The sequence below is a fragment of the Silene latifolia genome, chromosome 7 (assembly GCF_048544455.1).
Source record: "Silene latifolia isolate original U9 population chromosome 7, ASM4854445v1, whole genome shotgun sequence".
NCBI lineage: Eukaryota > Viridiplantae > Streptophyta > Magnoliopsida > Caryophyllales > Caryophyllaceae > Silene > Silene latifolia.
In genome coordinates, this window is record NC_133532.1 from 10,860,630 (window position 1) to 10,967,891 (window position 107,262).

General features: G+C 36.9%; 11 protein-coding genes and 1 long non-coding RNA gene across 15 annotated transcripts; 4 read left to right on the forward strand and 8 right to left on the reverse strand.

Annotated features, from left to right (window-relative positions):
- Positions 1-877: 877 nt before the first annotated feature.
- On the forward strand, positions 878-9,894 carry LOC141591712 (pentatricopeptide repeat-containing protein At1g79540-like). Of its 2 annotated transcripts, XM_074412138.1 has the most exons (7): positions 878-3,445; positions 3,534-3,661; positions 4,318-4,818; positions 4,886-5,089; positions 7,453-7,643; positions 7,814-7,985; positions 9,109-9,894. In XM_074412138.1, exon 1 carries the CDS (start codon positions 954-956, stop codon positions 3,360-3,362), a length of 2,409 nt encoding a protein of 802 aa, XP_074268239.1. In that variant the 5' UTR covers positions 878-953; the 3' UTR covers positions 3,363-3,445; positions 3,534-3,661; positions 4,318-4,818; positions 4,886-5,089; positions 7,453-7,643; positions 7,814-7,985; positions 9,109-9,894. The 2 variants fall into 2 exon arrangements, with proteins under 2 accessions (XP_074268239.1, XP_074268237.1); XM_074412136.1 differs by having other exon boundaries at positions 4,318-5,089; positions 7,814-9,894.
- Positions 7,235-9,702, reverse strand: LOC141591713 (pollen receptor-like kinase 3). The gene is made up of 2 exons (XM_074412139.1): positions 8,304-9,702; positions 7,235-7,965 (listed from the first exon to the last, which is right to left on the reverse strand). The coding sequence occupies exons 1-2, from the start codon at positions 9,700-9,702 to the stop codon at positions 7,328-7,330; spliced, it is 2,037 nt and encodes a 678-aa protein (XP_074268240.1). The 3' UTR covers positions 7,235-7,327.
- Positions 9,895-12,571: 2,677 nt separating the features above from the next.
- Positions 12,572-18,618, forward strand: LOC141591714 (oligouridylate-binding protein 1B-like). The gene is made up of 12 exons (XM_074412140.1): positions 12,572-12,902; positions 14,153-14,214; positions 14,386-14,488; positions 14,614-14,690; positions 14,775-14,836; positions 14,934-15,021; positions 15,196-15,271; positions 15,360-15,390; positions 15,892-16,011; positions 17,093-17,178; positions 17,402-17,581; positions 18,067-18,618. Exons 1-12 carry the CDS (start codon positions 12,771-12,773, stop codon positions 18,334-18,336), a joined length of 1,287 nt encoding a protein of 428 aa, XP_074268241.1. The 5' UTR covers positions 12,572-12,770; the 3' UTR covers positions 18,337-18,618.
- A 593-nt stretch (positions 18,619-19,211) lies between these two features.
- Positions 19,212-28,630, reverse strand: LOC141591715 (protein PHYTOCHROME-DEPENDENT LATE-FLOWERING-like). Its single transcript, XM_074412141.1, has 13 exons — positions 28,377-28,630; positions 26,897-26,966; positions 26,740-26,804; positions 26,561-26,638; positions 25,978-26,058; positions 23,824-23,985; positions 23,635-23,730; positions 23,325-23,499; positions 22,259-23,171; positions 21,897-22,099; positions 21,671-21,795; positions 21,360-21,398; positions 19,212-20,825 (listed from the first exon to the last, which is right to left on the reverse strand). Exons 1-13 carry the CDS (start codon positions 28,515-28,517, stop codon positions 19,497-19,499), a joined length of 3,477 nt encoding a protein of 1,158 aa, XP_074268242.1. The 5' UTR covers positions 28,518-28,630; the 3' UTR covers positions 19,212-19,496.
- A 21,541-nt stretch (positions 28,631-50,171) lies between these two features.
- Positions 50,172-50,702, reverse strand: LOC141590883 (uncharacterized). The gene is made up of 2 exons (XR_012520536.1): positions 50,528-50,702; positions 50,172-50,442 (listed from the first exon to the last, which is right to left on the reverse strand). It is a non-coding gene; the product is annotated as an uncharacterized LOC141590883 (long non-coding RNA).
- Positions 50,703-51,465: 763 nt separating this feature from the next.
- Positions 51,466-53,265, reverse strand: LOC141591717 (small ribosomal subunit protein eS28x). The gene is made up of 2 exons (XM_074412142.1): positions 53,125-53,265; positions 51,466-51,937 (listed from the first exon to the last, which is right to left on the reverse strand). The coding sequence occupies exon 2, from the start codon at positions 51,934-51,936 to the stop codon at positions 51,739-51,741; it is 198 nt and encodes a 65-aa protein (XP_074268243.1). The 5' UTR covers position 51,937; positions 53,125-53,265; the 3' UTR covers positions 51,466-51,738.
- A 2,347-nt stretch (positions 53,266-55,612) lies between these two features.
- On the reverse strand, positions 55,613-72,621 carry LOC141591718 (nuclear pore complex protein NUP107). Its single transcript, XM_074412143.1, has 24 exons — positions 72,298-72,621; positions 70,570-70,889; positions 70,396-70,465; positions 69,331-69,446; positions 68,349-68,380; positions 68,124-68,249; positions 67,473-67,631; positions 66,375-66,467; positions 66,119-66,286; positions 65,865-65,963; positions 63,833-64,065; positions 63,648-63,705; positions 63,279-63,367; positions 61,639-61,773; positions 61,128-61,250; positions 60,909-61,007; positions 60,633-60,821; positions 59,332-59,506; positions 59,061-59,217; positions 58,749-58,954; positions 57,681-57,822; positions 56,686-56,846; positions 56,479-56,595; positions 55,613-55,855 (listed from the first exon to the last, which is right to left on the reverse strand). Exons 1-24 carry the CDS (start codon positions 72,375-72,377, stop codon positions 55,766-55,768), a joined length of 3,237 nt encoding a protein of 1,078 aa, XP_074268244.1. The 5' UTR covers positions 72,378-72,621; the 3' UTR covers positions 55,613-55,765.
- Positions 72,622-74,543: 1,922 nt separating this feature from the next.
- LOC141591720 (protein FLUORESCENT IN BLUE LIGHT, chloroplastic-like) lies at positions 74,544-78,733 on the forward strand. 2 transcript variants are annotated; one of them, XM_074412146.1, is made up of 5 exons: positions 74,544-74,872; positions 76,758-76,921; positions 77,044-77,215; positions 77,646-77,969; positions 78,205-78,733. In XM_074412146.1, the coding sequence occupies exons 1-5, from the start codon at positions 74,773-74,775 to the stop codon at positions 78,405-78,407; spliced, it is 963 nt and encodes a 320-aa protein (XP_074268247.1). In that variant the 5' UTR covers positions 74,544-74,772; the 3' UTR covers positions 78,408-78,733. The 2 variants fall into 2 exon arrangements, with proteins under 2 accessions (XP_074268247.1, XP_074268248.1); XM_074412147.1 differs by having other exon boundaries at positions 74,610-74,872; positions 76,758-76,929.
- A 188-nt stretch (positions 78,734-78,921) lies between these two features.
- LOC141591719 (peroxisomal (S)-2-hydroxyacid oxidase GLO4-like) lies at positions 78,922-81,962 on the reverse strand. Its single transcript, XM_074412144.1, has 12 exons — positions 81,818-81,962; positions 81,194-81,341; positions 81,001-81,125; positions 80,754-80,800; positions 80,583-80,660; positions 80,379-80,503; positions 80,203-80,260; positions 79,942-80,004; positions 79,775-79,844; positions 79,517-79,617; positions 79,335-79,439; positions 78,922-79,245 (listed from the first exon to the last, which is right to left on the reverse strand). Exons 2-12 carry the CDS (start codon positions 81,334-81,336, stop codon positions 79,066-79,068), a joined length of 1,095 nt encoding a protein of 364 aa, XP_074268245.1. The 5' UTR covers positions 81,337-81,341; positions 81,818-81,962; the 3' UTR covers positions 78,922-79,065.
- Positions 81,963-82,493: 531 nt separating this feature from the next.
- On the reverse strand, positions 82,494-86,532 carry LOC141591721 (uncharacterized). 2 transcript variants are annotated; one of them, XM_074412148.1, is made up of 9 exons: positions 86,231-86,532; positions 85,762-85,862; positions 85,426-85,540; positions 85,261-85,319; positions 84,745-84,796; positions 84,517-84,628; positions 84,007-84,105; positions 83,792-83,919; positions 82,494-83,308 (listed from the first exon to the last, which is right to left on the reverse strand). In XM_074412148.1, exons 1-9 carry the CDS (start codon positions 86,416-86,418, stop codon positions 82,777-82,779), a joined length of 1,386 nt encoding a protein of 461 aa, XP_074268249.1. In that variant the 5' UTR covers positions 86,419-86,532; the 3' UTR covers positions 82,494-82,776. The 2 variants fall into 2 exon arrangements, with proteins under 2 accessions (XP_074268249.1, XP_074268250.1); XM_074412149.1 differs by having other exon boundaries at positions 82,494-83,305; positions 86,231-86,519.
- Positions 86,533-87,014: 482 nt separating this feature from the next.
- Positions 87,015-87,362, forward strand: LOC141589709 (uncharacterized). Its single transcript, XM_074410335.1, has one exon. The coding sequence runs from the start codon at positions 87,015-87,017 to the stop codon at positions 87,360-87,362; it is 348 nt and encodes a 115-aa protein (XP_074266436.1).
- Positions 87,363-87,804: 442 nt separating this feature from the next.
- On the reverse strand, positions 87,805-97,685 carry LOC141589710 (uncharacterized). Its single transcript, XM_074410336.1, has 3 exons — positions 97,389-97,685; positions 94,222-95,148; positions 87,805-87,834 (listed from the first exon to the last, which is right to left on the reverse strand). Exons 2-3 carry the CDS (start codon positions 95,122-95,124, stop codon positions 87,805-87,807), a joined length of 933 nt encoding a protein of 310 aa, XP_074266437.1. The 5' UTR covers positions 95,125-95,148; positions 97,389-97,685.
- Positions 97,686-107,262: the final 9,577 nt, after the last annotated feature.

Consider the following 107,262-nt stretch of genomic DNA (forward strand, 5'->3'; position numbering starts at 1 on the left):
GAACTAAACTGAGTGTGGATGATTCAATTGCTAATCAAAGGCAATCCTCTAATAGAAAGACATACAATTGAGAGTTTGAGACGCCCTAAAACGAAATAGGCAAACAAATGACCGGAACAAAGGGAGTAAAAAAAAAAATCGTACTCATATCCGCCCCACCACCCATGACGGGTACAAATTTTCAAAACCATACCTGCCCCAACAGATGAGAATATAAAATCGCACCCGCTTCACTTACAAAAGCCACTATATTATAATTTTATTCGATAAATTTTTCAATAAAAGCTAGTGTAATCACTATTAATTTCCATTTCTTTTGAATTTATTTTGATAAATTTTGTTTCTTACAATACGTATTAAGTTCATGTAAAGAACTCAACCTTCTTTTTTTTTTTTTGATGACTAGGGGTTGAATCCCCCCGGGTCATGACGAGGGGGTTGAACCCCCCTGCCCCTTGGGTCCATGCATTCCCGCACCACAACATGGAGTCATGGACCATGTAAGCCACCCCTTTGGGGGCTGTAGTGGCCAAGTGATTATCGCCCCAGCTGGTAGTTGAACCCGATACCTCTCAACTCCTGCATTTCTGCAAGCTTCAAGGTCTAACCCGGCTACCACTAGACTAACACCACTTGGTTCAAAAAAAAAAAGATCTCAACCTATAAATTTCGGTTCGGTTCAAAATCGGTTCTTATTTTGGAACTCAATTCTTAAAATTAAGAACAACCTTTTACTTGCAATAACAGAACTTTTTATTTTGGGTTCTTTAGTGATCACCCTAAGACTAAAAACCACTATTAATATTGCTCTAAATAAATAGGTTATAGTTTCGTGTGTCAGGTTCGTGTCGAAAGACCTCAACCTATAAATTTCGCTTCGGTTCAAAACCGGTTAATCACCTTCTCCCCGCCCTCACACCCTCACAGTCCCGCTCTTCTCCATCCTCTCTCCAATGACACACCCGCTTCGACGCCTCACCACCATATTCAAACCCTTCACTTCCCAAACCTTCAAACCCGACCCGTTAACCCACATAACCTCCATCCTCACAAACCACCCACAACCCGAACCCGAACTCGACCGTATCACTTCCCTTCTCACCCCCAAAACGGTGTCGTCTGTGCTGACCAACCCGCCCACTCTCAAGTCGGGTTTCCGGTTCTTCTTATGGGCTACTCGGTATCGTTCTCTCAAAGCTTGGAACTTTGTTAATTTAATTCATAATATTTTATTAGTAAAAAATAATGATGGGTTTACTGTATTTTGGGATACTCTTGTTGAAATGCGGAAATGTGGAGTTGTTATACCGTCTGAGGCGTTTTTAGTTTTGGTTTCGGGTTATTTTAAGGCGGGTTTCGGTCAAAAAGCTGTTAATTCGTTTGGTATGATGAAGGATTTTGATTGTAAGCCTAATGTGTTTACTTTTAATGCTGTTTTGTATGGTATGGTGGAAGAGGATGTGGTTTTGTTAGCATTAGCGGTTTATAATCAAATGTTGAAGTGTAATTGCGTGCCTAATGTCGCTACTTACAGTATTTTGATTCATGGTTTGTGTAACATTGGTAAGGTAGAGGATGCACTGTTATTGTTTGATGAAATGACTGAGAGAGGGATTTTGCCGAATACTGTAACTTATACTATTGTTTTGTTGGGTTTGTGTCGAGCTGGGCGGCCTTTTGAGGCGATTGATTTGTTGTTAAATGAGATGATGAGTGGGAAAAGTTGTCGTCCTGATAGGGTTACTTGGGATGGTCTTCTTGCCGGTTTTTGCAAGTTGGGTAAGGTAGAGGAGGCGTTTTTGCTTTCTAATTTTTTTCAGACTCAGGGATATGTTTTAGGGGTTAAGGGTCATAGTTGCCTCATTGATGGGTTGTTTAGGGTTGGAAGATTCGAGGAAGCGAACAACTGGTTTCATAAAGTGGTTGAGGAGAATGTTGTTGCTCCTGATGTTGTCATGTATACTATTATGATTAGAGGTTTTTGTGAGGTAGGTAGAGTTAAGGGTGCTTGTAGATTGTTTCTAGAGATGACGGACAAGGGTGTCGTCCCTGATACACAATGCTATAACGTGTTGATCAAAGGGTTTTGTGATGCGGGTTTATTGGAAGAAGCTCGGTCGCTTAAGCTTGAGATTTCACAGACAGATTGTTTTCCTGATACCCACACTAATACCATTCTCATTTGTGGAATGTGTAGGAATGGGCTAGTTAGGGAGGCAAGACAAATTTTTGAAGAGATGGAGAAACATGGATGCCTCCCTTCAATTGTAACTTTCAATGCACTCATTGACGGCTTTTGCAAAAATGGACGACTTGAGGAAGCCTGTCTTATGTTCTACAAGATGGAAATGGAAATAGGGGGAAACCCTTCCTTGTGTCTTCGTCTATCGCAAGGCACCGATCGTGTTATGGATAAAGCGAGCCTCCAGAACTTGATTTCTGGTTTATGTGAGTCTGGATTATCTTTCAAGGCATATAGGCTTCTTACGAAGTTGGCTGAGAATGGGATTGTACCTGATATCGTCACATATAATATTCTTATAAATGGCATGTGTAGAAGTAGGAACATGGACGGTGCTTTTAAGATATTTAGAGAGTTACAACTGATGGGTGAATCTCCTGATGTAGTGACATATGGGACCCTTATTAACGGACTCTTCACAGCTCATAGAGAAGAAGAGGCCATGGGAATGGTTGAAGACATGATCAATAATGGCATTACACCCAGCTCCTCTATCTATAGGTCACTGATGACATGGTCATGTCGCAGGAGAAAGGTTTCAATGTCTTTTAGATTGTGGATGAATTACCTTAGAAGAGTTAAAAATCGAGATAATAATGTGATCAGATTGATTGAAGAGCATTTCGAGAAGGGAGATGTAGAAGAAACTATCAGATGCTTGCTCAAGATAGACTTTAAAATGAAAGACTTCGATTTGGGGCCATATACTATATGGCTTATAGGGTTTTGTCAAGCTAGGAGACTAGACGAAGCTTTGAAAATTTTTTATGTACTCCAGGAATTCGGTGTCAGTGTTCCTGCCCCGAGTTGTGTGAGACTTATACAGGCTTGCTGCGTAGCACGGGAATTGGATCGGGCTGCGGATGTTTTTGGCTATGCTCTTGAGAAGGGATACATGATAACACAACGGAAATGCAGTTTGATTCTTTGTTCGATGTTCCGTTCCGAGCCTCATGTTTACAATGCCATTAGTCTTGTTAATAAAATGGATGCTATGGGTTTTGATTTGGACGCTCATCTGTCCCTGAAAACAAAAGCACTCTGGCAGTACCACATAGCAGCAATGCATAACTTACCTGGAATAAAACATGGGGTAGCCAGCCGGCTAGCTGTGGCCTAAAATGGATTTTTTCCCAATACAGTATTGGTGTCTGTTCTGGCATCCAGTTGTTGAGTGAACCAATTGAGCGCCTACCTAAAATGGTTTTTTTCCCAACATATATATGCTTTTGTCATGGTTTTTTCCATTTGTGATGTTATATTCATAGAAGTCTTTTTGAACAAATTGCAGGTTGATGGAAGTGCCACTACAGAAGATGTATTTTGCTCAGATTGGCAAAGCCTTCTCCGAATTTGTGGATGAAAGGGATGCTTCAGAATTAGTGGATTGATCTTGGACCAGTAACAGTCAGATGTATGGTACGATAGTTTGCTCCCTTCCCTACCAAAATGCTAAACTTCTCCCTTGTTGTCCCTTAAGGCGTCCATTTACCTGATTTGCTGATCATTGATATTCTGTTTATAGAAATATTATGCTGGGTATATGGTATTTATGCAGCTTTTGTTATTCATTGAAGTCTACCATCTTGTTTCACGAACAGTGGAATTTTAGTTTATAATAAAAACATTACCCTCTTAAGCACTGTTGATAATGATTCATATATGAAAGTCGTTATTCTGATAAAATCTGCCGCCCTGTATTTGTTTGACATTGGGTAAGACACTATCCTTGGGGCGATCCTTAATACTCTAGGCTCAAAGCGTTTTCTATTTCTAGTTTTGAATGCCAAATTTTTATAATACCTTTCCTTGTTCAGTGCTTATCCTCAATGCCGTTTGTATGTTGAAACCTAAAAAGCATATTGGGATGGTTTAGCTATATCCACTTCAGCTGATAAGGCTCATTTGCCTTTTCTTGTGAGGAAAATTTTGAGTAATCTGGCATAGTAACCGAAATGGAGGGAGCTGTAATTTTGCAGGAAGTGTTGAGTTACTAGTATAATATTTTGGGTTTTGATACACCTGCATTAGTTTGACATCTGATTAACTGATCGTTCGTTTTTGAATTGTTACAGCGGGGGACAAGCGCAAGCTGGAAGACGTGATAGTCGTGGGGTGGTTTTGGAGCAAGGGGTGGTCATGGTGGAGGTAGTTCCGAAGAAAGAAGGAGGGGTGGGGGGGGGGGTGTCCAGGACTCCAGGACGTGGAAGAGGCGGTGGTTTTGACTTATGGGAGCAGGGGGATAGGAGCAAGAATTTGAGGACAGAGGAGGAAAAGGGCAATGGTGCGCGTCTAATAGACCCAAAACTTTGAAAATCAACCTTCATGCCATTTTCAAAGAAGTTCATCGGACAGAAGCAACTTGGCTTATTCCCGATACACAACTTTGAAAGGAGATTAGAATATAGATGGAAGAGAAGTTACTCCCTTATCGTTCTTTTCCTGGCCGAGTTAGGAGTCTTATTGAGTTGCAAGCATCCTGAGCAATACATCATGTATTCTTGGGAAGATACGGATTCAGCCCTCCTGGATTTATTTGAGGGTAACCCAGTTAGCAAGCAACACTTGAGAAGGAGGTCACATGGATGACGATGATGATGATGATGATGATTGACGGTTCAATTGTGAGTATGTAGAAGCTAGGAACTCATTCTTTTATTTATTTTTCAGAAGAAACATTAGGGATTATGATATTCTGATTGATGTGGGGGTGAATCCTGAAGATCCATTTTCTGGGTTAGATTATGCTGATTGATCGAGGTAGTATGATAATAAGCGGCTAAAGAATGACAGAGTCACTATTCACTCCAGAATTGATCGGGATTCAAGATTCTGCGCTTCTAACAAGTAAGCATGTCTGCTTCTTGTACTGCCACCACATTCTAAATTTTTGGTTCTTTTATGTTCATATGGAGACTGTCCATTACTTGCTTTTGCTTCTCACTGCTCTTTTATGTACATTCTACAAGCAGTGTTCTTTTTCTATATGTCATTAATCCCAATGAAAATAAGTTCATCTTGTTACACCATCAATAACTAGTGTCTATTGATATCTTCAGAAAATTCATTGCTTCTTCTGACTTTATAGCAGACTCAAGGCATTCAAATATTCTATCTGGTTTGCTAGTATTCCGCTTATGTGTGGCTGTTAACCGTAGATCATCTGGACTCTGGATCATGAATTTACCTTTGAAATGTAGTTACTTGCACATTTGTTGATACCAAAATATTACTAAGAACGTAGCCGAACTTTTTGAATATCTCTTTAAAAGTTAGAATTTAGGGAGTTTAAATTGAAGTAAATCTGGTTATTGCTCGATTAATGTATGTAACCAATAACAATCACAGACTATGATGCTGTAGTACAGTAGAAAGGAAAAAAACATTTTCATTTGTGTGGTCGATCATCATATAGAAATACGTCTCCTCAACTAAAATTTGTTGCCTTGAAAACCATCACAACACACTATTAATGATTTATATTGGCAAGAATGCCGTATATGTTAAATATTGAACATTTTCCTCATATGTGAGGGGGCTCTTCTAGAATCAGACACCTTTTTCCTTGTTGACAGTAGTTTGACACCAGTGCAACAATTTATCTTGCAGTAAACTATTTTTGATAGCTTTGTGATGTCTATGAAAGACACATTTGCTGCCTGAGATGTTGATTCGAACTTAGTAACAACATTAAGGATATTGCTGCATATAACTTTGGAAATGAGGATGTTGAGACTTGAGATGATAAATTAGCGTATAACTTGATATGGAGTACATGATAGTTTAATGCTCTATCTATTTTGATTCTTCGATGGATCAAATCCTGGTTGGTGACTTGTGTAATTCTCTCCGTGTTATTCTTGGCTGAGTCCCAAATTCATCATGTAAGACTAGGGAAATAGCAATCCATTGATATTTTAGAGTATCACTTCTATTTTCTGTTTTCTGGTATGTGCATGACTGATTATTTCTATACTCTCTGTTTGTGGTATGTGCATGTATTGGTTTATCTCTTTTGAAGTCATCTTTATCAGTTTCGTTTTCGCGAAAGTAGTAAGTAGCCTCTTTGTTTGCTCATTCGTGAAATTAGGCCCCTTAAGTTTGGAGTGTTGTAATTGACCCCCTTTACTTTAACAAAAAGTGAAAATGAACCCATTTTTATTTTGTCAACCTAAATCTTATAATTAAATTAATTTAATTTTAAGTTCATCATACATATATAATAATTCCTACAATTTTACAACTTTTTATACAATTCAATAAATCTCAGAAAGTTTTTCTCAATTTACTACACTTACGAGTATAATACAACTCATATACATTTGAATATTTTATAAAATAAAACTTTGCCAATTTTTATGTATAATTAAATTTTTTATATGAATTTAAAATAAACTTTTACGTGCTTAGCAAATTGTATAAATGATTTGAAATAATTTTTTTTTGAGAGATTTTGGTTAAAAATTAAGAGTGGGTTAGATTTCACTTTTGGTAACCTTTATGGGATTCATTCACTACACATCAAAATTAAGGAGCTTAATTTCACAATTGAGCAAACGTAAGGCATCTACTTGCTATTTTTGCGGTTTATTTTAAGCAGACTAGCAATCAGCCTCAAGGTGGTATTACTAGGCCTAATTGGACCAGAGTAACCCGGTTCGGATCTGATATGCTAACAGTCATAACACCCATGAAGTTACTAGTTTGAAATTGTGTGCATATTATATATGTGACCCATGACAATAACCATAATAGTAACAGCCCAATGAAACTTACCCCGGGTTAGGTTACGACAAAGAAGAACCACTGCTTTTCATTACACAACAATGCACGAGTGCATGACAGCAGCTTTGGCTGTCGCCGCAAGTATAGTTCGTCTGTAGCAGGCCTAGTGACCATTTGCCAATATAAGTGCCTAAACCTCTGTTCCACCGTTGGCGCCATAATCAACGAGCACCACTTAGTATGGAATAAAATTTTAGTACCACCATATTCACAGTTAATATTATATCCATTTATAACAACGATCGTATTACATTAATATAAAATTAAATATGAATATGGTAAATACAACTGCTTTTATGTTTACAGTACACCGTCTCTCAGTGAAGGCATGACTTGGATAGTACGTTCATCTTGAACACCAACATCCTTCGCGTACACTTTATTTACTCTTTCCATAACTTCCTTCAAACTTGACCTATTTTCAGGTTTCGGCACCGTACAAGCTGCACCAACATGAAGCAACTCCACCATATTATCCTTACAGCTGGTCGACTTTGACACAATCTCTGAGTCAAGCAATTCACTTTCTCGTCCCTCGGCAATGGCGGATGCAACCCATTGGACGACGTCTGTGCCACCCTTCGTTGTATTGAGATACTGTGAAGGAAACTTACATGTAAGGATCTCAAGAATGACTACTCCTAAGCAATAAATATCAGATTTGGGAGAAACTGTTTGAGCTTCTGTGAATTCAGGCGATTTATAGGCAAATAATGCAGTGGACACAACGCTTGGATTTGTCATTGTATTAAAGCCATAATCTGAGAGTACTGGTTCATATTGCAGGTTAATGAGGATGTTGCTTGATTTCAAGTTTCCATGGGGCAAGTCACATGGTGCAAGTTGTGCATGTAGGTAACTCAGTCCTTCTACCGTTCCTTTGATGATCTTCAATCTTGTTGGCCAATTGAGTTCAGCATGCGCTGCTCCTCGTTCACCTGAAAATCCCTAGTCAGAGGTTAGAACACATAAACTTTATCGTATCTTAATGTCTCGGGTTTTAGTCTGCGTGGATAAGAGGGTTCAGAATTTCAGATGGAAATACTGTTTTCGGATGATCCTTGATGAAAATTGCATTGGACAGTTGCCTGGTCATATTTCGACAATTTAGTGAGTCACTTTGTCTTGTTATGTCTCAGTTAATTGACAGAATAATGAATTCTTATTTATATTGGGAGATAGAAATAATGTCCTCCGTTGAAAATAACATTTCTAGTCAAAATTATAGTACCGGGCTACCGGCATAGAAAATAAAAGGGATAAAAGCAAGACTTACCATGTAGAAGGAAGTGCAAGCTGCCTTTAGCAACATGTTCATAAACAACCAACTTCTCTTCTTTCCGGTAATGATAAGCCAGAGGAGGCAATATATTCTTATGCCTTAAACTAGCCAATTTCCGCATCTCTTCATCAAATGCATCAGTCTCCATCTTATTCAACTCCCTCATCCTCTTCACCACCACGGACAATCCATTAGCCATCACTGCCTTATAAGCGGATCCCATCCCGCCATTCCCAAGAACCTCAGCCGAGGCCTTCATCAGATCAATTAATCCAAACATGCCCCTATCTTCATTGACAATTGTTAGATCCCCGACCCCAGCACCTTTAGTTGATCCTCTTCGACTTGAATTGCTTCTTTTCGAGGATTGGCTTGAGCCCTTTCGACTCAAATTTGGTGCAACCTCTACCACCTCGACCACACCGTCACTAATCTTATTTGCTTTGCTCGCTAATTTGGCGTTTTCAGGAGCTTTGACGGTCTTAGTATAAGCCGTGGGAATGTCTTTTTCTTGATCTTTTCGCTTTTTTGCCACACAAACTACAAGAATAATTACTACTAATAATATTACTACAGCTACAATCACTCCAGTTGATAGACCTTTGCTCTTACCTTTCTTTTTAGGCTCCTCATTATTACTATCATTTGATCCGGAGTCCTGTCCTTTGTTTGTCGTCGTTATTTGGTCACAATTCTTACCTACAATTTGCCCACAAAGATTAGGGTTTCCTGCAAAGGAAGAGGCCTCAAAACTTGAAAGACTTAATGGGATTTCCCCTGTCAATTGGTTGTTTGACAGATCAAGAGATATCAATGGAGGCCGCTTAAGTTCTGGGATTAAGCCAGAGAATTGATTGTTATCCAGGTGTAATTCGATAAGATATCGAAGATGAACCAACGACGGAGGAATTGCTCCTGAGAATTTGTTGTTAGAAAGCCATAGTTTCTTCAATGATCCCATTTTTGAGAAATAATCAGGAGCAATTTGCCCACTAAACTCATTGTTTGTCAAGTAAATGGCTTTTAAGGCACCCAAACGGTTAAACTCCGGGATAGTACCAGTAAATTTGTTGTCTTCAAGGGTAATTGTCCGAAGTCCGGGAAGACTGGTCAAGACACCTACGTCGACATTGCCGGATAAGCCCATTGATTTAAGGTGGATTCCGGTTACAATTCCATCAAAACAAACAATGCCATTCCAACGAGCTTGGCACGGCATGGTGTTAGGGTCCCAATTGCTAAGAGCATTGGAATTTGCTAAGGAGTTTTTGAACTTTATTAGGGCGTCACCGTCTGATACTGAATATGTCATTTGAGAAGACGAAATAAGGAACAAAATGAAACATAAAAATGTGCAATGTGGTGTCTTCAAAGTTTTGTGTGCAAAGGCCATTAGATCTTAGCCAAAAACGCGATTGTGCAATGTGGCTTCGATAATGACAATAACAACGATGAAAATGTCGAGAACAACAACGAAGTATCTTCAATTGTATGTAAGGTTTTTAGATGGTTGTTTTGAGACGATTTTATGTTCCTACAATGCTTAATGTTCATGGTGGTTTTATTAATATTATTTTATTTTATTTTGTTGATTTTTTTTTGGTAATTTGTTTTTGTTTCAATACTTTTTTTTTTTTTTTTGGATTTTTGCTAGAAAATAGAAGAGAGCCTCGGATGAGAGGAGGCCTCAATGAGTGAAATGGTAGGGAGGAAGAAGAAAATGGATTGAGAGGAGAAAATCTATTGGTTTGACAAAGGTCAAAGCAAGAACAAAGCTCAAACATTGGATTTTTTTGGGATTTCTATTCCATCCACTTGTACATTCCATTTGTCTCCTACTTGAGTGGATATCATCACATGAAACATTTATATATAGAAGAGTTCGTATTATATACGAGATTGTTTCCTTTGAGAAGGGCTATTTTCGTCTAAAATAATAAAATAAGATTTTGAGACTATTTTACGGCCAAATGTAATTACTTTGAGAAAATAAGTTAACATAAGATGTAACATTAGTTGGACCATTGTGGTTATAATTGACCATAAATGATCACCAAACCCCATCTTATTTATTTAAGATAAAGTTGACGGGTTGAAGCATTGCCTAATATAGAATACGTGTCTTTATTTGAAGACAAATGATCAAAGATAATTATGGCACACTCGTCCCACCACTACACGGGTATCAAATCCTGATTTTGCTAAAGAAAAGGACTTGGCTAGAGGATAGGTTGGTCGCGTGGAACGAGTGTGTGAACAGGTAGCTTGCCCAGAAAGGTGGGACTGGCTCATTCATCCAGCAGGAATCGAACCAGATCAAAACATTTTCGCCAATGTTGAGTTGGGGTGATTTAACCATTCAGCGTCCGAGGGTGGTGCGACCGGTATAGAGATGCCTTTACTTATATATTAAATTCTTTTTGAAGTAATAAAAACCGTTAATGGAACCATTTTTTAGATAACTTGTTAAAAAGATTTAATGTAAAAGACCAATTTTCGAAATTACTAATTTATGTCTTGTCATATGTTGGTCAAATCATGAAAAATTGGTCTGACAAACAGGTCATTCTGTTCGTATGCCAAATCATGTGGGTCGAATCATGAACTTTTGATATTGACTTTCAATGTCACATACTAAGACCTGACAAACGGGGTTTTGGACTGAGTTCAGTCGCTTCGATTTAAATCAGGTTGACCTCAATTCTATTTCGACCGAATTCATTTTAAACGAATTATCCCGGTACGACTTACTCAAGGAAGGGTCTTGATATTTCCACTCTATGGACCTCACACACCAAACCCAATCCGATCGGCTTCATCAAGGCCAAAGATTCACAACTTGACTTGGTGTAGGCTTGCCAAAAAGAAAATAAAAAAATTGGTCCGCCCAACCAAACCACATGCCAATTCTTGCCAAACTCAGCCCAACTTGGCTCGCCCCTCGCTATGAGTTAGAGATGGAAGTGGGTCGTGTTGAGTCGTGTCTCGTGTCGGCCCACCATGCTAGGAGAAGAAAATAGCACAGCCCTAGGCACGTGAAGATGGTCTTCGTGTAGTGTTGCCCGTGAATTGGAAATGGCGGTCCAAGTACGGCTCACGACCCATGGCATGTTGTGTCATGCTTGAGCGTCCCATGCAAATCCTCTACTTTAGCCTTATTTCTTCGTATTTTGACCGTGCTAAAGCGTGTCGATGTGGTCCTCAAAGTCTTTTTTTCTCAAATTTCAACTCAGGCACAACCCATGACATACCATGCCGTGTGCAGGGTTGTATCAATCTCTTGTCATGCTAAAATGGGCCATAGGCTGTGTCGGCCCAACAACCCAGGTGTCCGCTTCCATCTCTACCACGAGTTGGTTCCGGGCCGACTTGGTCCGACTCAACTCGTACCAACCTCGGCTCAATCCATTTCGACCCCGGCTCGTGGCCACCTCAATTAATATGGTTGATTCCTTTTGTTATTGTTTGTTTGACACAAAGAAAGGGTAACCCATACCCCTCCTTACCCCCAAAACCCTTCTCATCCATACCCCTCCCCTCGGGTAGTTCCCATAACCCCATAACCCCTTCTTCCTCCTACTCCCTATTTCCACCACTCCCACCAACACCCACCACACCCTCCCACACCGTCAACCACTGCCACCTACACCCTACACCCACCACACCGACACAACCACCACCAACAACGCCGACACAACCACCACCAGCGACGCCGCCTGTCAACGCTACCCCATATCCTCAACCACTGAACAAAACACCAACACCTTCAATAATTCTCCCACCCCCACCAACCACCACCAACACCTTCCTTGGCCACACCACCAAACCGCCGACGCCACCACACCGTATCCGGTGTTTTAAGGGGTGGGGGGGTTTAGAAGAGGGTTATGGCGGATTTTTTAGAATGAATAAGGTGTTTGGGGTCGGGATTGTGGTGTTTGTTGAAGGCGTGAGGCGCGGTGATTAGGTTCGCCGTGGGGTACCGTGAGGAAGATCGGCGGCGTCGCTACTTGTGGTGGTGCCGGTGTAGCTAATGGTGGCAGGTGGTGGGTAATGGTGGTGGAGGTGGTGGATGTTGGCTTTTAATTCCCTTTCTCTCTAATTTTCAACCAAACACCCAACTATAATATGGGTGATCCCATTCATTTCTCTCTCTTACCCTTTCTTGATTTCATTCTCTTACCCTTTCCCGTACCAAACGCCCCCTTAATCATCAATTTAATAATCAATCAATGTATAGTTTAAAAAAAAAAAATCAACTCATCAATCATCATACATTTATACCCGCTTCTTTCTCTACCCTCCAAAATTTCTCACTTCGTCTTCGAAGGTCTTCATCTCTTCCCCCAAATTTCGAAACCCTCACGAACCCTAATTCCTCAATTTCCTCCCTAAATTATCCAATTTATTGCTCAAATTCAATTCCTCAATTATCCAGGGGGGAGTTTAATTAGTTTTGAAATGCAAAACCAAAGAATGAAGCAACAACAATTACAACAACAACAATCACAACAACAACAGCAAGCTTTAATGCAACAAGCTCTTCTTCAACAACAATCTCTTTATCATCCAGGCCTTCTTGCTGCTCCTCAGGTAATTTTAGTAATTTCGATTGCTATAATTTCTGTTAATTAACAATGTTAGGGTTTCCGTACATGAATTGCGAATTTTCTTATAATTTTGTGTGATAATTATTCGTCGTAGTAAGCTTAGAAGGTTTCGTAATTTCGAAACACTAGCTTATTTCTTGAAAGTAGGGAGTTACCGAGTTACTTATAAGCTTAGATTATGATTTACCGTCTTCTCGTATGATTTAGCGTTAAAGTAGCAGTTACCGAGTTATAGGCGCTTTCGATGCTGATTTTATTTGAATCTCGATCATGAGTACCACCGCTTATGACTTTACCAGCTAACCGATTAGGTATCTGGTGTTTATGTTTTTTTTTTTTGGTACATGTATCTGGTGTTTATGTAAAAGTGGTATTTGGTGGTGTTTAGGTTACTTCAGTAACTGAACTGTCGTTTTTGGTACTTGATTATGTTACATAGCGAGTTTTATGTGGTGCTTTTATGTCTCACAGCATTGTGCCTGTGTATCGCAGAATGTGCTGCTGTTTCAAAGGTTGTATATAAAAATATTGAGACGATAAATCTAGTTCATTAAATGGAGCTTAAACTTAGGGTTATGGCATATGTGATTAGTGTCGGCTTCTTGTTGTCATTATGATTCGAGCTTGGTAGATAGTCACCAAATTTTAGATTAGTGTAGTAACTTCAATGTCTTTATTGTTACTTGATTATGGCCCTGTTCTTTTCGGCTGGAAGGAGCTGAATTGAACTTAATGGAGCTAAGATGAAGTGAACTTAATTGAATGGAACTTAGCTAAATTGAATAGAGTTGAAGTAAGAGTTAATTTGTGAAGAGATTAGTTGAATTGAGTTCAATGAAACTAAACTGAACTGAACTGAATAGCTCTGAGCAAGAATTGAAACGAGCTGAAATTAAGCCAGGAAGAACAGATGGTAGGTGGCGAGTTTATGTGGTGCTTTTATGTCTCAGCATTGTCCCTGTGTATGTGCTGCTGTATCAAAGGCTTATTTAGAAATATTGAGACGATAAATCCAGTTAATTTAGCGGAGCTTAAACTTAGGGCTATTATTTATGCGATTAGTGTCGGCTTCTTTTTGTTATATATATGGTGCCCTTGAACATTTTTCTGATTCGAGCTTGGTAGATAGTCATCTAATTTTAGATGACTGATCATTATGATGTGATTGTCAGAGTTGAGATTTCAGGCTATATTTATTTAAACTTACGCATCTATTTGGTTTGATTATTCTAGATTGAGCCTTACCCCAGTGGAAACCTTCCACCTGGCTTTGATCCTTCTTCTTGCCGCAGTGTGTGAGTATATTCCGCACTTCCTTGGAGTTATCTTTTCATTTGATGTTACTTATAGACTTTCTTTTGCGAAGTTTATGTACTTGGGTATATTGAATGAGAATCCTGCTTTTTCCTTTTTTTTTTCTTTTTCTTTTTTCATTTTTTAGGTATATCATTTTTAAGAATATGCAGGTATGTGGGCAATATTCATCCACAAGTCACTGATCCTTTACTCCAAGAAGTTTTCGCTAGTGCTGGTCCTGTTGAAAGTTGCAAGCTCATTAGGAAGGAACAGGTATACTTATTGCTAGCATGATCTAAGTACAAATTCTGTCGTACTTAAAACGCCTACGAAGTATGATTTGTGATATTGAATAGGAAGGTGGTTGTTAACATAGTCTTGTGCTACTCTACTTTCAGACATCATATGGGTTTGTTCATTACTATGATCGAAGATTTGCTAGTATGGCTATAATGACGCTTAATGGAACGCATTTGTAAGCTTTGAGAATTCATTTCTACTATAGATCTTGAAAATTTTGTGTTGGCGTATATATAAGACTTGATAAATTTGTCTGTAGGTTTGGGCAGCCTATTAAGGTTAATTGGGCGTATACCAGTGGTCAGCGAGAGGACACTTCAAGTGAGAGCAACCTTTATATTCTGTTAGAATTTGTGATAGTGTGTTCAAAAGATTTCACACCTGCCATCTGACACAATTTTTGTTACATTGATTTCAGATCATTTCAATGTATTCGTTGGCGATCTGAGCCCTGAGGTTACTGATGCCATGCTGTTTGCTTGTTTTTCTGTTTATCCTAGTTGTTCGTAAGCGTCATTTCCCTTTTTTTCCCTTGTGGTTTTTTTATTGTCAGAGCTTTACTAGTTATGTAACTCACAGTCACTTAGTTGGTTTCAGTATGTTCGTATTGTTGGTATCTGAAACCAGATCTGTGGACGTACACTTTTTATGTGCCTAATTTTTACCAATCCTTTCTTCAGAGATGCACGAGTCATGTGGGATCAGAAAACTGCTCGTTCGAGGGGTTTCGGGTTTGTATCTTTCCGCAATCAGCAGGTAGAGTCTTTGTTGCATAGCATGTTCAAATTTTTCCTCCAATTTTTGTAATATTAAAAAGTCTTTTTTTTTTATTTAAATGTAACAGGATGCCCAAAGTGCAATAAATGATCTTACAGGTATGAGCAAATTAGACAGTATATAGTATATACAATTATTCTGCTTTGTAAAAGAATCTGCTTTATTTTCTCTTATGGAGGGGAGGATACTTTTTTCAGTAACAATACTTAATCTTCTTTGTTTTAGTTGACTAGTGGGGAGTTGACCTCCATTCTCTTTTGGATGATGATTTAGAAAACGTCATGTTTTGGCTGGTGGGTTGTTTTCAGAAAGATGAAAAGGTCCCTGATTTTTATCTGCTTTCTTGTCCTCTGGTTTAGACCTCTACTCAACGACTGTGGTGTTTATGAAATCTCATTGATCTAATAGACGGAGTAGCTCACTCAACTTCGTTAATTGTTCGAATGTGATTAAGATTAACATTGATTTACTCCCATTAGATCTGAATTCTCTCTGTACTGATGCTGTCATTTTGTAGTTCAGTGACTTATTAGTGCATTTATTCCAATTTTTTTTTGATAATTGAAAATACTTAAAAGTTACTTGTTATCATATTTCAGGGAAATGGCTCGGCAGTAGGCAAATACGATGCAACTGGGCAACTAAAGGAGCTACTAGTGGTGATGATACACAGAGTACTGATGCAAAAAGTGTGGTAGAATTGACGAATGGTTCATCAGGTTTGTCCATTGATAATCTATCCCATGGGCTAGGAGTTGGTCACATTGAGTATGGGTGCTTGTATTTGTTGTTTGGCACTACTTTGACCCAGGTGTATTGTAGTAGTAAATTCTGATGGGTTTCTATAAACTGTCCATTTTATTGGAATCGTTTTTCAAAGTAATGCACATTCTTTTTTCTTTCTTTTTTTTTTTTTTTTTTTTTTTTTGCAAAATGGGGTTGTCTCAAAGGTATAATGGTATATAGCGAAATAGAGCCCACGTAGGCTTGGAAATACAAGCCTGGGTTCGGGGAAGAGGACACGCCAGTATAGAAACTGGTGAACAAACCTAGGTCCACGTACCAAGCTGCAACCTTTTTTCACTTTGCTCGTCTTGGAAACCTGGATAGTGCAACCAAGTATGGCTAGTAATTAAGAGCTCACTTTCAAGTTGCTAGTATATTGTCTAGCTGAGCCGGCAAGGACAGGTCTCTTATGGCCTAATGATAAATGTTGCCATGCAAAATGTTCTTTTTTACGTACACAGCTGTAGTTTAGATGGAAAGCTGAGCTTGAAAGGTCAGACGTACAATGGAATCTGGATTGCATGACCTGTCTCTCTAATCTCTATAGACACATATGTGATCGCTTTTCCTTTTCCCTTTTCCCTCCCCCTTGCAAGTGTGAAGGACCTTTATCTAGCAAGCAATACAGTAAGAGAGCAATTTATCTCTTAGAAACTCTATATGGAGTTTAATTCCTCCCAAGATAAGAATGACCATTCTGAATATCTAGTAGTGTAAATCTAGCTTCTCTTCTTCTCAATTCTACCATGGTAAAAATTGTTGGAAAATAGGTCTAAGCCTTTTCTTTGTAAATTGACAATAATTTTGTTTGAAGAGAGCAGTTAGGCATTAGTGCATTACTTATTAGCTATTGCCATTGATTTGGAGCTGCTGCTCTTTCCTTTACACGGGCTGACGTGCTCACACAAAATGCTCACCTTTTCTCCCATGTTAATATGTTACTACTCTATGAACTTGCTGTCCTGATTTATGCACATGTAGTTAACTGTTCGATATTTTCATCAAAATTTTCAGAAGATGGAAAGGAAACTACGAACAGCGATGCTCCTGGAAACAATCCTCAATATACAACTGTATATGTTGGAAATCTTGCCCCTGAGGTATAATTTATTATTTGTTGCATCTATCTTTGGCTCTTGGTGCTCCTCTGTGTGCAACAAAATGCCGCATTTGACACTCACAGTTAATGATGTTCGCTGGTTGTTTGGGTTAATTGATTGATGTTTAGTTGGCATTGATGGCTGGATGTATATGCCCAAGGTATCTTATCATATCCTTGTTAAAATTTATCAATATATTCTTAAATGATTCCTCGGCTTGCAGACAACCCAACTTGATCTCCACCGTCACTTTCATCAGTTAGGTGCTGGGGTAATTGAAGAAGTAAGGGTGCAGCGTGACAAGGGGTTTGGTTTTGTCAGATACACCACACATGCTGAGGCTGCCTTGGCTATTCAGATTGGCAATGCTCCACAATATTCGCTTTTGGGAAAACAAATAAAGGTATGTGTGATGTTTGATACTTAGTCATGCTTGGGCTCTTTTCTTTTTTCTCTTTTTTTTTTTTCTTTTTTTTCTTTTTGTTGTTTGGGCCTTTCCTGTGCTAGTTAGAATTGTAGTTGTGTTAGACTCAAGCTCATTTCTTGTTGTAGTACTCTGTTAAGGAATTTTCTAAAAGCAAGACCCCGTCTTTTTTACCTTAATGTTGAATTTATGCATCCTTCCTATTGAGTAAACGATGGCTAATTGTTACCCAAAGTAGATATGTAGTGAATTGATTTGGATGTACCGAAAAAGGAAAGGTAGCAAATCGAAATGAAAAGAGGGAGTATTCCATAAGTAACATCTTGCACATAGATTGATTTTCTCTTATATTATGTTCTATATGGCTATTCGCCTATTCCTACCCAGGTTATCGTATATGCTATAGTCTCTGTGATTTTTGATACTGTCAGCTATTTGTTACTTATTGTTTCTCGGTCATCTAGTGCTCTTGGGGAAGCAAGCCAACACCTCCAGGCACAGCTTCAAATCCACTCCCACCTCCTGCGTTGCCACCTCTAGGAATTTTGACCCCAGATCTTGCCTCCTATGGGAGACAACTGGCAATGAGCAAGATAGGTCTCATGAATGGCCAAGGTGCTCATCCTTTCAACAAGGGTAATATGGGAATGATGGGTGCCGGAGCAAGCCAAGCTATGTATGACGGCGGGTTTCAGAATATTGCCGCTGCCCAGCAAATGATGTACTACCATTAACATCCTTGATGCACAGGCTCATTCTGATCGAGACCTCTGTTTCTGTAATCTCTTTTACTGTGGTTTAGTTTTCGCTTTTGTGGAGTGGGCTGTAATGGTCTTAGACTCTTGGTTCAGCACCATGTTTTTCCGCCGGATTTTTTGTTCTTTTTTTTTCGTTGCAGAATTTGAGTTTTCTTTCACTGCGGAGCCTTGTGAGTTGTGAGTTGTGATATACGGAGTAACTTGAAGGTTAAAATGAAATATGTGTATAATATTCGATATTCGTGTTGGTGATCTTAATGTTGGTTAGATTGTACGTAGCCTTTAGTCCGTGTGGAATAAAATTAAAATAGAATTTGTGAAATTAAAAAGGTTGCTTCCATTGTACTGTGATTTTTCAATTTCTACATTGTACCCCTCTTTTTTTTTGTCAATTACACTTTTTCCCCTCGACTTTTTATGTCCACACTCGGAACACCTAATTAACATCTTCATCAATAAAGACATCTCATCATTCTCCCTCCAGCAATAATGAATTTGGTTGAGAAAAGAAGAATGTGGGCGGTTCGTTCATTTACGTTAGTGGTCCATTTGGTGGAAATGGTTGGGGTAGCAGAAAGGGGGAGGATTAGCTATGGTGATCAAGGATGACGACGTCCGTCTGCCCAATTTACGAAACTAACGCTAATTTACTGGTTTACATAGCTCAAAGTTACGGTTGAATCTGATTATGTAGAATTTTTATTTTTAAAAGAAGGGGTAACTCGTAAATTTGAAAGCCTGGAGACACTCGAAAATCTGATTTTTCCGTATTGTAAAGTTTACCGGGTCTAACTGCGGATATGTTCCCATCGATTAGAGAGAAATACACCATTCTTTACTTCCAACATCGATTAACTTAAACTACACAACAGACTATCCATTCATCCCTTTCGAGTTAATATAAATCACTGTTACGTTTAATGTTGCGTTAATTTACACCGAGACTACAGTTACTATTTTTTTCTAGACAACTGTGAGTCTGTAACTACAGTTTCTAGTTACTAGTTTGCTACATACGCCTGACACTACATATATAATTAATGCAAATTCCCTACCTGCTAACAGTTACCATACTTACCGATAAGCTACCCTTAATCTTCACCGAAATCTACTCTGCGATTTTTTCCATCGAACTCCTATGTATTGGTGGCCGAATTGCTTTTATTCACCCCGTGCAAGTCCATCGGTGAATGCGGTATGTTCCCGACAGAGCCAACTGTCTGAGAGCTAAGTGCTGGGCTTGCTGGACAAGCGTCTGCACTCATGGGATGGACGGGCCCTGAACTCAATGGCGGGCTCATTGGACCCCGTTGGCTCATCTGCTGTGGACTGGCCTGCTGTTGTGGTGTAGCTGTAAGTTGTTGGTTCATTTGTTGTGGATGTCCCATTGTTGAAGGCGAGCTAACCTGCTGGGTCGAAACCATGCTCTGGAGAGGTGACGTGGCTTCTTGTTGCGGTAAGACATTCTGACGTGGCTGTTGTTGAAGTTGTTGAAATTGTTGTTGCATCAAGTTGGGCATGGCCATCTGACCCGCCACCGACCGCTGCATCTGGCCAATGGTTCCTCGATTAATAATAGACTGGCCCAACATGGAAAGCCCAGCGGACCCCGACTGCATCTGTCTGGTTCCTGCAGACATGCCGCCAGCTATACTAGATTGAGCTCCACCTAGCATGCCTCGGCTCCGCATAATATTATTATATCTCTGTGCAGCAGCAAACACCTGAGGGCTCAGCGTTCCAGCCCGAAGGTGAGCACCAATGGTGTTTGCGTGACTAAGGCCAATCGGGCTCTGAACCATGTTGCCTACTCCCGTGGGGATACCAGCAGAGCCCATTCCTTTCGCTCCACCAGTTCCCATGGCATTATTCAGACCACCAAGGCCCATGTTGTTGCCAACTTGGCCCATACCCATAGCAGCAGTCCCAAGGCCCATCATCAGTCTTCTTTGCGCCAGCTGATTTGGCTGCTGCAACATTTGTAGAGGAGACGACTTATTGCTCATGTGGTTACCCACTGGTAAGTTTGAACCTTGCACAAACGAGTTCGATTGAGGCATTGAATTGTTTGGCAGCATCAATGGGGACCGCTGGAACTGAGATGGCACATGTTGAAGGGGGGACTCCTGATGCTGATGTGGCTGTTGCTGAAGCGGCTGTTGTGGATCCATCTGTTGCGGCCTTGCCTGTATTGCAACCCCTGGTACGTGTCCCCGGGACATCTGCAAGGACTGTGAATTTCCAGGAGGGAGCATCCCAGAGCTTGGCAGAACATTAGCAGCCGAGTTAAGCAAGTTATTTGAATTTACTGGCTGTCCCTCCACCGATTCAGTATACTGCTGTGCGTCCACTGTGGAATGATTAGGAGCACCTCCCGGCACAGTAGATTGACTGTCTGAAGGAACAGTTACACGTGGCTTTCTGAGTTGGAGATGTTCATCTACAACATACCCTTCACGTAATACCTGCACGAGAAACTCGTGTCAACTAAGGAAATTAATATTTTTTGGCATTTAGTCTAGATTCAAGCCAAGTAGGACCATCTTGTCTTGATAATTAAAATTGCTGCATTCCTAGGGTTTTGAACTTTTGATTTCCAAACCTTTGGCTACGCTAAATCAACCATTTGCTATTTGATCTAATTGCTCAGGGCAAATTGGGGAATAATAAATATTAACTCCGTATGCAAGTGGTACTTCCCTAAAGCTCAAGCTCAAATATTGAAGAAAAGAAAAGAAACGACATCCTCAACGTGCTACTCCAACAACTCTTTGAAGAAACCTCGTGTTTTATGTAACCCCACCCCTAGTTTAAGTTCTTGTATCAATAATAATGTGGCTCATAGTCTTGCTTGTAAGGCTATGACTAGTTAGGTGTACCTTTCTTTACGGCTGCCAAAAAAAAAAAAAAAGAAAAAAAAAAAAAAACTCCGTATGCAAGTATCAAAGAAAGGGTATCGAGAACAGAAATTTTCATTATGTTCATTTGTGAACACGTACCAAAGCACAAAACTGATCTGCAAGCAAGTCCGCCCAATGCTGCAACAAGATTTAAATATCAAGGTTAGTATTAAAGACGCTTTAAAAAGGTTTAGTAACAACCAATTACAAGCTTAACCTGATATCTTAAGAGTTATGCCCCTCAGTATTTTAGTGACAAGGAAGCCATCACAATTCACAACGCAAAACTCATTTGGCATGAAATACGAGACAGTGGAAAGTTTATTCAGTAAAAAAATCAAAAACATTGTTTATTATCATAATAGAAGCTCGCACATTCCCTTCACGAAAAAAATAAATAAATAACTCACGGTGTTGGGCAACGTAGGCAGGTGATCTTCTGAATTTAGGTAATCCTCGTCATTTAGGTCTCCATAATGCATGGCAACAGTACCATCATTCGGCTTCTCCGACAAGATTAGTCTTGTCGTATTGCCTGCAAAAAAGGGTCCATGGTTAAGCAAAAAAAAGAGAGGAAAGAATCGTACTATCATAGTCTTACAACTAAGGGTTTGACTGTAGTAACAAAAGACAAACCTTGAGGAGGCTTAACACGTACAAGCCTTATCTTGCACACATTCATGTGGCCACCAAGCATTGACTTGGACATTTCTCTTGAATCATCAGTGCATTCATCATTATCTACACCGGCTAGTCGAATCAGGAGTTCCTGAGCAGAAAAGGTACGAGGTTTCCTAGAAAATTCATCGACTTTGTTCTTTTTACGATTCAACTGGTGCCTAAATTACAAGCAAGTTATATGTCAGCCAAGAATAGGCTCGAAAAGCCCAAAATTCTTGAATAGATCCCAGCAGACGCATAAAAATTGGGGAAGGAGGAATAAATAAATAAAACGAACCTTAATAAAAATATACAAAAAGAAAAACAGTGCCTCCTACCTCATAGCTACAACCTCGATCTTGGCGAATCTCTCAAGCATGTCGTGCTCAGTAAGTTGTGGGGTGCTGATGGAAGGGCTTGATGCATTCATGGGACCACCCATATTATTCAAGCTAACAGGGGAGCCAACTCCACTTATTGCAGGGGTCCTAGGAAGGGAGTTCGGTCTTCTCTTCGCAGCAAGCTGTGCCTGATGCTGATATTGCATGGGATCATTGCCAAGAGACGTCCCCGATGACGCACGACCAGCTGCTGGAACCGGAGTCACTCTTGATTTTTCTCTTTGCACTTGTCCAAGTGGAGCACCTGAAGAAACTGCTCCATAATGTGTACTCATTGAGCCGTAGGACATCTCAGCAGAAAGTCGTGGACTTTGGATTGGTTTCCTCTTTGAAAACTGATCTTCCTTTCTGGGATCTTTTTCAATCTGTTGGCCGAGATTATTCCAGCCTACTCGTGGATCCATGTGGTTACCTTCAGCCTCCATCTGTGTATTAGTTTTTATCATGTTTGGTTCTGCCTTCTCGAGTTTCATGCCATCCATAGTCGTAACTCCCTCGCCAACAAGCTGAGGATACTTCATACCAGGATTCCCATACTGAACTCCACTAGCATTTTGATGCGGTTGCAACATTGGATTCCTCCATTGCATATCTGATCTTTGAAACCCATCCATAAAAGAGCCATCTTGCTGATGCTGAAGGCCATCGGGCTCACTGGATGCAAGCCTACCCCGCTTATTAAAATTGGAATATGTTGGCAATTGTGATTCTTGATTTACCATCTTTGCAGTGGCCGACAGATTCATGTCGTTAGCATATGGTATTGGTATATTCTGACCAGCAGATGACACTCCGTGAGGTAAAACAGGACCTTGTGAAGGATCGTCAATAGTTCTTTGGTTAGTTGTCCCTGAAGTTTCAAAAATCGAGAAGAAGCATTAATCAAAGGAAAAAAACATGAAACTTTTTCAGAAGTAAGACGACACTCCGACATCATATTAAAATATCATAGTATTGCACAAAGTTCTTCGCCTTAAACCTAACAGGTCATTAGGACCAATACCTTGGGAAAGAACATTTTCTTGGTCATGCTGTGACATTATATCACCATAGATTGAGCTTTCAGATGCATGACCTATGCAGATTTTCTTTCCATATGACCGGTTGTTCGATGTTACAGTAACTTCGGGAATCTGTCTCAGTCTCTTCTTACGCATTCCAACTATACCTAAATCAATCTAACAGGTAAAAATAATAACAAATCATTAACAAGCAAACAAAACAAAGATGAAAACACAAGATACAACCTTCCACTGCTGCAGATATACATGCATACCTACAGCTTCAATAACATAGCTACTTTTACAGCTTACCTTGGACGCTGGATTCTGGCAAAGCCTATCCAACCTAGGCAAAGGGTCAAGACAAAGCTTCGGCTGTAATGCATTAAGTATCCGTGACTCTACTTCCTGCATCCGGAAAGCAATAATACATCTACCATCAGACTCTCATACATGTGGAAGGCAAAATTACAAAATGAGATTAGACCATTCATATCTTACCATTAAATCCCCATACGTCCAAGAATCATCAGCCATTAAAGGAATATCCTTCACAATATTTTCCAAGGACATCTTAAGAGAAACCTTGCTGACAATTGCAGATTCACTTGGAGAAGAAATATTCGGTCCACAATGAGGAACACATTTTCGATAGTCGCGAACCTACACATATCATAATTAGAAATCAGAATCCAGATCACATTGGCACCCAAAAATTCAAAATACAGCAGGTCATCTCCAGTAAAATATATCCAAAAGCATGGCAATAGCATCAGTTGTCCTCATATAGTAATATCATACACCTACTATATATCAATATATATAAACAGTGTCTTTGCCAACCAGAAGTTACAGCCGTTATCCTCAAACGATACCAACTAATATGCCTGTAAGGCTGTATGTCATAAATATGCAGCTTAAAAATAACCAATAAGCACGACTCAGAAGTTAAAAAGAAAGACAGTTACTGATGCATTCAAGAGACCAGATACAATAACTCGCACTGCTACTCTAAAAATTTGGAACAGTATCAAATCATGTTTAAAACAACTAAGTCTTCAAAGTTATAGTCATGTATTTTACATCATGAAATATAGAGCACCATGAAAGGAAGTCAAAGTTAATTCCTTCGACGGAATGTGCTAGAAAATAAACCAAGTGATCTCTGGTAAAAAATGCTTACTTATGTCACAGATTCATTTTCAATGTGCAACAACCTTGGAGCCTGATTAGGCCGTGTTGAAGTCTGAATGACACTATCTTTCATAAATTATCCAGGACCTCTTTCGGGCAATCTACAACGAAGTGTTCTGCACCTCCGCATTCATTAGTCCTATGTTTCTTACTTTCTTATACTCCTAGTCTCCTAAACATTTTCAGTGAAAATGAGGGATAGTCTGAATTATCTCTAGACCAAATGGCAAATTGGAATGTACTTTAAATAAGTTAAACCTTCATCTGCATAACTTCAAATTTGACAAAAATGACAGACTAGAAATTCACAAGGCTAGCAAGCTGCATTTGATAGATAACTATAACATTCTAACAGAACAAAAGGCCTTAATCCGAAAATGATTTGGGGTGGGCTAACACAAATCATCATTTGAAACAGTCAATGAGAGGTTCAATAATAAAAAGAAAAAGGACACGAAACCATCATAAATGTATGTAGAACAGATTATACATCAAGAAAGTTAAGAAAGCCATAAAATGATGAGACTTTTTTGTAAAGAGAGTTGATAAAAAATTAAAAGATAAATTTACAAAGATAAAAAAACTCCAAGGACCAAATTTATTTGATTGATAGTTTTATACCCCCCCCCTCCCCTTGCTGTCGTAACAGAATCAGGCTCGGCCTAACCCACCCACCAGCCTTCTCGAAAAGGAGTATCGATAAATTAACATAACAAAATCGTTTTAACCTTTATTCTCGATTTAAATTCTAAGTTTTTATAAAAGAAATTCGGACTTCGATTTTAAAACCTATAATTTTACCTTGACTTTTGTATTATGTTTCACCCCCCTTGTGTTTTTCACTTTTCCTTTTCTATATTTTCGCATTTTGAGGTGTACGATCGCCCATGGACGGTTCAAAAGGATGATTCATGTCAGCCGACCCCAAATCATTTTGGGAGTAAGGCTCTTATGTTATTGTTGTTGTTGTTGTTCTTGAACATTTAGTATTAAGATAAAAGAAGAACCAGACTCCAGCACCTTCACATATTCTTTCCCTCCACTCTGCCTACTACAATGCCATATTTTCTTCGGTCCCCGTGAAAACTCCTATCGCTTTTGAACATCAGAATCCATGTTTTCTTTGATCTCAACTATACGTCTATACCTCACAACTATCACTTCCACATTCTTCAAGCTTTTCCTAACCAAGGCTCCAATTGGCCTTAATACTCTGTTTCACATGGCATAACCAGTAACCACCTCAACCGATTCTCCCTCTCCCTCGCCTTATTGTCCATAGAAACCAAGTCACCCAACTCCTATTTTCTCCCTAGCCATCCCATTTCTAAATTTCTTGGTTTTTGTGTATCTATTATTCTAATACATGCATGTGTTTGGCATCCATGCAGATTGTACCATACGGAGGTCTTAAACTAGCAGTATATAAAGTGGTTGTACGGAACAGATGAACTTACTCACCTCACACATTATTGCACCTTCCACAAACTTGCATGGAATATCATCCAGAATACCACCAGGTAGCCGACCGGACTCAATGGCCTTCAATATGTAAATAAAATACAATAAACAACAAAGTTAATTCGTATAAATTGAAATAAGGAAACAGAGACAGGGACAATAAACCAGTTGAATTAAATGTCAATTGTAATTGCTATGAGAAAATGCCATAGCATAGTTACGAGCGTAGTAGTAAATTAGAGGAAGTGTATACCACTTTGGTTCTATAACATCCATAATATGGCAATTTGGATTAGAAGGGCCATATTTAAATGTGAGTTGACCGACTTATAATCTATGGCAAATGTTGTACAACAATAAATGAGAGCAATGCAAATGCATCTATCGTAGTTGGTATTTGGTAAAGTCATGAGGGATGATACTCATTGACCGTTGTTGCTCCATTTTACACCCAAAAAAATAAATTGAGAGCAATTTTGTGCCATACTTCTACAGCAGGAACAACATAAACAAAAGATCTTCAGAAAAAAAAAAAATGATCAATACGAAACTAACGAAGAAAAAAAGGACACTGCTAACTTACTGAAAAGAGACCTTCCGAGGTCCGATCATATGGGCGTAAAAGCTTCAAACCATCTTTAAAGGTATGCTCAATGTCGTTCTGAAATTCCAGAAAGACTTGGTATATCATTTTCAGTATCACCAGAATTTTATGCTACATTACAAACACTATTAGTACAAAAGTAATATAGATTCACAAACCTCTGAGGCCTTTACAATAGAGTATCCATCTGGGTAGAGATTCAAACTGAACGAAACTTCATCATCTGAAACCAGAAAAGACAAGAATTTCACATTGGAGAACAAATAATATCCAATCCAGGAAAACTTGCAGATAGACTTAAACAAATCAATGAACCTCCAAAAGTACGTTCTTTTCCAGATGACACAGATGAACCAGTGAGACCCACTGCATCCTCACCGTTTCCCTGCATTGTTTTCAGATTACAAAAGTGAGGTGTGAAGTACTGGCAATAAAGAGTTACCTAATTATATCTCCCTTTCCTGTGTACTTCTTCGCTAAAATTTTAAATTGAAACACGGTAGTACTTAGGTTCTCTCTTTCAATTTAATCCAAGTTCCCGAGTCTAACAATTCCCATAACATTCAAAACGTACATGAAGATCATTCTACATTTCTACCATACCATGTCATTCAAATTAACAGAAACTCACTCCTAATCCTACACTACATATTAACCAAAATAAATCTTCATCCACCAGGCAAAAATATAACATAGAAAGGAAAACAACAACAACAAAACTAAGAAAACCAAAGCTCGGATCTTAGTTTCACCATTGTTTAATAGATGCTACTCAGATTCATCATCAAGTGCGAAAAGAGTAGTGCAAGCGAGAGTCTCGGACATGGCTATTTTGTTATTTAATAGATGCTACTCAGACTCATCACCATTATTGAATTAATGTTACTCAGGTCTCAGACTCATCAGTCATCATCAGCTGTGAAAAGCCATGTTACTCAAAGTCGTTTAAAAACATCTGACACGGGTGAATGTCCAAGTATCCGACTTGGCTATTTTATGAAATGTCACCATATTTTTGACTTAAAATAAGGTGTACAATTGTCATACCCATGTCAAAGTGCCGGGACAAGGGTACGCGAGGAATAAGAAAAAGTCCGAGTAACACAGCTGAAAAGAGTACAAGCAAGAGTCTCCAACATGGCTATTTTGTTATACTGTCTAATCGTCCTGGCATATCAGAAGGAACATCATATCAACACCCGCAGCTAAAGTGAAGTACTCCCTCCGTCCCGGTCAATTGCTGTCCTTGGTTTTGGCACAAAGACCAAGGAAAGAGAAGGAGTCAATTATTAAATGAGAAGTGGAACAAATTGAGTGTGAATGATCAAATTGTTCATCGAGTTCATTCTTAAAATAGAAAGGACAACAATTGACTGAGACACCAAAAATGGAAAAGGACAACAAATGACCGTGACAGAGGGAGTTGTCTAAGTAGTAACATCGACCTCGAAAAATCGACAAATTCAAATAATTCTACACGTAAAGATTGCAACTTTACAAAGCTCAAATCACCCACAAAACTTTGCCGCCAGAATCAACAATCCAATTAAAATAAACACAAGAATTTCGAAGCGAAACTCTCAATCATAAACCCTACCCAATTCAATTTTCCGCAAACCCATATTGTTCCACAAACTCAAAACCCTAAAATTGCGCCTTCTACCTCAAACAGTCAAACTACCACCATTTTTGCTCAAAAAAACCGTAAAAATTCAGCAAAAATAATTCTCAAAGGGCTATAGAATTAGAACAATAATTATGGAGAAAATATAAAGTAAAAAAGATTGAAACTTACATTAGTTTGATCCTTAAAGTGGGATTTTGAAGTTTCGAAAGAATTATCAGTGTTTTCATTGAATTGTGTTGATTCAGTGATCATGGGTTTGGGTTTATGCCTCCTCGTACTTGTTCTGGAAATTTTGAATGAAACCCCCATTTTTTTAGGGAAATTATGTATTGATTCTTCAAAAAAATTGATGAAGTTTAGAAATTTGAAATAGAATTTTGGGAAATTGAAGGGGAATTTTGTTTAACCCCCCTCTAATTTGATAGTAGTAATAGTTAATTTGATAGTAATAGTTGATGAAAAATTGAAAATAACTAAAAACGTCTTTGAAAACAAAGTTTATTAGATGGGGGTTAGTTATTTTCAATTTATAGCCATTGTCCATTTGACATTTTGACTACAATGCTACCGAATGGTTTATAACCATTGTCTATTTGACTACAACTAGTGTAATTCCCGAGTTAAAGTATAGTATTTTTTAGATTTAGTTTATAATAAAAAAGACGTTTTTAACTAAATTATTTGCATAAATAAATTGTACTTTTAATTTAATGTTATGATTTATTAAATATAATACTATTAATAAGAGATAAAAAAAAAGTTTACTATTATTAAAAGACATTTTAAGTTAAGTTATTTTATTACTATTAAAATAATGATATATCATTACATGCAACTAATTTAAGACAATAATAGTACAATTAAGTTACTTGTATAATCTTATTAAAATGCGACGAAAATTTGTAAAAACAGTATTCCACACATCTAAATAGACGATTTACGAATTATTAAAATAATGTTTTCACTTTTTTATATCTAATAGAAAAAAATACATAATTGTTTTTACATCCTTAAAAAAAGTCCATATTACTAAAAGAAAGATTTACATAATAAATTAGTGATGGCCTCCTTATAAAAGAGGTTACATATAAAAATAATACGGAGTACTATAAGTTTAAATGTACATGAAATCAAGTCGGCACATTTAGCTTGATAGATGGGATAGAAAGAGGTGTGCTACTTAAATTAGGCCCAACTGAGAAGAAGTTTTTTTAAGCGGACATTCTAAGAGAAAATGGGGATGCGTTTAGGTATAAATTTACAATTGGTCTCCCTTGTGACGGGTTACCATTTGTGACGGATATTTTGTGAGATAAAATGGTAACAAAATGGGTTAGTGGAGAAAGGGGACCACATGAATATTGTTGTTGAGAGAGAAAAAGTGGGTACATTGTGAGGTAAAATGGTATCCGTCTTCAGCTTGTGACGGATATGCCATGTCTTCAATGAGAATTTGTGATAGATTTATCCAAACCGAATCAAGAAAGAGCTTTACAAGATAAGCCTCAAGTCAACTTCATGTGCTGAACATAATAATATAATATTCCATTGAAATGGTGTAGAATTTGTGAAATCCTGTTACAAGAAGGTAGTTTTGTCCTAAAAACGTCTAGTGATAACGCCATGGGAAAAATGTACTGCAACACTTATTTTGTGGAAGTATCTATATAAACAATATAAAAACCTTTTTATTTATAAGCTTTTAGTAAGTTAGTGACAATGGAACACCACCTTACGGGCAGTTAGTCTTGCTGAAGACGGGTCGGAGCAAGTGACGGGTAATGTCACTCACAAAACGGATAGGGGGGACAAGGTGGGGACACCCCCATGTACTTCCCTCTCTCCTCTATTTGGGTCATTTGTGAGAGGAAATGGTATCCGTCACTCCAAAGTGACGGATACGTGCCGTCTTCAATGAGATTTTGTGCCTTACGGGAATCAAGAGAGTTTCAAATTTCGTTTCTTGAAATCTAAAGTAAATATGGGGTAAACGCTAGTAAATTTTAGTTTCCCCAAATTCAAATGTAATTATCCTATTCGACAATCTGACATTATTCTTTAATGAATTGTTGGAAGCTCGACTCTAAAGCTCAAGCACCACAATGAATCTCTAGCGGAAAAAACAATTGTGATTTCCCACGGTAGTAGCAAGCTTTCGCCTTCCGAGTATGAATAATAGCGTGCCCACTGCCCAGGCATATCATATCAACCGTGTCCCAACTGACCCGTCCAAGCGCCAATTAACACCTATTCTTGTGAAAGAAATTGTAGCATAATTCACTTCGAAGGTTTCCTTCATTGCCCAAAGGCCAAAACTGAGAAAAGAATAACCAGAATGGCTTTCAAGACGATCTTTAGCAGCGCCATGGACGATTGGACGACACACCATGTCTATATTCAAAGATGTTAGGAGTACACGGCGTGTACAAGGCTTTGGTACACGGGCCAATCAGCGCTCGCCACGTGTAAAAGTGAGTCAAAGATTCTTTTTTTGTTTGGAGGGAAAGTTGGAGGGAAAAATGGGAGGGATTATTTGGGTTTGGGCGGGATTAGTATTGGGAATAACCCCAAGATTAATTAACACTTATTTTAATCTAATCTCCATAATTAACAACACTTATTTTAATCTAATCTTTATAATTAACAACACTTATTTTTAATCTAATCTTTATAATTAACAACACTTATTTTTAATCTAATCTTTTTAATTGACACTTTATCTCTCTTATTATTTTCATTACTTAAATACAAAGAATTATACTAGAACAAAAAAAAGACAAAACATTAAAATTTTGGAAACCTTATTTTTTAATACTCGTTGAACATCTACACCAAAAAAAAATATAGTCGTTCAACATTTGATTAAATGGCGCTTGATTTTGATCTCAATAACTTGTATGAAGAAGGTGAATGTTCACGAGCAGCAGAAACAAAAGGCAACGGTGAAGCAGAATATAATGGCGATGTTGATTTAATGAAAGAGTATGTCGAGTTGTATGGCGGCGGTCCGGTGGATGATGTTGACACCGTTCTTTATCTGCTGCGACAACGACAACATTGTTGAACCTGTTGTAGGTTTGGCTTACAAGTCATCCGAAGAACTCAGACTTTCGCCCATTCATACGCATATAAGAAGGGGTTTTCATGGTACATTCGCACTAATAAACTCTTTAAAAAGTACAAGGAAGACGGTGTTTCAAAAAAAGGTTCCTTTAAGAATGAACCGCGGTATCATATGTATGAAAGATTAAGGCTTTGTTGTGGTCATGCTGCTAAAACCAAGGATGCCTGCAATGTTTACATTGAGTCCCGTTATTTCGACGACGAAGACGTAGTGAAGATAACGCAATGCCATTTAGAGCACAACCATGAGATGGATCCTAAGAAAAGCTGGGTTATTTGTTGGGTTTAGACATATAAATGACTACTTCAAAAGAGGATGATGATCAATGATGTTTGGTTTGGTATTTCAATATTAAATAATTACAAGTCGTTGGTCTTGGAGGGGGGAGGTCATGAGAACCTTGGCTTTAAGTTTAGTGATAGTCGAAACGCCATCAATCAAGAACGAAGACGTAGCGTCATAGATGGCGATGCTAAAGAATTGAAGGCATATTTTGAGAAGATGAAAGAGGAGGATCCTAATTATTTCTATGCAATTGAGCTCGATGATTTTGGGGCTCCAATGAATGTTTTTTGGTGTGATTCACGCTGCCGAGCTATGTTTAAATCGTACGGAGACGTTGTGTCGTACGATACAACTTTCTTGACGAATATGTAAGGCGTTATATCTCAATTTATCTGTGTTAAAATGTTATTTTGATTAATCGTATTTGTTTGTTTTGTTATGTAAGAGTACCGTGCTTCAAGAATTCATAAAATTTAAATTAAAATTACCAATTTAATTGTACTATAGAAATTATTCGATTCTTGATTTTATCTTTTGGTTACGTAAGTATAAGTTTTGTAGTATATCATTAATCGATAGAGTAAATCATGGTGTTACTTATCGCATGCCTTTTTCCCCTTTCATAGGGGTGAATCAACATGGGAATTCAATTGCTTTTGCTTGTGCTTTGGTTACGCGTGATTATGAAGAAAGTTTTGAGTGGGTTTTTGCCAAGTTTTTAGAATGCATGGGTAAAGCTCCGTCGATTATATTGATGAGACCAGGAAAGAGCAATTGGTAATGCAATTAAAAAATCTTCCCAAACACTCAAAGAGGCTCTGCCTTTGGCACATATTGAAAAATCTTTGGTAAAAATGGGAAAACATCCACTTTGGAACGATATCTCAAGTGACCTTAATTTAGCGATTCCACGACGTTTGGAGGTGCATGATTTTGAGATAGCATGGAAGGAAATGGTTCGTAAATATGGTATTGAAAAATGTTCGTGGGTGACGGAGTCGTATTTGATCGAGGAGAGTTGGGTCCCCGCATATTGGCGTGGGATATTTTGTCTTTGGGATGTCGTCGACGCAGAGGAGTGAGCAACAAAACCGGTTTTTCAAAAGTTATGTCAATGGGAGGACTACTTTAAGTCGGTTTGCCCGAAAAATTGAGGAAGCCTTGAAATTGAAAGTGGAGGAGGAGACCGCGAACAATCACGATTGCACGCAGAAACCGTATAAAATTGAGTGCAACTTACTTGTTGAGCAGGTTTTCCATAAATTGTATACTAAGAAGATATATAAGTTGGTACGTGACGAGGTAATTGGGTTAATTTATACGAACGCTGATCCGCCGAGAAGACTTGGGCATAGTGTGACATTTAACGTTGAAGATAAAAAAGTGGCGCCATTTGGTAAGTGTAAGAAATACTGGGTTGATATTGACAGAAGTGTGGACCGCTCAAGTGCTCATGTAAGTTATTTGAGTTCAAGGGTATACTGTGTCGACATATTATTAGATGCATGGTTATCGAAGATGTGAAGGTGATCCCGGAGAAGTATATACTTGATCGATGGCGAAAGGACTTGGTTAGAGAATACGAGACAATCAAAACTGGGTACTATAATCCGGAAGCCTCAGCTCGTGCGAAGAAGTCGTTGGAGGTAACTATAAGGAACCATTACATTTCCACACTAGCTCTTCGAGACGATGAAACTTATGCAACATATGATAGATTGACTTCTGAATTAATTAAGGAGTTGGAGGGGATTGTTGGTGTTGAAACTATAGACGCCTATGTCCCTGGCGGTGTTTCTTCTAGGGTATGGGGTCATAGAAGGCTACAGCCCAAGGAATGCAATATTAGATATATGAAGAGGAAGGCGCGAGAGGGAAGGTGGTCTGCAGGATCCTGTTGACAGAAGAAGATCTGGGAGGGTACCAAAAGGCAAGAGAACTCCCGATGGTCGAAAGAATAAGAAGGTGAGTAATATAGTAATTGTTATTCATTGTTGTACTAAATTCTTTACTCGGCTTTTTTGCATAACCCTCTAAATAACGTCATAATTTTTTGAATTGCGAAAAAACTAATGTTCCAAACCCATTCACCGCTAATGAGAGCAATCATTTAAATACTGCATGTAGCGAGTTTGGTGCATCGCAATCTACTCCTACAAGACAGTTTGGTGCGTCGCAATGTACCCCTACGAGGAGCCAGTTTGGTGCGTCGCAATGTACCCCTACGCGGATCCTTTTTGGTGCGTCACAATGTACCCCTACGCGGAGCCAGTTTGATATGTCGCAATCAACTCCTACAAGGAGCGTATTTGGTGCATCGCAATTACCCTCACCTTATTCTACCCCTAGCAGAAGCACATTTGGTGCATCACAGCCTACTCCTCCTTTGCATGCGATGGAAGGAGATGTTAATCGATCGATGTATGAGTCATCTTACGAATTTTACCGTTAGTATGTTTGTCATGTAAATTGCATATGAATGAAATTGCATTTTGCATAATGAAGACAATCATCTACTTAATGAAGTCTAATTATATTGACCAAGTTTAATTTCACATACCATAAGTTTAATTCCAGAAAACATGAGTTTATAATTACAAAATTACATACCAATTTAAACTTAGAGCCCTAATAGATCAACTTAAAAGTAAATAAAGTCATGGACAATATCGCCTCTTATAATCATTGTCGTAGAAGAGGTTCTCAGTACGCACTTGCTCTTCAATACGTTCAATGGTCGGGCCTGAGTGGAACCACCAGGTATACCATCCCCTTGTTGCCTTGCTCACAGAACGTTTCCACCACCGCACTGGGTATTATATAACCCACCATCAAGTCCTCATTAGAACCCACTTCGTAAGCGGATGATCTCTCATCTGTCCCTTTGAGGATGACCTTTTCTTTTGGATACGCAACTGAATTTGGAACATTCCTAGCCCTTCTAAGAAATCTTTCTTCCTCTAGTTTTGTTATTTCTGCCTCCCAAGGACAATCCGGATTTGAAACCGCTTGTCTTTTATTTGGATGTTGAAACTTCCACCAGAAAGGGTCGCACTTCCGTTTTCTGTTCATATCCATAATATCTTCGAAAGATTCCAGTAAGATCAAACATGCATAAAGATTAACGAGATACATGATGTTACTCAAAACTCACAATCATCAATCCTTAAAACCTAAACCTCAATATATGTAGAACATGCATATTTGGGGATTACATATCATATAATCAGAATCATCAAGACATCAATATATGAAGAACAAGCATGCATCTTGGACTGACTAAGCAACAATAATCATTTAAACTTGTACAGAGTATAAATTTAGGGCAAAATTTGTATACAAAGAACAATATTCCATCAAGTACTTCATCTTCTACTGATGAAGTCATGAAGAACAATAATTCTTTAACATATACGGTAACATACATACTTGTTAAATTATTAATAAACATATTTAAGTTTAAATGTGAGATCAAACCTACCTTGTTGATAATGATGAAGAAGTAGGCGTGATGTAGACGTTATCAGACGGTATGTCTCTTCAACTTCTCTGTTCAGTCAGTTTATATGGGGAAGTGAAATGAATGGGTGCCACTTTGTTGTGGGATATTAAAATAAACGATTTGTATTTTTATTTTATTTTTTTATTCAAAGACAATATGAACATGATTATAGGATTATACTGTGGCAGAAAATTATAAAAAAAAGAGAGATAAGATCTTAACAATATTGCGTTATTTTAATAGCTTTATGATACGGATATTATAATATTGCATTATGTGATATGATGATCTAACAACGAACGAAACCTACTTAGATAAACGTAAACATTATAACATTAATATATTTTAACTTCTGTGAAATGATCTAAAAAGAACGAAACTTACTTAGAATAAAAAACAAACAAGACATTTCCTAATTGAATATTGTCCATTTTCATGGACAATATGGTGGTTGTGGCCAACCACCACTAATTGACATTTTATACTTCTTCGTTTCATCACGGCCACCTTCGTTATGGTACCAACTGCCCCATGCTCTGCAAACCAGGGCAGCATTCAGCCTAGTTTCCGTATCGCATCTTGGCAGGATGTAGGACATGATAAGGTCCCTGCACGAACCAACTCTGAATGCCGGTGATGTCTTGTTGTATCCCTTGACCTTATATTTATTTGGGGTATAGACCCTTGGTTCCCACCTCATTCTTTTGTATGGGTAAACAACTTCCATTTAGGTTTTTTAGGGTTTTTTGGTTGTGTTGATGGAATGGTTGACAGAGAAAAAAATTTATGGGGACACATATATATATAGGAGATGGAGATGGTGTCTTTTCATTTTTATACTCCATATTCAATGGTCAGTTTTACGTATATTGTATAGGTTCAATGTACATACGCCGTACGGTCCGTTTACTACGTATATTGTATAGCTTCAATGTACATACTCCATATTCTCTGGTAATTAATTTGAAGATGTGTGCGAAATGGTCCGTTTACTACGTTGTCTTCACGTGGAAATGCAATTCGTTAATTTAAAGTGTATACAAACAAATTTACATAAAATTAAACAAGTACGGTTCTTAATAGACTTCCCCGATCAGTTTCTTAATGATGTAACTGCTCCCGTTATTTTGGTGACCCAACATAAATCCTAACGCTAACTTACGGCACATTTTACCGTCTTTCTCAAGTTCTGCCAAGTTTCCATCAGATGGATATAGTAACTTAAGAAAACGGTGCATGACGTAAGTTGCTGAATCCCCCTCAATTGCCACTCCTTTCTTCTCCTTCAGTTGCCATTTACTGCACTTGAGCGAAATCCCACCGGCCAAACTTGTTGCTTTCTCCAACGTCCTTTTCTGAAAAAACATATAGAAAATTCCATCTATTAGCGTTGTGCTATTTATGCTTTAGTAGTACATAACATATACGAAACGTTATTAGGACATTAATAACGCTTGCTTACCACGCTTCATGAACATTCGTGTTGTCAATCAATCATCGGTTGTCTTGTAAAGGCGTCGACTTTTACACTTGTTCACCACATACAACATCCAGAGGCCATCAACAAATACAGGTACATGGAACTAGTCAATAAACATGGAAGGTTCAGGCACAAATAAAAACAAATACGAGTGAGGCACAGATAAAACCATCATGCATGCAAATTTATGAAGAAAAGGCACTTACATGGGTTGTCTCACTCAGTTTAAACCCCTTACTTACATCTTTCTTTACTAGGGTGGCCATATTCGGCATGAACTTATGACAGCCTCTACCCTTCACAACCAGATAAAGCATCTCCCCCTACATAAATTGAAGAAACATGTAGTTCTAAGATTGTACATTACAAAGTTAGTTGAATATGTCTCACAATTTACCATAAGTTTTGGACAAAGTATGTAGTGTTGAGTGTCAATCGGATCTTCCATAAATAAAGTATAATTGATTACCCTTGCCAAAGCCTCCATTACCTAGTAAAAAAGTTAATCAAATTCTGATTTAGTAAAAATTAAACAATTAGTTAATGTAATTTAGATGGAAACCTTTTTCAACAACCTCTACACCAATTGGTTCTTCTCCAAGAATAGCTTGACGAACACGACGGACCGACAATTCAACTTCTCCGTCATTGAAAATTGAGTCGTCTTTGCACCTAAAAAATAACAATATGGACGATATCAAAGTACACAAAAACCGTATTATTTTATGAAAGCAACTACAGAATCCTAAAAATTCCCATGCACTAACCCATACGCAGCTTTGGCAGGATGTAGAACTATACGGCGTAGAAGTTTGTCAACCCTTTCATTGATAAATGTCTTTTGGTCCACATCTTCAACACTCAGCTTATTTGTTTCCTTTTACGTGACCTTTTAACTCGCTTACGTCCCTACCGTTGTCAGGCTGTACCTTCACCTTCTTCAAATCCACATCAACACCCATTTCCTTAGTCACCGAGCACCCTTTACCTTCAAGCCACTTTGGTCTACGATAGCGTGGACCTATTGGGTAAGGTTGGCCATAAACGACATTCCGAACAACATCGGACCTTCCAAAATGATCCTCTGAATCACCTACCCTATCGCCACTATTGCCTTTTGAATATCACAGTGTTGCCATGCACCCAATCTTGGCTCATCAACTTTCCACCTAAGGCCCTTACCCTCAAAGTTCAACCTATCAAGATAAATAATCTGCAAGTACAACACGTGATGAGACAATGCACGCTTATGGAGTGCAACTTTCAGGGAAAATTAACAACCATATCTGAAGCTATTCACAATAATGAGGAATCACTTACCATCAAGACTAATGCACACGACAAATACCATCACATGTACCTTCACCAAGATATTTTCACCATCCACTGTAAAAATGAACTTAGACCAATTCCATTTCCAACTTTCGAAAACGTAATCGTAAACAACCGCTCGTAGCGCTCTGGACTTGCAAAGTTGCTCTTCGTAGTCGAGAAGGACACCTAATACATAAAAAATGAAATGCCGCAAGAAAAGTACTCTACTTTTGACCTCAGATATACATGCATTGTAGATGAAGTTGTAGGGGACACCACCATAACATTCATAGTGTTTCTTCAATTCCTTAAACTCTAGACGCCTTGAAGACGTTTCTTCAAAGTCGAAGGCGTCATCACCATATGGTAAACCAAGCACCCACCCAATCATTTCCTCATCAACTTTAACAATATAATCATCACGAATTTTCAGTTCACAGGATCTAGGGTTCCACCTACGACTCAACCATGCCAGGAAAAAACGGTCCAAATGACTTGTTTATTTTGAGGTCAAGGATCGTCTGAAAAATGGACTGCTTTACCCACTGGATTTGATTACTATTTAAGTTGACAATGAGCTCCATTACTTTATGAGGATAAAGGCGCATTGGAGGATATCAAATTAAAGATAAAAAATTGGGGTTTTTATCGAACAAATTGGAATTAATAGGGAGTACTAATAGGGAGTACTAATAGGGGTTTTTAAAATTTAAATATTACCTTTCTGGGGCCAGATGATTTGTGAAGCTTCCTTGGCCTTCCACGCTTTCTGGGTTTATCGATGCTTCTATCCTTCGAATGGGTGTCCTTCAAAAGAACCAGTGAGATTAATTTTAGTACATCTCCTGCAATTAATTAGCACAAGGATTTACATGAGTATGAAATTAATTTAAAGACATACAGATTCAGTTTCGTCTCCGGATTTTGATTCATCCTCTTCATATTCGCCATCAGATTCTCCCTCGTTGTTAAGCTTCATGGTGAATACGGTTGTTCAATTAAATCTAAAATATTGAGTAATTAACAAATGAAAAAGTGTAAATAAAGTATGGAAATACGTTATCGTTGACGTCTTCAGCTGCTTTGGTCGAACATGTTACTTCGTCTTCTACTGTTTTGTCACCCATGTCTATTCCCTTGTTGATATCTTGACAACAATCTAGAACATTTCCCCAATATTCTCTGCCTACATCCATTATTTTCGACTTGGAGGGAAGTTAATTTTTTTAATTTTTCGCGAAATAGGGTTTTGAATTCTGGATTTGGGGGTGTCTTCTTTCGATTTTTCATTTCGGCGCTTTGAATGAATGTTTTCCCTATTTATTTTCCCTTTAATTTTTAAATAAATTTTTTCACTTATACCCTTGAAATATTGCAACTATGGAGGATGGATTTAGTGAAATTGAGGGGCATTATTGTCATCGACATTTTGTTTAAAATATTTATTTCTACCAAATAATTTGATTACGTTAAATAATGTTTAACCATATTACTTTGGACATTCTCCGGTACCAATTTTGTTTAAAAAATGTTTAGGTTTTAGGGTTTTAGGGTTTAGGGTTTAGGGTTTAGGGATTTAGGGTTTAGGGTTTAGGGTTTAGGGATTTAGGGTTTATGTTTAGGGTTTTAGGGTTTATGGTTTAGGGTTTCAGGGTTTAGGGTTTAGGGATTAGGGTTTAGGATTACCTACACGGGAATCATATTAAACGAAGAAACATTATGGAGTATGGGGTTGATATACACTACTGGATAACGTCCGTTACCAACCTGTATTGTGTTAATCATCCTACATGTGATGTTACAATCCTCAAATATGAAGCATTATGGATTATGGGGGTGACATATACACTACTTTCTATAACGTCCGGTACCAACCTGTATTGTGTTAATCATCCTACATGTGATGTTACAATCCTCAAATATGAAGCATTATGGACTATGGGGTTGACATATACACTACTTTGGACAACGTCCGGTACCAACCTGTATTGTGTTAATCATCCTACATGTGATGTTACAATCCTCAAATATGAAGCATTATGGATTATGGGGGTGACATATACACTACTTTGGACAACCTCCTGTACCAACCTGCGTAGGGATTACCTACACGGGAATCATACTAAACGAAGAAACCGGCTCAAGGGTGGCAACATTGTATTAATCATCTACATGTGATGTTACAATTCTCAAATTAGATTGAGCTTACTTATAAATCATTATTTAGTATAATTTATTTTAATATAATTAAAATTACTTATATTAACCATTAAACCATATAAACCCTAGAAACCGTAGTAAATGACCTATTTATCGTCATAACTATTTAATAGTTCTATATAATGTAACCTAGTTGCCTTCCCTATTAAATAGTTACATAACATACACTTTATTATCAACTCCTCATATCTACCCCAATATTTAAATCCAAATTAAATATATTATCACTACCTTCCGAAGATGATGTTCAATGTCGATAAAGGATTTAATGTCCAAAAGAATCCGAGATAGACATAATGGATGAAGATAGGAAGTCCTTTAAGGAAAATCACGTAGAGGACCAAAAAAATGCAATGGAATGGCTCTTTAAACGTACCCACACACTTGAAGAAGATGGTGTAAGGAGAAATCAAAGTCGTAACATAATTCTCAATCTGGAAGAGATTGTGAGAGATGGAATCTTTAATAAGTTAGCATTGGGAGATAAGAAGAATATGGCCGAGGTTTGCAAATCCTGGGCAAAATGGTTCCTCATTGGAACAAATGGTCCTAGGCTTGACAGAGTTTATGATCAAAGTTTGACATATAAACTCCGGCTAGGAACGCAAGTCGTTAGTCGAGGTGATTTAGATGTTAAGAGATACTCGCCTCTGTCATTATATGAACGGAGAAAACAACAAAAAGAAGCTTCCATCTTCATCAGAGAGTACAATTACTAAGTTATTTTGATTAATAATTTAATTAAGTTGGAGGACATGCATATTATGGGAACCTATCTAATATCTCTTTCTTATCTGTTGTTGTTAATTTGTTTTGCGATTTTCCGGGTTGATGTAGAAGTCCCTTATCTCGAAGCAATATGATGGTTTTATTGTCTTCTTTTGTATTTGAAAATCATTATGTATTGTTGACATTATCGTTTATGCAATTTCAAATATCGTTTTAATTTGTGTTCCATTATCGTTTCGATGTTTGAATTTCAATTCATGATGTATTGTTCACATTATCGTTTATGCAATATGAATATCGTTCTATTTTCTGATCCATTATCGAATTATATAAATTTGACTTAAGTTCATACAATTTTTTCTTTTTTAAAAAATTGAAGAAATAATCAAAACAAGTCATCAAGCTTCAAATATTTCAATATCGTTTCGATGATAATTTTAAAATTTCATGATATTTTTTTTAATCAAAAAAATAAATAACTACAAAAATATCAATGGACCAATTGAAAAAGACACTGAGTAATGAACAGACATTTTCATATAAACTTTATTTTTAGTTGCGAAAAGGTTTCTCTATTAACAAAGTTGTAATTAATTATAATTAAAAAAAATTTTGAGTAATCAACAGACATCTTCATAAATACTCTGTCTTGCACAATTATCCATATCAAATGTGATATTTTAGTCCCAAAACGTCTTTTCTTATAACAGTATTGATTTATTATAATTAAAAATTATAAAGTATTTACTTTTAAACGGTTCATATTAATCCCACTTCCCCGTACACGTCAACCGTCATTGGTCAATAAAAAGATAATTTAAAAAAGTTCTTACACGCGCCGTCCCTATTAATAGGCTCATTGGTTTACAATTTCCACCAATGGTCCACATTTCCCATTTTACTCATTAATCATATTAAATTGATTTTTAATTTTAAAAAAAAAATCCCACAAGTTAACTTAAAACATGGCGGATAAACGATGCCTCCGTGACAAGTTTGAAGAAGATAAAAGGAGAGAAAAGGCCATAAGACAAGAACCATGGTATTTAGAAGTGAAAAAGAGAAAAGTGGAACAACGTCAACGGCTTGAGAAAGATTATTTGGATTTCATTAGAAATCCCCCACAACAAATTAGTCTCGACGGTACGGATAAGAGGTCATCTGCATACCAAGTTGGTTCTTCTGAGGATTTGATGGTGGGGTATATATTACCCCGGTGCGGATGGAATGCAATTGTCGTGAGCAAAACAACCGAGCATGGCATCGGTGGTGGTTTCGGTCCGCGTGGCTAATGGAGGAGATGGAGGAAAAGACTAGAGAAGAATTGGACTTCTACGGCGTATATGATGGAAAATTATATTGTCCATGAAGTTATCTATTAAGTCTGTAATATTTTGGGATTTCATAATTAAGTTATTATAAGTCTTCAATTTAGTTATTATAAGTCTTTTACGGCGTATATGATGGAAAATTATATTGTCCATGAAGTAATCTATTAAGTCCGTAATAATGTTGTTTATGTAATATTGAGTTTCTAACGTTGTTAATATTTGATGGAATTGAATCATATGTTTAATGCAAAATAGTAGGAACTAGTGAATTCTAATATCTAATGGTTTTTAAATGTAGATACATGTAAAACGTAAACTTCTACAATAAAAATATATTTGAAATGAATTTATAATAAACCCTACCGATGCTTAAATTTTGTTGATTATACCTCTAAGACGTAAACTTCTACAAATATATTGGTTTGTGAAATTAACTTAATTTAAAACGTAAATATAACGATTTAGACAATTAATCCACTTGATATGAAAATAAACTCCATTAATGAAAGTTATGCATGCAAAATAGAAGTACAGCAATTGCGAAAGATACTGATAACCCCTCTCCCCCCCTCTCCCCCTCATAACTAAATTAATATTAATCCTTAGATTAAACCTTGTTAGAAGTGTAGTCTTCTAACAATTATATTTTCAGATCCATATTTCCTTTTCATTCCTCTCGTAAGAACATTTGGCCTTGGTGACGGCGTGTTAACTCGTTGGGGTTGCTAACCTTACACGGTTGCTCCTTCTAGCGCTTGGTGTCTCAACAATATCATTCTTGACCGGGTAGAGAATGACATCTTCATCGATTGGCCTTGCAACATCAACGACCCCGTTTATTTCCCTCGTGTACGGTGATCTCTTCTCGGCTTTGACTCGAACATTAGGTTAAACTCCTCCTCGTACATGTTATCTAGTAAGCGATTTGGAGTTCTAGGGATTCTAGAAATTGCGTTGGATACTGCAATTTTTCCAGATTCCTTGAGCATTTCCCTCATGAACATCCTTAAAGAAAGAAGATCAGCCATGTGGGCCTTTCTTTCCATCGACATTGTTTTGTATAGAGTAATAAAAGGATTTTTCTTTGACTTGAGTGTTAAGTTGTGTGTAAAAAAATGGAGGGAGGTGATTATTTTATAGTGTAAGCTTTCCCTCCATAATTACCCTAATGTAGTAAAATTTCCCTCCAAAATTACACTTAATGTAGTAAACTTTTCCTCCAAAAAACTAAAGGCCAATATAGTAAATTAAAAGTAACATATAACATTAAATCTAAAATATTGGATACAATTTAAAGAAAATTAACCACTATCTTTTTTTTTGGAGTATAAGATATACAATATATACATATAAATAACCTTCCTTAAATTCGATTTTCATAAATTTATATTTTAATCTAAAAGGCCATTGAGTTCTGACATTTCTTTAATATTCCAATGTTATTTCATGATGATATTGTTCTTTTTTAAGCTTCAAGTAAATTGTGTTTCTTAAGTTCCCTATGTAATCTTTATTATGTCATCTATTTACGAGGTAATGTGTTTATTAACCTAGTTTTATGCGTACGTTTTTGGTAGTAGGTTTAATATTTTAGTATACCTAATTTTGTTCATCAATAATTTATTTTGTAACAAAATAAAACATAAGTTTAATCCTAATAAAGAAAGGAAATAGATAACAATTGACCGAGACAGATGGAGTATGACTCAAATGTTATCTAAATCTATTTTGAGTAATACAAGAAAAAAGGAAATAGATAACAATTGACCGAGACGGATGGAGTATGACTCAAATGTTATCTAAATCTATTTTTAGTAATACAACAAAAAAGGAAATAGATAGCAATTGACCGAGACAGATGGAGTATGACTCAAATGTTATCTAAATCTATTTTGAGTAATAGAAGAAAAAAGTAAATAGATAACAATTGACCGAGACGGATGGAGTATCAATCAACTATTATCTAAATCTATTTTGAGTAATACAAGAAAAAAGGAAATAGATAACAATTGACCGAGACAGATGGAGTATGACTCAAATGTTATCTAAATCTATTTTTAGTAATACAACAAAAAAGGAAATAGATAGCAATTGACCGAGACAGATGGAGTATGACTCAAATGTTATCTAAATCTAGTTTTAGTAATAACATTTCAAAGAATGAACCCAAAAAGGAAATAGATATCAACTAACAGACAAATTTATAGTATCACTCAATAGTTATATTATGATAATTTTAGTAATATTTGAGTAATACACCCAAAAAGGAAATTTAGATATCAATTGACAGACAAATATGGACTATGACTCAATAGTTATCAAAATCTATTTTTAGTAAATAACATTTGAGTAATACATCCAAAAAGGTAATTTACATATCAATTGACAGAGAAATAGGTACATAAACCTAAGATCGAGACGAAATGAGTAAAACTTTTTTTTTAAAAACAAACCCTAAAATAAACCTACCCTAGTAAAAAAAACCCTACAAACCCTTTTTAAAACCATACCCTAAAATAAACCCAACCCTAAAACCACCAAAACCAACCCTAAAATAAACGTGACGTAGAAATAATTATACTTAACAAACACTAAATACAACCCCAACCAACCCTAAAACACTAGAAACCCTAAAACAACCAACCCTAAAATAAACCAAACCTAGAAACAAAGCGCCATAAGTTAGACCTACTACTTCGTACAAAAAATAGTTGATCAATTAAGTTGTATAAACGAACATTGTCTGGTATTGTTCACTTAAAATAGATATCATAATATTATATTTGGTATCTTTTCAATTAATTTAGTTTCATGTAACCTTTCATTATCTGATACATTCTTCAAATAAACAGTTGTGTATTTAAGGCCACAGACCCATTACGGTCACGCATCTTAAATAAATACCTTATGCTTCCAACCTAAAAGACTATCTCAAGTTAAATTAAACATAATTTAACATAAAAAAATATTCAAATATGAGAATTGTTGACTGTCGATTTCATTCAATCAATAGATTGGAAGAGGACAAACAATTGTTCAAAGAAGAATATATCGCCAACAAAAAGCGCTCCATGCAAATGGATTTCGATGTTGAATATAGTGTTGAAAGAAACCGGGGAACGGGTTCACCTATTACCGAAGTCCTCGGCAATGTGGATATTATGAGTACTCATATATTCGATGAGGTTGCCACAAAATGATAAGAAGAATGTAGCAGAGGTATGCAAAGCTTGGGCTAAATGGTTTCTTCTTGGAGACCATGAACCATCATTTATAAGAGATTACCGTCTGTCCTTACGCCGAGAGGTGAAGTTTGGTATCCTTACTATAAGAAGAGGGACTAATTTAGTCAAGGAATATTGTCTATGCCAGGGGATGAGAGACCCAGTAACAAAAGATTTGTTTCATCTTGACCAAAGGCTTGCCATAATAGAGGATAGGGTTGCAAGAATTTTATCAAGGGTGGATCAAAGAGTTTACTAAATAACTGTCATGGATCCTTTTAATTTCAAGTAGATTCATAGTCTCGTTTGGATTTTAGATGGTCGAATTTGTTATGTTCCTATTTTCAATTCAGTATTAAGTCTTATCTACCAGTTCGATTTTACGTTTCAAATCCTTGCACTCTTTAATTTACCTTCAAATGTGCTAAATTAAAGTATTTAAAAATTATGCCAATTACAATTATTTAAATAATTTCGATCAAAATACAGCAATGGTACGCCAACAGTCACCAACTTATTTTTTTATATTTAATAGAGCAATGGTGAAGCAACGGTAATTAAAAAGTAATTTTAAATTAAATTTATATTAATTTAATTTAATTTAATTTAATTAATTTCTTTGATGTCATGGTAGTAGAACAGTCACCAACTTAATTATAAATAGTGGGGAGCTAACACAAAGTAGCCATTCTAAAACATAACTATTCCTCTCTTTATAAACTATTTCACCTTTGATCTTCTCTCTAAATAAATCAACTAAAATTTTTAGAATGAGAAACCTTAATGAATTGTTAATTGAATCGTTGCTATTTTTAGAAGAACAAGTTTCCAATCTTCGTGAACTCGAGTTCAAAGCAATGAAGGTGGTTGTCGGGGCGATTGAAACTCGTAACGATTGTTATTTAAGGGGCCTTAAGGAAACAGAAAAGGACGCGGATGATTTCATCAAATACGTGTTGGGGACGTATGAAAAATTTAACAATCTTAGAAAAGGGTTTGAAGAGGATATTGACGCTCTAAAGTTCATTATTAATAAGGATTAGGAGACCTTATTTTATTCCTGTTTGATATTTAGTTATATAATTATGTTGTACTTTTTTTTAAGTTTATCCTGGTATTATTTCTAAATTAGTTAACATTGTTGGGTTTTCTCTACTTCTACCTCTTACATTAGGTGTATCATTCATTTGATTTCTATGCAAGTGGCCATTGTTTGCAAGGTAAATGAAATTGGCAATCACCAACAGTCATAATTTATGAACCAATTTGTCAAAAATAAAAATATAAATAAAAACGCAAGTGGCAATTTTTTTTAACTATTCAACGCACGGTTCTCCAAAGGTCATAAATTCAATTATAAATATTAGGTGGTTAACATCATTCTAAAAGAAAACAATTTAAAATAACAATAGTTATCTCTTTCTTCTCACTAAAACTACAAAAGATTTCAAATGCCAAACCTAAGTGGTATGTCAATGGGTTTGATCGCCAATTTGGAAAAAAACATTCAAACGGTACTTGAACAAGAGTTGAGAACGATGAAGATGATTGTTGGTGCGATTGAAACTCGGAACTATTGTTATGTACAAGGCGTTAAGGAGATTGAAAAGGAAGCGGATGATCTCATACAATCCTTGTTTGTTTCTTATGGAAAATGCATCGACCTTAGGAAAGAACTTGAGGATGATCTAAACGCTTTAAAATCCTTAAATTAGTAAGGATTAAAAGAAGTGCTTAATTAGATATTCATGTATTTTTATAATATTATTATGTTGTACTTTTCTTATTTAAGTTTATCTTAATATTAACTATCATGGTTGGGTTTTCTCTTCTACCCCTTTTATATTTTGTTCGATTTTGAATGTTAACTATGTGACGTCATTTTAATTTTGTACTTGAACAAGAGCTGATAAATAAATATCGCTTTTAAATACTCGGAATTATATTAATTACGTAAGATTTATTAAAATACAATTCATTGTACCGGAAGATTAAAGGACAAGTTGTCATTTCCTATAAACATATTAATTTTAATTCAACTTCCACTTGTTAATTTTAATTTATAACTAAAAATCCTCCTGTGTGGCATATGAAAAGACACGACCCACACTTTATTTATATATATGATTCATTTGTATATTCAAGAAATCCTAACCACATCTACTACCCAAGCCATTACCTAATTTGATTTGTCTATCAATATTTCAAACCCTAAACCTTTAAAACCTAAACTGAAAACTTCCTTCAAAATAATGGATCGGAACATTACCAAAACATTGATTACAATCGAGTACAACAAATGTTTCATAAATCGCTTAGAGGAAATCGAAAGGAAGAACAACCTATTCCTTGTTAATGTTCAGATCCCACTCAAGGTGGCCAAAGATCGTGGCTTTATGCCGGAGATGGAGAAGATGCAGGCAGATATTGCATCTGCTTTACGAGACCTCAAACTAGCAAAGGAGGTGAAGATCAAAATCATGGAAGAGAATGCCTCACTAAGAGCTTCTATTTCTCGTTTAAGTTCTATTTAATTTAGTGGGCATGCATGATGTCACTTATATTAAGTATGTAAATTTTAAATGTGGGTTTTTAATATTTTCCATTTGAATCAGTTTTATTATTATTGATTTCATTTGGTTTCGATATAACATATGAATATCTATTAATAGTTAAAAATGTGGATTGATTTTCCTATTAAGTAGTCCGTATAAACTATTTTGATTTGACTAAACACAACACAAAAAGAATTACAATTGATTTGATTTGATTATGTGTGTCGTGTAAGCAAGCAAGGCAGAAATCTAGCATGCATGCATGTTGATTTGACTTCCAATTGACAGGATTTAAACACATCATCACTAATAAGAAAAATAAAAACATTTGTCTTTCTCCCCATTATAAAAGTAAAATGGCACTATTTTACATTCATCTACAAAAATAAAACTACCTTTAGATCTCATATATACTTGTAAGGAGGACTCCAAACTTGTTCACAACTCTTGTGTTACTAATTCATTCATCAAGGTATTTAACCATTCATTCCTTTAAATTAAATCGTTTGTATAGTTTACAATTTTTGCATGTATGCCACAATCAATTTAATAAGTCCTCAATCATAAATATATTTTAGTTGAATATAAACGGTTTATGTGGTATGAAAGGTTGTTATATTTGTTTCTTTTTACATAACGCTTTAATTTTTTTAATTGAATATAGACGGTTTTAAACATCACTAATTACAAAAATTAAAAAATTGTCTTTCTCCCCATTATAAAAGGAATATGGCAGTATTTTACATTCATCTACAAAAATAAAACTCCCTTTACAACACAACCCCTAGATCTCATATATACTTGTAAGGAGGACTCCAAACTTGTTCACAACTCTTGTTACTAATTGTTTGATCATTCATCAAGGTATTTTAACCATTCTTTCTTTTTTACTGCTCATTTCATCAAAATATTTAACCATTCTTTATTTTAAATGAAATCGTTTGTATAAGTTTAAAACCGTAAACGATTTTTGCATGTATGTGACAATCAATTTAATAACCCGTCAATCATAACTATTTTTTGATTGAATATAAACGGTTCATCCAATTTTCCTTTTACATAACGTTTTATTTTTAATTTAATTAACTAGTATGAATTTCAGATGGTTAGACAGTTCATTCCTATATTAGTACAATACACTATCAATCGCAGAATCAAACTCACTCGGTTGCGAGAGATTGACACTCAGTTGGCCGATCTAATAGACCGAGCGGAGGTGATAAAGCAGCGGGCAATAAGTAGAGGGATGAACGACGTGCAGGAAAATATGGAAGCTCTTATACATGAAGTGAAAGCTAATCGTGAACAAGGGGTGATTGAAATCCAGAAAATTGAGTTGGAGCTTCATCAACTTGAACTTCTTGGTTTTTAGTTAGGTTAAATATGGTTTATATAGTACGTATTTTGTAAGGATTAAAAGGTTGGTTTATATTTTCCAATGGATCTATGATTATCAACTACCCATTTTCCTTTTCAAATTCCTGTTATTTTTTTTTAATTACTATCTTACGTTCTTCGTTAAAAAAATACCCGTAATTTTACCAATGTGTGATGACTAATTTTAATCCAAAATAAATCCGGCACATGAGGAGAACACGGCCAAGCGAGTAACAAACGCCACAACGAGATCTTATCTTTGCTACAAATAATTATGCAATTTAACTTGGTAGGATCGACCATTATTCACTTGCCATTAATATTCATTTTCCATGTTTCTATGTTAAAAAAACAGCACCATTAGGAATGTGGCCCCAATAAGGGAAAAGCCCAATCAAAATATAGGTCTTATATAACAATTTGGGCTCATTCTATTTATCAACTAACTTACTTGGGCCTTCGGTAACTAGACCCATTATTACTTCCTCAATTGGTCCATTTTCATGGATTACTTTTCCTCTACCCATTTACTTCCTCAATTAGGCCATTTTCATCCATTCTTTCTCGTCGACCCATTTACTTCCTCAGTTGGGCCATTTTCATCCATTCATTTACTTGGGCCAAGAACTAGATGTCATTTGCAATTTGCAATTTGCGAAGTTAACACATTACAAATTAAATGTTTTTCTTTTTGCAATTGATTCATTTTAAGTTTTTAAAACCTTAATAATCAAGCATAACAAACCGAGACCGAAATTATTTTTGATCGACAACGAATACTGGACAACTATCGTCAAATTACAAATTTAGATCAACAATCAATAACAAATTAAAGCTTCTTCTCTTATTTATGTAGTATTATCACAATACAAATTGATAATAATAATACAAATACAACCCATGAATAATACAATAACCGACGAGCTAACTTTTCTGATTTAGTAGCACGTAACTTCTGAGATTTCAATTTAATATTTTCCGATGTCAATTGCCGTAACCTATCCTCCAAAGAGTTGTTTAGATCAATCAACCTGTTCATGTTCCGATCAACCTCCACGCATTCATCCCATACGAAGTAACCACAATCTTCAGTCTAAAGATGCATTACAAATTAATTAGAGCAATAAACATAGATATTATACTAATTATATTATTTTGAGCTATAAACATAAATATACCTTCCATAAGGGACAACGATAAAAAAACCTTCCTTTGTTAGGTCCATTTTTCTTCACGAGTTGACGGATTGGAACCAAGTTATGATAACAATGTGAATCGCAAGAACAAGATTGATTAAAACTCATATTTGAAAGATGATAGTGGTGTCGATACAATTGAAATATAGTATGAGATTTTAATAATTAAATATGATTATTAGATTTGGAAACAAAATATACTTATTTTTTTTAAGGAATTATACGATTTGGGAAAAAAAATATACTGATTTTTTTTATGGATTATTAGATTTGGGGAAAATAATATACTAATTTTTTTAAGTGAGAGAAACGAATATACTGATTTTTTTAAGTGAGAGAAAGATTTTTTTTAGTTAGACAAATGAGGTTAAAATAAATAAGAACATAAAATAAATATAAGAAACAAAAAATAATTAGTATAGAGATTAGTATAAAAAAATTAGATTAATATTGCTAATGATCTTTGGAAAGTGTAGCAATTAATAGGTTGTCTCTTTTTGAATTTGAAATTCAAAATTTTCAAATTTATCCCTCTAAAAACTCATTTGAAAAAGATTCCATATGGTCCCTACCAAACTCCACTTGGCGTGCTCTCACTGGTCTGTGTACCAAGGCACTTGTACACCCCGTGTACTTGTAGCCTTTTCGGTCTATATTCTATACTAGTCCATGCAGGGTTTCCGAGTCCTTCAGCCACCCGGGCAGACCTTTTACAGTTCTACTGTATTAAAGACCGAAAAACCAAGAGCATCTGGTTTTTCTTTTCGACAGACTGAAGGGCATCACTCATGACTACAAAAGTTCGAGATCTATCTTGGATTCAACGACCAAGAGACGGCATTCAACGACCTCATTAATCTTTCCTACTTTCATACCATAACCACTTGAGAAGGGAGATAAAAAGAACAGTGAACGAAAGATTAAACCAAAAGACCACAGACGATGAGCTAAAATTTAGAGAAAAAGGAAGCACATATCCAGAAAACGATGGATCCTCAAAAAATCGTCACAAACTACTTAGATAATCGACACACATAATCTTCCTTTTTGGAAAAAGTAGTTCCCAACATTAACCTCCTGACAAGCAAGAAGTCATGGCAGCGCTTAAGTCTTAATAAAGCTAAAAGAGACGCAATGTCTTAAACTAAGCCAAAACTTAAAACATAGTAGAGTGCAGAAACAAGATAGGGCCTTCAACGAAGTCTCCTGGCTTCTCTCTCAGATTCGAGAAGAGTAAGAATGTCTCCTTCCCTGACAGGTCCCTTGACATTCCTCATGATGAAACGGTTGTTGTCATCCGTGAACTTAACTCTGACTTGAGTCACCTGACCCCTGGATCCAGTGCGCCCCATGATCTTAACTACAACAGCGTGCTTGATGGCGGTATCCATTCTACAATTTCATACAACAATATACAGTAAACATTCAGCAAGTACTATGCAAAGGATCACACAAGCAAAAAGATATCGAAAAATCGAAGACCGCACACCACCGCCAACAACATAAGAGCCTTAATCACAAAATGAATTCGTGTCGGCTGACATGAATCAATCCTTTAGAAGGGTCCATGGGTGAACACACACCTCAAAAATGCGAAAAACAGAAAAAAGATGCGAAAAAGTGAAAAACAAAAGGGGAGTGAAACATAATACGAAAGCCAAGTAAACTTATAGGTTTTAAAATCGAAGACCGGATTTCTTTCAAAAAAACGTAGAATTTAAATCGGGAATTAAGATTAAAACGATTATGAAAACCGAAATAAAACTTAAGGGTACCAGCCTGTCAGGTAAACAGGAAAACTATAGCCGAAACATTACCGCTACACCGGCTGAATCATGCAGTATCATTCTAACAACAAAATCCATAACACAAGATCTCAAAAGCTAATAATCAGTAATTCCACAATGTTCATACAAAATTGATCGAATATTTTAACAACCAGAACCAGTACATATTCTAAAGTTCTAATAATTATGAGCTTAAATCAGAAAGAGGGTTTAGGGTTTACAATAAATGCAAAATCACAATCCTCAAAATCGAACGACGACAGAAAATTCTAGTATATTTCAGAACATTAATACCACTAATTAACAACCAAATTGACAAAAATCATTTAAACGAAACATCTGCAATTTCAATCGAAATTCATATCACAGATGATTGATTTGAAAATTGAAAAGAAGATGAAGGGGATTTAGGGTTTACAATAAATGCAAAACCACAATCATCAAAATCGAACACGACAGAAAATTCTAGTATAAAAACATAATTTCGAAACATTAATACCACTAATTAACAATCAAATTGACAAAAACTTCTTCATCAAATCATTTAAACGAAAAATCTGCAATTTCAATCGAAATTCATAACACAGATGATTGATTTGAAAATTGAAAAGAAGATGAAGGGGTTTAGGGTTTACAATAAATGCAAAATCACAATCCTCAAAATCAAACAACGACAGAAGATTAATACCACTAATTATCAAAATCATTTAAACGAAATATATAGAATTTCAATCGAAATCATTAAATTGAAAATTGAAAATTGAAAATTGAAAAGAAGATGAAGGAGATTACCTGTATAATTGATTGAAGGAAGGATTGAAATCAAAGATGAATAAGATTATGGAAAAACGGCGGAAAGCAGCAGCAGAAGGGTAAGAATGGAGTGAATCAAATGATTTTAATAGAGAAAATTAGGGTTTTGAGATGTGTTTGAAGGAGTTGTGGGTACTAAATATTGGGGCCGGCTACTAGTCTACTAGGGTTTGCTAAGGGTCCAACTAAGATTTTGGGCAGTTTTCGGGTTTTATGTAAAGCGGATATAAGGGTGACAATGGGTCGTGTAATGTTGTTAATAGTTGGGTTTAGACCTGTTAAACGGGTTGGGTCTCGGGTCGGGTTGGTTGGGTTAAAATATGGGTCGGGTTATATGAGACACGGGTCGAATTAGGGTTAGAATACGGGTCAAGAAATAAGTTCAAACTTTATTTTTTTTAGATGATTTTTTTAATTAAAAAAATATTTTTGTAAAAAATAAAAAATATTTAAAATTAGTATTTTAATCATATTCAACGTTACATTAATTATATTGATATAATTATTAAAATAAAGTTTTTTTAAATAATTATTTTATTATTAAATATTATAAAAGTTATATATAATGACTTTTTAGTTGTGTTTGTAATACTCCCTCCCATTCACAATAAACCTCCCATTTCATTTTGGCACAAATATTAAGGAAACACACTACCCCACCATATAATTAAATTTGAACCACACAAATACACTACCCCACCATACAATTAAATTTGGACCACACAAACACTTACCAAAAAAGGAAATAGGGAGGTTATTGTGAATAGACGGAAAAGGAAATAGGGAGGTTTATTTTGAATGGGAGGGAGTATTAAGTAATAAAAATAATAATTTTTTAACTATTTTTTCAAATATAATTTATAAATAATACTCCCTTCAATTTCATTTATTGTTCCCCTTTCTTTTTGGTATAAGAAATAAGAGAATCAATTTGGACCACACAATATACATGACCCCACATCAAATTGATTTTGGACCACACAAAGTTGTACAAAAAAGGAAAGAGGGAACAAAAAGAAAAATGGATGGAAAGGGAAAGAGGAACAATAAATGAAATTGGAGGGAGTAGTATTTTAATAAAATTAATGATTTACCTTTGACCGAACGGGTCAGTCTGTTTGGGTTGGGTCTCGACCCTAAAATAACGGGTCATTTTAGGTTCGGGTCAAACAGACCGCGGGTCGAGAAAATGGGTCGGGTCGGGTCACATTTAGACAGGTCTAGTTGGATTACCATGTAAAATAAAAAGTTGACGGTTTTTACAATGTGCATAGTCTACTACAAGGCCAAACATCTACATACTACAGGCATACTCGGCAGCCCACAGCTACCCTGGTGGAGTTACGAGGAGGGACGAGTATGGACGGTTTTTACTTTAAATCCATCTTTCTCGTCACCAAACACCAACCCCACCATGATCAAAGCACTTAAACATGATAAACCACCCTAACCCCACCCGTATTCTATGGAAAAAGATAAATATTTACTTTCTAAAGTGGTAAACGGGTAATGTTGCTTTTCTACTCTTCTAGTATAGTGAAGTCACTTTTTGGTGTATCAATTAGTATCGAATGTTCGTTTATTATTGAGATTTTTTTACACGAAAGAAATGGCAAGAGGCAGGGAGTCAGGGACTACTGAAAGTCGCGGTGAGGAAGGGACAATGGTGAAAGGGCATTATTTCGAGAAGGAGCAATTCTGGCGGTGGGTTAGTGTGTTGGACGGTAGTGGTTAGAGGGTGATCGTGGCAGGAACAAGGTAGAGGTGATCATGGGTCGGGCCAGTGTGGGCTTGGGCCGGGCCTTTCTATCCAAAACGGCCCATTTGTGTGGGCTGGGCTGGGCCGGGCCAGATGCGTGGGCTTATTTGACAAGCCCAAACCCGGCCCTTATGGGCTAATTTGGGCTTTTGGGCCTAAATGGGCTTTTCGGGCCCTAAAATTTATGACTTACATTAGAAAATAATTAGCATAATACCTTCAATTACTACTTTGAAAACATACGTAATTTATAAAATTGTACAAAATATGATGAAATGCTTATGAATTGCTCTCCAAAATAAAATAAAGACAAACACCCCCACTTTAGAATGTTTAATCATGCATTCGTGATATGATTTATGTTATATACACATTGTTTTATAAATCTAAAAAAATATACTTGAGTTTTTAAAAAGGTGTTTATAACTTAAATACTATTTTAATAGGTTTTATAAAAAAAAATATTCATTTATTAATAAATATGGGCCGGGCCGGGCCAAAATTTGGGCCGAATGCTTGGCCCAAACCCGGCCCAAAAATATGTTGGGCCTTTTTGGGCCAGCCCATGGGCTTTTTTGGGCCAAAACAAAAGGCCCAAGCCCTTCTAAAAAGCGGGCCGGGCCGGGTAGGGCCAATGGGCTTGGGCCATTTGATCAGCTCTAGAACAAGGGGGGTGAAATCCAAGGTAAAAAACATGAAACATACCGATGATCCTGAAAGAAAATTGTTTAATTAGGGCACGTTTTTCTCAAAATTTGCTATTTCAATTATCTTTCGATTTCTATTTTTACAGCACATTCTTGTACAATTTACAGGAGCAAGGTTTAAAAACAAATAATTTTCAGCAACTTGGAAATTTAACTAATTCAACAATTCATGTGCGCCTGCAGAATGTTCCTCTTGAAGCTCCATCAAGCAGATTGAATATTCCCTCTCAAACAGCAAGAACTCCTGCACAAAGTAAGGCAGCTTTAGTAAAACTTGGAAGTCTTTGAACAACGAAATCCTATTGTTAGAAAGTTTAATGCTTCGTTTGTAGATTTGTAGTGAGCTACATTTTCTCGATACTGAGAGTAAATATTTCTTTTCTTTGGTTGTATTTAGAGATGGCAAATAACTAAATAAGTCATTCGAGTCAGATCAGATTGTTAAGTCTGTTTATTCATGGTATATTAGTATTCATGTCGATTTGTAGGATTATTGAGGTTTTATTATAACAAAGGACACTAAACACATAACCATAAAGCTAAATTTATGCCACTCGACAGTCGACACTCGAGTACAAGTTCGGACGAGACACAGTGGCACTGCGGCAGAGTGTCAGATGCCTCTATTATATAAAAAAGATTCATGTTTCGACCTTGTGTGCAAATTCGGACGAGACACGGTGGCAGAGTGTAAGATACGTCAATTTTGTGAAGAAGTTTCATGTTAAAAGCTAAAATGAAGTGTAAAACTGCAGTGTCGTGTCATATCATGCAAAATGTAGCCAAAGAAATGAAGTAATGAAAAAACTCATGAAGGCCTTTAGGAATTGAGAAGATATATACAGTATATACTATATTAAACTTTACCTGCAATTGCTGCTGACTAAATAAATGGAGGAACCCAGTTTCTGGACAAGCAACAAGCTCAATCAACTCATCATGCCTCTCTGGAACCTCATTCAGCTCCACCAGTGACACCGATGCCTAGGATTCAGTACATGAGACTCGATACAGACTTATACTGTAAATAACTTAACTGACTCTAACAAAAAGCCATTTCTGTATATCTCTTACCTGCATGCAACGTAGAACTAGTTCTGGAAGACAACATCTACGGCAAAGACCACGCACAATGTATGTAGCGGGGTCTTTACTTGTGTCTCCGTGAACGAAATAACAAGCATCAAGTCGTGAAATCTCCATAGTGACCCCAGCTTGGAATCGTGGAAGTTCACCTGCAATATAATATCCCTTTTTTAAAAAAAATATCAACTTCTTTAAATGGATGCAGATTGCATTTATCTAGAAAACATCAAATATAAGAATCAGAAAACCACATTTTTGTTGAAGACCATTTTTTTTTTAAATTCTCACATTCCAGCACAATATGAAGATCCAATCACCAAGAAAGAAAGAATGAAGAACAAATTAAAAAAATAGGACGATCCTACCACATAAATTTTGAACACCAAATAGTCCATGAAGCATCACACTGAAGCAAAATTACGAATACAACTTTATCTCACAGGGCTTTTGCAAATTGCTAAGTGGGGAGGTTAGATGTATGCAACCTTACCCCTGTATTACCAACATAGAGTGGCTGTCTCCCATGAATAAAATTGAAGATTGTACGTATTACAAATTGCACCAAATGACGCTACTTCACAATAAAACGAAGTGCAGCCAGTTCATTTATTTTTCTCGAATAAGAAGCTATGGAAGTAAAAGCAAAACTTCAGTTCACTAATTTTCTCAAATATCACGACTCAAGAAGAACATAATTCACTTCACTTTCTCACTTATTACTTACATAGTAATATGAGGGTAACAAACAGAGGAGATAGAATAGCATGCAAATATTGCACACTTGTGCATTTATCAGCCTTTCAGGTGGTTTTTAGAATAATTTTCATGTATCCTAATAAGAAACTATTTATAAAAATTGTAAAGTAAAAGCAAATGTAAATGTTACTCCTACTCCGTAATATTCACCAACAGATTGACCATCACAGTGCATATCATCAGAGGAAGCAGAGAAAGAGCGACATTTGGATGTCAAGTTTTTCCACCTTTAAAGCCGGAAGCAATCACGCTGGCAAGGAGACCACCATCACTGTGCTCGTGATGTCCTAGTCCATCACCTTCAACCGCCCGACAGCGAAGTATAACTTCGACAGAGAAATTATCTTTGGTGGACATCTTCACATCAACCTGCATATCAGCCCTTACATTATGAGCCACGTGTAACAGTATACTAGTATAGTGGCCAAAAAGTATTTGACTGCAGTTGAATCATTAAACACAGGCTCAAAATTAAAAGATACTCTGTATCTAGTAAGAATTAAACCCAAATTTCAAGTCACGCAGCAAGATTAACCATTTTTAAAATATTTATATTTATAATATATAGAAAATAATTTCAAAAACAGCCCCCAAGGCTCCTACTCCATCACTTAATATTCAAACCTCAAAAATAAAAATAGAAAGCATTAATCCCACCACTCCATCAATATCTTCACCCCACCTCTCCTCTAAATGAAAAAAAAACAAGGAATTTTAAGTTGTTCATGCTTCAAACAAAATTTCTGACTTTTATTTAATAATAATTTTGAGGCCTCCAACTATTTGTGTTAATCACCAAGTCTTGCTTAAGACGGAGTATCCGTCTTAAATCTTAAAACGGGTCAAATACTATCACATGGTACTAATAAAGACGAAACTTTTGGCATTTTCTAGGCAACTTGCCATGTGACTTGGTATGTTACTATGTATTTGCCTCGTCTTAAGGTTTAAGACGGATACCTCCGTCTTCTCCAACTATTTGTGTTAATACATAGCGTTCCTCACTCAACTCTGATAACAGTACATTACCCAGGATTCTAATGCTTAGAAGTCAATAATAATGAAAAAATATCTTGCAATAAGTTTCGAAGATAGATAAGAAAGTAAGCACTTCCAGTATAAAGCATGGAACAGGGAAGTTCAAAAATACAGCAGTACACAATATTCAAATGGGACGAAGTTAAGGACAAATTCATAAATTTTGCGCTAAGCTGGTTTGTCTAGCACATAATGCAATGCTTGCAGCTTTCACCAAAATTCACAAATAAATTTCACATTAGGGTGCGGGTTTTTACCGTCAATTCTCGACCAACGGCAACTTCTTCGGATACAGAAGAGTATAGGGCACTCATCAATGTTGCACATAATGTGGCATCTGGACTCATGCATTCACCAGAAGGCAAACACAAAATTGCTGTGGCGTATAATTCAAGGTACAAAGGTTCTTCTGGGGTACTATAAACTTTATCTTCAGTAGGAACCAACCAAGGGCTTTCTTTTCCTGGGGCAATACATGTATAGAATGTCAGTGCCAGCTAATATCTGCCTTGAAGACCAAACTAGAAAACAAAGGTTTCCTCTTTTTCCTGCTACATAAAATTACTCACTCTGAAGAAGTAACAATGATGAATCCAGAGTTTCTTTTGCAGCAAAAATGGCTCTGTTCTTTTCTTCTGTAGACAATTCACTGGGAGACACCTCTGCATTCTCCAGTTGAATTTTAAGCCAGTTTCGATACCTTGCATCACATGAATAGTACTCACTCTGATAAAGGAGGACAACAGTCATTGAAAGAGATTATCAAACCAAACAAATTCCAAGAGTGTCAATCTGGGCACAAACTTTAATAGAGTAAAAATTCACTGGTTAATTGCATACCCAATCTTTGAATTCTTTAATCAAGTCGGGAACATCATGGCCCTCCAAACCCATAAGATTTTCAGTGGGTTGCTTCAGGGGTTCAGCAAGAAACCCAAGCAATTCATGCGCACCTAAAGGCATAGCTGGCACTCTCCACATGGAGATTAAAGCAAATTCCCTGAAGAGTATGTTGCTGACGAAAGAGAATTAACTTATTAGCAGGCCGACTCCAGTAGATATAATTATGAAAAATTATCAACAAAAAAGTTTAGAAACCCACTGGGGTAACCATTCTCAATACTCATTTAACATGCCCTTTACCCACATTTCTTACTTCATGAATTTTTCCATTTCCAACAGAGCCAAAATATCACTATTCTTTGACTTTGAAATATGATGAAATCAACAAAACGACTCACTAAATTGTCTTTGCTTCTTGTATGCTTATTATAGAGCAATTTCCAGCGCAATTTTGATCATGAACTTCGTCAACAGCTATTGTGTGTTTTCAGCACAAAGACAAGGTTGAATAAATCCGACTTCTTTTAACTAGCCAGGCGTTGGGGGTTATGTTACACAAAACGAACTTTTATTTTTGTAACATCACTAGCAAATCTAATTTGCCAGGCAAAATATTGCAAAAGCATTGGTCACATAACATAAGCAAATGGAAATTGTAACTTTGTTGACATGGTGAGAAATTAAAAGCTGTGATGCAAGATAGCAATGTTGTTAATTTTTTGTATGGAGAGATTAAAAGATATCAGAAACAACTTTTATATTTTAGTTTGAATGAAACATTAAACAGAACCTTAAATTTGTCTTCATTCCATAGAAAAAAAAAAATGCAAGCCTGTATTATCTCTTATTGTTATAGGTAAGAAAAAATAAACTTTCAAGAAGGCTGAGACGCTGAGTAGCCACTCGACATGGAAAAGTTCTACTAGCTAGAGATGCCTAAAAACAAGGAAAATAAACTCTATATCAAGTTAGAACTAGAAGAATTATTTTGCAGACAAGACTGAGAAACCACGCCTAATGATATTCTATCTGGGAAGGGAACGATGGAACTACTGCAGCATCTTAATGAATAAAAAACACAGAGGGATCAGTGACGTCACAATGTTGCACCAACAATACCTCCCTAGTCATTAATGCCACAGGCTACAGAATAAATAAATATTGACCACAAGAAGCAAACTGCAAACCTAGGCGTGTTACAGTCTGATCAGCAGCAGAGGGGCAAAGCCAAGCAAAAATTAAACATCTTGTACATTAAATAAGCAAAACATAAAAAGAATAGTGATTTCTTAGAATACCTATGCATCAGAGATTGAAGGAGGAGCTTGGAACTAACAGCTTCAACATCATCAATGGTGGATGGTGGCGTAAAGCAAAGCCACTGCACGACCATAGCTTTATCCAGTGATTGCAACCGATGCTGTTCGGCAACATCTTCCGAGTTATTATACTTACCTGGTTTTATTTCCCGAGATCGAGACAATACTCTGTTTAAAAAACACAAGGTAATATCAACACGAGCAAATTCTCCAAAACATCTCCAGGTTCCAAACTATAAGATATCAATAAAGTACCTCTCAATAATTTCCTCAAAGCTGCCACTAGAGTTATCATCAGGAGAAAACGGCAAATACTCCACAGCAGATAGAAATAATTTGTATTTAACATGGACACTATTAACATATTTCAAAGACATTAAAAAAAAGAGAAATCAGTAGCTAGTAATTTGAAAATTCGCTAAATGATAGAGAAACAAGAAGAATAACATGCTAACAGTACAATAGATATGTCACCTAGCATTCAGCCGCAGCTCCATCATGTTTACAAAGAGATCAATGCAACGGTGACGTGCTAGATGGGAAGCATATATGCCGACCAGCTCTTCGTGTTGTTGTGAAAATAGGTACATTGCATAGCTGAGGAATCAATCATGACTCAGAAAAAGTGTTTTGATCGAAACATTGTGAATTACAGCATGCATCGTAACATTACATGCCTGAGCTATCCACCGAAAACAAAGACATTAATAGCAGTATATTTCTTTGGAATTATATAGTTATCTTCTAAATATTACAATCGTAACCCACTCTGGTTTATATGCTTTCGTTCGAACAGAAAGAAAAATCAAAAGGATTGCATGATTTGTATCAACTTAATCTAAGCATTTTGTATAACTGTTCGACTAATGAAATTGGAACATTAAGCAGTTCAGAGATAAGGATCTCAAGAGCGATTGATTATAACTTGGATTCACAGGAATGACGGGAACTTCTGAAATAAGTAACCGGATAGATTGATACTTACATGTGAAGAATGAGATCCCCAACATTCATTATCTTCTCCTTTGCAGCACCCTCCTCCAATTCATCTCCAAGCAGAAGCCTAAGCACCAACACTAGATGCGCTCCAAAACGTAACATATGGGGTTCTCCATGTGGCCTAAAGCAGATCAGATTACGCCATATCAGAAAAAGTATAGCCGTGGTCCTCAGCCTCTCAATACGGCTGGAGAATCTGCCTTTTGAGAAGTGACTTGTGACTCTGTAAGCTAAATAATACTGAGGAAACCACAAACCATACTCTCAAGGAAACACAATGCAACCAATAAACTTTGAAACTTCGACATTAAAATGGCAAAAGCAATCACCACCATAGAGGGCATAATAAAGTCAACAATTAGCATTAGCATTTCTTGCCATCCAAATTTCTTTGCAACACTACAAGCACGAGACGGTTATTAATCTTAAATTTTTGTTGTCCAATACATTTTGACAGATTTCACTGATAAGAAACAGCTTAGTTACATGTTTTAGTATATTTTTTGCCTAGCTTTTTAAAGTGTTTTTTGGACAAAAAACACAAATTGGTGAGACATGTATCAGAAATAACAAGGAATATAAGTTGTTAATGCAAAAGTCTGGATTAGTCATTTAGTCTACTGTCGTCCGGGACTCCGGGTAATGAAAAATACTCCCTTCTTTCTCTCCAAATAGCACCATTGGGGTTTGGCACACTCTTTAAGGAAAAGTTGAAAATTACTAAAGAACCTTTATCCCTACAAGCCTTCAACCCTCTCTCTTTATCATTAAAGACAGTCCAACACAAAACCATCATTACCAGATTTGCTATGAAGACCCTTTTCAACGATTCGCGATTTGCAATTCGCTCTTGTAGAATGTGTTCTATATGAATTTTCAGTAAGCGACAAGATAGAATTCGCTCTAAAAGATTCCTGATTTGTAGGGTACCCGAGCGAACCCGGTAACCTTGCACCAAAGAACCAAACCACCACCACCACCTTTCCCCAATCAACGACAACCAACACCCTCCACTATTCAATGACCATCGCTACACCACTATCCAGTATCGACGACCATTTCCCCCTCCATCGCTACACCACTAACCGGTATCACGACCATCGCTACACCACAAGCAGGTGGTGTTAATGGATCGAGTTAGGTTAGGGGCGATCTGGTGGTACTCGTAGGGGTGGTCCAAATGGTGTAAGGGTGGGTCGTGGGTGGGGTGGATGGTATGAGGGTGGGAGGAGAGGTCAGATGTGGGGGTGGGTACGGGCGCTGTGTGGTGGCTAGAGGTCAGATGTGTGTGGTGGGTAAGACGGTGATGTCTGAACGGTGTTGGGTAGCGCGATCTGAGTGAGGGGTGGTGGTGGATATGAAGGGAGTGGTGGTGGACTGATGGTCTGTGGATATAGTGAGTAGTATTATGCTATTATTTGTAATACAACACACTTAGAGGATAGAATGGTCATTCTCATTATTAAAAGTTGCTAAATGGGGAAATGGGGGTAAATGGATAAAAATTCCAAATTGGAGAGAAAAGAGAGAGTAACAAAGTACAAGTTTCTCATACAAATGCAGCATTAGAGGCCCCTTTGGTATCCAAGTTCAAACACCAATACATATTAGTAAATTACAGATTACCTGAAGGCATTTTGATCATCATCCGAAGGTGAAATCCATGACCATACAAGTTCCAATAGATGGGGTATATCTCCCGACATAAGGTTCATCTGTTCAGTAACTTCTGATCAGTAATTGCCTCAGATATAGCACAAACATAAATTCTACAGGTACAGGCCAGATATCCAAAAGAAGGTATCACAAAAGGTATAAAAAATCAGAAACATGCTCGTGGAAGACTATATGACAAAAAAGCGGACAGAAATATTTCTATTTAGCTTCTCCAATTCCGCGGTAATACAATCAAAAAAATAAAGGAAAAAAACCTATACATTTTATGACCATAAAGGCCTAATCACAGGAGTAAAAATAGGATATAAAAATGCTTGCCTCAATTTGCCGGTGCTGCTCCTTGCATTCACGGATAACAGCTTCATTCACCAGATCACTAAATAATATGGAAAATAAAATTACTTTCGCAGTACTTGCAAGTTGCAAGGAGGGGGATATAAAAAGAAGCAAATCAGTTCTGTTATTTTAGACGGATAAGTAAAGCAGATTTTTTTTGAAGTTACCTGGAATGAAGTTTTTGAAAAAGAGAAGATAGATGGCGTGGTTGCTGGTTTTGGACTTGAAGAGGCCAATTTTCTGGCTTTCCTAAAATTGCAGAACTGCTACCCTGTCCAGGACTCCCTTCAGTAGCATCTTCATAATTTTTCAAAAGTTCCATTCTTCCAGGTTGCAATTGGGCTAAATCCATATCCATTTGAACATCAAGCCATGACTTGGCCATTGCCCAACATGCTGACTAGAAAAATAGCTAGGATCAGCAGAAAGACGAATTACGTGAAAATGCAGTCAGATGCACAGAATTATGCAAATTATAACTGTACGGATTATTGATATTTTGGCCACAAGATCCATCAAACCTAATCTATGAACAACGTGGGCTCTAAAGGAAATCAAATAGGTTCTTATTCCCATCATCCTGTTTAGCAGATTTACCAAACCCAAAGGCTGTCAAAAATCTAGAAGCTGTCATACATGGATCATCAAAAAAAATGACGCCACCTGAGTAAATCTAAATGGGCATGAACATATTGAAATTCATGCACAGAATCCAAAAGAAAATATACTAGATAATGTTGGAAACGCGGAATTGATTTAATAATTTTAATTGTAGCAATTAATATGTTCTAATTCATTCCGAAGACAATTTATTAAACCTGTTTGGAGATCATGAGGTGGAAACCCATGGGATTGGGATTGGGATTGGAATTGGCGGGGTGGGTTTGGGTGGGTCACATATGTGACCCGCCCCGACCTATTCAACAAATCTACGATAGATAGGAAATCGGATAGTGATAGAATTGAAATGACTTCTATGGGGTAGGAATTTGAGAGCCAACTAAGTTGGAATTGAAAAGGAATTGAGCTCAATTCCAATTCCAAATTGCAAGGTTTCCCCAACACTTGAAACATCTCAATTATAGAATTCAATTAGAACATCTTTATCTTGCTATACCGGATCATCGTCCATATCCAAGGGAACAAGCGTAAAAACATCCACGACTTGTTATGACAACAACAATACTGTAGTATCTCAACCGTACCGCCAATGACGGAATAAAGGTCTCCACATCTGGTCTTCTGCAAAATAAGGTCATCTGGATTCTAGACTTCACTCTTGTAAATTCTCACTAGTTGTAAGGAAATATCATCAACTCTTTCAAATTCTAAGCATATATTTCTTACAAGGACGGCATCTTTCTGAGAGGCAGCCTTCGTCTGAAAATTTGGTAAAATACTACTGTACCTAATAGCTTTGTACCACTAAGCTCTTTTACAGGCTTTTCATGTCTCCAAGACCTAACTTTTGGGAAAGTTTCTTGAGAATTGGAAAAAAATATTAGATAAAAGTAGATTAAAAATACTTAATACGCAGGCCATAATTCTATCAGATACTTCTGCTTTGCAACTGAAATCTCAGATTCATAGCATTTAGGAAAAGATATACAGGGGCCGAAGTGTCAAAATTGGCAAAATCTGACTAAAAAACGTCAAAAAATATAATTATGGTGGAGCGGAAGTAATACAAACATAGTTCGTAATTTACTGTTGGAGCCCGTAGATTTTAGCAACGCCTACTTGATTCACCCAGAAAAAAGGTTTTGACTGAGGGGCTAAGCTATGTCACACTTATAAAAATAGTCAGATTCACTCTAGGGAGCATTTACCATAGCCATAAATAACAGCACTGTACCGTCTCACTAAAAGCACATGAAAAGTATGCTTCGAGTTTACTAAAAAAGTTGGTTGTACAGTGTATAACTACTAAGCAGAGCTAAGGGGGGCAAAAAGGTAAAGAAGAAAACATATTATGACCCAAATTTGGCTGCCATTTACATTTCAACCATTTAACTAGTTGGAGGTGTGATTAAATGTATATATGAATACATATAGCTAAAGCAGTAGTCAAAAGACGATAAATCTACAGGGTTAACTCACGAAAAATGTTTCAAGTACTATAATCCGGTCTTCTTCTCAATAGAGAAGAAGAAAAATAGCATTAACTGGAAGTTTGTAGGTTAATAAGGGCTGAATTACCTCCCAATCTGTACATACTGGAAGCATGCGCTTTAAGTTACTACATTGGGCTGCAAACACAGCTGCTTCGTACTTTCCACCACCCTGCTCACCAATCCTCTTCAGATTGTTTACATAAGTAGGTAAGAAGTCAGTATCAGACAAATCAGTATATAGAGAAGAATTCACCATTGAAACTTCTGCATTCTTCATGATAACAAATAGCAGAGTGGAAAGCAACATGACGAACTAAACAGGTGGGTGACTCTTGTTACCTCAGAGGCAGAATAAGATGCCCATTTCCATAGCCGCAATTGGCGGCCAAGTCCACTTTCTACTTCAATGGCTTGTAGGGTTCTGGCTTTATCATTTTTTGCCAGTGCTTCAACAGATGGTACTAGGTCTAATCCTCCAAATGGGCATAGACTTGCTGCCCTCCATGGCTGTGCAGCAAACATGCATTCAAAAGAGTTCTCAATGTAAAACTGTAAAAGTAAGACCAGCTGTCTTTTGGAAAAATAAGATATTAACCTGCCCAGCAGATCTGCAGAGTTCACATGCTTCCTCCAGTCTTCCCGCACGTAATAAAGTCCAAATATCTTCCAGTAAAGACTCATCTTGTTTCTGTTAAGGTGGATAAAAAATAAGGCATGCACTTAGGCATGTACGACAAACAATTTTTTTGAGAACAGTAACGCAGTTACGCCAGAAAAAAATTTGATAGTCAAACTAGAAAAAGTCTGTAAAATTATTAGGGAATACATATAGTAAGCTTAATCATGGAGAAATCAATAATATAATAGGACTCACTTACTCCACCTCTTTTATCGTTTCATCATTACTCAAAGGTACGAACTTGATAAAGTCAAGTTCGCAGAAATTAGGAGTAACAAAATGCCACACTACAACTTTTTTTCATGACTATCAGATTACTTAAGGGAATTCACTAGATCAGAGATAGAATGAGAATAGGAGGTCAAAGCCAATCAATCATGTTATTTTATATGCAACATGGCAAGATAGGAAATATCTCATGCGCCATGACTCATGATGATAAAAAGTTCTGAAGAGTATTCGTGAATAGAAGGGTGCAATGGTTCACCAATCATCTTTGTTGCTGGGTAACATGTGCGATGCACCGGTTTTATTCTTCTATGTCCGACACTTCCACAACCAGGAAAAAATTGATTTACTTGCCTTGAGTAGAAAACTTAAGATAATTCATATATGAGATTTCTCAGTGGGTGTAACTGTGTAAGCATAAGAGAGTCGGTCTACAAGGAAGCTACAGATAAGATACCCAAACTTATTGAAGAGCATTACAGTGTGAAAAAAGATGATACCATAATAATTTTAGAAATGTAAAACATTTTTTTATTGCCAAAAAAAAGGAAGGTCAACTTTACAATTTGGATAGTGTAAAAGATTGGGTAAGATAATTGCATGGTAGGAAGGGAGCAAAACCTAAAATCTCACTTATCCTACATAAGGCCATCCTGTCCAAGACTTGCCCGTACAAGTGTTAAAGTTCACGGAAAAAATCAGCACATTTTTGATAAATCGGGAAAAAATTACATTCGATCCAAGGAAATTTGAGTACACTAAGCGACAAGGTTCAAGAAAAGTTACTCTGTCATCAGGAAGAGGCAATGCGTTTTCTCGAGTTGCAGCATCAAAATCCAAATGCTTAACAGTTTTTAGATTGCTATCTATCTTCTTAAGATGTCGTTGAGTATTATGCCAAATGCCAGAACTAGGAAGGTATGTACCAACGTGAGAACCGCGAATCTACGAAGCCAAGAATATGCAAAGAAAAGCAGGTAAGCCGTCAGTTAGTAACTGGGATCTTTCCTCAAACCAGGTTGGAAAAAAATAAGATTACATAAACATGATATTCAAATTTAACACACAGTGGAGACTACTTTATAAGTCCAGCCATATATAGACAGCTTAACTTAATGGGAGACGCAATAGTGTGTGATGCGTGTGGTATGAGCTTGATGCTCACAAGGATTCTATCACAGGTTTTAAAAATGAAAGAGACAAAACACTTCCCGTTCATTTGTATTCCTGTTTTAAAGAAGTGTTATTTTACATTTCTACGTTCTAGCAGTTTTTCATCAATTGCCCACTACTCCTGATAAGGTACAATGCATCTTTTTATCAGGCTTTTATTGTTGGTTGTTGTTGTTGTTGTTATTATTGTTGTTGTTGCACCGAATTGCCTCTATCATCAACCAAGCTAAATATAAGGCAAAAGAGGACAACAAATCAGTTTACCTTGCTCTCTAAATCCAAGGCTTTGGACGCCAGCCCCTCTAACCACTGAGTTATCCGAAGGCACAGCTGAGCAGTGAGTTCCTTGGCAACAAACTTACAAGCCTCCAGATGAGTAGTTGTTGGCCTCTGTAAAACCAGAACACATTAAGTGTGCTACATCAACTCCAACTCTAACAATTAAACTAATAGGCAAGCTAAACTTCAAGTACTAAAAAACGAAATTACCAAAACAAGATCTCCAGGAATTTCTTCATTTCCTGTAAGGACCGCAAAAACAAATTTAATAAGCTGAAATAACAACAAATAAACCGATAAAACTTTTTTATTGCTAACGCATGATTCGAAAATGACAAAACCCAGACTATCATGTTAGACATTCCCAAAGTAGCCAGCTTCGATCAGTTTAGCTTGAACAGCTTAAATCACACTAATCAGAGATCCCCAGACTAAAGCTACATGCCTATAAAAAACAAAGTGACATGATTTTCTGTCGAAAGAAATTTGATTGAAACTAGGTGGAAAGAAGAGAACTATCATACACTTTCGAGAGGGAACTTTATTCTCATCATACAAGAGCGGATGCCACCAGTTGTGAATAAGTGCAGCATAATACAAATGACTTTCACCGTAAATCACTGTAATTTTCCCTATATACTTCGACTAACCTTGGCATTCAACTAGCCCGTACATGTTCATTGAAGCGAGAAAATGAATTATCAAAAGTCACAAACAAAACTAGAGAAGATGGATAGCATGTGGCATGATGAGAATTAGTGAGATATATTGTTTTCATAGAATTAACCGAATTGCAGCTGGTCATCCAGGCAATTACTAATTAAAATATTTCTTCCAAACACTCAGCAAACAAGAAAATTGTACATGTACACCAATACAGATTGATAATGAATCACAAGGAATTATTTCACACAATTTCGTGCTAGTGAAGATGACATTATTTGAACAATATGTTTTTCAAAGCATTGTTTCCTTAGAAGACTTTACAACAAAATCACTGAATCATACAAGTATGTAACATAGAAAGTTAACACTAAATCCAGAAACAAAAAAATAAGTTATTCCATATAGCAAGCAATTATCTTTCCAGCAGAAGTGTACACGGGAAGCGTCATAAGACCTTTCTAAGCGTATAAGAAGGTCCACTTTGGCAAGATTAATATAACGGAAAAGAACGTAGAATCTCAATTACCTTTTCCATATATATACCAAAGAAGTGACCATGATGCAGCTTCATCAAGCAGCAACTGAGCTTTTTGCCGTATCAATCTGTCTTCTATAATCCGATGTCTCTCACTGGGGCCATACCTGCAAAAAAAATCAAGTAAAAACATAAGCATTTCAATGCATAATAACACAGCAAAGCCTAAACCAATTTGGATACTGATTAACGCTGATTAGACAATACCTGTTTTGGATTCTGATAAAGCAGACTAATCATTAGATTTCCAAGCAGCGCGGTAGCAGAATATTATTTGGCAATTTAAAGATTAAATAAATAAATAAAAACACTAAATCTGTCAAAAAACATCAAATACTAAAAATCCACATGTATCTTTTCCCTCCATTGTGCCCTCTCCGTCACCATACTCTCCTCAAGCCCCAGAACTCTCATATCGTGCTCTATCACTCTCAACCATGTCTGTCTCGGTCTTCCTCTGCCTCTAGGGACCTTTTCTGTTATTAAAAATCGTTTTAATCTTTTCTCTCGATTTAAATTTTATGTTTTTATAAAAAAAGACGGAATTCGATTTTAAAACCCCTAAGTTCACCTTGACTTTCCATTACATTTTCGTTCTCCCTTTTGTTTTTTATCTTCCCCTTTTTATTCGCATTTTGAGGCGTGCGTTCACCCATGGACGGTTCGAAAGGATGATTCATGTCAGCCGACCCCAAATCATTTTGGGATTAAGGCTCTGATGTTGTTGTTGTTGTAAAGATTTAATAATGAAGAATTCAAAAAATTAAGTTTCAAGGAATGATTCTGTAGGAGAGGGATAAACCACTTGTCAATCAATTGTTATGCAACCATAGCTTCTTCTTTGTCTAGTAGCTATAATGTTGCAAATAGACTGATAATCTACTAAGTCAACTGTCAGCTTTATTATAAGGCTCATCGCACAACCAGGGCTTAATTGTCGACGGCATCTCTAAGCATTATCGCCAAATTAAGATATTATTCTCTTGATTTAACAATCCAAATATATATTTCAGAAAGAGAAAAAAGCATCACAAAGACAAGACAGAAGTATCAAACCTTATTGATTCAGAAACATCACGGCATGATTTTTCAAACTGAAGGATAAGCTCAGGAATTGATATAAGCCCTACACCATACAAACTAGGATTAACAAGACAAACAGTAGGTGTGAAAGAAGCAGTCATGTTTAATTAGATTAGACACCAAAAAAGTGAAGGTATGTTTAAGCACCTTGGCAGGCAGAATCTAGAAGAGATCCAAATAAAGTAAATGTTGTTTCGTCAGAATCTAGATCATCGTCCTCAATTTTACATGCTTTCAAAGAGTAATTTCCAGTCCAACGAGATGAGTTAACTACACTATCAAAATATGGAACAACTTGACCATCATGAGATCGTTGTTTGTATGCAGAATGTGTCCGGGAAGGGGTTCCTTCTCGATAACTCTGGCTTTCAACCTCTTGTTTTATGTCTTCGAGGAACAAAGCAGTGTTAGACCTTCTTCCAGAACTGTTATGGAGTGGTGAAGTGCTGGGGCTAGACTGCCTTTTTCTGCACTCAACACAGATCACCATAAATATACAGTCAAAACTTTACCAATCATGAATTAACAAAGAAACATGAAACAAAAAAAACAGCCTCCAACAAAGGATTGGCCTTACATCTCAATGACAGGAGGATGTTTAAGACTATTGGATAAGTGACACCTAAAACTTACTATCTATGTACAATCCTGTCTATGTAACTTCGCATAAAAAAAAAAGGGCAGCCCGGTGCACGATGGCGTCCCCGCTAGGCGAGGGTCCGGGGAAGGGTCTCATCACAAGGGTGTAATTGGGGCAAGCCTTCCCTTGCCATTTTGGCAAGAGGCCGCTCCAAGGACTTGTACCCGTGACCTCGCGGTCACAAAGCAACACCTTAACCGGTGCGCCAAGGTTCCCCTTCTCTATGTAACTTCGCATAATGAAAAAAAAAAAAAAAATTTAGGGAATCAACGATGGTAGGAGCTGCTCAAGACCTTACCATCTCCTAAGTCCTAACATAACCACATCATAACACACTATTTTCTACATACTGAAAATTCTAATAGCCGTTACTCATCAATAGAAAATCCTTCAAACAGTACTCTCACCTTCATTTGAAAGAATCTAGGATTCAACTCCTAAGCTTTAGGAGTTACTCCATACTCACATATATAAGGAGCGGAAAACAATAGGGACTTCTTCTCAAGAAGCTTTTTAGCAAGAAGCAATTGAGCTAATAAGCATCCATCGTGGATGCCGTTGGCACCTAAAAGGCTGCCTCCTATGGTGGGGTCTACATCTGTATTTTTCACACATAGTGGTTATTTCCGCATGACCCATTACAAAAATTGTGTTGCGAAGTGCATTAACCTAGTGATAGTTCAGTTTTTCATTTTGTTTAAATAGGCACTCTAATAGTCTAATCTTATATGAACAACAGAAACAATAACGCCTTTTCCCAAACACTGAAATTAGGTCATTTAACGGCACCAAATTACAACTAACTGTCGATCGAGATTAGCTCAAATTACTTCAACGAGATCCTCCTCTCAACTCAACCAAATAACTTGCCACTAAAGCCAAGAGCTTCAAAACTCCAAATAAACAGCTACTCTCGAGACCGTTCCGAAGCTACCAACATCTATCGCTACAACTATCATTAAACGAACCGCATAACACGAAAAAAGACCGTCATAAGTTAACAAAGTCTCAATTGAGATTTTGCACCTAGTAAATAACAAAGCAATTGAACATTACAGTTCAAAAATACTTCCTTCACATAAATTTCATACTCCATTAATCATACATTCTTAGCAGTAGAAACAACAAAACGATAAATGTTCCAAATTAATGCCGAAATTCATCAATTGCGAAACAAAAGAGCTTGAAATTAGCAAATTCAATTCAAAAACGGATAAAACAGCGAAAAAAATTACCCGTAGCGGCGATATTGTTCCCGAATGCTGATGTCCTGGGGATCGAAATAGCTTGGAGAAGTATCCATGTCGACATCCATGATTTACGGTACAAAATTGAGGAGATAAATTAATGAGAATAATAAGATGAGAAGATTGAATAAAACCCTAGAAATTGAAGGTTTAAGCGCCAAAATAAGAAAGGGGGGAAATGTATTAAATTGATTGTTGTGGAGGGTTTGGTGTTGCTGGTGCCTGGTGGTGGTCTTGTGGCCTTGTGGGAGTGAAAACTCGAACGAGTGTTGCTAGTTTTGGGTGAAAGGGTTGAATCATTGCGGGTTTGTGCTGTTGGGCTGGCCTAGTACGGCCTACGACCCATTTTAGCACGATACGGAATTGGCATTGTCCAACACGATATGGCACGCATGGTGATACGAATATGGCTATCATTTCATCTTAAACTATGTTCAATGTATTTTGTTCATTGTTTTTGATGTTGGACTATGTTCAATGTCTTTCCTTCAAGCCTTTGCATTTAGACTACAAGTAGTAGGGACTAGATTCAATGTTAGTAGTTATTTCTTTTAATATAAATAGAGGCTTTTAGCCATCATTTGTAAAATAGATATTGAAGAGAGAATTGAGAGGAAAAAAAAAAAAGATCGATGCTTTCGATCAAAATCGTTAGAGTTTGACGCGATCAAGCTTTAGCCCGAGTAATATTCAATAGGTCTTGAGTATTCTCACCATTACTCGTGTTATAGGTCTAGCGCCGAGTAAATATCACATCTATTTGAATTCGACTTATGAATTCAAGGCAAATATCCTTTTTGTTTTATTTTTCTGTTATTCCGCTTCCGCATTTTTCGCATCACATGGGCCGTGCGAAGTGTGAGGAAAAAAGATTGTCCTAAGCACGGTCCACCTGGGCACGCTCAAAATACAAAGAAATTGGGTTAAGGCGCTGTTTGGTAAACGACATATTGACCAATTTTTAGCATGTTTGACCAATCAATATGCTAATTTTAGTGTTTGGTAAACAGCATATTGAAACAGCATATTTGGGGTCAATATGTTGTTTTACAATATGCTGCTTACTCCAGCATATTGGTTAGCATATTATAAAATAGGAAATTTTTCTCTATTTTACAAAGAAAACTAACAATCTATTAATCGTAATCTGTCAATTACCAAACACTCAAATTAATTCTGCTGATTATAATATGCTAGTCAAACCTTCTGATAAAATCTGCCATTTATAATCTACTTTTGCAATCTGCTTATGCTGTAATTAATCCGCTGTTTACCAAATAGAGCCTAAAGTATAGGAATTGTTAAGGCACGCTCAATCACGGCATGGTATAGCACGCATGTGTCGTGGGTTGTGTCTGGGCCGCCATTTTCATTTGACTGACACAGAACGACACGAAGGTCACCTTCATGGGCCTTGGTCGTGCCATTTTCTTCTCCAGGTATGATGGGTCGACACGAGGCCCTGTCCGGCCCAACCAGATTCCATCACTAGTACAAAGCTTGGCAAGCTATTATAAACGACTACTTTCGATTCGGGATTGTTTGGAGTGTAACAGTGGTATTGCAGTAAACCATCAAAACAGTGGTACGTAGTAAGGAATAGGCGCGGGGTTATGTTAAGATAATATAAATTCTTTTAACCAGGAATGATTGTACACTTGTACAACCCTAGTTTATGAGGAGATTAGTTAAGACAGGGATCTCGAATAGCCGGTGATCGAAGTCCTCGTGAACGTTGGGTGGCAACGAAAATGCGTGCTGCTATCTCTGCAAGATCTCTAACTCTAACACTTACGAAAAAGAGGTTTAGCGTTGTGCTCAAAATAATTAAGGGTACGTATCAATTAGTAAATCGGACGGTATAGTTTTAAAAACTTGCACTTACCATGACCGGTGGGAAAAGTACAAGTCAGTCCACTGACTCGATCTAGTCCACTTCAAAAGCCACGTCCCATTAGCCCGCAGATCTAGCCCGTTCCGTTCCATCTAAGGGGTTGGACTCGGTCCATCTCACTCCAACCTAGGTCCGTCAAAAACAAAAAAACTTAAGAATTTCGTCTATCTAGATCGAGCTCAAGCCACACTTAAAAGAGCCCGGCCGCCTCACCCTGCACTACCCTCTCCCATGGTCCACGGATTCGAGTGGCACAACCCGACTCGATAACCACCTCTATGCTCTATCCCTAGTACACATCATGACATCAAGATAAGTTGACGTCAATTGAAAATCCTGTGGGTCTGACAAACCTCACCCAGTTTCTGACAAAAACATACAAAGATTAAGAATACTGATGCAATCCCTCAGATATTATCCCTCTAATTATGTCATCAGCCTTTAGAGTAAAATGATACTGTAATCCACAGTGACACTATCCAATGTCCATACCTCTTTCTCTATCCTTAACATCTTCTCCTTCTCCCTTCTCAACTGTTTCCTACAATTACCCTTTACTCTTACAGTAAATGGCCATGTTTTTTCAATGTTCTTCTGTTCTTTCTCCTACAAAGAATCCTGCTTTTTCCTCATTTCACCAGATTTTCTCCAGAAAATTCAGATTCAATGGTTAGTTTTAGCTTATTGAGTTGATTTCTTGTTTTTGTTGGCTTCTTTTATCATAATTCTAAGTACCCTTTTGCTGAAATCATGGATTATGCTTGCTATGTTAGTAAAAATGTGATCTTGTTTAGATAAATGCTCATACGAGTATCTTTTTGTTATATACTACAGTACTTCATAGTTTTCCCTTTAAATATCATGTTTCCGAATTCCAATGGAATCAAAGACTCGTTATTCTTTGGTTTTAGCTTACGATGGAATAAAGCAAAATGACGGATTAAACTGGCTTCGCTTCTTTTTATTGTGTAGTATATCAGTCATTCCATGCAGTTATCGATGCAATTTTCATCCATAAACAGTTTCTTTGTGTTTGCCCTGCAATTTGCGGGATCTTTGAGGCACTGGGGTAATGGTGTTGTTGTTGTATTGGGGGGAAAAGGCAGAAGGCTATGAATGAGGGACGTATTTTGGTGAATTTAATTGTATGTCAGGAAAGACGAAAGGTGAATTCTTGAGGGAATTGGTTTTAGTTAGAAATGAGTAAAGAAAAAATGATATTATTACTTGTAGTAGATAGAAAGAGGGAACAATTTGGAGGAAATTATTCGGGTGAATAACAATTTTGTATGCCTAAATTGAGATAATGTGTTGCCTAAATGGCCACCATACCGCATAAATAGCTCAAGTTCAAATTGGTCATACTAATTAATAATGTGGTTGGGGTATAAGGTAGTTTCAACTTTCAAGAAGAGAATGATCAGGTTGGATGATAGAGCATGTCGTAGGTTATACCTCGTAAGTTGTTTGATGAAGGAACTGGCTGTTCAGCCTTAAAACCGAAATATCTCAACTTACCTGCATCATGATGATAGTTCCTTCTCATGTGTGTGTGAGTTATTGGGTGTTGAGCTGATTGCATATCAGTGAAACTTGAATGTGAGTTTGAGAAATTGGTATCCGTTTGTATGCATCTTTTGTAGGAGTTTACGTACGCATAGTATCAGTAAGTTGGTGTAAGTAATGGAGCCAACTACCAAGCACAAAATTCATCAGCTGATTCAGCTCACTTGATGATTGATGTTTCTCTAAGAATTTCATAATCTACTTGAGATATAGTCTCAACTCTCAACTCAAGTAGACCGTTAGACCGACTGAATTCTTATCAATACACTACCCATACATTGTTGTCACGACTCAATTTAACAATCAGATTCTATTCTTCGACAATTTAGATTTGGATCAGTTAATATGAATTAGTCTCATGATAATATCATTGTCAAGAAACCATCTCAACCAAAAGCTTAAGCCGATGTTCGAGTCCCAAGATTGGTTTTATACTCTAACACTCCCCCTCACAAGAATGCCCTTTGGGCTTGAAATGTGTATGCAGCTGCAGGCCTCCCCTCCCCATACCTGTTGCTAATACTCCACTTTAGAATTGAGGGGGTGGGATTCAAACCCGTGACCTAGTGGTCACACTGGCTCTGATACCATGTCAAGAAACCATCTCAACCAAAAGCTTAAGCCGATGGTTGGAGTACCAAGATTGGTTTTATACTCTTAACAATCATCATGAGTCATTGAGACGGGACTAAATGAGAATTACAGATACTTCTAAGCTATATTAATCATGAAATTTAAAGTTCCTTAGATTTGTGCACGCATGTGTGGCCGTGTGGGTCAAGGATAGACTTGCTAATGTATGGAGCACCTTCATGTATTTTACTATTGTTGATTAAGACCTCAGTTTAAATCTCATGCTAAGAAGGGCAAGCTTTAAGGGATAATACCTAGATTCACAATCCCTTCTGAAAAACATTATGATTATTCAGCAAATGGCACGTGTGCTGATCTGGCATGTATATAAATCCGAGTATCCTTGTTGACGTAGGCGATCGAGCAATGCTTCCAACCGATCCTGGGCAGCGCATATTGGCAGGACCAAATGCAGCATCTGGACTATCAAATGTGATTCAGCCTTTAAAATCTGGCAAAACTTGCATTCATATCTCCCAACAACGTTCTGAAAATGTTTTATTAGGCCGTGTCACTCAGGTATGCTGGTGAGTAGATTTTCTTATTTTATATTCGTCTAAAGGTTTTGTTGAAATTGTTTGTTAAGAAATTTCTCGAAAGCTAATCACAGGTTCATTATTTTGTCCTGATCAATAATACAGAAGGCACAAATCGACAAATTTCCAGCAATGGCTCTTGTGCTAACCAATGCTGTGTTGATGGGTCTGGCTATGCCTTTAGAAGCTCTAGCAGAAACTTGTGAGGCTGACAGTAGCTCAGTATTCAACATGCCCCTGCTCCTATTTGTGTCCCTTGTAGGAGCTATTGTTGGGGGTGAGATGACATTCTTTCTCTCGACTATTTTGATAGTTTCTAATTATTACTCCGTAGATATCTAATTCCATCAGCTTTAAACTTTAACTTAGATGGGTTACTCAATTCGTATTATTTTTACTGAAAAATGACAAGCAACTGAGATTTTTTAAGTTTATATGCTTGTAAGTAGCTCATTTTGGGCTTACATTAGGAGTTATTTGTTGAAGGCTATATCTCCTCTCGAATCGAAATGGACGACCTAGTTTCCTTCTGGCTCGATAATGCTCATTTCAGTCGAGTCACGATCTATTATGTTTTTATTTGTGTATTTATTCATAGTACCGCTACTGCGCTCAGTCACGGGGTTTTGAATGCAACCTGAGATAACATGTCCTGTGTTTTTGTTCATTTCAACTTGATCTTCATATATGATTTCATTGTGTTGAAGGATTGTTGGCGCGTCAAAGAAAGGGAGAACTTCTACGGCTCAATGAACAGCTTCGCCAAATTAATGCAGCTCTAAGAAGGCAAGCAAAAATTGAATCATACGCGCCTGCTTTGAGTTATGCTCCTGTGGGTGCCAGAGCCATGGAGGAGGCGGAAGTGATAGTTGATCCTAAAAAAGAAAAATTGATTTCTCATCTTAAAACTGGGAAGAACTACTTAAGGAACCTAGACCCAGAGAAGGCATTTACGGAGTTCAAAATAGCTCTAGAACTCGCTCAGGATTTAAAGGACCCTATCGAGGAGAAGAAAGCCGCTAGAGGCATAGGTTAGTCTTCTTGGCATATGTTACTTTCTGATCTCATCGAGGAGTATAATACGAAGTTTTCTTTGGCTTAGAATGAAGAACCCTATTCAAGGTTTATAACCATTTTGTATACATTCGACCTGCAGACTGCACCATAAATAGGAATTTTTGAGGCATTTGGATGATTTTCTTGTTGTTCAGTATTTGGTTCACAAATTTAAAATCATAAAGAGAATTATCGGTTAAATTGTTTCAGGAGCATCCTTGCAAAGACAAGGAAAGTACGCTGAAGCAATCAAGTACCATAAACTGGTCCTAGCGATATCAAAGCGCGCTAAAGAAACATCAGGAAACACCGAGGCCTATGGCGCAATTGCAGACTGTTACACAGAACTTGGAGATCTTGAAAACGCCGGAAAGTTTTATGACAAATACATTGCTAGACTGGAAGCTGACTGATCTGTTCTCTGTTTCATCAATGCTTAGCAGTTACACTTACATAGCGAAGAAATAGGGAATTCCTTCTTGGGTCTTTATGTGTATTAGATCCTGTTTGATGTTTTTGAATTGCAGACATTTCGATACATGATGTCTAGAAAGTTTTGCTGGAAAATGTCGTTCCAGCTACTCTGAGTTCGGTAGCTGCTCGACAAGAGATTTTCACTTGTTTTGAAATTGCATGTTGTTAGCAATATTTGAAAACTATGACAGTTTATGTGAGCTCTGGACCTCTGCTGATGTCTCTAAAGTTTTGCTGAAAAATAATTTTGCCCTTATTTGGCGTCGAGCTCTGGTGCATTCACCTTCCTGTTTTGCTCAGTTGCAGGTTTTATACAAAACAAGGCTAGACATTACTAGAGTAGAACATTATCCCACGCTTGACGTGTTCCTGCAAATGGCAGATGCGGGTTTTGTGATGTACGAAGCCAACTCGTGTTAATGATATAGAGAAACTATTTATGGGATGACCTGTGATAAAAAGTTGTGTATCGATAACTGTATCAAATGACGGTCATTATTACAAAAAAAAGTATAACCTGTTTAATGAGTCATTTTGTTTTATTACATCATTATTCATAAACATATACTCCGTAATAGTCATCAAAATGATTACATTTTACAGTAGGGACTGGAGTTTGTCGCGCTCAGTTGTTACATGTGCCCTGGTGATGTCCTTTATGCTTGTGCACCCGGCAAGGGCCATGGTGAGCTCGAGTTCATCCTTTAACATCCCTAGCACACTTTTTACGCCATTTTCTCCCTTGGCAGCCAGTCCAAATATTATCGGTCTTCCAATCTGAGGTCAGATTTAGCAATCGTCAGGATAACAGGTCACTATTGCATATTGCTGTAAATTATACTCGATATGAAATCAGAAAGTCTTACAAGAACAGCCTGTGCTCCAAGCGCCAAAGCCTTAAAGACATCTGTTCCCCGTCTCACGCCTCCATCAAAAAGAACTGGAATCTTGCCACCTACAGCATGAACCACCTGTGATAATGCTGCACAGCGTTAGTCGGTAAAAAAACAAATTGATCAAATAAATGAAAAGAATGAATAACAGTAACCTCTTGAAGCACAGAGATAGTTGCTGGAGCATAATTAAGTTGTCGAGCTCCATGATTCGACACTATGATGCCATCCACTCCCATTTCCACAGCTTTTGTTGCTGCCAAGTTATTAACAGTGTTTTGAGTGATATTACATTCAGTTTGGTAAAAAGTAAGAAGTGCAGTAAATGGAAACTGACTCACTCTCTAATTTTCTGAAGTGGATTAATTAAACTTTAACGACCAGAAGCGTAAACAAATGACATAAAATGTTACCATCTTCATTTGTGAGTATTCCCTTGACCAAGATTGGTAGCTTTGTAACAGACCTCAACCAATCTATATCCTGAAAAATAACAGGCGATGTCAGGAAGGTCTCTAACGGATTAACTTCAGATTTACTGTCGAATGTACTGCAAGGATGAACTTCTGCAGCTTCATACCTTCCAGGACAAAGAAGCGTCAAATGTGCTATTTGCAAAAGCTTCAGGACCCGATCCCTTGTCCTGCAGCCAACAGAAGGCGCTACATCAAGACTTACAAATCAGGGAACCCTAAAACAGCCATCCATACTCAAATAACTTCGCTTTGCCTTTATGGCACTTGACACAGTGTCTTGGTAGAAAGCTATAAGACTAAATAAATCATGAATGGCTTACTGATAAAACCCGCCAAAGTAAAAAGAAAAAGATTTTATTGCTTACAGTAACAACTTCAGTTGACATAAAACCTTCCAAATTCTTCAACTGCGGAGCGATCATTCTGTCAAAATACAGTGAAATAGAAATATGAACATTGTATTTGTGATCTTTTGCATGCCGAGACCAAAAAAAAAAAAAAAAAAAAAAAAAGTCATTGACAGAACATTATAAGATCTCACTTATTCTTTATATCTGCCTCCCTTCGACCAAGCTTAGGCGTGTCAACAGTTAGAACGATTGCCTTGTATCCACTTCTTTCAGCTCTTTGTATTAGCCAAGTTGTTAGTTTTCTATCTTTGAATACCTTCTCAAATAAGTTCCATAAGTAAGGCACATCATCACAGCAGAGATTATGACTGATGAAAATTGAACATCTTGCTTACGTATAATTGAAAAAACCGGACAGCATCACAGCAGGAGGAAACCTCTTCTAAGGAGGAAGTCGAACTGAAAGACAGTACCTAGGATGAAATCAGACAAAAGGGTTTGAATGAATATATGACATGTCTAAGTACAAATCACTGTACTCGTACGAACTGTTAGTAATTAATTACCATAATGGTTTTATGTGCAGCTGCAGCTTTTGCTGTCGCAATTTCTCCTACATTCGGCAAATGAAAGAATATGATGTTATGGTAAACAGTCTAGATTTCTGTATACAGACTCTGATTACTTACATTTGTCACATTGAACTGATCAAAAACGATGTTTTTCACTTCTAAAAGTTCGTTTAGCCAGTATATTGTGACCATATAAACGGGATGAAGGGAGTAATGCACTAAAAGGCGACAAATATGCTACCTTGAGGGTGTGCTAATTTATGATAGGAAGTTGGAGCGATCATGATTGGAGACGAGATGTTATAGCCCAAGATGCTAGTTGACAGATCAATTCGGCTCACATCTATGAGAATTCTCGGACGAATCCTGCAATGATTACAGTAGAGTAAGATGGATGGAATCATGTCAACAAGTTTAAAAATATAAGCCAGTACATGATTCTGGAGAAAGCTTTGACATTTTCCCTTAGTGTATGCTCGTCTTCAGCTGCTCCGACAAAGAAATCATAATACATTTTAGGAAGGGCTCGACGAGCCAGTTCCTGAAACTCATTCACATTCACTGGTTCCCCTGTCATTTATCCTGCAACAAAAAATCTGACAGCTGAAATGCAAAATTTTACCTTGTGAATTTTACCCCAATACTTACAACCAAAGTAAGAGGCAAGTGCAAAATAAATACAAAAGGCAAAATTATGTTTAAGGCACTCGGGTAATGTTGTTGTCGCTTTTAATAGATTATATGTGGCCACTGTACACAACAACAGATCATGTTTATAGATAAACTTCTTATCTCCTACAACTTATGTTTGAAAATATGAATAATGAAAAGATAAATTATTGCAGTAACATACTGAATTAGAAGCAATTAGCAAAAAAAAAAAATGTTTAACAGCAGAAATCAAGATTATAACAAAAAGTCTCTCTGAAAAGTTTTACAGCAAAAGCATGACAGTCTATTACTGATAGTAATACAGTCACAAAAAAATTACGAAAAATTCACGTGGTGTCGTGAACTAAATTACTTTAACTAATGGATTTTACTAGTTGAGCACATACCTCAAAAATTCAGCTGATTTTAGAGTAGATGAAGAAAAGTACAGTAGATGTGAGAGAGTGATTTTTTAAGTAGAAATGGGAAGAGAAATATCAGATATGTTGGCAATATGGCAATATCACATGTTTAGTGTACAGAAAATTGGGTGAATAAGACCAAAAAAAAAAGTCAATTTAATTGGCGAAAAATTGGAAGGTCCACCGTGTGTACAAAAATATCATACACCCTAACCAATGAGATGCCTAAGTTTTTATTTTATTAAGATTATGTTTAACTGTTTATGGAGAATTTAGTCAATTCTAATATTTTCATTGGCTAGGATGTACGATGACGTGGTACACCCGGTGTACCCAAGAATTTAATTAGCTACCTTTTTATGTTTGGAAGAGGAAAAAATTGAGAAATATCTCTTTTTTTGGGTGACAACTGAGAAGTATTTCTCACTTCGTCCCCGTTTTTTCGGCCTTAAACTCGTTGAACTGACTTGAAAAGTAAACCGGAACTGAACCAATCAGGTCTAAAAGGATATGAATCAAACTGTTATGAACTGACATTAAGTCCAAAAGAATAGGACATCAGAATTGTCGGTAATTAAACTGAAACATAACTAGATTTTATTTTCAGAGATTCTGCACCCTACAGTAATAATCCTCTGTTCAGTATATAGCATTTCCTAGATCAGACATCACAATAAAATATCCATTCAAAAATACTGTTGGATTACAACCCTATTCCAATGAACCAGCCCGCAAATTCTCATTGTAGACGGCCACTTTTCGTCTACATTGTAGACGGGGCAAAATTTCGCCATTTTAACGACAAAATGTTACAGCTTTGACAAAATTTAGCATAACAGCGTAATTTCATTTTGGTGTAACGGGAGCAAAAAGAGCAGTTTTTGACACCGACTGATTTCTAAAGCGTAGCAAGATAAAAATCCAGTAGTAAGTCCCTCCTCAACTCATTCATGCAAGAACTTGCATCGGTTACCAAAGTGACATCTACCTTGACGATAAAGTCGACATAATTGTTGTTTTGGGGCCGGTCTTTGCCAAGGGCCTGTTGACTGATTGTAGTTAGCATTCATCACTGTTGTATAACCGCCAGGCAAAGGTTGGCCTTGAGGATAATATACGCCCGGTCTTTGACAAGGGCCTGTTGACTGCATGTAGTTAGTATTCATCAATGTTGGATAACCGCAAGGCAAAGGTTGGCCTTGAGGATAATATACATTCGTCAAATAAGAACTTTGAGCTCTGTAAGTGGCTTGCTGATGAAAATGAGATGCTGGCATATTCGGTTTATTAAGCTGGGTTGTTAATGGATATCTAGATAGTGGTACGGAATTTGAGTTCTGTTTCGGAGCCTCAGATTGTTGTTGCTGTTGGACATTGATTCTGGACTTTTCAGAACCATAGCGAGAAATTTGATTTGTTTCATGCTTCGAGCCCTTTGGATGGCATGGGTTCTCTTTGTTCTTTGGATTAACCCTGCTGTAGATACAATTTAAATGAGACAATATCAGCTACATTACGAGAGGTAAGCGGAATCAAATGCACACATTTTCACCCGAGTCTTGACAGCAAAGAAACACGGTTTCTGGATGATCCATCACGAACATTGTGAGTTTGTGACGAGTATGGCATATGAATAATACTTCACAAAAAAAAAAGTGCAACTAATTCAGCAGGCCATGAAATCGCCATGTAGCCATGTTCCTTTATTTCAACGTAATTAATCCATTTCGAATATGTACAACTAAAGCAGACATGCTTCTTTTTATTATGAAGTAGCAATAATTTGATGCAATTTTCGGTGAAATTTTCATTATCGTACTTAACATAATATTTTGGAATATTTTAACAGTTCCAGTGGTTTCTCTTAATTCTTGTGTAACACCCTAAAACGACTTGTAAAGCGAAACGGGGGGAGTACAAATGTACAATACAGAATGTAGATGGTGTTGAGTGAATTACCTCACGCCTTTAAGCGACTTATTTGCCATCTTCTCTTGAATTCGAGCTTCCCTATTTGATCTAGCCACTGTACCCCTGCTATGTTTTTCACTCAGAACTCTCTGCCTTTCAGCTTCATCTTCCCACCTCTACAATTGAACGTCACGTCGTCACTTGAGTAATCATTAGGAAAATATATCAGCATCAAAAGCAAGCAGAGTCTGTTAATCACTGACCTGTCTCCTTGTCTCCAATTTGTACAGATTTCTTCCCTTTATCAAGAGCGGATGAAGTGGGGGAAGTGGCTTCTCCCCTTTGCTCCAAAGAACCTCAACCTGATCAGAGAAAGACGGCCAGCATAAACGGAAGTAAAGATTTTGTCAAGATAAAAGAATGGTCTTTCCCGGTCCTGTGCAGAAGTTAAGTAATACCATCAGCAGCAACATTACCATGATCAAGATAAAAGAATGGTGTTTTTATCCGATTCAAGATTAAAACTGTGTCATAACCTGTTTGGTACGGCCGTCGGCCGGTATTGGTGTCAGATACGGATACAGACGGATCCACATGAATAACTTATTCAGGAACATGGACTTTGTACTAAACTGACGATATGGATGCGGGGAAATGTCTTCAAAACATAAATCCACATTTACAAACTATAATATCAATTATTTACTAGGGGATTTTTGTAGCCCATGTAGAGAGTAAAAGATATGATGTGTAGTCATGTGTAGTGAACCAACCGTAAATGTATGCTGTTGTTTAGCTGCACCGTAACTTTCATTCACTATCCGGCCTGCAATGGTTCGTTTGCCACATGGTGGTCCACTGGCACTCCTTGAGACAATGCTGAACCTGAGCCAAGCAATTGCACTGGTAAGGAAATGTTCTTAAAGACACTATACTAATTGCTAACTAGCTTAGCAGCTACTAGACTTGCGAACTGTAAAACGCAAAGTCAGGAAACATACCCTTCATATACAGTTTGCTCAAACATCACTACGTCCCCTAAACACGCATCACCTGCATAATGTCTCAAATGTTTATCATGAATATGGAGAAGCAGAACACCAACAAAATGCAGCATCAACTTTCCAAAAGTTGATACTCCGTATTAGAACTTTAGAAGTCATATAGCTTATTTAGACAACCAGAAATTCTATTACAGTTCAGAACAAGATATGTTCTCGTGATCAGAACATGACATTGACACCGGAAATAAGGCTAATATGAATCATTTGAGACATACATTATGGTCAGGACATCCCTAGCCCTAGCCTTACTCTGAGCTACAACCACAATAAACTAACAGTAACCATTTTACTTGCATATTTCAAATCTCAAACAAGACGGTCTTAGGCTGTGTCTCACAGCTTTTATTTGCGAGACAGTCTAACACGAGACAAACAGCTGGCCTATCCCAGTGAATAATGAATTGGTGATTTGATTGCATAAAAATATTTTCATGTATTACACCCAAAACTTACCCTTGCAGTTTAATACAAAGCTCGAAGGCGGATACTTCTTCTCTCCCCCATTCAGAATCCTGACAATCAAATTCACATTACCAGATTATCGTCTTTACACACTTTAAAACGACTGTCAGTAAAAGTAAATAAGCATTGCTTCCATCAAATAATTTTGTTACATACTCTATGTGCTCTTTAATTCTTTGAATAAGAACGTCCTTCTTCCCCGTCAATCTCAACCCATGTTTCCTCAAATACACCTTACATTGCTCCACCTTCAATTTCTCCACCTGCCCGCCTGACCACCATACGAAAACAATCCGTTTTTCCAATCAATAAAATTCTTCATAACATCATAATAATCAGCTATTCTTACTTGTGACGACTTGTGACATCTCAGAACCACCTGCCCTCTTTAACCGGTTGTGAGACATCACAGCTCACAAATGCGAATTTGTGCATAATAATTCACAAACAACAAAATAACATTTTAATAATCATTTTAAAATTCTTGCTTACAATCTATTATTTCTTGAACATGCTCAAAATTCTTCAAATCTTCTTTACTAAGCTTCGGTAAACTCGTACCCTCATCATCTACCTCCAATATTTCATCATCTCTGTCATATAAAATAACAAACAAATAAAACCAACCAAGAAAACAAAGCATATAGTAGCGGAATTAGGGTTTATAGTTTTGAGGGGATGAACTAGTAATACAATAACGTAAATTAGCGAAAAAATTCAAAACTTTTGTTAAAGTTTCAATAATTTCATCGTCCTATGGCGGCACTGAATATAAATAAGAGCAATCAAAATATGAATTACTCCCTCCGTCCCAATCATTTGTTTACCTTTAATTAAAATACCCGTCACAAATAATAAAAACAAGTAAACAAATGAATAGGACGGAGGGATTACTAGATAAATATTCGACACGAAGTTTAAATTTTGACGATAACCCAGATAAATTAAACCATTAATTCACCTTAATCTTGATTTGTTTTCAATTGATAGCTTGGACAATTTGGATTGAGCTTTGATTAATTCGTTTGTGTATGACGGATCATCATCAGAATCTTCAGAATTGAATTCTTCATCGGTATAATGTTCCATTTCGGAGTAATCTTCTTGATCTTCATCTGGGTGTATGTGATTGCTGCGAGATTGTGCCATTTTTTACGCAAATTAAGGTTTTTCTGAAAGAGGGTTTATGGCTTGTCAATTCTGAAAGAGGTTTTTCTGAAATGAGGGGAGCCGTTGTCAATTCTTGAAATCCTAAATCATTTTAAATTTCAATAAGTAGTTAGGCGGTTTTAGTAAAGAATCATCAATAAAACGAGTTAAGTATAAACATAACACTTGATCTCCTTAAATGCAAGTAATAGCTTAGATGTGGGTATCGAGGATTGGTCGATGAAATTTGCCATCACTTGTTGGTGGATTTGGAGATGGCGTAACAATGTCGCTTTTGATCGAGCTTCTGAAAATCCAACAAATCCTATCCCTTTCCTGTTACAACAATTCGAGTCATCCAAAGGGGCATTTGACAAATTCTCGCTGTTTATTCCCATGTCGGGTACTCGACGCAGAGAAGTTCTTATTAGGTGGCATCCTCCTCCTCACAATTGGTGTCTCCTCAATACCGATGGGGCCTCAAAGGGAAATCCGGGTCCAGCTGGTTGTGGCGGCATCTTTCGAGACGATACAGGTAACTATATCTCAACAGATTATCTCTTTTGGGCGGGCATTGCACCTCTATGAGAGCAGAAATGCTAGCTCTACTCGCAGGACTAGAAAGAGCGAGAATTTATCAAGTCGCCAAGCTTCTTGTTCATATGGATAATGCAACCTGCGTTGATTTGGTCCTCAAAGATCAGCTAGTAAGTAATAGTATTCGACCCCTAGTGGTCCGCTGCAAGGAACTTATCCGTCTCCCGGGTTGGCAAGTTCACATAGAGCACGTGTTTAGGGAAGCTAATCGGGCAAGTGACTGGCTCGCTAATCAAGGTGTTAACGCTCCTACTGAAGTTACCTTCCTCGACGAACCTCCGGATGACCTTAGAACTATTCTCCGTGAGGACTTGCTAGGGGTTACTACCCCTCGATTTATTCCTTAGTTTCGGGTTTTAGCCCTCTTATGTACCAAAAAAAAATAAAAAATAAACATAACACTTGAATAAATAAGATAAATCTTCTGCTAATATCTAAACACTAGTTTAGAACCCGCGCAAATTGCACGGGTATGTATAAATGCATTACATAATTTCATGTGTAGACATTATTATGCTTCCTTCATTATTTTATATATGACGTTTTTGTTTTACGAGATAAACCTTTGACTTTCAATTATATAAAAATATACTCTAGAAAAAAATATGAAAATTATATCATTAGATTCGTCATAAAATTTACTTTCAAAAGAGTATACATTTCATATTATTAACTCATATATTTTAAGAGATATTGAAGAGAGAAGTGAATGTCTCGAAATGTGAGAATGACATATATAAAATAATGGAGCGAGTATAAATTTAAATTCGGTAATCATGGTCTTTTCATTTATGATATGATTTTGTCAATATTTGTCCGCTGAAAGAAAGTATTTTAACAGCAAACATTTTTATGAAATTGCGGAATTTGGGTATTTGACCATCCACTAATATCTTCGACCAAAGCGAATTAGATAGGTTTGAATCTATATCGACAATGAGTGTTAGTTCAATGGTATTTTCCATGTTAAATTGTTAATATAAAGAGTAGGGTACCTTAAAAAGTACTTTGAAAAGCTTTTATCTTGGACTATCGGATAACAATGATGTGACGGTGTTTAGATTTGTCAAACTCGATTGTGTATCTTGAATTGCCATCTGATCACCTAGTTTTTCCCAAAGTGTACAAAACATTTTTTGACCCCGTGTACCAGAATATGTTAGAAAATTTATTTGAGATATTTTTATCTAAAGTTTTTCTAACGTGTGTTCAAAACGCATACGTTAGAAAATCCGATGTTAAAATGTTAATTAGATAGACTTTTGCAAGAATATCTCATGAATAATTGAGATATGAACTCGTAATTACCATACTTAGAAAATTATAAAAGTTGAAAGTACATACTCGTTACTCAGAGACAACTATCAAGTTGAAAGTACATTTATCATTGCAAGTCGAGTCTAGTGGACTTTTACCATTAAGTTCATCAATAACATCTATGTCCACATATCTGTTGTTAGAATATGAAGGTGAAATTTTCGAACTATTGTATAAAATTACGAAGAATAATAAACATACCAACTAAGTATCTTGTATCCAGACTACTGAGTAATATATCATTGAATGATGCAAACTCCATGGAATGATCGGGAATAACGACATCCGTGGTGGGAATAAAAATAGTTTTTCAGTAAAACCTATAGTATGGATGGTTTGTTCATTCAATAATCTCTAGTGTTTTACCTATTATGGATTAGGAAACGAATATTAAACGGCATTTATGATATACATTTTTTAATTATGGAAGTAACATATAATATGAATTACTTGTTCGTAGTTCTCTCTCGGAATATTAAAGGCATATATGATACAGATTTTTATTATGAATAATTGTTTTTAATATAAATGTTTTATAATTCATTATTTGTATATTGAAACGTTTTAATAAGTTTTATTTTACAGAAGATTGACTTTTAAATTTTAACAAAGTTAATTTGATTGGAGTATATGAAGGATTCTTTTAAACAAGATCTCTACTTTGTAAGATGAGGGATGAAGTTTTAATCTCTGGTAAAACATGTTCGTTGTATAAAAAATGACTTTTTTATAAGCAATTGAGTAATTGTAAAATTAATCAATGATTTAAGATTGCTCAAAAAGTAACATAGAAGCAAGAAATAATTGTAAAAAATTTTAAGTTCATGTTATTGTTAGGTTCATATACCTATTATTAGACTCCTCTAATAGTGAACTAATTAACTTGTTAATTATTTGTTCTTTAGATCTAGTGCATGCATAACAAAATGAAAGATTTATAAGAAAAACAATGTTCCTTACATTGTTGATTGGTTCGAAAATTTGGGCACAAGTAAGGTCACCTTCCTTCACTTGTTCTTGAGCTTATAATGATGGATGATCCTCCTAAGACTCCAAGTATAGGAGCCACTCCAATAAATTGCACCCAAGATTAATCCCAAAAATCTCTACTAATATTAACTAGATATTTAGTAGAAATTATACCTTAATAATACTAATATTCTTATATTACTACTTCTAGTAATAGATCTTGTGTATTAGTATTTATTGAGAGCTTTTATGAATTTGCATGTGAGGAAATTTTAGAGAGAAAAACAAGTAAAAGCTTCTTTCACTTAACCACAAAAATGAGCAACCATAATGCCCTTTTTGAAGCCAAAAAACCGGTGGCCTTATGGTCTTTAGGGAATCTTTTTATTTTGTTTTTTACTCTTTGTAAAGTGTAGGTGGAGAGTAGGGAGCAATAGTGTAAGAAGTAGTATGAAAAGCCTTGTGTGATATGTCACTATCACACAATAACCAACACTTACAAAAGACAAATGAGCATCTCTTGTGCTCTTATTTTGGCCGAAATATTGGTCCTTTTATGGACCATATTTGCCTTTTATCATTTGTCCCACAAATGCTTATAAGTCTTATATTTAACAATCTTACATATTTAATTATTAATGTAATCATTTAACACTTAAATATTACAACTAATAATATAATATACACTCCACTTTTTGAGTAGTATACTACCATTATATCATCATATAATGGGTCCCATAATTGCTAGTTAGTTAAAATTACAACTTCTTGTAACTTTAAATAACTAATTACCTCTACCTCAAAACTTATATTAATACCTCAACTAATTTAGTAATATAACACTTAATTACTAAATTTAATCTTTATTTAATCACATTAAAATAAGACGCAAAATTGCACTCCCATAATTAAGGAATTAATTAATCTGTATCGCATACAATTAATTAAATAGCTATTTGGGCTTCATCCTATAGGTGTGACCTAAAGGGATCAACTGACCACCACCGTCACACGACAGTAATGTCAAACTCTAGTTAGCCAATCATTACCGATTAATGACGGTCCGATCATTGTATAAAGAATCATTCCTCACGTATTCTTAATTTGAGATTTAATTATGATATTTAAATCATGTGATCGCACTATTGTTGAGGACACATTTCCCAACAATCTCCCACTTGTCCTCGACAAGTGTGCGTCACCAATTCTCTTGTCCTATTACAATCTCCCACTCAATGCAAGGTGTCTTGCAGGTCGTACTTACATTTGATCATATCTTGAGTGGTTTTCTCGATCTGGAGATTAACTGTCTGACCGGAATTATCTATCAGAGATGCCTTCCGAGCGTGGCCACGCATTTCCAGTTAACTACTCCTCGAGTGGCCTTGAGATTTCAAACAACCCTGACAAGGGGTGGACAATTCCTATCGCCCTATTCCCTTCGTTACTCGCCACACCATCATAACCCAAAATATACCCAGTTTGACCTCGTTTAAGAAATCGTAGAGTATAAATCAAAGCTAATCAGAAGTTGTGCCAACTTGGGCGAATAGTCTCTAGTCAAAAGAATTGACTCATAAGAATACTATAGTAGCTCTTGCCACGACCAGGCTTTTGAATTACCGAACTCTATAAGCGGTCATCGCTTTGCGAAGATTGTCCCATACAGTCTGCCTATGTGATCGACTAGTCATCCCATATGACTCTATGGCACTTGAACTTGCCATCAATCGCATCACACTCTAGTCACTTCGAGACGTCACCTCATATAAGTAACTAGGGGCGAATACCATGTCAATCCAGTTCACTTTAATGGGGTTCAATTTGTCTCTACAACCCATTCGGATACGACAAGGTACCGGGTGAGTTTAATTAAAAACTCAAACGATAAATGTGATTATCACATATGAATAGTCAATACACTATTACTACTTCATATTCTATAATCTCTAGTGTTATAAAAACACTAGTTAAAATGCAATACAAGCTTGGCAAGTGGATATACCCGATATCCATATATTCCAATTTAATTAATTGCTATTTCCTTCCATTCAATGTCATCTCTTAATAACATGAATTTCTCTAAGTATATATCTAGACTTCATACTAGACTTGGGCTCTTTAACTTGAAAGAAGCTCCCACTGTTATCGCATAACTTGTGATAAAGTCATTTGTAGAGGGATTCACCCTTAATCCCTACGTTGACCATTTAATCACTATTTACTTAGAATCCTTTTGTTGAATTTGCAATGCGTGAAACTAAAACACTTTTCTTAGTTTCTTACTCCTTAGTCAATAACATTAGCTTAGGATTTCATCAAATCCTTTCAAGCTTGGAAACTAAAGTTTGTGCAACCCTTCAACACCTTAACTTAGTTTATCATCCAAACATGTGTACAAGTCATCAATTGTACTTTAAGGCTTTCACAAGCCCATCTAATGGATTAACTTATTATTGATTCATAATATGCCTAGCATATGGTACATCACAGCACGTGCGTCTGTTGGCATACATAATCGTTCTAATGGCAGAAACATTAGTAATCGATTTCATGTAATCAACAATTTAATGGGTTCAGTGAACGACTATGATTCCATCATAGTGATTCCACTTTCATCATCATGAATAAGCCATTCAACCTTGTTGATGTTACAACAGATATGAAAGATCTTATCCTCATAAGACTCTCAACTCTATGCCAATATACTCTCACATAGATTCGGTAATCTAACGTATATTGCACCCTTTCCTAGTCTCCCAATCACTCTTGCCAGAAGAGAGCATTGGTACATTATTCTCCATAATTAATATGTCATCAACATATAAGACATGGAAAAACAATTCTAGCTCCCACTTAACTTCATGTATATCATGATTCTTCAATCATGTGAATGAAACAATTCACTATAATCACATGAACGAAAAGTATAATCCTTTAATGCTAGCTTAAGATCATCTTGTGATCACTTAAGATAGCTACGCATAATATGTTAGGATTCTTAGATCTTCATCTAAGGTTTTGTGTTTCAAACACTTCCTTCTCTAAATTCCCATTTTAGAAAAGCGAAATTTTATTTGCCATTCTTCATTTAATGAAATGTGGCAATCCCTAACACAATTTATCTTGATCAACATCTTTATGTAAATCTTATGCATTTGTGTACTCTAAAGCTCTATTTCCCTTTAAAGAGACCCTCACTTTAAAGTAAATCTACTCATGAGCAACAATTTTCGGATTGTAATGCTTCGGCTCAAATGTAACATGGTCATGTTCGGCTCAAATGTAACATGGTCATAATACTATCACTTTCACAAAGTAATATTTTTAAACAATAAGACATGTGCGATAGACTCCCACTGAACTATGCTCTCATACTATCTTCATAGATAATAGTTCTGATGGGGCATATTCTGCACCGCTGACCAAGTCAACACACTGAGCAAGGTCAAAGATATCCACAGCAAGTCAACGACTTAGATAGCCTAGCCGATGCATCCCATCGGCCTGCCACCTGGGTCTCGGCGTGACAACCTGCCAGCCGGGACACACATCCGCGTACTCATATCCAAGACCCCTCGGCGGCGAGTCAACATTGTCCGCCGGCCTGCCATAGGTCCCTCGGCCGAGGGGTAGATCAGTCTTTCCACCTGCTAGCCACTTGGCCACTTGGCCACTACGTGACAAAAGGTGAAAGTCTATAAATACTCCTCAACCTTCATTGAGGAAAGGATCTCACAATTATAACCTAAATACACTATTCATCTGGTAATATCTCCCTTATCTCTCTACAATACGCATCTAGCCAAGTAACACAGCTTAATCCTTTAAGTTTACTGACTTGAGCGTCGGAGTGAGTACGCTTGGCACACAGCCAAGCCCTCAGTTCGTTCATTGTTGCAGGAGAGGCCGAGCGGGACGATAGGAGCAAGAAGGATTCAGCTCAAGACATTATTCTACAAGCCACGGGTGGTAACTAATCACTGCTCTAGAATTACACTCGGAACAAGTTCAATACCTACTCCCACTCTATAATTCAATTACTTTCACAAAGTAACATTTCAACTATAGGAGATGTTTGTGACGATTCAATTTACTCCCACTCTATTTCTCAGAAATACACCTAATTTCTCGAGAGATAGCTTTGTGAGGCACAAACATATATATATATTTAACGGAGTATTGGGAGTTTTCAAAGACTATATATTAACTTTCAAAAGGCCATCCTAACATGGCAGCTTGATAATATGACAGTCTGATCCATGTAATTTGGTTTAATAGACTCTCTATTCTAGGTATCTCACGGTTGACCATCCAATTAGAATAATATGTCCATTTGGTATCGTGAATTCCCTACTTGATGAATTCAAAAACTCATTACAACTTTAGAATTGATCTTATATAAATAAGTTGTTACTTTAAGTAACAAAGACATAAGGAGAATCAGATTCATAGCTTATGGACATATAATGATCCCATCATCATAATCGTCTACTTGATCAATTTGAGTTGTTTATCTAATGTTTCTCTACACAAGTAATTAATGATGATGATTTTAGAACAAACAACATAATAAAACAAGTGATTTGCGTTGAAAACCAAATCACCAATATCCAAAATACAACCCGTGTTTAAAGGATACAAACCAATTTCCAAGTCACACGAGGAAATCAAAATAGTTCTAAAAACATGAAATTCATCATAAAATTAAAGACAAAGCAAATTAAAAAGCCAAGCTTCTATTGATCCATCACCATGGTCGGCTACTCTAGCTTCCCTCGTGATCCTCTAGACTTGCTTCTCCTTGCCTTTGTCCTTGCTAGGAGGGGGCCCTATTTACAATAAAAAGGGTAATCATCACAACTTGTATCACATACTAATTGAGATTGAAACATAAAAGATAGGGATAGTCATATATACCTCTGGAGTAACCTTTCCGACTTTGATGTCGCCAAGATACTTGGAACAGTTTCTCTTCCAATGTCCAACTCCACAACAATAGTGGCACTTGTCCCCAGAGGGGGCACTGTACTTGGGCTTGGAGGTGCTTGCTTCATAAGTCTTAGCTGAGTTCATGTTGGGAGATCGCTTCTTTCCCTTTTTCCCACTTTTCTTGAAGGTTCTTTTGCTCTTTTGATTAACATTGAGCACATCTTTGGTGGTGCTAACACTTAGCCCCATGTCCCTTTCGGCTTGCACAAGCATTTTGTGCAAATCATCAAGGGAAACCTTCTTATCTTGCATATTAAAATTCACCCGGAATTGAACATATGCTTTGATTTTGCTTAGGGAATGAAGAATTCGATCAATCACGAGTTCATCGGGAATTTCCACCTTATGCGCTTTCAAGGTCTCAACATGCTCCATCAACTTGAGCACATGTGGGCTCACCTTTTGGCCCTCTTTGATGTTAAGATCAAAGAATGCGGAAGCCGCCTCATATTGAATGACCCTAGGAGCTCGTGAAAACATGTTCACAAGCTTCATGTAGATCTCATGAGCGGTGCTAATCTTTATAGCACTTCGTTGGAGTTCGGCCTCCATAGCAAAGATCAATACATTTTTCATTGCGGCCGACTCCTTTTGGTAATCCTCATAGGATTGCCTAGCGGCGGACCTAGTATTAGGTGGTTCGGTGGGAGATGCCTCGGTAAGGTAATGAAGCTTGTCGTCACCTTGCGCGGCCAAGCGAAGTTGTGCATCCCAATCGGCGAAATTGGACCCATTCTTTTCTAACTTACATCGATCCATGAAGGATCGGAGCCATGACACATTGGAAAGCGGGGTGGAACTAGTGGATGCGGACGCGTTTGGAGTTGTCATTGCAGTTGATTAAAACAAATTTGACTACAAAATAGGAAATGAAGGAATTTAATTATCATCTATCGTTTTAATAATACTTGTTAATATAACTACAAGTATTGCATTTATATAGTGACTTCCACCCAACTACATAAATGATTCCGAGATCCAAATTCATATCAACTCGGGCACGGTGAGCCGATTCATCCCTTATTAATATAACTCGGTGGATTAACCTTTTAATCGATTCTACTTTTAGAACTCTCGGTCGATAAAAATTACTCTAATTCTCATCTTTAGCCCGGAACACATGCGACTACGGTCAACAATACTTCCGTTGAGCTCAATCCAAATTTCGATGTAATAACATTTTACTACCCCACTTCGCCAACGTAACAAGGTTTGTATTACGGTGAAGCCGGATTAACTCCCTTGCGAAATTGGTACTTCATGGGTTTCTACTATTTGGTAAGGCTTTTTCTCAATTTTTAATATGTGAGAGGTCTTGTCAATTTATTATCTATCACGTTTTAAGTGAACTAAAGCGGTGAACTACGATAATTATAATTGACACGGTCGATGACTCGATATGATATGCATGTGTTATTATGGCGATTTGGCTATGCATGCAACATATTAAGAAAAATGCAAAGCAATAAATAAAATTCCTAGTATGGCCTTCCTAAAAAATAGAAAATCAAATAATCTATTACATATTCGGAAACCAACTCCTTTGGTCCCTTGAATCTTCAAATGGCACGCTTCCCAAGACACCGTCTTTGTCGGATCACCTTTCCGAATGGCACCGTCTTGAAGATGCTCCATAATTACAAATAATAATAAAAATACAAATCTATTCCTATTATACATTTGTAAAATGAAAACTAATGAAATAAAAATAAAAGTGATTCGAGATCACATTAAATTACAACCGAATCAATATTCCCTTTCATTACGGGTAATATTGATTAAAACTAAGGCCATACTAAGATAAAATTACATAATTCAAAATTATATAAATAAAAGACATTCAACAATTGAAATATGCAGCATTATAATATGTACCTATCATGCAAAATCATGTGCCAAATCGCCATAATTAACTTATGTCGTACATTTAACCCGGTTTCATGGAAATGCGTGATAATAACCTTTTAAAATCACTAATTAACACTTAAATCACATCTAAGCTCAAGTTAATTATCCTAACACATTTTAGGACTCAAAAATCAGTCATCACATAATTTTTGACAATAATTCAACTTGATTTAATTTTATGCTCATTTTTGACCTTAAAATCATAATTTATATGAAATAAATCCAAATTAATACATAAAAGTTTCAAAATTTGAATTTTAAATTTTTGAACATTCTGGAATAATTCCATGACCCTCATAATGTCAAAAAACATGGTTAAAATTTTGGAATTAATTTAGAGAAAATATAGTTGCATTTTTATCGTTTTTATCTCATAAAATGCATAAAGCATACGAAAATTAAACAAATAATTTTTACAATTTTAGATCTGATTAGTGGGATATTAATGCAACTTAAAATAATTTTCTCAAGCCATGCAATACTTTTTAGCTAATTTTTGCTAAAATAGTCACTATTTATGCCATTTTTACTCAAAAATCCATAAATCATGCTAAAGAAGATATTTAAATCTAGAAATTTACATACTCTCTGTAAATCTTGCATGTGACATCATATTAAAAGATCATGGCTTAATTCGAAATTTTACTATTTTTAACCATTTTACCTCTTTTAATCCATTTTTATCTCATAAAAATCATAAATCATGCAAAATTAATCAAATTAACTCGTCCTTTTACACACAACTTGTAAAATATGCATGTGAGGTCATATAAATTTTTCAAGGTCAGAAACGAAATTTAACAATTTTTAGCATTTTAATTCCCATTTTAGTCATAAAAATGTAATAAAATGACCAAAAATCCTTAAAATGAGCAATAAATTTCCATAAATCATAAAAATGACCTAAAAATATTTTAGGACCAGAATATATAACATGCATGGTGATTTCGTGACTTATACTAATAAATCACAAATTTTTAAGTTTTACATGTTAATCTTTTAACTCGGAAAAACAATAACCGATTATGCATGCAACATCCTTATGCTCTGATACCACTTGTTAGGTTCATATACCTATTATTAGACTCCTCTAATAGTGAACTAATTAACTTGTTAATTATTTGTTCTTTAGATCTAGTGCATGCATAACAAAATGAAAGATTTATAAGAAAAACAATGTTCCTTACATTGTTGATTGGTTCGAAAATTTGGGCACAAGTAAGGTCACCTTCCTTCACTTGTTCTTGAGCTTATAATGATGGATGATCCTCCTAAGACTCCAAGTATAGAAGCCACTCCAATAAATTGCACCCAAGATTAATCCCAAAAATCTCTACTAATATTAACTAGATATTTAGTAGAAATTATACCTTAATAATACTAATATTCTTATATTACTACTTCTAGTAATAAATCTTGTGTATTAGTATTTATTGAGAGCTTTTATGAATTTGCATGTGAGGAAATTTTAGAGAGAAAAACAAGTAAAAGCTTCTTTCACTTAACCACAAAAATGAGCAACCATAATGCCCTTTTTGAAGCCAAAAAACCGGTGGCCTTATGGTCTTTAGGGAATCTTTTTATTTTGTTTTTTACTCTTTGTAAAGTGTAGGTGGAGAGTAGGGAGCAATAGTGTAAGAAGTAGTATGAAAAGCCTTGTGTGATATGTCACTATCACACAATAACCAACACTTACAAAAGACAAATGAGCATCTCTTGTGCTCTTATTTTGGCCGAAATATTGGTCCTTTTATGGACCATATTTGCCTTTTATCATTTGTCCCACAAATGCTTATAAGTCTTATATTTAACAATCTTACATATTTAATTATTAATGTAATCATTTAACACTTAAATATTACAACTAATAATATAATATACACTCCACTTTTTGAGTAGTATACTACCATTATATCATCATATAATGGGTCCCATAATTGCTAGTTAGTTAAAATTACAACTTCTTGTAACTTTAAATAACTAATTACCTCTACCTCAAAACTTATATTAATACCTCAACTAATTTAGTAATATAACACTTAATTACTAAATTTAATCTTTATTTAATCACATTAAAATAAGACACAAAATTGCACTCCCATAATTAAGGAATTAATTAATCTGAATCGCATACAATTAATTAAATAGCTATTTGGGCTTCATCCTATAGGTGTGACCTAAAGGGATCAACTGACCACCACCGTCACACGACAGTAATGTCAAACTCTAGTTAGCCAATCATTACCGATTAATGACGGTCAGTCGACTGTATAAAGAATCATCCCTCACGTATTCTTAATTTGAGATTTAATTATGATATTTAAATCATGTGATCGCACTATTGTTGAGGACACATTTCCCAACAGTTATTACTTAGATTTATTTTTAGATGAATCACAAGACTGATATTATGTCATATTTAATAATGTTCAAAGAGATACAATCTTCTATGTTCCATAATTATCTCATCCTCTAAAATCTGCATTTGTTATTAATAATTAATCAATATCCAATGAAATATTTTGAAGATAGATTTTTTCCATAATGCAAATATGTGTGGGCCTCCATAAATAAAATAATAGTAAGATAATGTTTGGCGGGAAAAAAATGAATGTGAGATTGCCAAGTGTACATCGGTTCTTCTATTATACTTATATATAGAATATAGAATATAGAATATAGATAGATTTTGCTTTTATCTTATCTGTATAAAACTAGTGCAAATCCCCCGCAAATGCGCGGTAAATATAGGCTTTTTAATTTTTAGTGTGATAGTTATAGATGTTAGATTTATATCGCACGAAATTTATATAAAAAATAACTAATATTAAAATTAATCAAAAGAATTGAAAAATTCCATGAATTTTGTTTTTATGAAAATATTTTAACTACATCAAATTATTTAAAAAATATTATTTTTTCGTCACACAATTAATAATAGGAGATACGGTTTTTATGCATCGATTATTTTAAATCGAAAATTAATTTAATAAATGAAAATCTAATTTGTTTCCATATATAAGTTTGAGCACTTTGGAGGAAAAACTTTAGAGAAGTTGTATTCTCTTACTATATAGTAGGAGGATTTATACTTTTTAAATTTGCACCTCATTAATATTTATCAATCCACTCTATTGTATTTTTATATGAAACAAAAAAAATTGAAATGGAAAACTATTTAAGTTGTGAAATTTTTTTAGTGAATGTTTGTTGTCACGAAGCTAATAGTAAGCATGTGTCAAGTTATTCTCTACAGTAATAATTATTGCATTACTGAAAAATTTAGCAACTTATACTTTATAGTTTAATATCAATTTTATTTTATTTTAATGAAAAAAAAAACATAATTATGAATTTATTTAAAAAATTAGAGTTTCTTTATAAGAATATATTCATTAAAAAGATAATAATGTAATGAAAGAAAAATTTGTTTATTACCTTATTTAGCTAGATGTTTTTTTAAGGGAAAACTAAGAGACTTTTTATTCTCTTAGTAGTATGGGGATGATATATGACTAGTTTTTAAACCCGTGCACTGCACGGGTGGTAATGAAAAGTGGGATTAAAAGTATAACTTACATTTTTTTTTTAATTAAATTAATAAATTTTAGAATTTTTTACTTTGTCTATCCCATATCTTTTGAAAGTTTATATTTTTTTAATTTTATTAAAATTACTCTGACATTTTTTTTATATTGACTTTCTAAATTATGAAAGGCGAAATCTGAAAAGTGGATATAAGATCATCGTAGATATCGTAACGTGTTTATTTACGCAATATACATTTAATTTTGCTCATTGGCGCATGTTTTGACCAAATTACCCCTTTTCTTTGTTTTCTTCACAATTCTCTTCCTTCTCTCATTTCCACTCTCACCCACCACTATCGCCTGAAAGTTTGAAATCAACATTGGTCACCACTGGTCGACTACGTCGAGACCCCCTCCTAATCCTCAACCGCGCCCAATACCTCCCTTCCACTGGACCCGGACCTCCCTCTCTACCCATATCTCAACAGCTCCTCACCATCCCTACATACCCCCACCCACCCCCAATCGTCCCTCGAACATGACTGCCATCCCTCAACTATACCTCACGCGCAACTCTCAACCCCTATCATTACCCACCCATCATGACCCCTCCCCCCTCTCATCACAACCTTCTACCATCAGCACCGTCTTTTCATTTACCTTTCAAGTCGTCAAATACTAATTAATAGCTCTATTTCTTTTCTTTCTACTACGCTTTCCACTATTTACTTGCCTCTTTCAACTTCAAGCCAAACTAAGTCTAGCTATAGTGTATACACATAACACATGTATGATTGTATTTCCACCATTTTGGCTTCAGATGTCGTACGACCCTTAATACCTTAAAATAACATGAATTGATCCATACCAAAAAAAAACAATTCATTAACAATGAATTGTATACAACTTAACTCCTAATTAAAATAAATCAGGCTCAACAAGAAAAAATATAATCAACATGTTATATGAGTATACATCAGCCTACTCGAGTAGAATTATAGAATGATCTTGTGAGTCGGTCAACTATCCGATTTCACAATCCTAATATAGTACTTTCCCCTCCCCATCCCTTTCCGGGGCAATATAAATAATTTGCACACAATTTTATACAAAAGTGATATTGATGACCACTCTTAATAAGCGCCCTAGTGGTATAATTTTTCGTTTTTACTTTTTATTAATACTTTTTTACATTAATTAATAATATGATTTACAGTTAATATGGTGCACAATCCCACAAAATATCAGCAATTTAGGAAATGGAACCTGCTAGAATATTTTTAGTTGTATGAATCGTTGACTTCAATTTCAGTTTATTCAATTTTATGCAATTTCTTAATATTAATATTAGAAAATGAGTAGAGTTTGGGGTCGCGCGACCCACAATCAGATATGATCTCGTATAAGTCATCTTACGTTGCTCATTTAATTTAGTTAACCTTACTTTCCAATATTTGTCTCACGATACATTATATTAGAATAATTGAATTAATAATCCATAATAGATTACCACGTTAAAAAAGTAAGATAATTCACTATGATTTATTTTGTCCTTTCTATTATAAGAATGATTTTGATGAACAATTTGATTATTTACACTCAAATTGGTCCACTTGTCATTTGGTAATTGGTTTTCTACTCTTTTCTTGGTCTTTATGCCAAAATTAAAGGACAACAATTGACCGAAACGGATGGAGTATATTGTCAAATGAATAGCTAATGTCATAAAAAATATACTATCAAATCATAACCTTACTAGTTTGGATGCACGTGCGTTGCAACGGGGTAATTAACTTAGTAAATAAAAATTGGTTATAAGGTCTTATGTCTTATCATTTATTTAGATAGATCAAAAGTCAAAACATCTTATTTAATTAAGAGACGCAAAAGATGTTAGGTTGATAACTAAGTTCCAAGGATGCCTCATATTTATAATCATAAGACCACTACATCTTATGTTAATCTTTCAATGTGGGACAATTATATTATTTTTATATAATCCTACATTATTTTTCAATGTGGGACATATAACATACTAAGAAATACACAATTTTATATATATACAAATTATATGAAATTTATACGCTAATGATATCATTTTTACCACGAATCAAATTATGTTATTTTCATAATTTTCTTAACGATATTTTTTTGAAAAATGAAATGTAAAATTTTTTATATAAAAATTAGAAACATCACTTGAATATAATATAGGAAATATATATTATAATAATTAAAAGATTCTCTACTTTATTTTTTACATCAAAAAATATTATTTATGATACTTTCCTAAATTAATTTTTAAGATCACCCCATCTTATGATAATTTTCTGATGTGGGACAATTCAAATATTTATATGTAGTATATTTACCACACCTGCATTATTTTTCAATGTGGGACAAATAACACACGAAAAAGTACACCATCTTTTTTGCACCTATTTCGATATCCAACCCGATTTAATAATAATGAGAAAATACTATAATATCTATTTATATTCGTACGTTATTTTCCATTTTTTGTCACAATTAAAATATGTACAAATGATATGATTTAAATTACATTTTTTTTCCTAACACGACTTTTAATATGTAATTGAGGGAGCAATAAAATGTATAAACAAATGCAAAATATTTTCTTTTTCTGGTGCGATTTTTATTAGTGGTTAAAAATTATGATGTGTTATAGTTACTCAAATGTAATGAGGCATAATATTACCTATATTTGAAAGTGTTCCGGGTGTAATTCCAGAGCAAGTATCGTTACCACCCGTGGCTTGTAGAATAATGTCTTGAGTTGAACCCTTCTTGCCTCTATCGTACCTCTCGGCTTCTCCTGCAACAATGAACGAACTGAGGGCTTGGCTTTGTGCCAAGCGTACTCACTCCGACGCTCAAGTCAGTAAACTTAAAGGATTAAGTTGTGTTACTTGGCTAGATATGTATTGTAGAGAGATAAAGAGGATATTACCAGATGAATAGTGTACTTAGGTTAAGTTGTGGGATCCTTTCCTCAATGAAGGTTGAGTAGTATTTATAGACTTTCACCTTTTGTCACGTAGTGGCCAAGTGGCCAAGTGGCTAGCAGGTGGAAAGACCGTTCTACCCTCGGCCGATGGACCTATGGCAGGCCGGCCGACGGGTCTTGGATATGAGTACGCGGATATGTCTCCCTACCGGGCTAGGTGCCGGTAGGGACCAAGGTGACAGTCGATGGATTGCGTCGGCTAGGTCATCCCGATATGTTGACTTTCTTTGTGGATGTCTCGACCTTGCTCGGTGTGTTGACTTGGTCAACGGTGCAGAATATGCCCCATCAATTTGCCCCCAGCGTAGTCTATGCCGTGGTATGGGCTCCGATGTATGCTGAGCGTATATTCTGCACAAGTAATTTTCGCAAATTTTTCTGTATCGGCTTCTTCTTGTGCATCGGCGTGGCTCTTGTTAGGCCGTATCATATAACATATCCCCCCTCCACATGGATGCGTAAAGGGTATCCGATGTGGAAAAGAACATGACGCCAGACCAAGACCGGGCCGAGAGTCTTAGGTTGATTTTGATTGCCCCGTAGTGCTTCTTAGCTCGGTTGATCAGGTGGCCGGCGGAGACTAGGTACCTAGGAATTTGTTGAGGAAGATGAATAGTCGAAGAGATGTGAACGGGCGTGTTGAAGACGCTTGGTCACTGTTGCATTGATTGACGTTTAACTGTTGCGACGATTGACATTCGGTGGTTGCATGCTCGACACGTGTCTGCTCGCTGATTGGCTGTCGCTTCATGGGCTGTGCTCTGATTGGTCCTTCTTCATGGGCTTTTTTCCTATAAATAGGGCAATTTTTCCGTGATTTTGGCCACTAATTTCATTTTCTCAAATTTTCTCCAAAATCTTCATCTTTCTAAACTTTCAAGGGCTTCCTTTTTCTTCCAATCTTCAGAGTCTTTGATCCGGCGAGTGTTTTTTCTTTCAAGGTAAACAGACGAATTTTTTCATCTTTTATTTCGTTAGTAATTGTTGTGAACATGTCTTCTGCTGATGCCGGGACTAGTACACCTGCGTCGGGGGGTCCTAGGTCTCCTTCTCCCGAAGTTGATCCTCAAATTCTGGAGGAATGGGAAGATGATGATTCTTTAGGTGATTTTGGTGATGACTTTGGTGATGATGCGGAAAGTTCTCGTCCTAATGAGGGGAGACAGTACGTCATGGATCACGGCGATGCCTGTAAGGTTCGTCTTGACCGTGCTTGGTCCCATAAGCTTGCCGATTGTTCCGTGGAAACTTTTCGAGGACCATTTTTTCTTTGGTAGAGGATACAAAATTGTTATCCCCGAGGAGGGTCAGGCCGTATGTTGTCCTCCGCCGGGCTATACTGGTGTATACATGCGGCATTTAGAGTACGGGCTCCGGTTTCCGCTGAATGGGTACGTTATGGCCATAATTAGAGCCATGAACGTTGCCGTTGCCCAACTGCACCCGCTGGCTATGAGAACCATAATCGGTTTTGTCTGGCTTTGTCTCTTTAAGGGAGAGGCTCCGACGGTGAATTTATTCCGCCGACTTCATCATCTCAAACCGTCAATCTCTGGCCGCGTCGGATGGTACAGTGTGCAAACGGAGCAGGGTTATGTCTCTGTTGACAAACTTTCTTCTTGCAAGGACTGGCAAGGTCGGTGGGTGTACGTTAAAGTCTTGGGATGACTATCCGCGCCCGCTCCTTCCAAAGACCAGGTTAATTTGCGGTGTGAGACTAGGGCGGAGCATGACAGATGGGTCACTCGGAAGCATCTTAAAATGGATGTCGGCAGGGTCGTTCTCAAGGAGGATGAGAGGCTGGCAATGAGGCTCTTTGAGGTGGCCAAGAGTGGGATGGCGAAAAGATGGATTCCCCCAACGCAGATCATTCTTCAAGATGAGCCGCTTTGCTATGTCGGCCTCATACCGGCCCTAGCACGGGGTGAGTGGGGTCTGTGTGAGGCCCATCACCGCTCTCAATGTTCCTGCTTTTCGAACCTCGATTTATTTCCTCTACTTGACTCTTGCTTTGTTTCTTTTGCAGACCACTTTGGACCGGACCTATCTGAGGACATCCTTCGGAGAATGGGGCTGCACAAAGATAAAATTGTTGCTAACTTGCATCCCAAGGCTCTAGCCCATGACCGCAGGACGTCGCCGAATGATCTTATGGAACAGCGGCTGAAGGTCTTGAGCAAGGAGGAGGCGCATGCGAGGGTTGTTAGCGGCGTAGTGCGTCGGACGCGGAAAACAAGGCCTTCAAACGACGCGGCGTCGACACCGGTTCCAACTCCCATCCCCTCCCTTAAGAAGGTGGAGATTGTTGATATTCCCGATGAGGGGGACTCTGATGCAGAGGGATCTCCCCTTATCCGTAAGAGGAAAGGGACAGCTTCTACCGCTGGCAAGGAAGTGCCTCCTCCGGTCAAGAAGGCCAAACATGGTACCTATCTACCCTGTGGCTTAAATTTAGTCGAAATATGTTGATGCTGATGCCTTTATTAAATTTTTGTAGATCAACCGCTGCCGCTTTCGCTCTCATTGGGCGCAAGTGAAGGGGGTCTCTGCGTGTCGGTGATCGGGCGTCCACTTTGTCACTCTTCATCCTGCAGAAGGCTTCCTCTCTCAAAGTGCAGGTGCAGTGGTGGTCAAAGTGTCACCACCGTCCCCTCATCCCAGAAGGCTTCCGTCTCCCAGCTTATAGAGGAAGGTACGAAGGCGATTAAGGAGCCGGCGAGGTGGAACGTGGTTACTGGTGCTCGTCTCATGGAGCGAGGAGAAAGGCCGTTGCTCAAGCCGTTTTTGAGCGTAATGCCACTAAGCGGTGGTCTGCGTCGGCGGCTGGATCTCCTTAATGAGCGAGAGGCTTAGGGAGATGCTTGAGAAGGCGCTCTTGGCTGAGAGAAAACTCAAGGAAGACGCTGAAAAGGAGGTCCTTCTTTGAGAGAGCCAAGGCGTGTCATTTTGCGGCAAAAAAGCCGCGAAGTCAGCTGGAAAAATGTAACCTTGTTCGAGGCGTGCCGACCTCTATCTCCAAAGAGAGGGACGAATCCGGGGGCCTGTTTAAGGCTCGGTGAGGTGATTCGGGGCAAAGAGGCCATCATCAAGCAAAAGGAGGAGGACATTGAGATGCTCCAAACCGTCATGCTCCCCAAACTGTGCGCTGAATTCCGGGATTTGGCCGAAGGAGCTGCTAGGGAAGTGATCGGGGAGCTTTTCCCTCTCGATGGTTCCTTTCCGTGGGGCCAATTTGACGAGCTGCTTGATGATAAGCTCGAGGCTAAGGAGAAAGCCGTGGCGGAGAAGGCCAAGGAGGCGGTGAAGGCGAAGATGGAGAAGGAGGCGGCCGCGGAGAAAGCAGCTCTTGCTGAGAAGGCTAAGGCGGCCAAGGATGAAGCCGAGAGGATGAGGGCAGCTGATGATGCCGAGGCCAAGGCCGAGGCTGCTAGGAAAGTCGCTGGGTTGCCCCTTGAAGAAGATGCGGCTACAGCTGCGATGGCAAGCAAAGAATACGATCATAGGGAGACGGCGACGGTCACCGGGCTCACTCACGCGTCTCGGATTGCCTTATCTATTCACACACTACTATGTCTTTGCTTGATGAGAACAAGTTTACAATGCAGATCTGTTTTCACCCGTTCGGGGCCAAATACTAAACCCTTCCTCTCTGCCATCTTTTGGCGCTTCAAATGATATACTTGTAACTTTTGCTTTTGTTTCCTTGTAGTTTGTACAACTTTGGCGGAGTTGTGTTTTGGCTCATCCCAATGGGGACGGCCATTGTCCGTATTCTTTGTAATTTCTTTGAAACATATTTAATAAGAGCTCGTTTCCTCTGCCTCCGGCTTGGCCGAGGTCTTATCTCATCCTTGTCTCGATTTTTTTTTTTTTTTATTAATCGGGCGCCTCCTCTCGCTTCCGCCTTGGCCTGGTCGAGGCGGTCTTAGAGTGCGTTCTCGGTGTCTGGCAACGCTTCGAGGCGTTTTGATCGCTTTGCAGTATCAATCGCGCCGGTCGTGACCGTCGAGGTGTTTATATCCTGAGTGTGATTGCCATTCTTGCCGGTGTGACTTTCTCAGCCGGCGAGTGCTCCATGTTACTGACTGCCGCTCTTGTCGGTATGACGGTGTGAGCGCGTCTATTTCTTGATCTTGCCGCTCTTGTCGGTGTGACAGTGTGAGCCGCGTCTTTCTTAATCTTGGCTGCGCTCTTGTCGGTGTGACAGTGTGAGCCGTACTGTTTCTTGATAGCGTGTTACGTGGCGTCTACCACTTGGGTGACTGCGACGAGTCTACCTCTTGGGGTGGCTGCCGTGGCGTCTACTACTTGGGGTGGCTGCGACGACGTTGTATTTCTTCATAGTGACTGCCGCTCTTGTCGGTGTGACGGTGTGAGCCGGCGTCTGTTTCTTGATAGCGTGTTACGTGGCGTCTACCACTTGGGTGGCTGCGAGCGTCTACCCTCTTGGGGTGAATGCGTGGCGTCTACTACTTGGGGTGATCTACGACAATGTGTTGTATT

Excerpts from the sequence above, each read along its gene's own strand:
- LOC141591712 (XM_074412136.1), top strand. The coding sequence starts at position 954 with ATGACACACCCGCTTCGACGCCTCACCACCATATTCAAACCCTTCACT.
- LOC141591713 (XM_074412139.1), bottom strand. The coding sequence starts at position 9,702 with ATGGCCTTTGCACACAAAACTTTGAAGACACCACATTGCACATTTTTA. Across the intron at positions 7,966-8,303 it reads CTTGCACTTCCTTCTACATG|GTGAACGAGGAGCAGCGCAT; the intron begins GTAAGTCTTGCT and ends AGGGATTTTCAG.
- LOC141591714 (XM_074412140.1), top strand. The coding sequence starts at position 12,771 with ATGCAAAACCAAAGAATGAAGCAACAACAATTACAACAACAACAATCA. Across the intron at positions 12,903-14,152 it reads GCCTTCTTGCTGCTCCTCAG|ATTGAGCCTTACCCCAGTGG; the intron begins GTAATTTTAGTA and ends TGATTATTCTAG. Across the intron at positions 17,179-17,401 it reads TTGGAAATCTTGCCCCTGAG|ACAACCCAACTTGATCTCCA; the intron begins GTATAATTTATT and ends CTCGGCTTGCAG.
- LOC141591715 (XM_074412141.1), bottom strand. The coding sequence starts at position 28,517 with ATGGGGGTTTCATTCAAAATTTCCAGAACAAGTACGAGGAGGCATAAA. Across the intron at positions 23,172-23,324 it reads AGAAAATGTTCTTTCCCAAG|GGACAACTAACCAAAGAACT; the intron begins GTATTGGTCCTA and ends TTGAAACTTCAG. Across the intron at positions 20,826-21,359 it reads CAGATCAGTTTTGTGCTTTG|GTATTACGTGAAGGGTATGT; the intron begins GTACGTGTTCAC and ends TTTCTCGTGCAG.
- LOC141591717 (XM_074412142.1), bottom strand. The coding sequence starts at position 51,936 with ATGGATACCGCCATCAAGCACGCTGTTGTAGTTAAGATCATGGGGCGC.
- LOC141591718 (XM_074412143.1), bottom strand. The coding sequence starts at position 72,377 with ATGGATGTCGACATGGATACTTCTCCAAGCTATTTCGATCCCCAGGAC. Across the intron at positions 66,468-67,472 it reads TGCCTCTTCCTGATGACAGA|AAACAAGATGAGTCTTTACT; the intron begins GTAACTTTTCTT and ends CCACCTTAACAG. Across the intron at positions 56,847-57,680 it reads GATTGCTTCCGGCTTTAAAG|GTGAACTTCCACGATTCCAA; the intron begins GTGGAAAAACTT and ends ATTATATTGCAG.
- LOC141591720 (XM_074412146.1), top strand. The coding sequence starts at position 74,773 with ATGGCCATGTTTTTTCAATGTTCTTCTGTTCTTTCTCCTACAAAGAAT. Across the intron at positions 76,922-77,043 it reads TATTAGGCCGTGTCACTCAG|AAGGCACAAATCGACAAATT; the intron begins GTATGCTGGTGA and ends TCAATAATACAG. Across the intron at positions 77,970-78,204 it reads GAAAGCCGCTAGAGGCATAG|GAGCATCCTTGCAAAGACAA; the intron begins GTTAGTCTTCTT and ends AAATTGTTTCAG.
- LOC141591719 (XM_074412144.1), bottom strand. The coding sequence starts at position 81,336 with ATGACAGGGGAACCAGTGAATGTGAATGAGTTTCAGGAACTGGCTCGT. Across the intron at positions 80,504-80,582 it reads TCCGGTTTTTTCAATTATAC|GTATTCAAAGATAGAAAACT; the intron begins GTAAGCAAGATG and ends TTATTTGAGAAG. Across the intron at positions 79,440-79,516 it reads CTATCTCTGTGCTTCAAGAG|GTGGTTCATGCTGTAGGTGG; the intron begins GTTACTGTTATT and ends GCATTATCACAG.
- LOC141591721 (XM_074412148.1), bottom strand. The coding sequence starts at position 86,418 with ATGGCACAATCTCGCAGCAATCACATACACCCAGATGAAGATCAAGAA. Across the intron at positions 85,541-85,761 it reads TGTTCAAGAAATAATAGATT|GCGGGCAGGTGGAGAAATTG; the intron begins GTAAGCAAGAAT and ends TATGGTGGTCAG. Across the intron at positions 83,920-84,006 it reads AATTGGAGACAAGGAGACAG|AGGTGGGAAGATGAAGCTGA; the intron begins GTCAGTGATTAA and ends GTTCAATTGTAG.
- LOC141589709 (XM_074410335.1), top strand. The coding sequence starts at position 87,015 with ATGCTAGCTCTACTCGCAGGACTAGAAAGAGCGAGAATTTATCAAGTC.
- LOC141589710 (XM_074410336.1), bottom strand. The coding sequence starts at position 95,124 with ATGACAACTCCAAACGCGTCCGCATCCACTAGTTCCACCCCGCTTTCC. Across the intron at positions 87,835-94,221 it reads TCGGAAAGGTTACTCCAGAG|CGGACAAATATTGACAAAAT; the intron begins GTATATATGACT and ends ACTTTCTTTCAG.